The following is a 144,179-nucleotide window of genomic DNA, read 5'->3' as shown; positions in this document are numbered from 1 at the left end:
GCAGCAGTTAGGCAAACACTATGGCTTGCTGCCCTGGTGCCATCTCTCACTGAGCTCACCAGGTGAGTCAAAGGCAAGCCTGCCTTCCCAGTGTGGGGAACTGGATTAGGGTCTGCTCAGAGGCACGATGTTGGGCAGCTCTTAGGAGCTTCTGAGTCTCCCAGGAAACTAGAGATCCTTCTGTCTTTTAAACTTTGAACTCAACGCACACCAGAGAGAGATTTGCTTCCATCATAAAGATATGTGTATTCTCATTAGGAGAAACAATGAAAAACACCTTTCCATAATGCCTGCCTTAGCCCTAAGTCTCAGCCAGCCCCTGCTACTGAGTCTCGACTTTTAAAAAGCCTTTGAAGTCCCACCACGTGCCATATACTCTGGGCAGTATTTGTCATTCACCCCTCAGGACAGCTCTGTGACATAGGTATCGTGAGTCCCACATCACAGATGCCCAAGCTCAAGCTGACAGAGCCTAGGTCAGCTCTCCAGTAAGTGGCAGGATGGGATGAGGTTCTATCCCTCGCCCTCCATAGAGGACACAGAGCGGCCTCCCTTTTAGACAATGGGCTTCCAGGGCTGGAAAAATGGTCAGTCACACTCCCTGCTATTGTGGCCCCGCGGGTATTCACTCACCAGCCCCTCAGAGTGAGGAAGATTACAGAGGAGATGAAATTCTGCCCCTTATTCCAAGAGACCTGGGTGTCTGGGCCACATCCATTGGCTGATTCCTGAAGTGGGGAGTAGGGCTCAGACAGAGGCTCAGGTGTTGCCCTTGAGACAGGTGATCTGGAGGGAAGGAAAGTGATATGTAAGGAAGTGCTTTAAGAAATTGTGCTTTATATTTTGTCTTCTTTAATCCTAACAGCTATTCAAGTTACCCATCATTTTGGCCAACATCATACAAGGGTACTGACTTTAGGGGAGTTTATGTAAATCAGGAAGACACCTTTGTTTTCTCCAGGTCAACAGCCAACTGTGGAAATACTTTAAAGTTTTTTTGCATTTTCTCTTGATGCCTCCAGGACTCTGAATGCTCTAACCTGCCTGGAGGCTGGCGGTACATGCTCCTCACATTTTCTTTCCTTTTTTAATAATACTTGCATTGTTTTTAAGTCTAATTATTGAAATTGAAAACTTTCTAAATTAAAAAAAAGAGTTATGTTAAAAGAGGGGAGAAAACATTTGTAAACTACGCCTCATAGTGGGTTAATATCCATGATTTGTGAAGCACACTCATTAACAAATGATTGGCAACTAATTTCAACAAAGAACTCAAATAAATATATATATATGAATAGTAAACATGTTAAAATATGCCTAAACCACTAGTGTGTTATTCAGGGTTCTACAGAGAAATGGAAACAGCAGGATATGTATTTATATATAAAAGGAGATTCATCAAAAGGAATTGGCTTGTGCAGTTATGGAGGCTGAGAGGTCCCACAGTCTGTCCTTTGCAAGCTGGAGACCCAGGAAAGCTGGTGGCGTAGTTCAGTCTGAGTCCAAAGGCCTGAGAACCCCGGAAGCTGATGGCTTAAATCCCAGAGTGAGGGCCAGAGAAGGTGAGATGAGATGTCAGGCAGTGCAGCAGGAAGCAGAAGTGGGGGAGTTCCTCCTCCCTCTGCCTTTTGTTCAATTCAGGCTTTGAACAGATTGGATGAGTCCCACCCACAGCGGGGAGGACAGTCTACTGAGTCCACCAGTTCAAATACTAATCTCATTCAGAAACACCCTCAAACACAACCAGAATCATGTTTAATCTGGGCATCCCATAGCCAGCTGAGTTAACACATAAAATTAACCATCACAACTACAATTAATGAGATGAAAATATAAATCCTAAGAAGAATATTAAGTGGAAAAGACAAGATGCAAAAGATGAATAATGTGATTCCTCTTTAGGAAGAGACACCTGTGTGTGTGCAGTTGTCTATGATCATGTACCCTCACCTACAGGGACACGTCTGGAGGGGAGGCACTGTTCTATGACAACAGATCCTTTTGGGTCAAGGGGCGGGAGTCAGGCCTGTAAGAGAGGTGAGAAAATGTACTTTCATGTATTGTTTGGAATGTATTCAGGAAAAAAGCATTTTCATAAAAAATTGAAAACAAAGTACTGTGAACAGACTGACAAAGGTAATGTGAACATGTATTTATTACTTTGGAAAAGCATTCATTGTATTCAGTTTCCTGGGGAAATGAAGTAGATTTTAAAATGGAATTGACTGTGTGTGTGTGTGTTTCTAGGTCTCCTCTAGCTCTATCACCCCAAACACATGCTTACAAGTGCAGCTTTCTCTTTAGTTCGGGGCAGGGCTGGACACCCTATCTCAGGTTTAGAGATCTCAGAAAATGATGGACACAGAGGGATTGCTCACAGTAAGCGCAAGTTTCCAGAAAATACTGGCTGCAATCACTAAGACAAGATCACAACCTCTATCCCTTCGTTCCTTTTGCTGACCAGTCCCCTGGTCTGATACTCTCAGAGATTGCAATCCTGGGTCTGGCCACCAGATGGCATCTATCCCCTCCCCCTTTTTTTTCTGTTTTAAGGGAAAGAAGTACCTTTTCCAAAAGTAACAAACGATATATGATTTGTTTACTATGATACCAATTCTTTTTGGAAAATTCATATCTATATTAAAACAGTTCCACCTGCTTTTGACCACAAATCTACATCGCGTTCATTGATGTATCTCTTCCGTCAGTGTAGGCTGAAGTGTATAGGCTGCAGAAGGTCCCTCCCAGAGAACACGGCATTTCACTCTCCATTACCCCACCCCTGTACAGGCTTCCCAGACCTTCCCCCACCCCCTATCGGGCATCTCTTGTCCATGACCCTGGACACAGCTACCCAGACATCGCTCCTATGCCCCATCCTCTCTCAGTCACCTCTGCCTGCGGTGCCTTCCACGCGCCTGCCGCCCACTGCCAAGGAGCTATTGCCACCTGGTGTTTCATCGTGTGCAGTCCCTGGAATATACATCTTTACAGTCTTCTTTTACGATGAGTTTTTTTTCAGACAATATTAGAATTATTCAGTGCATAGGTTCAAAGGCTGGCGTTTAAGGGAGAGTACTGTATTCTTTTGCTCCTTGAATAAATGTCTTTGTAGAGAAGTTTGACGGTAGCGGTACGTTGGTGCCATCTCGTGACACAAACCTGAACTGCAGCTTGAGCTTTCCGGAACTGGAAGGTGGGAGGGAAGGGTGGCCAAAACTCACCGGACAAATTTCTGAAAGTCTGGGGGGAAAGGGAGGCATTGCTAGTGTACAAGGATACTGACAGGCACCAGACAGAAAATTCAGCCTCTTACCATGCTGAAGAGAAAGCTCTATGTGAGAACAAAAAGATTTTTATTTTTATCCTTTGAGACCTAAGGCCAAATAGCTAGAGACCTGTATATAAGCAACAAAGCATCCATGTCATTAATGATCTTTTTCTTTCAACATCTTTATTGGAGTATAATTGCTTTACAATGTTGTGTTAGTTTCTGCTGTATAACACAGTGAATCAGGTATACGTATACATATATCCCCATAGCCCCTCCCTCTTGCATCTCCCTCCCACACTCCCCCTATCCCACCCCTCTAGGTGGACATAAAGCACCGAGCTCATCTCCCTGTGTTATGTGGCTGCTTCCCACTAGCTATCTATTTTACATTTGATAGTGTATATATCTCCATATCACTCTCGCAATTCATCCCAGCTTACCCTTCCCCCTCCCCGTGTCCTCAAGTCCATTCTCTACGTCTGCATCTTTATTCCATTTTTATTTTCACGTTCCATATATATGTGTTACCATACGGCATTTGTTGTTCTCTTTCTGACTTACTAGAGTCAGAGTAAGACAGACTCTAGGTCCATCCAACTCACAACAAATAATTCAATTTCGTTTCTTTTTATGGCTGAGTAATATTCCATTGTATACATGTGCCACATCTTCTTTATCCATTCATCTGTCGATGGAAACTTAAGTTGCTTCCATGTCCTGGCTATAGTAAATAGAGCTGTAGTGAACATTGTGGGACATGACTATTTTTGAATTATGGTTTTCTCTGGGTATATGCCCAGTAGTGTGATTGCTGGGTCATATGGTAATTCTATTTTTAGTTCTTTAAGGAAACTCCATACTGTTCTCCATAGTGGCTGTATCAATTTACATTCCCACCAACAGTGCAAGGGGGGGGTCCCTTTTCTCGACACTCTCTCCGGCATTGGTTGTTTGTAGATTTTATGATGATGCCCATTCTAACTGGTGTGAGGTGATACCTCATTGTAGTTTTGATTTGCATTTCTCTAATGATTAGTGATGTTGAGCAGCTTTTCATGTGCTTCTTGGTCATCTGTATGTCTTCTATGGAGAAATGTCTATTTAGGTCTTCTGCCCATTTTTGGATTGGGTTGTTTGTCTTTTAAATATTGAGCTGCATGAGCTGTTTATATATTTTGGAGATTAATCCTTTGTCTGATGATTCATTTGCAAATATTTTCTCCCATTCTGAGAGTTGTCTTTTCATCGTGTTTATGGTTTCCTTTGCTGTGCAAAAGCTTTTAAGTTTCATTAGGTCCCATTTGTTTATTTTTGTTTTTATTCCCATTTCTCTAGGAGGTGGGTCAAAAAGGATCTTGCCGTGATTTATGTCATACAGTGTTCTGCCTATGTTTTCCTCAAAGAGTTTAATGGTGTCTGGCCTTACATTTAGGTCTTTAATCCATTTTGAGTTTATTTTTGTGTATGGTGTTAGGGAGCATTCTAATTTCATTCTTTGACATGTAGCTATCCAGTTTTCCCAGCACCACTTATTGAAGAGGCTGTCTTTTCTCCACTGTATATTCTGGACACCTTTATCAAAGATAAGGTGACCATATGTGCGTGGGTTTATCTCTGGGCTTTCTATCCTGTTCCTTTGATCTATATTTCTGTTTTTGTGCCAGTACCATACTGTCTTGATTACTGTAGCTTTGTAATATAGTCTGCACTCAGGGAGCCTGATTCCTCCAGCTCCATTTTTCTGTCTCAAGATTGCTTTGGCTATTTGGGGTCTTTTGGGTTTCCATACAAATTGTGAAATTTTTTGTTCTAGTTCTGTGAAAAATGCCAGTGGTACTTTGATAGGGATTGCATTGAATCTGTCGATTGCTTTAGGTAGTAGCCTCATTTTCACAATGTTGATTCTTCCAATCCAAGAACATGGTATATGTCTCCATCTATTTGTATCATCTTTAATTTCTTTCATCAGTGTGTTATAATTTTCTGCATACAGGTCTTTTCTCTCCTTAGGTAGGTTTATTCCTAGATATTTTATTCTTTTTGTTGCAATGGTAACTGGGAGTGTTTTCTTAATTTCATTTTCAGATTTTTCATCATTAGTGTATAGGAATGCAAGAGATTTCTGTGCATTAATTTTCTATCCTAGTATGTTACCAAATTCATTGATTAGCTCTAATCGTTTTCTGGTAGCATCTTTAGGATTCTCTATGTATAGTATCATGTCATATGCAAACAGTGATAGCTTTACTTCTTCTTTTCCAACTTGGATTCCTTTTATTTCTTTTTCTTCTCTGATTGCTGTGGCTAAAACTTCCAAAGCTATGTTGAGTAATAGCTGTGAGAGTGGGCAACCTTGTCTTATTCCTGATCTTAGTGGAAATGGTTTCAGTTTTTCACCATTGAGGACGATGTTGACTGTGTGTTTGTCATATATGGCCTTTATTATGTTGAGGAAAGTTTCCTCTCTTCCTACTTTCTGTAGGGTATTTATCATAAATGTGTGCTGAATTTTCTCAAAAGCTTTCTCAGCATCTCTTGAGATGATCATATGGTTTTCCTCCTTCAATTTGTTAATACGGTGTATCATGTTGATTGATTTGCATATATTGAAGAATCCTTGCATTCCTGGGTTGAACCAGGAACTTGATCATAGTGTATGATCCTTTTAATGTGCTGTTGAATTCTGTTTGCTAGTATTTTTTGAAGATTTTTGCATCTATGTTCATCAGTGATATTGGCCTGTTGTTTTCTTTCCTGTGACATCTTTGTCTGGTTTTGGTATCAGAGTGATGGTGGCCTCGTAGAATGAGTTTGGAAGTGTTCCTCCCTATGCTGTATTTTGGAAGAGTTTGAGAAGGATAAGTGTTAGCTCTTCTCTAAATGACAGAATTTGCCTGTGAAGCCATCTGTTCCTGGGCTTTTGTTTGTTGGAAGATATTTAATCACAGTTTCATTTTCAGTGCTTGTGATTGGTCTGTTCATATTTTCTATTTCTTCCTGGTTCAGACTCAGAAGGCTGTGCATTTCTAAGAATTTTTCCATTTCTCCCAGGTTGTCCATTTTATTGGCATATAGTTGCTTGTAGTAATCTCTCATGATCCTTTGTATTTCTGCAATGTCAGTTGTTACTTCTCCTTTTTCATTTCTACTTCTATTGATTTGAGTCTTCTCTCTTTTTTTCTTGATAAGTCTGGCTAATGGTTTATCAATTTTCTTTTCTTATCAAAGAACCGGCTTTTAGTTTTATTGATCTTTGCTAGCATTTCTTTCATTTCTTTTTCATTTATTTCTGAACTAACCTTATGATTTCTTTCCTTCTGCTAACTTTGGGCTTTTTATGTTCTTCTTTCTCTAATTGCTTTATGTGTAAGGTTAGGGTGTTTATTTGAGATGGTTCTTGTTTCTTAAGGTAGGCTTGTATAGCTATAAACTACCCTCTTAGAAGTGCTTTTGCTGCATCCCATAGGTTTTGGGTCGTTGTGTTTTTATTGTCATTTGTTTCTAGGTATTTTTTGATTTCCTCTTTGATTTCTTCAGTGATCTCTTGGTTATTAAGTAGTGTGTTGTTTAGCCTCCATGTGTTTGTATTTCTTACAGATTTTTTCGTGTAATTGATATCTAGTCTCATAGCATTCTGGTCGGAAAAGATACTTGATATGATTTCAATTTTCTTAAATTTACCAAGGCTTGATTTGTGATCCAGGATATGATCTATCCTGAAGAATGTTCCATGAGCACTTGACAAGAATGTGTATTCTGTTGTTTTTGGATGGCATGTCCTATAAATATCAATTAAGTCCATCTTGTTTAATATATCATTTAAAGCTTGTGTTTCATTATTTATTTTCATTTAGGATGATCTGTCCATTGTTGAAAGTAGGGTGTTAAAGTCCCCTACTATGATTGTGTTACTGTTAATTTCCCCTTTTATGGCTGTTAGTATTTGCCTTATGTATTGAGGTGCTCCTATATTGGATGCATAAATATTTACAATTGTTATATCTTCTTCTGGGATTGATCCCTTGATCATTATGTACTGTCCTTCTTTGTCTCTTGTAATTGTCTTTGTTTTATAGTCTATTTTTTTCTGATATGAGAATTGCTACTCCAGCTTTCTTTTGATTTCCATTTGCATGGAATATCTTTTTCCATCCCCTCACTTTCAGTCTGTATGTGTCCCTAGGTCTGAAGTGGGTCTCTTGTAGACAGCATATATACGGGTCTTGTTTTTGTATCCATTCAGCCAGTCTATGTCTTTTAGTTGGAGCATTTAATCTATTTACATTTAAGGTAATTATCGATATGTATGTTCCTATTACCATTTTCTTAATTGTTTTGGGTTTATTATTGTAGGTCGTTTCCTTCTCTTGTGTTTCCTGCCTAGAGAAGTTCCTTTAGCATTTGTGGTTTGGTGGTGCTGAATTCTCGTAGCATTTGCTTCTCTGTAAAGCTTTTAATTTCTCCGTCAAATCTGAATGAGATCCTTGCTGGGTAGAGTAATCTTGTTTGTAGGTTTTTCTCTTTCATCACTTTAAATATGTCCTGCCACCCGCTTCTGGCTTGCAGAGTTTCTGCTGAAAGATCAGCTGTTAACCTTATGGGGATTCCCTTATATGTTACTTGTTTTTTCCCTTGCTGCTTTTAATTTTTGTTCTTTGTGTTTAATTTATGACAGTTTGATTAAGATGTGTCTTGGTGTGTTTCTCCTTGGATTTATACTGTATGGGACTCTCTGTGCTCCTGGACTTGATTAACTATTTCCTTTCCCATATTAGGGAAGTTTTCAACTATAATCTCTTCAAATATTTTCTCAGTCCCTTTCTTCTTCTCTTCTTCTTCTGGGACTCCTATAATTCGAATGTTGGTGGGTTTAATGTTGTCCCAGAGGTCTCTGAGACTGTCCTCAGTTCTTTTCATTCTTTATCCTTTATTGTGCTCTGCAGTAGTTATTTCCACTATTTTATCCTCCAGGTCACTTATCTGTTCTTCTGCCTCAGTTTTTCTGGTATTGGTCCCTTCTAGAAATTTTAAAATTTCATTTATTGTATTGTTCATCTCTGTTTCTTTGCTCTTTAGTTCTTTAGGTCCTTGTTCAACATTTCTTGTATTTTCTTCATTCTATTTCCAGGATTTTAGATCTTCTTTACTATCATTATTCTGAGTGCCTTTTCAGGTAGACTGCCTATTTCCTCTTTATTTTTCAGGTCTGGTGGGTTTTTGCCTTGCTCCTTCATCTGCTGTGTGTTTCTCTGTTCTTTCATTGTGCTTAACTTACTGTGTTTGGGGTCTCCTTTTTACAGGCTCCAGGTTCATAGTTTGCATTGTTCTTGGTGTCTGCCCCCAGTGACTTATGTTGGTTCAGTGGGTTGTGTAGGCTTCCTGGTGGAGGGGACTAGTGCCAGTGTTCTGGTGGATGAGTCTGGATCTTGCCTTTCTGGTGGGTGGGCCCACGCCCGGTGGTGTGTTTTGGGGTGTCTGTGACCTTATTATGATTTTAGGCAGCCTCTCTGCTAATGGATGTGGTTGTGTTCCTGTCTTACTATTTGTTTGGCATAGCATGTCCAGCACTGTAGCTTGCTGGTCATTGAGTGGAGCTGGGTCTTAGTGTTGAGATGGAGATCTCTGGGAGACCTTTTGCCGTTTGATATTATGTGAAGCTGGGAGGTCTCTGGTGGACCAGTGTCCTGAACTAGGCTCTCCCACCTCAGAGGCATAGGCCTGACACCCAGCCAGGGCACCAAGACCCTGTTAGCCACACACCATGTGTTCTTTTAAGAGCACTCTTAAATAACATCCTGATATTATGCGGTACAACTTTACTTTCGAACTGATAGTTGCGGTGGATGGGATTTTTGCCTTCCCCAGATGGTTGAAGTTTACGATTCCATTAATGATCTTTGTGAGCCATGTTTGCACTTATTATGACCATCTTTCCATGCAAATATTTTTATATCATAATATTTTAAGTTATTTTACAACATAATTTCAGGTTTTTTTTACATTGACCAGGCATTTCATCATATGGATGCTCCAAAATTTATTTCATCTGTATCCTAGTGATGAAAGTTTATTTCCCTTAGCATATTTTCTATTCTGACAATAGTATACTTTACACTCTTGCTCATACATATGCAGATATATTTGTACGCATTTCTTTGTAAGTTCCTGAAGTTTTTCTTCCAAAACTATACAATTTGAAAACTTTTATATTAACACATTACAGGGGGGCATTGGTGGGATGAATTGGGAGATTGGGATTGACATATATACACTAATATGTATAAAATAGATAACTAATAAAAAATGAAAAAAACACGTTACATTCAAAATTCTATTACTAATTTATATCCTTTACAATTAGGTATTACAGTGCTTATTTTTCGCATGTTGGTGATACTTTGAATCATTGCTAATCTAATAGACAGTTAATCATCTCTCATCATTTGTTTCCATTATAACTCACTTTTAATCCTTACCTTGATGTGGCATAATCAATTCTCACAACTTCATGTTATTTGGAATTCAGAATGTTTCTGATATTACCTGTTATCAGCTTTATGTGGATGGCATGTTTTCACTGTCTGTACACTGGTAAAGGCTAAAATTCAAGCCACTTTCAGGTAACTATTTGCACTGGAGGGCTGAACTTGTCCTCTTTAACCTCAGCAAACTATCTTGGGCAAATTCTAGCATTGTTATAAGAGAGCCTGATGAGTATGTGAGTGTGAGTGTGTGTGTGTGTGTGTGCGTGTGCGTGTGCGTGTGTGTGTGTGTCTATGAGAGTGTGCTGACAACTACATTTCCCTCTGCTCCCTCTGCCCCTTCATGGCTTTGCTTCCCATTTGATCATTTCTGCAGAATTAAGCTCTGACCAACCACCTCCCTAAACAGAGCTGCATTTGTTGACAAAACATCCCTCCCTTATGCTTGGGCAACTGTGCTGTTGTAGACACATGGGCTTGACACATTTAAATGTACATTTTACTGCTCTCCACACTACCTGATTTATTTAACTGTGTTCAGTAGAATCTCTACACAGGATTTCCCCTGGGATGTGATGGACTGTTTCTGGATTTCAATTATGTTATCTGCACATGTTCCCTCATAGATAGTTAGCTCTATCACTTTGGATTATTTTTGCAGAGCTTCAGTGGCTTATCAGGTGGGCCCATAATGCCCCTTTCTTTTGCCTCTTAATTAATCTCATTGCCAACTTACTGAAGGTAGGGATTAGTGAAAATGCAGGGGATGAGTCCTGGGCTTCCCTGAGTCCTTTGACCTTGGAACAGAAGCATTTTAATGCGTAGGGAGTGGATCTGACAAAATGTAACTGGAGGTGTTAGCACAGTTTGGAACATTTGGAAAGCTTGTGTTATAATAGAGATTTTTAAAGGGAAAACTAGAGTATTGAGGCCAAAGTACCTGAGTGTCCAAGGGGATTGTTAAGGGTTGAATTGTGTACCCCAAAATGATATGTTGAAACCCTAATGACAACATACCTCAGAATGTGAACTTGTTTGGAAATAGGGTCATTGCAGATGTAATTAGTTAAATCAAGATGGAGCCATGCTGGAGTATGGTAGGCCCTAAGGTAAGGAAGCAATGTTAAGAAACTCTCCACCAGGTTGCACCTACAACAAATGCCTTTTTTTAAATCATGTTTGGGACGTTCACCTCTATTCCTAGTTTTCTGAGAATTTTTTTTACCATGTAAGGTTGTTGGTTGTTGTCAAATGCTTTTTCTGCATCTGTTGAGATGATCATGTGTTTCTTCTTTTATTGTATTAATAAAATGTATTATATCAATTAATTTTTAGATGTTAAGCAAATCTTGCCTTCCTGGGATATGTTGCTGGATTCAATTTGCTAATATTTTATTAAGAAATTTAATGTCTTTGTTCATGTGGGATATTAGTTTGTAGATTAATTTTCTTTCCCCACCTTGGTTCAGCTTTTATATCAAGATAATACTGCTATCATTTTCCAAAACAGTTTGTTAAGGATTTTTTTTTCTTTAAATATTGGTGGAGTTCTCTGGTGAAGCCATCTAAGCCTGGACTTTCTTTTGTTGGAGTATTTGTAATTACTAATTAATTTTCACTACCTGTTGTTGGCCTATACAGATCTATTTCTTTTTTTTTTTTTTTTTTTTTTTTTTTTTTGCGTTACGCAGGCCTCTCACTGTTGTGGCCTCTCCCATTGCGGAGCACAGGCTCCGGACGCGCAGGCTCAGCGGCCATGGCTCACAGGCCCAGCCGCTCCGCAGCATGTGGGATCTTCCCGGACTGGGGCATGAACCCGTGTCCCCTGCATCAGCAGGCGGACTCTCAACCACTGCGCCACCAGGGAAGCCCAGATCTATTTCTTATTGAGCTAGTTTTAATAATTTATGTCTTTTCTAGGAATTTGTCCATTTCACCTAGGTTATCAAATTTGTTGGCATAAAGTTGTTCATAGTATTCCTTTAAAATCGTTTTACTTTCTGTGGAGTTGGTAGTGATGTGCCCCTTTCATTACTTACTTTTGCCATTTTTTCCATGGTCAGTCTAGCTAATAGTTTGGCACTTTGGCATACATTTTCAAAATACCAACTTTTGATTTTATTGATTTTTTTCTATTCTTTTTCTAATGTCCATTTCATTGATTTCTGCTCTATTCTTTTTTGTGCTGCATTGGGCTTAGTTTGCTCTTCTTGTATATAGTTTTTTAAGATGGAAGTTTAGGTTATTGGTTTGAGACTCTTCTTTTCTGATATAGGTGTTTGAAGGTATAAATTTATCTCGGAGCATTGGCTTAGTTGTATTCCAAAACTTTGATATGCTATGATTGAGCATTCATTTCAAAATATTTTCTAACTTCCTTTTTTGCTTTCACCCATGTGTTACTAAGAAGTGTGTTAATTTCTGAATGTTTTGGGATTTCAAAAATTTGTTTCTCTCTTGATACTTAAATTAATTCTCTTGTGGTTAGAGAAAATATATGGCATGATTTTCATCATTTTAAAGTTATTGAGACTTGTCTTACTGCTTAGTGTATTGTCGACCTTAGAGAATGTTCCATCTCCATTTGAAAAGATTGTGTATTCTGCCTATGTGGAGTGAAGCATTTTATATATACAGGCACATGCACACCTGTAATACTTGTTGATAATTCTGTTCAAGTCTTCTATATCCTTGTTAATTTTCTATCTAGTTGCTCTACCAATTACGATAGAGTTTTGAAGTTTCCAACTATTCCTTCTTTCAATTGTCAGTTTTTGTTTCACGTATTTTGGGGCTCAGCTTTTAGTACACATACATTTATAATTGTTTTATGTTCCTGAGATATCGGCCCTTTTATCATTATGAAATATTTCCTAATATCCTAATGATATTTCTTATTTTAAAGTCTATTTTTTCTAATATTAATGAATTCATTCCAATACTCTTGTAGTCACTGTTTGCAAGACATATCTTTTAAGAATCTTTTACTTTCAAACCATTTGTGTCTTTGAATCTAAGGTGTGTCTCTTTAAGACAGCATATAGTTGAGTCTTGCTTTGTTATTGAGTTTGTCATTTGTTTCCTTTTGATTAATGTAATTATTGATGTGCTTAGATTTTCATTTCTCATTTTTGTATTTGTTTTCTATATGTCTCTTACCATTTCTGTTCATCTATTCTTACTGGATTCCTTTCTTTAGGTTAAAATTATTTTTGGTATCCATTTAAATTCTTTTGTTGGTTTTATGTTTTTACAATAGTTTTTGAGATTTTTTTTTTGTTAGAGGTTGCTCTAGGGATTACAACATGCATCTTAATTTATCATAATCTATTGCAGAGTAATACTAATTCAATTCCAAACTAATAAAAATAATTTGCTCAAATGAAAGTGCATTCCATCCCTCCCTCCTCTGTGCTATTGTTACCAAGTCCAAGTTCATACTACTTACTGCACAACAGGCCAAAAATTGTGAGACAAGGTGTTGAGACAAGGAATCTTGACTTTATTTGGAAAGCCAGCAGACCAAGAAGGTGGCGGACTAATGGCCTAAAGAACCATATTAATTTGGGGTATAATTCATGCTTCTTTTATGCTAGTGAAGGGAGAAGCAGGAGGAGGTAAGGTCAGGTGGTGAGGAATAGCCTCAAGCAGCTGGGCACTGGTGGTGGTCTGAGGGAGGTTACGAAACTTCTTTTTTCTTGGTCAGTTGACTCTGATTGACATTAACCTGGTCTGATGTTCCTGCAGAGCTAGATAGACAAATGTTAGTTTTTCTTGCTCATGTTTCCTTATCACCACGCGGGAGGTAGAGTTTCTTTGAAATGAGGCTATCATGTACACCCGAAGCTTTGGGCAAAATTCCTTTAGTGACTAATATGTCTATGTGCAGGGCTAAGCAGAGGATTATGACTCAGAGGTTAAAGCAGCAGAAGAGATAGATACATTATGGTGTCAGAGTCTTTCCCTGTTATACTATTATTGTCATATATGTTACATCTATATATGTTATAAATTCAACAATACAGAGTTATAATTATTGCTTTGTAGCATCTTATGCCTTTTAAAGAATTTAAGAGAATAAATGAGACAATACATTGATAAGTTCTCTTAAATTAGCCCATATAGTTACCATTTCTGTTGCTATTCATTTCTTCCTGAGGATTCAAGCTACAGTCTTGTGTCATTTCCTTTCAGCCTATAGGACTTCCTGTAACATTTCTTGTAATATAGGTATGCACAGCAAATTCTCTCATCTTTTTCTGAAAATGTCTTTATTTAACCTTAGCTTTTAAAGGATAATTTTGCTGGTTATAGAAATCTTGGTTGACAGGATTTTTTTCTACCACCATTGCCTCTGACCACATTACTTCCAATAAGAAGTTGAGTACTAATCATATTGTTGATCCTCTGTATGTGCTGAGTTATTTTTCTTTTGCTGTTTTCAAAGTTTTCTCTGTCATTGGTTTTCAATAGTTTAACTATGATGTGTCTCATTGTAGATCTTTTAGTAATTATTCTACTTGGGGTTGGTTGAGCCTCTTGTTACTGTAATGTTTGTCATCAAAATTTGGGAAGTTTTCAGGCATTATTACTTCAAATATATTTCTCCCCCCCGCTCTCCCCTATTGCAACTCCTATTGCTTGTTAAACTTCATGATGTTCTTCAGTTCTCTGAAACTATTAATTTTTTATCATTCTTTTTCTCTCTGTTCTTTGGAGTGGATAATTTCTCATGATGTCACCCCTTTTTGGTGTTATGATTATTGTTTTTTCCATTTCAAATATGCTATTGAGCTTCTAGTGAAATTTCATTTCATTTATTATACTTTACAACTTCAAAGAACCAAATGGAAATTTGGTTATTTTATTTCTTTCTCTTTATTGGGGATCTCTATTTGTTGATTGATTGTTGCCACACTTTTGTATAATTATTTTTAAGTGCTTTCTTTAGCTCTTTGAACATATTTTTAATCACTGCTTTGAAGTGTTTATCTGCTAAATCCAATATCTGGGGACCCTCAAAGACAGTTTCTTTTGGCTTTTTTTTCCATGAAAATGTGTCACAAATTCTTGTTTCTTTGCATGTCTTGTAATATTTTGTTGAAAACTGGAAATTTTCGATAATATATTTTCAACTCTAGTAGTTGTTATTTTCATTGTTTAGTAACAAGCCCAGGCTGAAACTGTCTCAGCTGTGATATTTGGCAACTGATGTCTTTGTTCAATTGTGTATTTGTACGTGTATGTGTTTGTGTGTGTGTATACACACATTTGTTTCTATTTATAAGGTGAGCTATGTAGGAGTAGCCCCTGGTCTCTGTAGCTTAATGGTCAAACAAGATTGGATACAGTTTGTGCTCAAATATCTCAAGCCAGTAAGGTTTCTGACCCCCGTCATTGTATCTATGTGTGAGTAGAGGAACACATTCAAAGTTCTGGCCATTTTCAAGTCTATATTTTCCGGCTTTACTTTTTCTTTAAAGAATGTCTACAGAGTATTATTCATTATACACCAGGGTAAAAACTCCCAAATGCCTCCCATATACCTCCTTCCTATACAAGGAAGGCCAGAAGTACAGTGGGCTTCTGGGTTGGTTGAGTCATTAGGTCAGTGATATAATCAAAGGCCCAGATTTTGTCCACTTCTTTGATCTGCTGTCTTAAGTGTTGACTCCACCTGCAGTCTGGAAACAAGAAAGAGGAGAAGTTCCAGCATCACCTCCAGACACCTGGGGGTGGCAGGTGAGAGGCGGCTGGGAATGTTGTTTCTTTAAGTGGATGCTGGTTACACAGTGTGTTCATTTTATGAAAATTATTTAAGCTGCACACTTAAGATGTATGTACCTTTCTGTGTATATAATATACTCAGGAAAAAGTTCTATAAAGTGAAGCAATTTATGGAAAATATTAGCAAAGCAATACAACTGATGGTGTATGATTATGTGGTACTGGTGTATGATTATGTGAAGGTGCTCAAGAATAACTGATACCTGGGAATCTGCCTTATACCATCAATAGTGTCATGCCTGTTTTTGATGGATGGAATTAAATAAGCAGTAAATACCCATTGTTGATAATTCAGACTAAGAGAAGAGGCTTAGGAGAACAGACCCTTCATAAAGAGTACTATTTGCTTAGCTAATATTTCATTTAGCCTCAGATGGAAATAAATCTATTTGCACTTGTTGGGGTGGCCACTTGACTTCCCCTCTCTTTGGAATAAGACTTGGGAAAGACAGACCCAGTCTCAGCAAATATTAGGAATATGCACTATTCTCTCATCTTCTATACCCAAGGCAGGCATTGCTAATTGATCCCAGCACTGTTGCCCATCGTTTCCAGATAAAATCTTGAATTATTTGAAATACAGTGTCAAAGGCAGTTGCTGCCAACAATTGAAGCTGGCACTTGAATGACATTTACTTGACATTTTAGACCTAAACCTCCATCCTTGTCTTAATCTGGAAGGTGCCAAGATATGGATCCCACCTTTGCCAGGGGCACACCCAGAAGACTTGCTATGCCCAGAAGAGAGCACAGAAGAGAAGAGGGTGACAGCTTCTGTCCCAAACTAGAGCTCAACACTCCATGTCTTCTAGACACCATGTCTGTGATCTCAATCCCACCTGCCCTGATTACAGCTGGCTTCTCTGAACCCCAACTGTTCCTCTCCTCAGCAATATCAAAGTCTCAGGAGCATGGCCTTTACTTCTAGATGGAAGGGGCTTGCCAGGATCCACCTGCATAGCCCAAGCATAACAGCACATAAAAGCAGATTCCACAAAAGCACCTTCTAATTTTTATGGCCCAAAGTACAGTTGACTCTTGAACAACACAGGCCCACCTATATGCAGTTGTTTTTCAATAAATACATTGGAAAATATTTAGGAGATTTGTGACAATTTGAAAGCACTAGAAGATGAATTGTGTATCCTAGAAATATCAATAAATAAATTAAGAAAAAGTTTGGTATGTCATGAATGCATAAAATATATGTAGATACTATTTTATATTAACTACCATACATATACAAATATCTATTATAAAAAGTTAAAATTATTAGAGAAATGTAAATCAAAACTACAATGAGATATCACCTCACATCAGTCAGAATGGCCATAATTAAAAACTCTGGAGAGTTTTTAAATTAATTAAAAAATGCTGGAGAAGGTGTGGAGAAAAGGGAACCCTCCTACACTGTTGGTGGGAATGTAAATTGGTGCAGCCACTATGGAAAACAGTATGGATGTTCCTTAAAAAACTAAAAATAGAGCTGCCATATGATCCAGCAATCCCACTCCTGGGCATATATTCAGAGAAAACTCGAATTTGAAAAGATACATGTACCCCAATGTTCATAGCAGCACTGTTTACAATAGCCAAGACAAGGAATGTCCATCGACAGAGGAATAGATAAAGAAGATGTGGTATGCATATATATATATATATATATATATATATATATATATATATATATATATACAATGGAATATTACTCAGTCACACAAGGAATGAAATTCTGCCACTTGCAACAACATAGATGTACCTTGAAGGTATTATGCTTAGTGAAATAAGTCAGACAGAGAAAGACAGATACTCTGCTGTCATTTACATATGGAATCTAAAAAACAAAACCAATGAGTGAATATAACACAACAGTAACAGACTCACAGATACTGAGAACAAACTAGTGGTTACCAGTGGGGAGAAGAGTGAGGGAAGTGGAAAGATAAGTGAAGGGAATTAAGAGGTAAAAACTACTAGGTATATAATAAATAAGATACAAGTTTGTAACGTACAGTACAGGGAATATAGACAATATTTTATAATAGCGTTAAATGGAGTATAATCTATAAAAATATGGAATCACTATGTTTTACACCTGAAACTAATATAATATTGTAAATCAACTGTATTTCAATAAAATTTTTAAATAAAATGTCTATGCAGCTTATAAGTAGACAAAAAATTACTAGAGTAAATTGCTTAAAAACACATGAGTTAAGAATAAGCATTCTGGCTTTACTTTTTGATGGGCCTTTTCACACCTCCTCTGTCCCTTCACACAATCTCAGTATCGGACAGGAGTGTGTGACTAGCTTGGCCCTTCCTATTTTCTGCTTTGAATTCACATATATACAAACATGATAGCAATGTTGGTAGGATTCAGGTAGATTTTGTTTTCCTTTCCTGTATTTCATAGTTTTCCTACAAAATAATTCACATCATTCGTGCAGTTAGAAATAATGATAACTTGATGGAAATAAAAATACCCATTCACTGTGATAGAAAAGTAACTCAATCCATAAAGAAGAAGACCTCTAAGTCCACAGACAAATTGAGGAACAGTATATTGACAGAGAAGTGCTGGTTTACTCATCTCATTGACTTCTACCAACAAAATGTCCCAAGTGTGCAAATTAAAATATCATACAAACTTCTGCCTCTGGAGAGATGGAGTACAAGTACTGTTCTTTATTCCTCTCCCTAAATTCAACTAAAAATTAAGGACATTATATACAATACAAACTTAAGAAGAGTCTGAAAGGTGGAAAGGAGAAGAGAGACTGACTAAGACCTCAGGACCCAAGGAATGACATCATGGTGAGTTCCTTGGGTTCTCTTTTTATCTCATGAAGGAAATATAAAAATAAGACAAGTAATTATTTAAGTTGAAAACAAAAACAATAGAGAAAATCAAACAAATAGCTGGTTCTTTGAAAAGTTTGATAATATTGACAAACCTCTAGCAAGAATGACAAAACAAAAAGAAGACATTTATCAAGAGTGAAACAGGAGACAGAGTTTCAAAACCTGCAGACATCAAAATAATAAGAGAAATATTGAAACTGTACACACAGAAATTTTACTACTTAGATGAAAGTGACAAATTCCTCCAAAAGCACCAACTACCACAAGTCACCCAATATGAAATAAATAATTTGAACAGCCATATAACTGCTAAGAAAATGGAATTTTTAATTTAACAACTCTCCAAAAACAAAATCTGCAGGCAAAGATGATTTCTCTGGAAGATTCTCACAAATATTTAAAGAATAATTAACACCAATTCTACACAATCTCTTCCAGAAAGAAAAGGGTGGAAGACTTTCAATTCACTTTATGAAGCTAGAATTACTCTGATGCCAAAACCAGGCAAAGAGCACACACACAAAAAAAGAAAATACAGAGTGATAGGAAGTCCAGAGATAAACCCACACACCTATGGCCACCTAATCTATGACAAAGGAGGCAAGAATATACAATGGAGAAAAGACAGTCTATTCAATAAGTGGTGCTGGGAAAACTGGACAACTACATGTAAAAGAATTAAATCAGAACACTCCCTAACACCATACACAAAAATAAACTCAAAGTGGATTAAAGACCTAAATGTAAGGCTGGATATTATAAACCTCTTAGAGGAAAATATAGGCAGAACACTCTTTGGCATAAATCACAGCAAGATCTTTTCTAATCCACTGCCTAGAGTAATGAAAATAAAACCAAAAATAAACAAATGGGACCTAATTAAACGTAAATGCTTCTGCACAGCAAAGGATAACATAAACAAAATGAAAAGACAACCCTCAGAATGGGAGAAAATATTTGCAAATGTAGCAACTGACAAGGGATTAATCTCCAAAATATACAAACAGCTCATGAAGCTCAATATCAAAAAAACAAACAACCCAATCAAAAAATAGGTGGAAGACCTAAGTAAACATTTCTCCAAAGAAGGCATACAGATGGCCAACAAGCACATGAAAAGATGCTCAACATCACTAATTATTAGAGAAATGTAAATCAAAACTACAATGAGATATCCCCTCACACCAGTCAGAATGGCCATCATCAAAAATTCTACAAACAATAAATGCCGGAGAGGGTGTGGAGAAAAGGGAATCCTTGTACACTGTTAGTGGGAATATAAATTGGTACAGCCGCTATGGAGAACAGTATGGAGGTTCCTTACAAAACTTAAAATGGAGCTACCTTACGACCCGGCAATCCCACTCCTAGGCATATATCTGGAGAAAACCATAATTCAAAAGGATGCATGCACCCCGATGTTCACTGCAGCACTATTTACAATAGACAGGACATGGAAGCAACCTAAATGTCCATCAACAGAGGAATGAATAAAGAATATATGGTACATATACATACAATGGAATATTAGCCATAAAAAGGAATGAAATAGTAAATACCATTTGCAGAGATGTGGATGGACCTAGAGACTGTCATACAGAGTGAAGTAAATCAGAAAGAGGAAAACAAATATCATATATTAACACATATATGTGGAATCTAGAAAAGTAGTACAGATGAACTTATTTTCAAAGCAGAAATAGAGACACAGATGTAGAGAACAAACTTATGGATACCAAGGGGAGAAGCGGGGATGGGACAGATGGGGAGATTGGGATTGACATATATATATATATATATATATATATACTACTATGTATAAAATAGATAACTAATGAGAACCTACTGTATAGCACAGGGAACTCTACTCAATGCTCTATGGTGACCTAAATGGGAAGGAAATCAAAAACAGAGTGGATATATGTATACATATGACTGATTCACTTTGCTGTACAGCAAGAAAATAACACAACATTGTAAAGCAACTATACTCAAATAAAAATTAATTTAAAAACAGAAAAAATATATAGAGCAATACCTCTCATGAATATAGATTCAGAAATGCTTAACAAAATATTAGAAAATGGAATTCAGCAATATATAAAATGAATTATACATCATGACAAAGTGGAGTTTATTCCAAGGATGCAAGACTAATACAACATTTGAAAATCAATCATTAGTAGTCTACAGAAGAAAAATAATGTGATCAATCAGTGTAGAAATAGTATTTCATAAAGTTCAACACCCACTCATGACAAAAGCTCTCAGAAAACTAGGAATAGATGGAACTTCCTCAACTTGGCAAAAGGCATCTACAGATAACATTATGCTTAATGCAAAACAGAATGCCTTTCTCCTAAGATCAGGAATAAGACAAGGATGTCTGCTTTTGTCTTATTCAATGTACATTCTTATTCAATGTACTATTGAAATTGCCCCTAATTGCACAAGACATAGTTTTTACATAGAAAATCCCAAGGAATATAAAATTTTAAATGTTTAGAACTAACAGGGGAAGTACACAAAAATGTATTCACATTCACATATTCTTTTTCTATATTGCAATCTCATCCAGGATTTTTATTCTCAGGATTTTAATTTGCATTTCATTAACTAATGTGTTTCGGAATACCTTCAGATATTTATTGGGCATGAATATTGATTATTCTTTAAATGGATATCCTGTTCTTATCATCTGCCGATCTCTTCCTGTTTAATAGTAAGCATGCTTTATAAACTATTGATATAAACCCTACATTGTTTGCAGACGTTTTCTCTTGGATTTTCAGTCAACTGTTACTTATTTTTCCAAACATAAAATGTTCAAAAATTTTCATTAATTTGTTGATTTTAAAGCAATACAGATCATTGTAATAGAAACTGAGCAATACCCTAGCCATCATCGATTACCCACATTAGAGCATTCAAAGCTCTGGAGCCTTCAGAACACAACAGAAAAGCGTTAGAGTAATTCCAGTTTTAACTACTGCACAAGCATTTACAAGGCTGTTTCCCTGATTTATTTAACCATCTCCTAACTGCTATAATCTGATCTGAAAAACGGGAATAATCACTGGCAGTGTGAATAGCTGCTAAGATTAAGGCAGATAAAATGTAAAATATATCTTGCTTAAAGAAGTACTGTGACTTTTTTTTTTTTTTTTTTTTTTTGCGGTACACGGGCCTCTCACTGTTGTGGCCTCTCCTGTTGCGGAGCACAGGCTCCGGACGCGCAGGCTCAGCAGCCATGGCTCACGGGCCTAGCTGCTCCGCAGCATGTGGGATCTTCCTGGACCGGGGCACGAACCTGTGTCCCCTGCATCGGCAGGCGGACTCTCAACCACTGCACCACCAGGGAAGCCCTATCGTTTTTTAATAGCTGCATAGTGTGTGTACTATAGTTTATTCAACTAATATCCTTTATTTGGGCATTTAGATTGTATTCTGGTGTTTTGTAACTGTAAATAATGCTACAATGAATAACCTTTTGTATATGTGTTTTCATATTGCTAAAATTTTATCTTTAGGGTAAAAATCCAATAAATGGAATTGCTGGGTCTAAGGGTAAATGCAAGGAATGAACTACTGATACATGTAACAACTATGATGGTTTTCCAGGGAATTATCCTGAGTGAAAAAAGCTGATCTCAAAACTTTCCACACTGTATGATTCCATTTATGTAACATTCTTGAAATGACAAAACTTTAGAAATGGAGACAATTTAGTGGTAGCCAGAGGTGAACGAAGTGGGAATAGGAGTACAAGGTTAAGAAGTTGTAGCCAAAAACAAAAAACACCCTAAACAACAAAAAAAGCAACAAGTAAGATCCTTGTGTAGTGGAATTGTTCAGTATCTTGGCTATATCTGTTTCCTGTTTGTAAGAGGTTACCATTGGGGGAAACTTGGTAAGTGGTACATGGATTTCTTTGTATTATTTCGTACAACTGCTTGTGAATTTGTAATCATCTCAAAAGAAAGTTTAATTTTAAAAGTTTAATCTTTAAAAAAAGGATTTTGCAGGTGCCTGGGAGAAGGAAAAGTATGTGACTCAAATAGGTCTTTTATTCTATAGGCAAATAAGTACTTTCCTGCTTCCTGGATGTTTGAAGAGTATCATGAGAGGTGTTTAATAATGAGTCTCCAAACAGATGCAAATTGATGCCCTTGAAAGGAAATCACACTTATATCTAATGATCCATTTTGTTATTCAAGCTGTCATTGTATTAGTTAAGGCTGCCAAAACAAAATACCACGGACTAGGTGGCTTAAACAATACGAATTTGTTTCCCACAGTTTTGGAGGCTGAGAAGTCCAAGATCAAGATGCCAGTGATTCAGTTTCCCAGTGAGCTCTCACTTCTTTTTCAGATGTCATCTTATTGCTGTGTCCTCACATGGTGGAGAGAGAGAGAGAGAGAGAGAGAGAGAGAGAGAGAGAGAGAGAAAGCAAATTCTCTGGTATCTCTTCTTAAAAGGGCACTAATCCCATTATACAGATCCCACTCTTATGACTTCATCTCAACTGCACAAAGGCCCCGTTTCCAAATACCATCATATTGAAAGTTAGGGCTTCAACATATGAATTGGGGGTGGGGGAGCAGGGACACAATTCAGCTCACAGCAGTCATCATTGCAGTTTCAGAACAAACAAAAGAATTCAGGTAATTGTTTGTACAAAGGACAACTCACTGCCCTCTCTCAGTCTCTCCTACCTCAAGATGGTTGAGCTCAGGTCCCAGGTGCACAAGTGTTACATAGTAACAATGTGAATAAAAGATATTTTTTTTAAACCCTGATGCAAAACAACATGGATGACTCTCACAAGAATAATGTTGGTCAAAAGAAGCAAGGCACAAAAGATGCATACATTATAAGATGCCAATTATATAAAGTTCAAATTCAGGCAAAACTAATGTATGGTGTTAGATGGCATGACAGTGGTTACCTGCTTAGGATGGGCCAGTAGTGATGGGGGAGGGAGAGCTCATAAGTGGCTTCTGGATTTGAATATAGTGTTCTGTTTTGTGATCTGGTTGCTGATTACACAGGTGTGTTCACTTTATGAAAATTCATTGAACTGTACTCCTATGATTTGTGTACTTTTCTATATGCATGTGACATATCAATAAAAATTTATAAAAGAAGGTCTGAATGAATGGAAATCTATACCACATTTGGGATACATTGTTGAGGCATCATTTTACACTGGAAAACTTCAGAAACTTGAGCTCAAATAGCTAAAATATTGAGTAAAATTCTTAATTTAGTTTCCTAATACTTAATATAAGTTCCTGTGATACTCACAGCATATGAGCTAAGAGAATGGATGTTTGTGAATTTTAGAAATATCTAAGAAGGAAAACCATATGTAGAAGTACATTCTTGTGAGGTATTGTTTACTTCCTTTCCTTTTGTTTTTCTCATTTCCTACCCCTTTTTCAGTAGGAAGCTTCAGCGTGGCATTGTGGCAGGGATGGAAGCAGAAGTGCTTACAGTCAGTGAGTCATCCTATTATCTGTAACTCATTGAATACATTTTGTGTCCCTCGATTGCAAGGGAGAACCTTGGAGGATACTCTTCCATCTCAAGACCAGTGGTGGCTCTAGGTGTGTCTAGGGAGACTGGGCAGCCAGTCTTGCCAATGATTCACCAACCTGGAGTGTGGAACTGAAAGAATAAGGTCACATGACCCAAACACATGCCAGCCAAGTTAAGGTTTATCTCTAAACTATTTGGCAAGAGAGTTGATAACAGCAGGGAAAGGTACAGGATTCAGTGCTAGATAAACCCAACAGTATTGACTCAGATCAGATAGCCTATCAGCTTGGCAGGAATGAGTTTCAGATTATTTTCAGTTCATTTGAAAGCCTTCTCTGATCACTTTGACCCATACAATTTGGAATCAATTGTATTTCCCTTTGTTTTTCCACATGATTTCACTTGTTGCTACAGAGGATAGTGCATATTTCCTACTGTGTGGCTAAGGACCCATTCCCATGGCTTATGACTATGTATGTGCACCAGAGTGTGCTTGAGTCCAGTGTGTGTGTGTGTGTGTGTGTGTGTGCATGCGAGAGAGAGAGAGAGAGAGAGAGAGAGAGAGAGAGACCTGAATGAATAAATGTTTTAGACTATATCCTTTGAGGGTTTAAGTGGAAATATAAACCAAGACAATCAGGTTGAAAATATTTATACAGATAAGATTTTGGTAAATTTATATTAATAAACATTTATATTCTTATATATGAAAATTCTTATTTTATCAATACACTGATGGTAATACACATAAAATTTGTCATTCAGCTCTGTTTTATTCCTATAGAATGCAAGGTGTCAGAGAGGGATTTGGCACAACGTATTCTGATGATTGAGAGAAAGACATGATGTTTCCCTGTTTTATAGATGAGGACAGCAACAGGGGAGAGACTTACCCAAATTCCCAGAGCTAGTGATGAACAGGCACCAGCACCCAGATCTCTTGATTCCCTTTCAATGCTTTGACCAGAAGCTCAATTATTATGCTTAGATTCTTTTCACAGGAACTTCTTATCAAGGGTACATTTGTCTTCCAGGGGCTCAAAGTTATTTATAGATATGCAGTTCATAAACTTTCTGATAACCTAAAGCACGAAACGAATCAGACAAGAAAGCACAATGATTAAATGGCAGGATTATTAAGCAGAGTATCAGGAAAAATCACAAAAGTGTTTTCTGCTTTGGGTCCTGCCACTCTTTTGGCTAATAACTAATCTAGCCTCTCAGAGCTTCAGATTATCTTAAACTGAAGTTGGTGGATCAGATAACCTCTAAGACCATTACATTTCTTACAATCATAAGCAGATGAAAAACTTGGCTATTAAGAAGTTTTTGTCATCTATAAGATGAGCAAAAATTTCCTGGTGCTAACACAGATGGAACTTTCCTCACTACACGTTGGAGGAGGTTTGAGGCTGACCCTGTAAACTGTCACATATGGCTTCAGCATTAGCCACAGGCATTTAATCATCTAGATACTATAAACATAGTTGTGTACTAATCACCCATCTAGTCCTAGTGTTATGTCGATGAAAATTCAATTAACTATCAAGTTAAGAAGAAAAATAAGGGAATTTTATTTGAGCCAAACTGAAGATTATAACCCAGGAAGCATAATCTCAGAAAGCTCTGAGAACTGTTCCTCCCATTAGAAGTTGAAGGCACAGTCATATACGTTTTCAATACAAAGGATTGTACATCAAAATGACATACTGATATTTTATGTAAAGTTCACCAAGAATACACAGTCCAGGTAAGCATATACAAAGCAAGGAGCAAGTCACTATGACCCCCTACAGAGTTGGGAAAGAATGCTATTCTTTTAAGAAGCTACATTACTAGCGTCAGAAGAAAGAAAAACAAACAATCATGCAGAGAAAGTATTTTATGTTTATTTTTTCTTATCTTGCCTTAAAATATAAATTTTATTTCATCAATTAGAAGTAGAGTATGAAGTGAAGGGGAAAATGACAACAGTTGAATACAAATGCTATATTGGGCACCTTATATTGATTGTTTCTTTAGCTACTCACAATAATTCACTTATATAAGAATCATTGCTCACATTTTACAAATAAGTAAATAGGTACAGAGAGGTTAAGGGCATTTTTACAGTAACAGTATTAAAGTGCAAAAGCACTTTGTATATACTTACCTCATCACGCAGAATATTAAACATACATATGCTCAATGGTTCAGCTCTGATAAAATTAATTTTAACTGCTTCATGTAGGATATTCTTCAGTGAAGTATTTTTGTTTTCTTTTTCTTCCTTTTACTATGAATATGTGCAGTTGAAGAATTAATGAATGCTAATACAGTGTGATGACACAGCTTTGATTCTTGCTCAGGTGTCTTTTCCACTGTTTGGATATTTGCATTGATGATGCAAAAGAACGGTTGGTAAAACTGGAAATCAGGTTGCCAATAAATTTGGCAGTTTATATAAAATGGGAAAAATTCCTTGAAAAACAAAACTATCTACATGGATCCAAGAGGAAACAGAAAATCTGAATAGTCTCATACGTATTAAAGAAATTGAATCTTTAAATAAGAACCTATCCAAAAAGAAATCTCCAGGACCATATAGCTTCACTGGTGAATTCTTCCAAACATTTCAAAAACAAATGATACAGACGAGGGGAAGATGGCGGAAGAGTAAGACGCGGAGATCACCTTCCCCCCCACAGATACACCAGAAATACATGTACATGTGGAACAACACCTACAGAAAACCTACTGAATGCTGGCAGAAGACCTCAGACCTCCCAAAAGGCAAGAAATTCCCCACGTACCTGGGTAGGGCAAAAGAAAAAACAGAGACAAAAGAATAGGGACGGGACCTGCACCAGTGAGAGGGAGCTGTGACGGAGGAAAGGTTTCCACACACTAGGAAGCCCCTTCCCGGGCGGAGACTGCGGGTGGCGGAGGGGGGAAACTTCGGAGCCGCAGAGGAGAGCACGGCAACAGGGGTGGGGAGGGCAAAGTGGAGAGATTCCCACACAGACGATTGGTGCCGGCACTCACCAGCCCGAGAGGCTTGTTTGCTCACCCGCCGGGGTGGGTGGGGCTGGGAGCTGAGGCTCGGGATTCTGTCGGGAGCGCAGGGAGAGGTCTGGCGGCGTGAAAACAGCCTGTAGGGGGTTAGTGCACCACGGCTAGCCTGGAGGGAGTCCAGGGAAAAGTCTGAACCTGCCAAAGAGGCAAGAGACATTTTCTTCCCTCTTTGTTTCCTGGTGCACGAGGAGAGGGGATTAAGAGCGCTGCATAAAGGAGCTCCAGAGACGAGCATGAGCCGCGGCTAACAGCGCAGATCCCAGAGACGGGCATGAGACACTAAGGCTGCTGCTGCCGCCGCCAAGAAGCCTGTGTGCAAGCACAGATCACTATCCACACCCCCCTTCCGGGGAGCCTGTGCAGCTCGCCACTGCCAGAGTCCCGGAATCCAGGGACAACTTCCCCAAGAGAACACATGGCGCGCCTCAGGCTGCTGCAATGTCACGTCGGCCTCTGCTGCCACAGGCTCACCCTGCACTCCGTACCTCTCCCTCGCCCCGGCCTGAGTGAGCCAGAGTCCCCAAAGCAGCTGCTCCTTTGACTCAGTCCTGTCTGAGCGAAGAACAGACGCTGTCCTGCGACCTACATGCAGAGGCGGAGCCAAATCCAAAGCTGAGCCCCCGGGAGCTGTGAGAACAAAGAAGAGAAAGGGAAATCTCTCCCAGCAGCCTCAGAAGCAGCAGATTAAAGCTCCACAATCAACTTGATGTACCCTGCATCTGTGGAATACATGAATAGACAACGAATCATCCCAAATTGAGGAGGTGGACTTTGAGAGCAAGATTTATGATTTTTTCCCCTTTTCCGCTTTTTGTGAGTGTGTGTGTGTGTATGCTTATGTGGGAGATTTGTCTGTATAGCTTTGCTTTCACCATTTGTCCTAAGGTTCTATCTATCCGGGTTTTTTTTATTGTTTTTGTTTTTGGGTTTTTTTTTTGTTTTGTTTGTTTTTTGTTTTAAAAATATATATTTTTTCTGAATAATTATTTATTTGAATAACTTTATTTTATTTTATCTTCTTCTTTCTTTCTTTCCTTTTTTCCCTCCTTCCTTCCTTCCTTCCTCCCTCACTCCTTTCCTTATTTCTTTCTTTCTTCCTTCCTTTCTTTCTTTCTTTCTTTCTTTCTTTCTTTCTTTCTTTCTTTCTTTCTTTCTTTCTTTCTTTCTTTCTTTCTTTCTTTCTTTCGTTCTACATTTTCTCCCTTTTATTCTGAGCCATGTGGATGAAAGGCACTTGGTGCTGCAGCCAGGAGTCAGTCCTGTGCCTCTGAGGTAGGAGAGTCAACTTCAGGACACTGGTCCAAAAGAGACCTCCCAGCTCCACATAATATCAAATGGCAAAAATCTCCCAGATATCTCCATCTCAACACCAGCACCAAGCTTCACTCAATGACCAGCAAGCTACAGTGCTGGACACCCTATGCCAAACAACTAGCAAAACAGGAACACAACCACACCCATTAACAGCAAGGCTGCCTAAAGTCATAATAAGTCCACAGAAACCCCAAAACACACCACCAGATGTGGACCTGCCCAACAGAAATACAAGACCCAGCCTCATCCACCAGAACACAGGCACTAGTCCCCTCCACCAGGAAGCCTACACAACCCACTGAACTATCCTTAGCCACTGGGGGCAGACACCAAAAACAACGGGAGATACAAACCTGCAGACTGCACAAAGGAGACCCCAAACACAGTAAGATAAGCAAAATGAGAAGACAGAAAAACACACAGCAGATGAAGGAGCAAGATAAAAACCCACCAGACCTAACAAATGAAGCAGAAATACGCAGTCTACCTGAAAAAGAATTCAGAATAATGATAGTAAAATGATCCAAAATCTTGGAAATAGAATAGACAAAATGCAATAAACATTTAACAAGGACCTAGAAGAACTAAAGATGAAACAAGCATGATGAACAACAAAATAAATGAAATTAAAAATACTCTAGATGGGATCAATAGCAGAATAACTGAGGCAGAAGAATGGATAAGTGACCTGGAAGATAAAATATTGGAAATAACTACTGCAGAGCAGAATAAAGAGTTTCTGCTGAAAGATCAGCTGTTAACCTTATGGGGATTTCCTTGTATGTTATTTGTTGTTTTTTCCCTTGCTGCTTTTAATATTTTTCCTTTGTATTTAATTTTTGATAGTTTGATTAATATGTGTCTTGGTGTGTTTCTCCTTGGATTTATCCTGTATGGGACTCTCTGTGCTTCCTGGACTTGATTAACTCTTTCTTTTCCCTTATTAGGGAAGTTTTCAACTATAACCTCTTGATACATCTTCTCAGTCCCTTTCTTTTTCTCTTCTTCTTCTGGAAACCCTATAATTCGAATGTTGGTGTGTTTAATATTGTCCCAGAGGTCTCTGAGACTGTCCTCAGTTCTTTTCATTCTTTTTTCTTTATTCTGCTCTGCAGTAGTTATTTCCACTATTTTATCTTCCAGGTCACTTATCCGTTATTATGCCTCAGTTATTCTGCTATTAATCCCATCTAGAGTATTTTTCATTTCATTTATTGTGTTGCTCATCGTTGTTTGTTTCATGTTTAGTTCTTCTAGGTCCTTGTTAAATGTTACTTGCATTTTGTCTATTCTATTTCCAAGATTTTGGATCACCTTTACTATCATTATTCTGAATTGTTTTTCAGGTAGACTGCCTATTTCCTCTTCATTTGTTAGGTCTGGTGGGTTTTAATCTTGCTCCTTCATCTGCTGTATGTTTTTCTATCTTCTCATTTTGCTTATCTTACTGTGTTTGGGGTCTCCTTTTTGCAGGCTGCAGGTTCGTATTTCCCGTTGATTTTGATGTCTGTCCCCAGTGGCTAAGGTTGCTTCAGTGGGTTGTGTAGGCTTCCTGGTGGAGGAAACTAGTGCCTGTGTTCTGGTGGATAAGGCTGGATCTTGTCTTTCTGGTGGGCATGTCCACATCTGGTGGTGTGTTTTGGGGTGTCTGTGGACTTATTATGATTTTAGGGAGCCTCTCTGCTAATGGGTGGGTTTGTGTTCCTGTCTTGCTTTTTGTTTGGCATAGGGTGTCCAGCACTGTAGCTTGCTGGTCATTGAGTGAAGCTGGGTGCTGGTGTTGAGATGGAGATCTCTGGGAGATTTTTGCCATTTGATATTATGTGGAGCTGGGAGGTCTCTTTTGGACCAGTGTCCTGAAGTTGACTCTCCTACCTCAGAGGCACAGGACTGACTCCTGCCTGCAGCACCAAGATCCTTTCATCCACACCACTCAGAATAAAAGGGAGAAAAATTAGAAAGAAAGAAAGAAAGAAAGAAAGAAAGAAAGAAAGAAAGAAAGAAAGAAAGAAAGAAAGAAAGAAAGAAAGGAAGGAAGGAAGGAAGGAAGAAAGAAGGGAGGGAGGGAGGGAAGGAGGGAGGGAGGAAGGAAAGAAGGAGGGAAGGAAGGAAAAAAGAAAGAAAGAAGATAAGTAAAATATAATAAAGTAAGATAAAGTATAATAAAGTTATTAAAATATAATAATTATTAAGAGAAAAAGAAAACGGATGGATAGAACTCTAGGACAAATGTTGGAAGCAAAGCTCTACAGACAAAATCTCACACAGAAGCATACACATACACACTCACAAAAAGAGGAAAAGGGGAAAACATCATAAGTCTTGCTCTCAAAGTCCACCTCCTCAATTTGGGATGATTCGTTGTCTAAAGGAGGGAAGGAAGGAAAGAAAGAATGAAGATAAAGTACAATAAAATTAAGTCATTAAAATAAAAAGTAATTATTAAGAAAAAAATTAAAAAACAAAACAGATGGAGAGAACCCTCGGACAAATGGTGGAAGCAAATCTATACAGACAAAATCTCACACAGAAACATACACATACACACTCACAAAAAGAGGAAAAGGGGAAGAAATCTTAAATCTTGCTTTCAAAGTCCACCTCCTTAATTTGGGATGATTTGTTGTCTATTCATGTATTCCACAGATGCTGGGTACATCACATTGATTGTGGAGCTTTAATTCGCTGCTTCTGAGGCTTCTGGGAGAGATTTCCTTTTGTCTTCTTTGTTCTCACAGCTCCCAGGGGCTCAGCTTTGGATTTGGCCCCACCTCTGCATGTAGGTCGCTGGAGGGCGTATGTTCTTCGCTCAGACAGGACGGGGTTAAAGGAGCCACTGATTCCGGGGCTCTGCCTCACTCAGGCCGGGCAGAGGCAGGGGCATGGAGTGCGGGGTGAGCCTGCAGTGGCAGAGGCCGGTGTGATGTTGCACCAGCCTGAGGCACGCCGTGCGTTCTCCCGGGGGAGTTGTCCCTGGATCCCGGGACCGTGGCAGTGGCAGGCTGCACAGGCTCCCTGCAAGGGGTGTGTGGATAGTGACCTGTGCTCGCACAGAGGCTTCTTGGTGGTGGCAGCAGCAGCCTTAGCATCTCATGCCTGTCTCTGGGATCTGCGCTTTTCGCCGTGCCTCGCGCCCATCTCTGGAGCTTCTTTAAGCAGCGTTCTTAATCCCCTCTCCTCGCGCACCAGGAAACAAAGAGGGAAGAAAAAGTCTCTTGTCTCTTCAGCAGGTCCAGACTTTCCCCCGGACTCCCTCCCCACCAGCCGTGGCGCTCTAGTCCCCTGCAGGCTGTGTTCACACTGCCAACCCCAGTTCTCTCCCTGTGCTCTGACCGAAGCCCAAGCCTCAGCTACCAGCCCTGCCTGCCCCAGATGGGGAGCAGACAAGACTCTCGGTCTGGTGAGTGCCGGTCAGCACTGATCCTCTGTGCGGGAATCTCTCCGCTTTGCCCCCCACACTGCTGTTGCTGTGCTCTCCTCCCCGGCTCCGAAGCTTTCCCTCACCACCACCCACAGTCTCTGCCCGCGAAGGGGCTCCTACTGTGTGGAAACCTTTCCTCCTTCACAGCTCCGTCCCACTGGTGCAGGTCCCGTCCCTATCCTTTTGTCTCTGTTTATTCTTTTCTCTTTTGCCCTACCCAGGTACGTGGAGGGTTTCTTGCCTTTTGGGAGGTCTGAGGTCTTCTGCCAGCATTCAGTAGGTGTTCTGTAGGAGTTGTTCCACGTGTAGATGTATTTCTGGTGCATTTGTGGGGAGGAAGGTGATCGCATCTTACTCTTCTGCCATCTTCCCCTGGGCTACTGTCCTCAATTCTTTTCATTCTTTTTTCTTTATTCTGCTCTGCAGTAGTTTTTTCCACTATTTTATCTTCCAGGTCACTTATCCGTTCTTTTGCCTCAGTTATTCTGCTATTGTTCCCTTCCAGAGAATTTTTAATTTCATTTATTGTGTTGTTCATGATTGTTTGTTTGCTCTTTAGTTCTTCTAGGTCCTTGTTAAATGTTTCTTGTATTTTCTCCATTCTATTTCCACGATTTTGGATCTTCTTTACTATCATTATTCTGAATTCTCTTTCAGGTAGACTGCCTGTTTCCTCTTCATTTGTTAGTTCTGGTGGGTTTTTACCTTGCTCCTTTATCTGCTGTGTGTTTCTTTGTCTTGTCATTTTGCTTAACTTACTGTATTTGGGGTCTGCTTTCACAGGCTGCAGGTTCGTAGTTCCCATTGTTTTTGGTGTCTGCCCCCAGTGGCTAAGGTTGGTTCAGTGGGTTGTGTAGGTTTCCTGGTGGAGGGGACTAGTGCCAGTGTTCTGATGGATGAATATGGATCTTTTCTTTCTGGTCGGCAGGTCCCTGTCTGGCGGTGTGTTTTGGGGTGTCTGTGACCTTATTATTTTAGGCCACCTCTCTAGTAATGGGGGGGATTGCATTCCTGTACTCCCTTTCCTTTTTTGAAGTATATAATATAGTATTATTACCTATAGGTACTTTGATAAGATCAGAGGCAGTGACTGGTCAGCAAGGTCCCTGGTTTTCTAGAACCACTATGTTTCCCCAAGTCAGAGAGTTCATTTTTAAGCCAAGGTGGCCCCATACTGAGACAACAGTGGGATTCTGGATCAGAGGACAAGTGTCCCAAATGTAGCCAGTGTCAATCCTCTGGCATTATGAGTTATAGAGGTCATACTTTTTCAAGGGCTGAAGCTGACATCTCTATAGTGTTGGTGCTATAGGGGCATCATTTCAAAGTTCTTTTGGTGGAGTCCACAGGAATCTCCTAGGCTTCTTGCCTTTTAATTGGCTCACCACAATTAGGGGGACTATCTTGTCACATCTAACATGGTGTGGTTTATTGATGGGCTTTCCTGCATAGCATTTTATCCAATTGAATTATTATGTTCACCCAAGACCTCATTTGAATGTGGGGCCTATATATGAGACCCATCCTATCACTAAGAGTCATTCTCTTTTTTCCAAGGCACTGGAAAGATATTACCAACATGCCTGAGCTTTCTACTAACTTTTCTGTTTAGCAATAAATGTTCCAAGAAAGCTACCTCTAAAACCCAGTAAAAGAGAAAAAAGTGAATGAGATGCTGAGTTACTCCACCTATGTCTACAAGATTCCAAAGCATGTTTGCTTTGACATTGGCATTTCATCAAAGGCCATGAACATCATGAATTCTTTCCTTTACTACATACTCAAGTGCGTCTCAGACAAGGCCTCCTACCTTGCCTGTAGCACAAGTTGCACAAATGTCAACTCCAGGGAGATATAAACAGCCTTGTGCCTGCTACCCATAAAGGTGGTTGATTACACTGGGTCTGAAGATACCAAGGCCATCACCAAGTACATCAGCCACAGACTTACTGCCCTCAGGAGGATTTGAGTAACAAACACCAAAGGCTTTTTTCAGCTCCACATATTTTTTTAAAAAATAATAATAACTATAGCCCAGTAAATTTGGATCTATTTTAATTTTTGGTCTTGTGGCATTATGCTGATTTTAAGATGTCATTCTTATAATGAGCTAAATATTATCTGATCTCAAGTTTAATGTATCTGTAGTGAAATTTGTTCAGAAGAAAATAGTGGATTGTGTCCAATAATATTCCATTTTACTGCTTTACTAAAAGGGCAGTTCTGGCAGTTATTTTTCTAGGTAAGCCTTTAAGGGGTTCTGTAAGGTCAAAACTATTTTTCATAATGATGTTATTGTTTTTCCACACCCATCCTTCCATGGGTATACAGTGGAATTTCCAGAAGTGTATTATGTGTGTGATGTCAAATAAGTCAAAATCAAACAGAAAAACAGACATCTCAAGTTAATGATTTTACTGCTTTTCTATGTATGGGAAGATGCAAGAATCTGGGCCCATTGAAATTATTCCTTAGATATGCATCTTAACTATCTAGGGCCAGTATCCAGAGCACAGAATGTTTCATTTTCTCCATCCTGAATTCCCCTCCGGGCACACCTGTAGGGGGCGGTTGCAAGTGGCTGATGGCTTGATGGCTGATAACTTTTGTTGTTTACTGGAATGGTAGGCAGCAATTTTTGTCCACACATTTTTTATATGAACTTGCATTTTAGGTTATCATGTAATTAGTTTGCCAGACTTAGCAAATAAAAATACAGAATGCCCAGTGAAATTTGAACTTCAGATAAACGATGAATAATTTTTTAGCATTAGTACGTTGCATGCAATATTTGGGCTAAATATTGTTACTGAACAAAATTGGGTCTGCTCACCCACGGGCAATAAAGCCAATCTGCTGACACTGGGTTGTGGTGAAACAAAGTGCAGCATTTATTGCAAGGCAGGAGTCCAGGGCAGCTAATGTTCAAAAAAACCTGAACTCCTTGATGGGTTTCAGGGAAGCATTTTTAAAGGCCAGGTGAGGGAGGGGAGTTGCAAGGTATGTGATCAGCTCATGCACAATGATCTGATTTGTTGATGGTGAGGTAAAAGGAAGGTGTCACATTATCAATCCTCAGGCTCCAGTAGGTCTGGGGGCAATGTGCTCACAATCATCAAGTAGTTAATGTCTTCCATTTGGTGGGGTTTTAGCATCTGTAAAACAACTCGGGAAATGTGCAGCAGATACTGTTATCTAGGAGCTAAAGATTCTGTGACTGCCATATGACTGATTTACTGTTAAAATTCCTACCAGTCCTCCTGGACCAACTGCTACTTTTGTTTTTATATGGTCACATCCTTTCAGTCATTCATTCTTGAGCCAGGTTTTTGTTACTCAGGGTAAGTGTGGGAGACTACAGCTTTTCTACAAACAAGAGAAAAGTAGAGGATATTGAAGGCGGGGTCTGTCTTGCGAAGGCCCCATAGGGTCACACTTGGTTACATTTTCAGTTGATCCACTTGCACTGCAACTAAGTAAATAGCTGGAATTTTTTTTTTTTTGTCCTTCAGCGGTCAAACCTTTTTAAACTTCACTTTCCTAATGTTTTGTATACTCTCAAATAGTAATGCTAGTGTAAAATTTTCTTGTCACATTGACTCTAAGAGTGATGACATTAGCATTACTTCAGCAAACATGATATTGGGCTTTTTTGAGGTCTAACAGTTCAAAATAACATTTTTATATTTCTAAGCATCTTAGGTACTATAAAAAAACATCAAACCTTAACACATGCCCTTTTAGTAATGTTTAAGATGAAATTTTTTTATCTTTTACTTTATTCAAATAAATTACACTTATGGTATTCCAATATAAAATCATCCTAGCATTCTTGGAATGAAATCCCTTATTAGGAGGCACTTGAAGAAATGGAGGTATATTGTGATTTGCATGCTAAATGGATGACGTCATTTAAGCCTGCCATACAATCAGAGGTGTCTTGGAAGTTGCAAGTTTGTCTGACATCTGCCATTGCTTTTTTTTTTCTAATTTAAAAAATTTTTTAAATGTCTTTATTGGAGTATAACTGCTCTACAATGGTGTGTTAGTTTCTGCTTTATAACAAAGTGAATCACCCATACATGAGGATACATATATCCCCATATCTCCTCCCTCTTGCATCTCCCTCCCACCCACCCTATCCTATCCCTCTAGGTGGTTACAAAGCACCCAGCTGATTTCTCTGTGCTATGCCGCTGCTTCCCACTAGCTATCCATTTTATATTTGGTAGTGTATATATGTCCCTGCCACTTTCTCACTTCGTCCCAGCTTACCCTTCCCCCTCCCCGTGTTCTCAAGTTCATTCCCTACGTCTGCGTCTGTATTCCTGTCCTGCCCCTAGGTTCTTCAGAACCATATATATATTTTTAGATTCCATATATATGTGTTAGCATACGGTATTTCTTTTTCTCTATCTGAATTACTTCACTCTGTATGACAGACTCTAGGTCCATCCGCCTCACTACAAATAACTCAGTTTCGCTTCTTTTCATGGCTGAGTAACATTCCATTGTATATATGTGCCACATCTTCTTTATCCATTCTTCTGTCGATGGACACTTAGGTTGCTTCCATGTCCTGGCCATGTAAATAGTGCTGCAATGAACATTGCAGTACATGACTCTTTTTGAATTATGGTTTTCTCAGGGTATATGCCCTGTAGTGAGATTGCTGGGCTGTATGCTAGTTCTATATTTAGTGTTTTTAAGAAACCTCCATACTGTTCTCCATAGTGGCTGTATCAATTTACTTTCCCACCAAAAGTGCAAAAGGGTTCCCTTTTCCCGACACCCTTTCCAGCATTTATTGTTTCTCGATTTTTGAGGATGGCCATTTTGACTGGTGTGAGGTGATGCCTCATGGCAGTTTTGATTTGCAATTTTCTAATGATTAGTGCTATTGAGCCTCCTTTCATGTGTTTGTTGGCAATCTGTATATCTTCTTTGGAGAAATGTCTATTTAGGTGTTCTGCCCATTTTTGGATTGGGTTGTTTGTTTTTTTGATATTAAGCTGCATGAGCTGCTTGTAAATTTTGGAGATTAATCCTTTGTCAGTTGCTTCATTTGCAAATATATTCTCCCATTCTATGGGCTGTATTTTCGTCTTGTTTATCATTTCCTTTTCTGTGCAAAAGCTTTTAAGTTTCATTAGGTCCCATTTGTTTATTTTTGTTTTTATTTCCATTTCTGTAGGAGGTCAGTCAAAAAGGATCTTGCTGAGATTTATGTCACAGAGCATTCTTCCTATGTTTTCCTCTAAGAGTTTTATAGTGTCTGGCCTTATATTTAGGTCTTTAATCCATTTTGAGTTTATTTTTGTGTATGGTGTTAGAGAGTGTTCTAATTTCATTCTTTTACATGTAGCTGTTCAGTTTTCCCAGCACCACTTGTCGAAGGGACTGTCTTTTTCTCCGTTGTATATCCTTACCTCCTTTGTCATAGATTAGTTAACCATAGGGGCATGGGTTTATCTCTGGGCTTTCTATCCTGTTCCATTAATCTATATTTCTGTTTTTGTGCCAGTACCATACTGTCTTGATTACTGTAGTACTGTAGCTTTGTAGTATAGTCTGAAGTCTGGGAGCCTGATTCCTCCAGCTCCGTTTTTCTTTCTCAGGATTGCTTCGGCTATTCAGGGTCTTTTGTGTTTCCATACAAACTGAGATTTTTTGTTCTAGTTCTGTGAAAAATGCAAGTGGTAGTTTCATAGGGATTGCATTGAATCTGTAGATTGTTTTGTGTACTATACTCATTTTCACAATGTTGATTCTTCCAATCCAAGGACATGGTATATCTCTCCATCTCTTTGTATCATCTTTAATTTCATTCATCAGTGTCTTATAGTTTTCTGCGTACAGGTCTTTTGTCTCCTTAGGTACATTTATTCCTAGGTATTTTATTCTTTTATGTTGCAATGGTAAATGGGAGTGTTTCCTTAATTTCACTTTCAGATTTTTCATCATTAGTGTATAAGAATGCAAGAGATTTCTGTGCATTAATTTTCTATCCTGTTACTCTACCAAATTCATTGATTAGCTCTAGTAGTTTTCTGGTAGCATCTTTAGGATTCTCTATGTATAGTATCATGTCATCTGCAAACAGTGACAGCTTTACTTCTTCTTTCCAACTTGGATTCCTTTTATTTCTTTTTCTTCTCTGATTACCGTGGCTAAAACTTCCAAAACTATGTTGAATAATAGTGGTGAGAGTGGGCAACCTTGTCTTGTTCCTGATCTTAGAGGAAATGTTTCAATTTTTCACCATTGACAATGAGGTTGGCTGTGGTTTTGTCATATATGGCCTTTATTATATTGAGGTAAGTTCCCTCTATGCCTAATTTCTGGAGGGTTTTTATCATAAATGGGTGTTGAATTTTTTCGAAAGCTTCTCCTGCATCTATTGAGATGATCATATGGTTTTCCTCCTTCAATTTATTAATATGGTGTATCATATTGATTGACTTGCGTATATTGAAGAATCCTTGCATTCCTGGGATAAACCCCACTTGATAATGGTGTATGATCCTTTTAATGTACGGTTGGATTCTGTTTGCTAGTATTTTGTTGAGGAATTTTGCATCTATGTTCATCAGTGATATTGGCCTGTAGCCTTCTTTCTTTGTGACATCTTTATCTGGTTTTGGTATCAGGGTGATGGTGGCCTTGTAGAATGAGGTTTGGGAGTGTTCCTCCCTCTGCTATATTTTGGAAGAGTTTGAGAAGGACAGGTGTTAGCTCTTCTCTAAATGTTTGATAGAATTCGCCTGTGAAGCCATCTGGTCCTGGGCTTCTGTTTGTTGCAAAATTTTTAATCACAGTCTCAATTTCTGTGCTTGTGACTGGTCTGTTTATGTTTTCTATTTCTTTCTGGTTCAGTCTCAGAAGGTTGTGCTTTTCTAAGAATTTGCCCATTTCTTCCAGGTTGTCCATTTTATTGGCATATAGTTGCTTGTAGTAATCTCTCATGATCCTTTGTATTTCTGCAGTGTCAGTTGTTACTTGTCCTTTTTCATTTCTAATTCTATTGATTTGAGTCTTCTCCCTTTTTTTTTTTTTTGATGAGTCTGGCTAATGGTTTATCAATTTTGTTTATCTTCTTAAGAACCAGCTTTTAGTTTTATTGATCTTTGCTGTTGTTTCCTTCATTTCTTTTTCATTAATTTCTGATCTGAAATTTATGATTTCTTTCCTTCTGCTAACTGGGGCTTTCTTGTTCTTCTTTCTCTAATTGCTTTAGTTGTAAGTTTAGGTTTTTTTATTTAAGACGTTTCTTGTTTCTTGCAAAATCTCACTCAGATTTGATGGAGAAATTAAAACCTTTACAGACAAGCAGAAGCTAAGAGAATTCAGCACCACAAAACCAGCTTTACAACAAATGCTAAAGGATATTCTTTAGGCAGGAAACACAATAGAAGGAAAAGACCTACAATAACAAACCCAAAACAATTAAGAAATTAGTAATAGGAACATACATATCGATAACTGCCTTAAATGCAAATGGAATATATGCTCCGACCAAAAGACATAGACTGGCTTAATGGATACAAAAACAAGACCCATAAATATGCTGTCTATAAGAAATCCACTTCAGACCTAGGGACACATACAGGCTGAAAGTGAGGGGATAGAAAAATATATTCCATGCACATGGAAACCAAAAGAAAGCTGGGGTAGCAATTCTCATATTAGACAAAATAGACTTTAAAACAAAGAATATTACAAGAGACATAGAAGGACACTACATAATGATCAAGGTATCAATCCAAGAAGAAGATATAACAATTATAAATATTTATGCACACAAGATAGGAGCACCTCAAAGCATAAGGGAAATGCTAACAGCCATAAAAGGGGAAATTGACAGTAACACAATCATAGTAGGGTACTTTAACACCCCACTTTCTCCAATGGACAGATCATCCAAAATGCAAATAAATAAGGAAACACAAGCTTTAAATGATACATTAAACAAGATGGACTTAATTGATATTTATAGGAAATTCCACCCCAAAACAAGAGAATACACATTTTTCTCAAGTGTTCATGGAACATTCTCCAGGATAGATCATATCTTGGGTCACAAATCAAGCCTTGGTAAATTTAAGAAAATTGAAATTGTATCAAGTATCTTTTCCTACCACAACGCTATGAGACTAGATATCAATTACAGGAAAAGACCTGTAAAAAATACAAACACATGGAGGCTAAACAATACACTACTAAATAACCAAGAGATCACTGAGGAAATCAAAGAGGAAATCAAAAAATACCTAGAGACAAGTGACAATGAAAACACCATGACCCAGGCTTCCCTGGTGGTGCAGTGGTTGATAGTCCACCTGCTGATGCAGGGGACACGGGTTTGTGCCCCAGTCCGGGAAGATCCCACATGCTGCGGAGTGGCTGGGCCCGTGAGCCATGGCCGCTGAGCCTGCACGTCCGGAGCCTGTACTCTGCAACGGGAGAGGCCACAACATTGAGAGGCTCGCATAGAGCAAAAAAAGAACCAAAAAATCACCACGACCCAAAACCTATGGGATGCAGCACAACATTTCTAACAGGGAGGTTTCTAGCAATACAATCCAACCTCAAAAAGCAAGAAACATTTTAAATAAACAACCTAACCTGCCATTGCTTTTAAGGCAGTCAGTGTTCACATCTATTTCTGAGGCTCATTTGAATACAATCTGTATATAATCATCCTCCCTCGTTCTCCAACTCACACCTCTTTTTCAAAATGAGTTTGTCATAATGTCTTGAGATATGATTTTGCTTCTCCCAAGAAGGGCCTAAAATGCCTTACCAAGACAAAGTATGTCAATGTGTTGCTTGGGGCCGGCTAGGACAGTTGTTCTACCTACCTGTAGAAGGATCCTCTGCCTTCTCCATTCTGCTCTTGAGCCCATTCACTGAGATTTTTTGCTTTGCTGACATGTTACTAAGAAGATTCAGCTCAGTAACAGCCTCCTCTCTGAAACTATGACCATCATGTGTACCACTGTCAGTGACATTCTCCACTATTAGGGAGAACCCAGTCAATAGATCCAAAGATTTTTTTGAGTCCTATGAGTTTATGAAATAATGGTTGTGATAAATTGAAGTGCCTGTTTTTACTGGCACTCTACAAATGTTAAATCGCAGAGTGAGCCCACATGGTTCTCTCTCTTTCTTTTTCCATTTTGTTACACACATGCTCTAAAATTATTTTTTTGCCCAAATATTACCTGATAAGATTTGTATTTATTCAAATTAGACTCAACATGATTTCAAAAGGTTGCTTGTCTTTAGATATTTTCTCACTTTATTTTCCATTTTCATCATATACTACATATACCTTACTTTATAATTTATTTACCAAATCTGTTAGTTCATTTCTTTTTTATACATTTTCAGAATTTTTCTGCTTCCCTTTGATAGTGTTCCAAGTAAGTTTCAGATTGTTTTCTGTTTTTTTCAAATTAGAAAAGAAATACCAGTCTAGAAATTTTCTAATAGGAAAATCTTTGGGGGATTGCTTTGATTTTACAGATTTATTTAGGGGCAAATTCACATTTGAGTGTTCCTACCCAAGAAGGCTTGTTGCTGACTCTATTCATACTTCCATTTGAAACTCCAAACAGATTTATATTTTTCTTCATTATAGTTCATACACATTTTTCACTGAGCTCATCTCTAGTGTTTATTAAAGGATAAATAAAGGATAATTTTCAAAAAAAGTAAAATCGTGATTCTCATAGAATTATAAAATGAACGCATCTTAATGACTTTATTGTACTCATAATGAGGAAGTTGGGTAGGTGTTATAACTTGTTTAAAAGAGAATCCAAAACACAGACATATTTATAAATCAAGAATATTGAAATAAACCTTTAGATGAAAACAAAACCAGCTTTTTCCACTGGAAAGGAGGATTATTCTCTCCAGGATAAAACTCACTTTCATATCTATAAACAAAACTTATTTTTTATTACTGTATGTTTTCAGGTTGTAAAATAACTCCCGTAGAAGCAGAATGAGACAATGTAGAAATTGTACTATAGACAATGCATAGTTTTCCTTTGAAGCATAATTTTTTCTGTATAGTCTCCTCTTGCTGATAAAATTAATCTCAAAGAAAGATTATTCTTGATCACAGAATAAGGCTGGTCTCATTAGACTTGGTCTGATTATTTTTTATAGGTGCAGGAAGAAATTTAATTTACCAGACAGGCCTCCTTTAGTTTGCTTTGCCAAAATTTTCATAAGGATTGTCAAAATGCACTTTTAAAAGCCTTTTATTTTGAGGAAAGTTCCCTCTATGCCTACTTTCTGCAGGGTTTTTATCATAAATGGGTGTTGAATTTTGTCAAAAGCTTTCTCTGCATCTATTGAGATGATCATATGGTTTTTCTCCTTCAATTTGTTAATATGGTTTATCACATTGATAGATTTGCGTATATTGAAGAATCCTTGCATTCCTGGAATAAACCCCACTTGATCATGGTGTATGATCCTTTTAATGTGCTGTTGGATTCTGTTTGGTAGTATTTTGTTGAGGATTTTTGCATCTATGTTCATCAGTGATATTGGCCTGTAGTTTTCTTTCTTTGTGACATCCTTGTCTGGTTTTGGTATCAAGGTGATGGTGGCCTCGTAGAAGGAGTTTGACACTCTTGCACTGCTGGTGGGAATGTGAATTGGTTCAGCCACTATGGAGAACAGTATGGAGGTTCCTTAAAAAACTACAAATAGAACTACCATATGACCCAGCAATCCCACTACTGGGCATATACCCTGAGAAAACCAAAATTCAAAAAGAGTCATGTACCAAAATGTTCATTGCAGCTCTATTTACAATAGCCCGGAGATGGAAACAACCTAAGTGCCCGTCATCGGATGAATGGATAAAGAAGATGTGGCACATATATACAATGGAATATTACTCAGCCATAAAAAGAAACGAAATTGAGCTATTTGTAATGAGGTGGATAGACCTAGAGTCTGTCATACAGAGTGAAGTAAGTCAGAAAGAAAAAGACAAATACCGTATGCTAACACATATATATGGAATTTAAGAAAAAAAATGTCATGAAGAACCTAGGGGTAAAGCAGGAATAAAGACGCAGACCTCCTAGAGAACGGACTTGAGGTTATGGGGAGGGGGAAGGGTGAGCTGTGACAGGGCGAGAGAGAGTCATGGGCATATACACACTAACAAACGTAGTAAGGTAGATAGCTAGTGGGAAGCAGCCGCATGGCACAGGGATATTGGCTCGGTGCTTTGTGACAGCCTGGAGGGGTGGGATAGGGAGGGTGGGAGGGAGGTAGATGCAACAGGGAAGACATATGGGAACATATGTTTATGTATGACTGATTCACTTTGTTATAAAGCAGAAACTAACACACCATTGTAAAGCAATTATACCCCAATAAAGATGTTAAAAATAAATAAATAAATAAAAGCCTTTTATTATTTCCTTATCCTGAGGCTAGGAATCATATCCAAGAACATCTCCTTACCAGATTTTATCTGCAGTACGTTTAAATTGGATGATTTCTTCTTTTCTTGAGTACACCAAAATATACCAAGGCAAGGCCTTGGTTGCGTAAACAATTATTCCAATTATGTCCCAATAAAAGGAGAAAGCCTTTCAATGAGCCATGGCTATGTCCTCATTTTAACTTGATTACCTCTATAAAGTCCTTATCTCCAAATAAGGTCACATTCTAAGGTACTGGGGGTTATGACTCCAGCATATTTTGGTGGGGGACAAAATCAATGCTTAACAAGGAATGAGTATCAGATCCTAGATCATAAAATGCTGAATGGGTAAAAACAACCTGATGACACAGGCCATCTCCCTAATCTTTACATATGAGGAAAACCAAGCTCATTAGTGGGAGGAAAGGAACATAGACCCAGGTCTCTAGAACTTAAAATGAGTATTCTGGTGATACCATGCCATAGAACAATAGGAGAACATCTCCCTTTCCTAGACCTGTAATGGACAGCTAAGGGACTAAGGGGTGGAGACCGGGACAGGTGTTTAGGATGAGAGCCTTTGTACCAATCTCAGGTTTCCCACTGAAGGATCTTAGAAAAGCCTGTAGGATCTTAGAAAAGAGCTTTATAGCTTTGACTCTTACAGAATGGAGATGCTATTTCCATATCCCAGAAGACTGTGGTGAAGTATCTGTAGAAACCTACATCAGGCACACACTTAGAATTCCCAGGTTCCTGACAAAGCAGATACCTGATAAACAGCCCCTGTTTTGGAGGCTTGTATCAATGGACTTTTATAAAAATAGCTATGATAATAACATTGACTATAATGTTTAGGTCAAGTTTAAGTTAATTTTTAATTGATCAAAACATTTAAACAATACTATCAGTATCAATTCATAGTCATTCTTTTCAGTTTGCCAAATCCAAAATTATAATTTACCCCTACAGTTTTTTTCTAATAGTTTTATAATTTTAGCTCTTATATTTAGGTTGTTGATCCATTTTGAGTTAATTTTTATATATGGTACAAGGTAAGGGTCCAACTTCATTATTTCACATGTGGATATCCAGTCGTTCCAGTGCCATTTGTTAAAGAGAATGCTCTTTCCTCATTGAATGAACTTGCACCCTTATCAAAAATCAATTGGACATAGATGTATAGATTTATTTCTGAAATCTCAATTGTATTCCATTGGTCTATATGTCTCTCATGCCAATACCACACTGCTTTGATTACAGTAGCTGTGTAGTTAAGTTTTGAAATTGGGAAGTATGCATCCTCCAACTTTATACTTTTTCAAGACTGTCTTCACTGTTTGGGGCTCCTTGCAATATCATATGAATTTGAGGATTGGCTCTTCCATTTCTGAAAAAACAATTGTTGGAATTTGATAAAGATTTCATTGAATCTGTAGATTGCTTTGGTAGTGTTTCCACCATAGCAGTATTAAGTTTCTAATCCACGAACATGGAATGTCTTTCCATTTATTTCGGTCTTCTTTAATTTCATTCACAAATGTTTTATAGTTTTCAGTGTACAAGTCTTTCACCTCCTTGGTTAAATTTATTCCTATGTTTTATTCTTTTGGATGCTATTATAAATGAAACTTTTCTTAATTTCCTTTTTGGATTGTTCATTTCTGGTGTATAGAAACACAGTGGATTGTTGAGTGTTGATCTTGTACCTTGCAAATTTGCTGAATTTATTAGCTCTAGTAGACTTTTGTGGATGCTTTGCAATTTTCTACATATAGGTTCATGTCATCTGTGAGTATAGGTAATTTTACTTTTCTTCTTCCCAATTTGGACCACTTTTATTTATTTTTCTTGCTTAATTGCTCTGGCTAGAACTTCTACTACAATATCCAATAGCAGTCGAAAAAGTGGGTGTATTTATCTTGTCCTGATCTTAGGGGGAAAGCTTTCAGTCTTTCACCATTTATTATGATGTTAGTTGTATTGAACTGTATTTAAATGTTAGGAATGATGTAGGGGAAGTATAGTCTTTCCCATGCTGTTAGTGGGAATTTAAATAGATATAAATATTTTAATGTTATTTATTGGCAAAAATCTTGGAATGTAAATAAATGCATATACTTTGCCTGCAAAATTCAACTTTTATTAATTTATCTTCAGGAAAAGCTGGAAATAAACACAAAGAATGTATTCATGTTTATGTCCATAGTGCCATGATTTTCTTTTATTTATTTATATTTTCAGGGGTTAGTGTGGTGGAATTATGAGCCTCTTCCATTTTTACTACTATAATAATGTTTTTTAAATGCTCTAAGAGATGATGCTTTCAATACTGAAAGGAAAACAATACATAATAATAGTTCCCGCTTCCACAGTACCTAGCTTTCATTTCAAAGGCCCAGGGAATACAGAATTCAGGCTTCTCAAGGCATGACACTGATAGTGGAGATTTTGGCTATAGAGACACCATCCAGGCAGACAGGTACTCTGTCTAGGACTCACATTTTTCCTGAAAGGAAGAATCAATAACTCTTGGTTGCCTCAAGTTCTTCCTAATGCATCATTTAAATTAAGCAGTGGGTGTGGTGGCTTGTCCCTGGTTAAGGAATCAAGTGATGGGTTCAAGTCTTTCTTAGGTCCCTGATTTGCTATGTAATACTTGCATCACTTTTCTCATCTGTGAAAAGCGTAGGTCTAAAATGGCTTTGGAATGGGTATAGAAAAGTATTGATGGCAACAGGAACTTTCATGCATAGCTGGTGGCAATACAAAATGGAACAGCTATTTTGCAAGACAGTTTGGCAGTTTCTTACAAAACTAAACATACTCTTACCATATAATCCAGCAATCACACTCCTTGATGTTTACCCAAAGGAGTTGAAAACTTTTGTCTACCATAAAAACCCAAAAAAGCAAACAAAAAAACCAACCTGCACAAGGATTTTTATAGCAGCTTTATTCATAATTGCCAAAACTTGGAAGCAAACAAGATGTCCTTCAGTAGGTTAATAAATAAACTGTGGTACATCCAGACGATGGAATATTGTTCAGTGCTAACTAGAAATGAGCTATCAAGCCATGAAAAGCTACGGAGAAACCTTAAATGCATATTACTAAGTGAAAGAAGCCCATCTGAAAGACTATATACTGTATGATTCCAACTATATGACATTATGAAAAAGGCAAAACTATGGAGATTTGCCACAAAGATCAGTGGCTTCCAGGGGTATGTGTCAGGGGAAGTGATGAAAAGCCAGAGCACAGGATTTTTAGGGCAGTGAAAATACTCCATATGATATTATAATGATGGATACATGTCACTATACTTTTGTCCAAAGCCATAGAATGTACAACACCAAGAGTGAACCCTAAGGTAAACCATGGACTTTGGGTGATTATAATTTGTCAATGTAGATGCAGCCTTTTAAAAAACAAAATTAGCGAGTGATGTTAATAATGAGGGACACTATGCATATGTGGGGGCAGGGGTATACTTCCCTCTCAATTTTGTTGTAAGCTTAAAACTGCTCTGAAAAAAAAGCTTTTTTTTAAAAAAAACTACAAACGTGAGCTGCAGGCACGCCTAAGAACCATTCTGTTCTGTTGACTTAAATCAGAAGACCCTCTGTCCTTGGTCTCTGTGAGGCATACTTGGGAAGCACTTATACTCATGATGAAAGCCTGTCTACTGCATTGTTCCTAACAGAATCTGCATGTCAGAATTGAAGGGGCTCTCAACCCTGTAGAGCCCATTAAAATCATATTCCTGGGCCCCATCACAGACCCGTTCAGATTATCTGAAGATTCTGCTAAGGATCCCAGATGATTCTGATGTGGCAAGACTTTCAGTATTTGAGAACCATTCATCTAAGCCATGGTCTTCATATGCTAGGGCTTTTGGAGACTTCAGTGGAGCCAAAGAAGGGGCTGGACAGAGTACATGTTCATGAAAGACAAGTTATTATTGAAGAATAATATTTCATTGTATGGACATAGCAGTTTGTTTATCCATTCATCAGTTGATGGACATTTGGATTGTTTCCAAATTTGGAAAATTATAAATAAAGCCATTATAAACTTTTGTGTATAAAATTTTATGTATTTACCTTGTATCTCCCTAACCAGAGAAGAGACACCAAAACCACTGCTAAATTTAAGAGATGCATTGGGAAGAACTTGCTGAAAGAGACAACCCAAGAGGGCTATTGATTCTTCCTCCCAGGCAAAGTTTAACTCTAGGTTTAGTATTTAGTGGAACTGCCAAAATATTTTCCAAAGTGGCTATCATTTTACATTCCCACTAGCAATATGTAAGGGTTTCATTTCCTCTACATCCTCACCTATACAAAGAATAGTCTAACTTTTTTATTACAGCCATTCTAGTGGGTGTAAAGTGGTATCTCATTGTGGTTTTGATTTGCACTTCTCTGATGACTAAAGATGTTGAGCATCTTTTCATGTGTTCACTGGCCATTTGTATTTATTTGGAGTGATGTCTCTTCAAACCCTTTGCCCATTTGTAAATGGGTTATTTTTTTTTTTACTGTTGAGGTATAAGAGGTTTTTATACATTGTGGTTTTATATATTGTGGTTTTTGTACATTGTGATTGCTTGTTCCTTATCAGATATATGATTTCCAAAATTTGCTCTTAATCTGTGTGTTGTCTTTTCATTTACCTGTGGTGTCCTATGCAACACAAAATATTTTGATTTTGATGTCCAATTTAACTATTTCTTTTTGGTTTTTTGCTTAGTGTCATGACTAAGATACCTTTCTAAGAGTTTTATAGTTGTTGATCTTAAATTTAGGTTGATGGGTTTATAAACTATTTTGAGTTCATTTTTGTATATGATATGAGGTAGGTTCCAACTTAATTCTTTAACACGAGGATATTCAGTTATTGCAATATTGTTATCGAGTCCAAGCTTGTTCTGCTCGCTGCACGACAGGCCAATAAATCGGAGACACGGTGTTGAGGCAGGGAATACGACTTTATTCGGAAAGCTAGCAGACTGAGAAGATGGCAAACTAATGTCTCAAAATAACCATCTTATCGGGGTTTGGATGCCAGTTTCTTTTATAGCATAGAGAGGGTGAGGAGATGAGGAAGTAAAGTAAAAAGGCCATAAGTTTTGCAAATATCCCCTGGAATGGCCAGCCTACAAGAGGGGATGTGTTAATTTCTTCTTTCTTGCAGCCATCCACAGGTGGACAGGGTCCAGATGTTTCCCTGAACAAAGGCACTTTGGTTTAACATTCAGGCAGAAGGGCAGGGTTCCCTGGGTTAGGCCATTATGTATAGACATAGACAGTATCCTTTTAATGAACAAAAGCCATGGGAAGCAAAGTTTAAAGTAAAAGAAACAGATCCAACATGTAGTCAGATTTGGCTCTTCCCTGTTACAATATCATTTGTTGAAAAGACTATTCTTTCCCATTTAATAGTCTTGACAGCCTTGTTGGAAAATCAATTGATCATAAATGTAAGGATTTATTTCTGGACTCTTAATCTATTCCATTGATCTGTATGTCTGTATTTATGCCAATACCACAAAATCTTTATTAATGTAGCTTTGTAGTAAGTTTTGAAATATAGGAAATGTGAACTCTCCATCTTTGTTCTTTTTCAATATTGTTTTGGTTATTCTGGGTCCCCTGTATTTGCATGTGAATTTTAAGGTTACCTTGTCAATTTCTACATAAACATCCGTTGGGATCTTGGTAGGGATCGTGATGAATCTATAGATTGCTTTGGGTAATAGTGCCATCTTAACAATATTAAGCCTTTCAATCCATGAACATGGTTTTTTTTTCAATTTTTATTGAAAGAGAAAGCAAATTCTTTTTCTCAGCCACCTGTCTGGTGGGAAATTGTAAGATAATAACTTACTATGTACTATAGTAAGTACCATAGTAAGTAAATACTTACTATGTACCAAAGATTATTCTAAGAAATTTATATGTATTAATCAAATGTGTCCTCGTGAACTCCTATGAAGTAGAATTATTATTATCCCTATTTTGCAGATGAAGAATCTGTGGCAAAGGAAATCAAGCAATTTGCCTGAAGTCACACAGCCAAAACATGGTAGAGCCAGGGTTTTTTTTTTTTTTTGCGGTATGCAGGCCTCTCACTGTTGCGGTCTCTCCTGTTGCGGAGCGCAGGCTCCGGAAGCGCAGGCTCCGCGGCCATGGCTCACGGGCTCAGCTGCTCCGCGGCATGTGAGACCTTCCCAGACCAGGGTACGAACCCGTGTTGTTTGCATCAGCAGGCAGACTCTCAACCACTGCACCACCAGGGAAGCCCGAGAGCCAGGGCTTGAATCCAAGCATTTTGACTCTAGAGTACATGCTCTTAAACTACTACACACTACTGCCTATTACCAAGCGTCAGGAGCTTTTCATGGTAGGCATGTTTCTTTAGAGATAAAAAAGTGAGACCAACCCACAATGGTGGCAGGTGTAAGAGACAAATAAAGTGAAACCTGACTGTACCTCTTTCTAAGAGCTAGCAGGATCTTTGCCCTTCCAAAGTATTATCTCAAGTGTCTGGTTAAGAAACAAATCACTCAAAGGTATTTTAGGTAGAGAGGGATTTAATGCAGAGAACTGTTTGCAGAGATGTTACAAAGGGCTATTGTAGCAAAAAGGAGAAAGGGGTGTTACCCAGAGATAAGGAAGCTGTTACCACTCTTGTTGAGCTCTGGATGTGTCCTACCACTGCTGCCAAGCAGGAGCTTCCTCTACCAAGTACCCCATGACCTCATCCCATGACCTTATTTTTCTGTTGTTTCATCACAACATGTTTCACTATTTCACATTTTATAATTTCTTTATACTTATTAGCTTATTTCTGTTATCTATTATTCACTTATCTCTTTTATCTATAAAAATTACCAAATTATTAGTTTAATTTTCTGTTGTCTATTCTTTACCTCCATCTACAGTAACATGGATTCCATGAAGACAATGACTTTATCTGTTTTATTCACTGCTATATCCCTATGTCTAGAGGAGTCCCTGACACAAAGCAAGCTGTTATAATTTTGTATAAGAGAATGATAGATTTAATAAAATTTATATCTGTATTTTACAGCAAGTATGTTAACACAAATCTTGCTTGTAACAATTAATAAGTGATGTATACTCTTTATCTTGAATGAAGCCACTGAACAAATGAATCTTCCTTGGTATCCCTATCAAGGTCTAACAAATTAGCTAGTTTGATGTGTTAATTAAGAGAGTTGGTTTCAGGAGATGGAAACCAACTTGAGCTGGGTGTAGTCAGGATATATTCTCTCCATTGACCCAGTTTGAGGGGCTCAGCTCTCTGTAATCCAACATCCAAGGTTCAGAGCTCAGTCTTACTACTTCGCCAGGTGTCTAAATATCCCCTTTGATCTGAGACTTGTCCTGAAGACCTTGAGAAAACCCCTTTTTGTGAAAACCAGATGGACATAGGCAAAGGCATTGGCTGGACAGGGTACTGGATGCATATATGGTACATTCCTGTGAAGACAGGCAGGACCTATGTTACAGACCACATGAGGTCTCCAGTCATGTGAAAACTAGAAAGTAGGTGGCAGGGATTCTGATCCATCTGACACTGTTGCTGGTACTTAAGCTTATTGCATGAATTTGATTCAGTAGGGAGCAAACAGAAAGCAACTTTATTCTTTCTCTCATTGAACCTTTAAATCTGCTTAAGGGAATTATTTCCTCCTCTTTAAGAAATCTTGGAGAAATCTCACAGCTTTGGGTGCTCCTTTCACATGTAACAACAGTTTGATTTCTGTCACAAAAATTTACATCAAGTGTAATATTAAAACTCAAACTTTTACTTTGAAACTACACTCTCTTAGCTCTGGCCTGCTTCAGGCTGAGAAACCCATGACTGATGCGAGAAGTAACATTGGCCTCTTTACTCTTTCCTTTCTCCACTTTCTGCCCTACTCACTAAGTACTCCTTTGAGCACCTACAGTAATGGAGAGGAAAGAGGAAGGAGAATTAAAAGCAGAACAGGGCTTGCTGGCTGGTATGGTTGCCATCTGACATCAGGACCTTCAACATAGTGGATAAAAAGTTGGTGACCCTTCTCACAGGATGTTTTGACAGGTTCTTTGGTGATCCCTCACTGGAAACATCTGACTATGGGCCATGCCCCTTCAGCTGTTATTTCTGAGTCCTCCCTCAGACACTGAGCTTCTGATGGTCTTCTTTGCTGACGGAATCTTGGTGCTTTCTGGATAGTCTTCTTGGATGGGGTCCATTGTAAGATGACCACAGAAGAGTCCCCTTCTGTTGGAATCAGACTGTGTCCTGCTTTCATGGAAAGTGCAGTTTGTTCCCAACATAGCCATAGTATCATTTTGGCACCAGGCTGAGGCCACTTTAGTCACAGCTTCTTCCCTTCCATCTTCCACAGGCAGGACTCAAGTACTGATCTCTTTTAGCCCTCAAACTCCAGAGATATGGGTTAAGATTTTCAGGTGTTTTTTATGAAATCTGCCCTGTGGTGAGGCATGGATGTCCAGAACACTGAAAACTCTCCCTACCAGCGCACATTGCAAGCCTTTTTATCTCCATTTTCTCACATCCTTGAGGTGCATGATTAGCTAAAAATGCTGGGGAATCAATATTATCATCTGCACATCCTGTACTAGTGTCTAGAATCTCCTAGAGGGAGTGGTCATACTTGGTAACCATAGTATTATTCTCAGCCCAGGTAGGTATGCTCAGCTGAAATGTAACATCCATGCTCCTTCTCATCTTATCTGGCATCTCCTAAGCACTGCCCAAGCTTTGCTGGCCCAGGTACCCCTACCTTAAGCTGCTCCATCTTCTTCCCTTTTTCTCATTTTCTCTGATTTCCATTACCCAGACACACAAAAGAAAGATCCTGGATGCTTTAACACTACAAATCATTAATAACCACATCTCCCTCTTTTTTGAGGGAAAGAAGGTTCCTCTACTGATACTTGATTGCCCAGCTTAGGTCGGGTCAAGTCAGCCCTGACTAGGTAGGCAGAGCTATTTAGTGTGCATAGCACTTCTCAGGGGCCCATTACACTGAGAGGTGAGGGTCAGATATCAGATAAAGGGAAGGGTCATAGATTGGACACTATAGTGGGCCATAGATAATAACCAAAGGGGAACTTCTAATTTCCATAGCTACCTCCTTATTTCAAATTGCTTGTCCCTCCTTCACAAGGAAGCAATTTATATCATATTTAGTCTTTCACTCCTTCACTCCTGCTCTCAGCCTATCTTTTTCGATATAATAAAATCACAAAGCAAGGAGTCCTGGGGAAGATGGTAGAATCCCAGATGTGGAAGGAATCTTAGACTGCATCTAAAGCCGAGTTTCCTGACCTAAAGTATATTATGACTAAGTTATCTCAGTACTCTGACTTGTACTCTAGGAAAACATAAGACTAAGGTGGAGACAAGAATGTTTGAGCTTCAAACTGCAGAGAATAAGCAAAGAATTAGGGGAGAGGGTAAATCTATGTTACTGTACACCCTTCATGAATCCCAGGCATACTTGGAGATACTGCAGGTTCTGTTCCAGACCACTACAATAAAATGAATATCACAATAAAGCAAGTCACAGGAAGTTTTTGGTTTCTCAGTGCATATTAAAGTTATACTTACACTATACTGTAGTGTAGTGGCTGATGGCTTGATGGCAGGCAACATTAGTTGCTTACAGAAATGGAAGGCAACATTTTTTGTCTGCATATCTCTTCATTTTGGACCTCAGTTCTCATTCATAAAAGGAGAAAGTTGAACTAACTTATTATTGGTTCCTTCAGACAATGACAATCTATTATGTCATCAGTTGCCTTTCTTATTCTTATGATTTATCCCACCCTGATAATGCCATTAGAATGCAAACCTTGGAGATTGGTTCAAGATGGTGGAATAGAAGGACATGCTCTCACTCCCTCTTTCAAGAACAACGGAATCACAACTAACTGCTGAACAATCATCGACAGGAAGACACTGGAACTCACCAAAAAAGATACCTCCACATGCAAAGACAAAGGAGAAGCCAAAATGAGACAATAGGAGGGGGTGCTATCACAATAAAATCAAATCCCATAACTGCTGGGTGGGTGACTCAAAAACTGGAGAACACTTATTCCACAGAAGTCCACCCACTGGAGTGAAGGTTCTGAGCCACACGTCAGGCTTCCCAACCTGGGGGCCTGGCAACAGGAGGAGGAATTCCTAGAGAATCAGACTTTGAAGACTAGCAGGATTTGATTGTAGGATTTCAACAGGACTGGGGGAAACAGAGACTCCACACTTGGAGGGCACACACAAATTAGTGTACACATCGGGACCCAGGGGAAGGAGCAGTGACAACACAGGAGACTGAACCAGACCTACCTGCTAGTGTTGGAGGTTCTCCTGCAGAGGTGGGGGGCAGCTGTGGCTCACCAAGGGACAAGGACACTGGCAGCAGAAGTTCTGGGAAGTGCTCCTTGGGGTGAGCCCTCCCAGAGTCCACCATTAGCCCCAACAAAGAGCCCCAGGAGGCTTCAGTGTTGGGTCGTCTCAGGCCAAACTACCAACAGGGAGGGATCCCAGCCCGACCCATCAGCAGACAGGCACATTAAAGTTATACTGAGCTCTGCCCACCACAGAAACAACCAGCTCTACCATCCACCAGTCCCTCCTATCAGGAAACTTCCACAAGCCTCTTAGATAGCCTCATCCACCAGAGGGCAGAGAGCAGAAGCAAGAAGAACTACAATCCTGCAGCCTGTGGAACAAAAACCACATTCACAGAAAGATAGACAAGATGAAAAGGCAGAAGGCTATGTACCAGATGAAGGAAAAATATAAAACCCCAGAAAAACAATTAAATGAAATTGAGATAGGCAATCATCCAGAAAAATAATTCAGATTAATGATAGGGAAGATGATTCAGGACCTCAGGAAAAAAATGGAGGCAAAGATCAAGAAGATGCCAGAAATGTTTAACAAAGATCTAGAAAAAATTAAAGAAAAAACAAACAGAGATGGACAATACAATAACTGAAATGAAAACAACACTACAAGGAATCAATAGCAGAATAACTGAGGCAGAAGAATGGATAAGTGACCTGGAAGACAGAATGGTGGAATTCACTGCTGCAGAACAGAATAAAGAAAAAAAGAATGAAGAAAAATGAAGAGAGCCTAAGAGACCTCTGGGACAACCTTAAATGCAACAACATTCACATTATAGGGGTCCCAGAAGGAGAAGAGAGAGAGAAAGGGCTCGAGAAAATAGTTGAAGAGATTATAGTCGAAAACTTCCCTAACATGGGAAAGGAAATAGCCACCCAAGTCCAGGAAGCACAGAGAGTCCCATACAGGGTAAACCCCAGGAGAAACATGCTGAGACACATAGTAATCAAATTGACAAAATTTACAGACAAAGTAAAATTATTGAAAGTAGCAAGGGAAAAATGACAAATAACATACAAGGGAACTCCCATAAGGTTAACAGCTGATTTCTCAGCAGAAACTCTACAAGCCAGAAGGGAGTGGCATGATATACTTAAAATGATGAAAGGGAAGAACCTACAACCAAGATTACTCTACCCAGCAAGGATCTCATTCAGATTTGAAGGAGAAATCAAAATCTTTAGAGACAAACAAAAGCAAAGAGAACTCAGCACCACCAAACCAGCTCTACAACAAATATTAAAGGAACTTCTCTAAGTGGGAAACACAAGAGAAGAAAAGAACCTACAAAAACAAACCCCCCAAAAATTAAGAAAATAGTAATACTAACATACATATCGATAATTACCTTAAATGTGAATGGATTAAAAGCTCCAACCAAAAGACACAGGCTTGCTGAATGGACACAAAAACAAAACCCATATATATGCTGTCTACAAGAGACCCACTTCAGACCTAGGGACACATACAGACTGAAAGTGAGGGGATGGAAAAAGGTATTCCATGCAAATGGAAATCAAAAGAAAGCTGGAGTAGCTATACTCATATCAGATAAAATAGACTTTAAAATAACGAATGTTACAAGAGACAAAGAAGGACACTATGTAATGATCAAGGGATCAATCCAAGAAGAAGATATAACAATTATAAATATATATGCACCCAACATAGGTGCACCACAATACATAAGGCAACTGCTAACAGCTATAAAAGAGGAAATCGACAGTAACACAATAATAGTGGGGGACCTTAACACCTCACTTACACCAATGGACAGATCATCCAAACAGAAAATTAATAAGGAAACACAAGCTTTAAATTACACAATAGACCAGTTAGATTTAATTGATATTTATAGGACATTCCATCATAAAACAGCAGATTACACTTTCTTCTTAAGTGTGCATGGAACATTCTCCAGGATAAATCACATCTTGGGTCACAAATCAAGCCTCAGTAAATTTAAGAAAATTGAAATCATACCAAGCATCTTTCCTGGCCACAACGCTATGAGATTAGAAATGAATTACAGGGGAAAAATGTACAAAACACAAACACATGGAGGCTAAACAATATGTTACTAAATAACCAAAAGATCACTAAAGACATCAAAGAGGAAATCAAAAAATACCTAGAGACAAATGACAATGAAAACACGATGATCCAAAATCTATGGGATGCAATAAAAGCAGTTCTAAGCAGGAAGTTTATAGTGATACAAGCCTACCTCAAGAAACAAGAAAAATTTCAAATAAACAATCTAATGTTACAGCTAAAGCAACTAGAGAAAGAAGAAAAAACAAAACCCAAAGTTAACAGAAGGAAAGAAATCATAAAGATCACAGCAGAAATAACTGAAAGAGAAACAAAGAAAACAATAGCAAAGATCAATAAAACTAAAAGCTCGTTCTTTGAGAAGATAAACAAAATTGATAAACCATTAGCCAGACTCATCAAGAAGAAGAGGGAGAGGACTCAAATCAATAAAATTAGAAATGAAAAAGGAGAAGGTACAACAGACACCGCAGAAATACAAAGCATCCTAAGAGACTACTACAAGCAACTTTATGCCAATAAAATGGACAACCTGGAAGAAATGGATAAATTCTTAGAAAGGTATAACCTTCCAAGACTGAACCAGGAAGAAACAGAAAATATGAACAGACCAATCACAAGCACTGAAATTGAGTCTGTGATTAAAAATTTTCAAACAAACAAAAGCCCAGGACCAGATGGCTTCACAAGTGAATTCCATCAAACATTTAGAGCAGAGCTAACACCCATCCTTCTCAAACTCTTCTAAAAAATGGCAGAGGAAGGAACACTCCCAAACTCATTTTATGAGGCCACCATCACTCTGATACCAAAACCAGACAAAGATACAACAACAAAAAAAGAAAATTACAGATCAATATCACTGATGAATATAGATGCAAAAAATCCTCAAGAAAATACTAGCAAACGGATTCCAACAACACATTAAAAGGATCATACAGCATGATCAAGTGGGATTTATCTCAGAGGTGCAAGGGCTCTTCAATATATGCAAATCAATCAATGTGATACACCATATAAACAAATTGAAGAATAAAAACCATATGATCATGTCAATAGATGCAGAAAAAGCTTTTAACAAAATTCAACACCCATTTATGATAAAACCTCTCCAGAAAGTGGGCATATAGGGAACCTACTTCAACATAATAAAGGCCATATATGACACACCCACAGCAAACATCATTCTCAATGGTGAAACACTGAAAGCATTTGCTCTAACATCAAGAACAAGACAAGGATGTCCACTCTCACCACTCTTATTCAACATAGTTTGGGAAGTCCTAGCCATGGCAATCAGAGAAGAAAAAGAAATAAAAGGAATACAAATTAGAAAAGAAGATATAAAACTCTCAGTGTTTGCAGATGCCATGATACTATACATAGAGAATCCTAAAGATGCCACCAGAAAACTACTAGAGCTAATCAATGAATTTGGTAAAGTTGCAGGATACAAAATTAATGCACAGAAATCTCTTGCATTCCTATACACAAATGATGAAAAATCTGAAAGTGAAATTAAGGAAACACTCCCATTTACCATTGCAAGAAAAAGAATAAAATACCTAGGGATAAACCTAGGGAGACAAAAGTCCTGTATGCAGAAAACTATAAGACACTTATGAAAGAAATTAAAGATGATACCAACAGATGGAGAGATATACCATGTTCTTGGATTGGAAGAATCAACATTGTGAAAATGACTGTACTACCCAAAGCAATCTACAGATTCAATGCGATCCCTATCAATTTACCAATGGCATTTTTCACAGAACTAGAATTAAAATTCTTAAAATTTGTATGGAGACACAAAAGACTCCGAATAGCCAAAGCAGTCTTGAGGGAAAAAAACAGAGCTGGAGGAATCAGGCTCATGGACTTCAGACTATACTACAAAGCTACAGTCATCAAGACAGTATGGTACTGGTACAAAAACAGAAATATAGATCAATGGAACAGGAGAGAAAGCCCAGAGATAAAACCACACACCTATGGTCAACTAATCTATGGCAAATGAGGCAAGGATATACAATGGAGAAAAGACAGTCTCTTCAATAAGTGGTGCTGAGAAAACTGGACAGCTACATGTAAAAGAATGAAATTAGAACACTCCCTAACACCATACACAAAAATAAACTCAAAATGGATTAGAGACCTAAATATAAGACTGGACACCATAAAACTCTTAGAGGAAAACATAGGTAGAACACTCTTTGACATAAATCATCACAAGATTTTTTTGATCCACCTCCTAGAGTAATGGAAATAAAAACAAAAATAAACAAATTGGACCTAATGAAACTTAAAAGCTTTTTCACAGCAAAGGAAACCATAAACAAGATGAAAAGACAACCCTCAGAATGGGAGAAAATACTTGCAAATGAAGCAACTGACAAAGGATTGATCTCCAAAATTTATAAGCAGCTCATGCAGCTTAATAACAAAAAACCAAACAACCCAATCCAAAAATGGGCAGAAGACCTAAATAGACATTTCTCCAAAGAAGATATACAGAATGCCAACAAACACATGAAAGAATGCTCAACATCACTAATCATGAGAGAAATGCAAATCAAAACTACAATGAGATATCATCTCACACCAGTCAGAATGGCCATCATCAAAAAATCTAGAAACAATAAATGCTGGAGAAGATGTGGAGAAAAGGGAACCCTCTTACACTGTTGGTGGGAATGTAAATTGATACAGCCACTGTGGAGAACAGTATGGAGGTTCCTTAAAAAGCTACAAATAGAACTACCATATGACCCAGCAATCCCACTACTGGGCATATACCCTGAGAAAACCATAATTCAAAAAGAGTCATGTACCAAAATGTTCATTGCAGCTCTATTTACAATAGCCCAGAGATGGAAACAACCTAAGTGTCCATCATCGGATGAATGGATAAAGAAGATGTGGCACATATATACAATGGAATATTACTCAGCCATAAAAAGAGACGAAATTGAGCTATTTGTAATGAGGTGGATAGACCTAGAGTCTGTCATACAGAGTGAAGTAAGTCAGAAAGAGAGAGACAAATACCGTATGCTAACACATATATATGGAATTTAAAAAAAAATGTCATGAAAAACCTAGGGGTGAAACAGGAATAAAGACACAGACTTACTAGAGAATGGACTTGAGGCTATGGGGAGGGGGAAGGGTAAACGGTGACAAAGCGATAAAGAGGCATGGACATATATACACTACCAAACGTAAGGTAGATAGCTAGTGGGAAGCAGCCGCATAGCACAGGGAGATCAGCTCGGTGCTTTGTGACCGCCTGGAGGGGTGGGATAGGGAGGGTGGGAGGGAGGGAGACGCAAGCGGGAAGAGATATGGGAATATATGTATATATATAACTGATTCATTTTGTTGTGAAGCTGAAACTAACATACCATTGTAAAGCAATTATACTCCAATAAAGATGTAAAAAAAAATAATAATTTCTGAAATATATAAACAGCTCATGCAGCTCAATATTTAAAAGACAAAAACCCAATCCAAAAATGGGCAGAAGACCTAAATAGACATTTCTCCTTAAAGACATACAGATGAATAAGAAGCACATGAAAAGCTGCTCAACATCACTAATTATTAGAGAAATGTAAATCAAAACTACAATGAGGTATCACCTCACATCAATTAGAATGGGCATCATCATAAAATCTGGAAACAACAAATGCCGGAGAGGGTGTGGAGAAATGGGAACCCTCTTGCACTGTTGGTGGGAATGTAACTTAATACAGCCACTATGTAGAACAGTATAGAGGTTCCTTAAAGAACTAAAAATAGAATTACCATATGACCCAGCAATCCCACTACTGGGCATATACCCAGAGAAAACCATAATTGAAAAAGACACATGCACCCCAGTGTTCATTGCAGCACTATTTACAATAGCTAGGTCATGGAAGCAGCCTAAATGCCCATCAATAGACGGATGGATAAATATGTGGCACATATATACTATGGAATATTACTCAGCCATAAAACGGAACAAAACTGGGTCATTTGTTGAGACGTGGATGGATCTAGAGACTGTCATACAGAGTGAAGTAAGTCAGAAAGAGAAAAACAAATATCGTATATTAACACATATATGTGGAACCTAGAAAATGGTACAGATGAACCCGTTTGCAGAGCAGAAATTGAGACACAGAAGTAGAGAACAAACATTTGGACACCAAGCAGGTAAAGCGCCGGGGGGTGGGGTTTATGGTGTGATGAATTGGGAGATTGGGATTGACATGTATACACTCATGTGTATAAGATGGATGACTAATAAGTAAATAAAAAAATAAATAAAAAGAAAAAAAGAATGCAAACCTCTCTGACTCATTCGAAATTTTAAATTGGCATCAATTTTTCCCTGAACTCCTTTATATATGTACATGTAAATACAGATATGGTAAATAATTTTAGTTTGTCCTCTGTGTGTTAAGGGCATTTATGGGTTTTTTTCTATTTGTTTCTAGCTTCCACCCATGCATTCCACATTGGAGATATTTGCCAACTCCTCAAATTTGAGAAAACAACCTTCTTCCTCCTTCTTTGGCTCCTCCCCCTCTCCCCCTTGATCCCAGTTCCCATCTCCCTGTTTTCCTTCTATTAGTTTTGAGGCATCTGATCAGAGTCCAGTTATCACTGCCTGAGCCCTTTAAATCATGTCCGTGCATCAGAAGAAATGTAAGCCTTCACTCTTGTTCAAACCTGGAGCAAACTATAGGAACCCTCTCTTCTCAGAGGAGGAGCCTGTTTTGTATAATCTATGTAAAGTATGCTTATTAATCTGTTAATTGCAACCACTCAGTTAGGTTGTTTGAAAATGTTGACCATTGACTTAAAACTGTGATTCACTTCCAGAGCTCGAAGTGATATGTTCTCTTGCAACAAATTTGAGCAAGATCTGTATTAATGACCTGAGTGCATGGCCAAGAGGTTCATTAAGAATTTTGAGATCTGAAGATGATGAGACTAGCAACCAGTAATCATAAATAAGAGTGATTTCTGAGATCTAGTACTTGGGTTACAAGGAGATGTTGTATTAAAGTAAACATGCAGACTGTCAGATGTGAAGAGCATGTCTGGAATACCAACCATAACACTCTGCATGACCTCTTCTGACAAATAGCCTTGGTACAAATGAACTTAAGAAAGCAAAAACACTCATTGAAAAGACTTGTCTGAAACAAAGAAATGATCCAAGTTAACAGAAGGCTAAATCATTACTCTATTGAGTGAATTTAGTTTTTCTCTGTAGACATTAGCCAGTTTCTAGTAGTTGGTTGTCTTAGGAGCATGAATTAATTCTCTAATACTGGTAGAAAGTAGGCAGCTCCTAGACTTGTGTGCTCCGGGATGCTGTTGGAGAATTTAGGAGCAATCTTAGTTTACTAGTGCTCAGTGAGTTAATATGAGATCTGGAAGATAAGGTTTCCTGAGTCTTTTCAGCTCTATACTGCCTTTTAGGAAGCTCCCATAACTGCTCTTTGGGTCTGAATTCCCAGTGTTGTCAAAGACAGAGCTAACTGTACGAGTAAATAAAAATAATTGTTTCTGTTTTTAATGGGCAAATAGATCATTTGCCCTCTCCTTCTAAGACTCTTTGGGAAACCCAATTCAACCAGAGTCTGTAATCTAACCTTTTGGAATGTAAATAACTCTCTTCAAGGGTCTGGATTTCATCCCCTTTGAAATGTAAACACCTAGCAAAGTCTTCCTGGCACTTGATAGCTTAACCAGCTTTGTCTTAGGCTGTAACCATTTGCTTATAGAGGAGGTAAGAGAGGATTTTCTATTCCTATGGGAAGGTAATTAACTAGAACAAATACCTATCTCAATTCTCAACTGAACTTAGGATGAACTATATGAAAATATATATATATATACAAATTGTCCTGTTAAGTCCTCTTATAGGAGACACAAGGATACCATAAAACCTGAAGAGTATGTGTTATGTATGGCTGCAATCTATCTATATAAATGTATGTGAAAATGCCCTGACTTTATAGTTTTATATTACAAACTGCCTATGCACACATAACTTGGATGCTTATTAAAAATGAAACATCAATCTTTCCTTTCTACACTTTGTGGTGAATACTCTGCATTGTTAGCAGGATTTTTATTTACACAATACTACAGACATCCACAGGTTTGAGACATGGTAAAGAATGGGCTAGAAATCAAGGGTACAGGCAATGGTGATCCAGGCAGGGAAATAGCTGGAAACCTGAAATCAAACCCAAACCAAAGGTCAAGGCAAAGATCAAATCAGAAACCAAGCCTGCAAGCAAAAGACATGGGATTGATAGACGCATGTGATGGGGAAATCCTGAGGTCAGGCACAGGTAGGCATGCTGAAGAAATTCAAGGAGGACCAAAATACAGAAAGACAAGGTAAAGAGGGTAGTCAAAAGTTCAAGCACAGTCAGGAACTTTATAGAAGCCAAAATGGGTGGCATGAGCTGAAAAGCAAATATATTGTCCCCTACATTCAGAGACCTGGCCCCAAAGCAAGCTGTCCTGACCAGAGGATTCATATATTTTCTGCAAGATGAATGCCAATTGTAGGGCTGGCCTACAGCAGCTAGCAAAAATGTGAGGGAAGATTTTGATTTCCTCTACAAAGTAAGATTGTTTCTATTCTATTGGAACTAATGCCTGCTCTTTTGTTACTTTTTGGTAGTCTGGGGAGACTGAATTTATAAAACAATGTGTGCAGCAAATCTAAAGAGCTGTTGAGTCCAATTCTAATAAGAAAAAAAAAAGAACATAGGGAACTGGTTAAATAAAGTATGCCAACTCCATAAGTGAGAAATGATATAGCTATTAAAAAGTATAATGTAGATCTCTTTTATTGACATGGAAAATATCTACAATATGTATTAATGTGTGTATATATATAATTTTAAAAATTCAACCAGTATACACTGGTAAGGCAACAAAATAGTTATTGTTTATGACCAGTGTCTGTTCTGTTTGGTAACTGCCCTATACTGTTTGTTTCATATTTTAAGTATCGTTTTTCTGTATATGCATAGAATGTTCACCAAAAGTCTAACTGTGGTCATCTCTGGGCAGGGGCAGGTTTGAGAGATTCTACTTTATTCTCCTTTAGACAAAGAAACATGCTAATTCATTTTGCCCACTTGCAGCAGAGTGTAGTAAAGTTAATCTCAAACCTCACAGTGTATCAGAACCACTAGACACTTTTAAAACCTACAAATGCTACAGTCCCATTCCCAGAGATTTGTTTTACTTGGTCTTGGGTAGGGATATGAATATATTTTAATGGCTCTCTGGGTGAGTTTAATTTGTACTCAGGATTGGGAATCAGTCAAGGTTAGGAACACAGGCTGGGGAGCTGGACTGCCTGGGTTTAAATCCTGGCTGTGTCACTTATTCTTCCTGTGATAGTGAGCAAAATAATTAATTTCTTTGTGCTTTAGTTTTCGCACCTGTAAAAAAAATGAGAATTTTAGTAACATCTAATTCTTAGGGTTGTTGTGGGATTACCACACACACACAACACTTTTATAAAGTAGTACAAGTATGCTTAATAGAGTTTGTTATTATTATAATGCCAATTTATTTTTTAAAACATTGCATTTATCATATCTCTCAGAAGTCATTCCATATTTCCCTACTGCATACTGGACTACATGAAAACTCCTCACCCTGGTATGTCAGCTTTATCTCTCCTTTTACTTCACCTACACTATATCTTAGTCAAATATGAGTAGGGATTTCCAAACCCTTTCAGAACATTCCCACATGTAAAACAAAATGAGTGCTCCATGTCATCATGATGCTCAAATATGCTCAAATAATCATCTGCCCTCAAGCAATAGGAGACAAGACTGATGACTCATCTGGGTTGTGAAATTATGTTAGAAGTGCCTGTAGACAGAGGAGCCAGCATTTTCCCACACAAACATCTACATGCTACCTATTCTGAGCATTGTTCCTGAGGTCTTTTCCTACCTCCAGGCATTGAGAAGGTCTCAGTCTATGACAAGAGGATGATGGATGTGTTTGTGAAAATAATCAATAAACAATCAATAATAAGAATAGAAAAGAGTTTTATTTGAGCCAAACTGAGAGCTAACCTGGAATCCTGCTTCTTAGATTACTCTGAGAAACTGATCCAGAGAAGCAGGGTTTTTAGCACAGTTTTATATCTTGTCAGAACAAAGAACATTAAACAAGTCAGAGATACATTTCTTCAATGTTTAAAAAAAACAGACCAGCACATACACATACAGCACAGCACGTACAGTATGGCCTTGGCAGCTAGGAAGGAAGTCTTATCATCAAAGCAGTACCAGAATTAGCATCCCAGAAAGAAGGGCATTTAATCTTTATTTTTAACGTGGACATTCTTTACTTCTTGTCAGTGTGCCCTTTTCTTTAATAATTAAAGCAGATGTACAGCGTATGTTTGATAGGCCACAAACAGACATAAAATTCAAGTTAAATCATGCATAAGCCAGAAAGACTTCACTATATCTCAGTATGTAAAAATTTCTTTTATCAGATGGTTACATATACGTTATGATCATAGGTCCTGGACAGTCACTTATAAGTGTGTCTATCCCAGATACAGCAACTATATGGCATCCGTATAACCACTTCTTCCTACACCCATAGTAGCATCAATAATTGAACGTGGTTTTCTTTACCACTGAGTCTTTTTACCACAGTGCTCTGAACAGCTAGACCAAGCGAATCAGATATGGTGCCAGAAATTATGGCAAACCATCCTTTGACTTTTCAAAATCTGAAGCTCATCTATCATTTTGGTAGCATCTTCTGCTTTGATTACTTTAAAGTGAGATCCAGCTTAATTTTAAGGGGTTGGAAAAGTTTCTTCTCCCCTTAACAATCACATATAAAGCCCTTTCATTTTCTAGAGACAACATAAAGCAATAGTACTTGCTTTTGGTTAAAAAATATGAGCTGTCAGCCAGCAACAGTTATACATTGTAAAATGCAGCACTCATGTCTTCTCTCTTCCATTTTCCTCTGTTGCATTATGTATTCACATTGGCATGTGAGCTTGCATTCTGGCCAAAGGTGTTAGTTAATATGAGAAGGTTCATTTCTTTGAGAGTTTATTAGATAAAGAGCTAAAAGAAAGCACTACCAAGATAGCACTGAGAAGGTAAAAACACAAATCTGGCGCCTCTTTTCCATAAAGATTTCATCTGAATTTGGAAACAGTATGTTGGGAGCTCTCAGAAGCATCTTAGCCCTCTCCCTAGAATATTTTCAGGAAAAACAATTGAAATTCAGGGGAAAAATAACCTGAATATCTTTCTCAGGATGGAATTGTGTTTTCACCTGCTTAGCACCAACTAAGAGATTGAAACAGGATTCAAGTCCTGTCTGGAGGCTCTGACGTCCATTCTCTTTCCAGTGTAAGACACAGCCTGCTGTTAGACACAACACTGCCTGCCCTGATATATCTCAAAATATTTTCAAGAATGTAAATACAGGAGGAAAATAAAAATAAAGCTAACAGGGCTTCCCTGGTGGCGCAGTGGTTGAGAGTCCGCTTGCCGATGAAGGGGACACGGGTTCATGCCCCGGTCTGGGAAGATCCCACATGCCGCAGAGTGGCTGGGCCCGTGAGCCATGGCTGCTGAGCCTGCGCGTCCGGAGCCTGTGCTCCGCAACGGGAGAGGCCACAACAGTGAGAGGCCCGCGTACCGCAAAATAAATAAATAAATAAAGCTAACATTTATTAAATGCCTACTAGGCAGGCTCTGTAGGAACTACTTTACATAAAGCACTTTGTAAATAGCAAAGCATTTTTGAAATTTTATTCATTATAGTAAAGGGTAAGTGAGATTTGTTTCTACCACCTGCGAGTACTTTCCTTTATCAGCACCCCAGTACTCCCTTTAGTACTTCTTTAGATTTCATTTCTCCAGTTATTCAGTGTCCTTCTTCTGTTCCCTTACTTCTGAGGCAGAAACTCTTGTGTCTGCACTGGCCTGCCTTTCTCTAGTTGTAGATCTTTCCTTTCTTCCTCCTCCTCATTAAAAATGACTTTCCTATGTCTCATCAACTAATTGCTTAGCTAATACATTTTATAGCAGGATTTCTCTTGGTGCAAATGAGTGATGGAGACAGATGGTTTAAATACCTGAAACTAACACAACATTGTAAATCAACTATACTTCAATAAAAGAAAAAAAGACGGCTTAACACAAAACCTATAGCAAAGGAATTTACTATTGATGGACTTGCACTCACTGCAGTAGGCCACTGGAGGAAACACCTTGTGGATGGTAGTGAGATTTTGCAGTAAGAAAGACATGGGTTAGATTCTCAGTTCTGTCACTAATGAGCTCTATGTTATTGGGCTAGTCACTTTTCCTCTGGCAATCTCATTTTCTCTGTCTGTAAAAGGAGTGACAAAAAAGGATTGTTACCATCTATTTTAGCACTAAAATTGTGTGATTTTATTAGTAATGCATCTTCTTAACAAAAAGTTATAAGGAGAAAGAGCATTATAAACAGTATATTATGCTGTCTTTTTGCAATTCCCATTAAAAGCAGGTTTAAAAGTCACAGTTGTACAGTGATTTAGGAGCTACAACCTGGATATCTGCATGATAATCTTGGCTCCATCACTTAATAGTGCCACTTAGCTGTGTGGCTTTGGGAAAATTGATCTCTCAGCTTCCACATCTGAAAAAATGGGGATAACATTAGTATTTTTGAATTAAATTGTTGTGTGATATAATTAATGTATGGGAAGCCCCTAACAAACACTAGCTATTACTGTTATAAAGCTCTGTATAAGTCCCAGTATCTTAATCTGTTACAAGAATTCTTGAGAAAAGTAGAAACAACCATCAGAGAGAGGTAGTGTGGAAAAGAAGGTGTATTAATGTTTGTGTTGGGTGGAGGGGCAGATATTAAGTAGTAGTAATCCATAAGCTGAAAGTGACAGGGTAACGATAAGTCCAGATTGATTCTCATCCATATCTTGTGTGTATTTAATGGACTGCTGGTCTTTCCTGTCTTTTACTCGTTTTCCTTTGCCAGTCTCTGTTTTGATTTGCAAGTCACAGAGCCTTGCCCAACAGGATGGATGATGTCTAATTTCCTTAGATTAACATGGAGTTATGATGAGGGGGTTGTTTTGTGCCATTTAGGTTTTGCTAAGAGTACTGAAACCTTTTCTAAGTGAGGCTTTGGCAGAAGTGAGTGGGTGCTCATCCTAATCTTCCAGAAGATTCATTTTAAAGTCTAGATCTCAAAAATAATTCCAGAAATATCACTTGAAGCAAGATATTGTCCCCCCACACCCACCTTTTCCACCAAACTTTGTGGGTTTTTAAAAATTATATGAGAGCTATTTGGACACTTTTCATATCTAAGACTCTTCTGCAGACTGCCTTGGATGATTATGGGTCTGATCAGAGGTGAAGCTGAAGGAAAACCTTAGAAGTACACATGTATGATGATTAAGGGTACCAGTTGAGGCAGCAGAGTTGACTTTCCGGGGTTTTATAAGATTATATATCCCAAGGTGGGCTTTATCATTTTAGCCCATATCATAGGTCGCCAACAAAGTTCAGTGTTTCCATTGAACAAATATTACTTCTAGGGGGAAGCTTTGGAGCCACACAGGAGAGCGCAGCAACAGGGGTGCAGTGGGCAAAGTGGAGAGATTCCCCCGCACAGAGGATCAGTGCCGACCAGCACGCGCAAGCCCGAGAGGCTTGTCAGCTCATCCGCCCGGGTGGGTGGGGGCTGGGAGCTGAGGCTTGGGCTTCGGTCGGATCCCAGGGAGAAGACTGGGGTTGGCTGCGTGAACACAGCCTGAAGGGGACTAGTGCGCCACAGCTAGCCAGGAGGGAGTCCGAGAAAAAGTCTGTACCTGCCGAAGAGGCAAGAGGCTTTTTCTTGCCTCTTTGTTTCGGGATGCGTGAGGAGAGGGGATTAAGAGCTCCAGAGACCGGCCGGAGCCGCGGCTATTAGCAGGGACCCCAGAGACGGGGGCATGAAATGATGAGGCTGCTGCTGCCGCCACCAAGAAACCTGTGTGCAAGCACAGGTCACTCTCCACACCTCACCTCCCGGGAGCCTGTGCAGCCCGCCACTGCCAGGCTCCCCTGATCCAGGGACAATTTCCCCAGGCGAACACACGGCACGCCTCAGGCTGTTGCAGTGTCACACCGGCCCCTGTCACAGGCTTGCCCCGCATTCTATACCCCTCCCTCCCCCCAGCCTGAGTGAGCCAGAGCCCCGGAATCAGCTGCTACTTTAACCTCGTGCTGTCTGAGCGAAGAACAGACGCCCTCAGGCGACCTACATGCAGAGGCGGGTCCAAATCCAAAGCTGAACCCCAGGAGCTGTACAAACAAAGAAGAGAAAGGGAAATCTCTCCAGCAGCCTCAGGGGCAGCGGACTAAATCTCCACAATCAACCTGATGTACCCTGTATCTGTGGAATACCTGAATAGGCAACAAATCACCCCAATTTGAGGTGGTGGATTTGGGAGCAACGATATATATATTGTTTTCTTTTTCTTTTTTTGTGAGTGTGTATGTGTATGCTTCTGCGGGAAATTATGTCTCTATAGCTTTGCTTTTACAATTTGTCCTAGCGTTCTGTCTGCCCGGTTTTTTTTGTTCTCTTTTGTTTTTAGTATAGTTTTTAGCACTTCATATCATTGGTGGATTAGTTTTTTGGTTTAGTTGCTCTCTTCTTTCTTTCTTGTTTTTTATTACTTTTTAATTTTTTTATTTTTAATAATTATTTTTTATTTTAATAACTTTTAATTTAATTTTATTTATTTTTCTTTCTTTCTATCTTTTTTCTCCCTTTTATTCTGAGCCATGTGGATGACAGGATCTTGATGCTTTGGCCGGATGTCAGGCCTGTGCCTCTGAGGTGGGAGAGCCGAATTCAGGATATTAGTCCACCAGAGATCTCCCAGCTCCACATAATATCAAACGGCAAAAATCTCCCAGAGATCTCCATCTCAACACCAAGACCCAACTCCACTCAACGACCAGCAATTTACAGTGCTGGACACGCTATGCTAAACAACTGGCAAGACAGGAACACAACCCCACCCATTAGCAGAGAGGCTGCCTAAAATCATACTAAGGTGACACACACCCCAAAACACACCACCGAATTTAGACCTGCCCACCAGAAAGATGAGATCCAGCCCCATGTACCAGGACACAGGCACTAGTCCCCTCCACCAGGAAGCCTACACAACCCACTGAACCAACATAAGCCACTGGGGGAAGACACCAAAAACAAGGGGAATTATGAACCTGCAGCCTGCAAAAAGAAGACCCCAAACAGAGTAAGTTAAGCAACATGAAAAGACAGAGAAACACAGAGCAGATGAAAGAGCAAGTTAAAAGCCCACCAGACCAAACAAATGAAGAGGAAATAGGCAGTCTACCTGAAAAAGTATTCAGAGTAATGATAGTAAAGATGATCCAAAATCTTGGAAATAGAATGGAGAAAATACAAGAAATGTTTAACAAGGACCTAGAAGGACTAAAGAGTAAACAAACAATGATGAACAACAAAATAAATGACATTAAAAATTCTCCAGAAAGAATCAATAGCAGAATAACTGAGGCAGAAGAATGGATAAGTGACCTGGAAGATAAAACAGTGGCAATAACTACTTCAGAGAAGAATAAAGAAAAAAGAGTGAAAAGAATTAAGGACAGTCTCAGAGACCTGTGGGACAATATTAAATGCACCAACATTCGAATTATAGGGGTCCCAGAAGAAGAAGAGAAAAAGAAAGGGAATGAGAAAAAATTTGAAGAGATTATAGTTGAAAACTTCCCTAATATGGGAGAGAAAATAGCGAATCAATCCAGGAAGTGCAGAGAGTCCCATACATGATACATCCAAGGAGAAACGTGACAAGACACATATTATTCAAACTATCAAAAATTAAATACAAATATAAAAAACAGCAAGGGAAAAACAACAAATAACATACAAGGGAATCCCCATAAGGTTAACAGCTGATCTTTCAGCAGAAACTCTGCAAGCCAGAAGGGAGTGGCAGGACATATTTAAAGTGAAGAAAAGGAAGAAACTACAACCAAGATTACTCTACCCAGCAAGGATCTCATTCAGATTCGAAGGAGAAATTAAAAGCTTTAGAGACAAGCAAAAGCTAAGTGAACTCAGCACCACCAAACCAGCTTTACAACAAACGGTAAAGGAACTTCGCTAGGCAGGAAACACAAAAGAAGGAAAAGACCTACAATAACAAACCCAAAATAATTAAGAAAATGGTAATAGGAACATACATATTGATAACTACCTTAAATACAAATGGATTAAATGCTCCAACCAAAAGATATAGACTAGCTGAATGGATAAAAAAAACAATACCTGTATATATACTGTCTACAAGAAACCCACTTCAGACCTAGGGACACATACAGACTGAAAGTGAGGGGATGGAAAAGACATTCCATGCAAATGGAAATCAACAGAAAGTGGGAGTAGCAATTCTTATATCAGAAAAAGTAGACTTTAAAATTAACACTATTACAAGGACAAAGAAGGACACTACATAATGATCAAGGGAACAATCCAAGAAGAAGATATAACAATTGTAAATATTTATGCACCCAACATAGGAACACCTCAATACTTAAGGTAAATCCTAACAGCCATAAAAGGGGAAATCGACGGTAACACATTCATAGTAGGGGACTTTAACACCACATTTTCACCAAAGTACAGATCATTCAAAATGAAAATATATAAGGAAACACAAGGTTTAAATGATACATTAAGCAAGATGGACTTAACTGATATTTATAGGACATTCTATCCAAAACAACAGAGTATACTTTCTTCTCAAGTGCTCATGGAACATTCTCCAGGATAGATCATATCTTGGGTCACAAATCAAGCCTTGGTTAATTTAAGAAAATTGAAATCGTATCAGGCATCTTTTCTGACCACAATGCTATGAGACTAGATATCAATTACATGAAAAAAATCTGTAAAAACTACAAACACGTGGAGGCTAAACAATACACTACTTAATAACCAAGAGACCACTAAAGAAATCAAAGAGGAAGTCAAAAAATACCTAGAAACAAATGACAATGAAAACACAATGACCAAAACCTATGGGATGCAGCAAAACAGTTCTAAGAGGGAAGTTTATAGCAATACAATCATACCTTAAGAAACAAGAAACATCTAAAATAAACAACCTAACCTTACACCTAAAGCAATTACAGAAAGAAGAACAAAAAACCTCCAAAGTTAGCAAAAGGAAAGAAATCATAAAGATCAGATCAGAAATAAATGAAAAAGAAATGAAGGAAATGATAGCAAAGATCAATAAAACTAAAAGCTAGCTCTTTGAGAAGATAAACAAAATTGATAAACCATTAGCCAATTCATCAAGGAAAAAAGGGAGAAGACTCAAATCAGTAGGATTAGAAATGAAAAGGAGAAATAACAACTGACACGGCAGAAATACAAAGGATCATGAGAGATACTACAAGCAGCTCTATGCCAATTAAATGGACAACCTTGAAGAGATGGACAAATTCTTAGAAAAGCACAACCTTCCAAGAGAGAACCAGGAAGAAATATAAAATATAAACAGTCCAATCACAAGCACTGAAATTGAGACTGTGATTTAAAATCTTCCAACAAACAAAAATGCAGGGCCAGATGGCTTCACAGGTGAATTCTATCAAACATTTAGAAAAGAGCTAACACCTATTCTTCTCAAACTCCTCCAAAATATAGCAGAAGGAGGAACACTCCCAAACTCATTCTACAAGGCCACCATCACCCTGATACCAAAACCAGACAGAGATTTCACAACGAAAGAAAACTACAGGCCAATAGCACTGATGAAAATAGATGCAAAAATCCTTAACAAAATACTAGCAAACAGAATCCAACAGCACATTAAAAGGATCATACAGCATGATCAAGTTGGGTTTATTCCAGAAATGCAAGGATTCTTCAATACACATAAGTCAATCAATGTGATACACCATATTAACAAACTGAAGAATAAAAAACATATGATCATCTCAATAGATGCAGGAAAAGCTTTTGACAAAATTCAACACCCATTTATGATAAAAACTCTCCAGAAAGTCAGCATAGAGGGAACCTATTTCAACATAATAAAGGCCATATATGACAAAAACACAGCAAACATCATTCTCAATGGTGAAACACTGAAAGCATTTCCCCTAAGATCAGGAACAAGACAAGATGTCCACTCTCACCACTGTTACTCAACATAGTTTTGGAAGTCCTAGCCACAGCAATCAGAGAAGAAAATAAATGAAAGGAATACAAATAGGAAAAGAAGTAAAACTGTCACTGTTTGCAGATGACATGATACTATACATAGAGAATCTTAAAGTTGCTACCAGAAAACTACTAGAGCTAATCAATGAATTTGGTAAAGTAGCAGGATACAAAATTAATGAACAGAAATCTCTTGCATTCACTTACACTAATCATGAAAAATCTGAAAGAGTAATTAAGAAAACATTCCCATTTACCATTGCAACAAAAAGAATAAAATACCTAGGAATACATGTTCCTAAGGAGACAAAAGACATGTAGCAGAAAACTATAAGACACTGATGAAAGCAATTAAAGATGGTACAAACAGATGGAGAGATATACCACGTTCTTGGATTGGAAGAACCAACACTGTGAAAATGACTATACTACCTAAAGCAATCTACAGATTCAATGCAATCCCTATCAAACTACCACTGGCATTTTTCACAGAAGTAGAAGAAAAAATTTCACAATTTGTATGGAAACACAAAAGACCCCGAATAGCCAAAGCAATCTTGAGAAAGAAAAATGGAGCTGGAGGAATCAGGCTCCCTGAGTGCAGACTATACTACAAAGCTACCAGACAGTATGGTATTGGCACAAAAACAGAAATGCAGATCAGCGGAACAGGAGAGAAAGCCCAGAGATAAATCCATGCACATATGGTCACTTTAATTTGATAAAGGAGGCAAGAATATACAATGGAGAAAACAGCCTCTTCAATAAGTGGTGCTGGGAAAACTGGACAGCTACATGTAAAAGAATGAAATTAGAACACTCGCCAACACCATACACAGAAATAAACTCAAAATGGATTAAAGACCTAAATATAAGGCTAGACACTATCAGACTCTTAAAGGAAAACATAGGCAGAACACTCTATTTTATAAATCACAGCAAGATCCTTTTTCACCTACCTCCTACAGAAATGGAATTAAAAACAAAAATAAACAAATGGGACCTAACGAAACTTAAAAGCTTTTGCACAGCAAAGGAAAACACAAACAAAACGAAAAGACAACCCTCAGAATGGGAGAAAATATTTGCAAATGAAGCAAACTGACAAAGGATTAATCTCCAAAATTTACAAGCTGCTCATGCAGCTCAATATCAAAAAACCCGAAGAACCCAATCCAAAAATGAACAGAAGACCTAAACAGACATTTCTCCAAAGAAGCTACACATATTGCAAACAAACACATGAAAGGATGTTCAACATCACTAATCATTTGAGAAATGCAAATAAAAACTACAATGAGGTATCACCTCACACCAGTCAGAATGGCCATCATGAAAAAATCTGCAAACAATAAATGCTGGAGGGGCTGTGGAGAAAAGTGAACCTTCTTGCACTGTTGGTTGGAAAGTAAATTGATACAGCCACTATGGAGAACAGTATTGAGGTTCCTTAAAAAACTAAAAATAGAACTACCATACGACCCAGCAATCCCACTACTGGGCATATACCCTGAGCAAACCACAATTCAAAAAGTGTTATGTACCAAAATGTTCATTGCAGCTCTATTTACAATACCCAGGACATGGAAGCAACCTAAGTGTCCATCGACAGATGAATGGATAAAGAAGATGAGGCACATATATACAGTGGAATATTACTCAGCCATAAAAGGAATGAAACTGAGTTATTTGTAGTGAGGTGGATGGACCTACAGTCTGTCATACGAGTGAATTAATTTAGAAAGAGAAAAACAAATTTCGTAACACATATATATGGGATCTAAAAAAAAATGGTTATGAAGAACCTAGGGGCAGGACGGGAATAAAGACCCAGACCTACTAGGGAATGAACTTGAGGAAACGGGGAGGGAGAAAGGTAAGCTGGGACAAAGTGAGAGAGTGGCGTGGACATATATACACTACCAAATGTGAAATCGATAGCTAGTGGGAAGCAGCCGCATAGCACAGGGAGATCAGCTCGGTGCTTTGTGACCACCTAGAGGCGTGGGATAGGGAGGGTGGGAGGGAGGGATATGCAAGAGGGAAGAGATATGGGGATATATGTGTATGTATAGCTGATTCACTTTGTTATACTGCAGAGACTAACACACCATTGTAAAGCAATTATACTCCAATAAAAATGTTTAAAAAATATATTACTTCTACATAATTTCTTCCACTGCACCCCTCCCCAATTCTTTTCACTCCTTAAGGAGCTGCTGGTCTTTTTTCCAGAAGGAATCATCTACTCAGGTCCACTGTACAACTGAGTAAGTATATTTTTAAAATTGTAGACAACATCTCCCCATTTTCTGGCAGACTGCTTTTGTGTCTCTGCTAGTAGCGAGGGTCTTGGGATCAGTTGACTCAGTTAGTATGATACTCTAAACTAGAAATTCTTCTGAGATCTCCAAAAATTTCAGCAAAGCCCTCTTCTATCTGCTTTTTTATTCTACACCCCTGAGACCACACTTGTTCCTGATTTTGAAGTCAGGTGGTCCCAGCATACCCCATATCTGTTACCTCTGCCTGTAATGTTAGCTTTTCCAGTTTCTCATACTTTTATATCCAGAATACTTCCCGTCCTCTGAACCCTGTCTATTGCATGTAATCTCCATCTCTTGGAAGAATTCTTGCAATTGAAACTCGGCTCTCATTTGAGGACATTTCCTTTTTTTGCAGCTTCTATGGGAAAGTTGATAGTTCTTTCAAGCCCCGATACTACATTCCTAGAGATGTCTCTGAAACCCAGTTGCCACTTCGAACGCATTATTTTTATACCCGCATATAAAAACTTCCACTCATGCCATCTGATTTTATATAATCAGCTACCCTTCTTGATCATTACTGTCTGCTAGCCCTTGGTCATTTTCCTTATGTTCATGTCCTTACTATCTATCCTATCCATCTCATCTTCACTGCCTTCAATATCTGCTTATACAAGTCAACTAACTCCCTAACTTCACGGATTCTTGGTTTACTCAATTCCAGTTGTCTTCCCCTTTCTTCCATACCAGGCATACCCTCTCATGGCCACATCCTGGACACAGTCATAATTCATAACTTCTATACTTCTGACATTTTAAACTCTAGTGCTACTTTCTGATTACCACTTCCTACCTTTTCACCTATCTTTCCTTTCTTTCCACTAAAGTTAGTGTATGATCTCATAGAGACCTCAAGTATTTGACATTCTATTTTCTCTATCAGCAATCTCCTGTCTGCATATCTTTCCTTATCTTGCCAGTTCATAACTTTAACCACTTTCTTGTCAATGCACTAAACCCTCTATCATTCTTGACCATTCTACCCGCTTGTTTGGCAGCATTTGAACCAATTTTATTTAACTGTCCATTTTTCCCTACTTCACTTGAGGGTGGTAATCATAGCTTTCCTTAGTTATTTTCCTTAATAGCACATCTCCAAGCACATGTGCCTCTACAAGCTCCAGTTCTACAGTCTCAACTTGGCCTTCAGTGCTAACCAGAAATGCTTCAATGGATTGATTTTAAAAAAAGAAAAGAAATGCTTCTGTGTGTCCCTCATTGGCTCTCTCTCCCCTTTAACTCAGTAGTTATTTCAGACATTCACTACTGTCCTTGAGTCCTCTGTTTTCATCAAATGACATCATCTACTTGTCAGAGAAAACAGAGTCCAGAACATGTGATTCCCTACAGTTCATCCTCCTACCCTCATGACAATATCTATATCTCCACTCATCCTTACAATCTTCCCTAGAAGTTTAGTGGAATGAGAGACCTCCTTTTTCAAAACTAAATCATACATCTGTGTTCTGAAACTCCCCTGCCCTCCTGTGACATTAGGACCTTCCTCCTTAAATTGTCCTTTCTCCTTCCCTTGACATTTCACTATCCACTGGCTTTTTCATTGCAGTCAATAAAGAAGATGGAGATTCTTTGGTCATTGTTTTCACAATCAAGTATTTTTTTAAAGAAGAATTGTCTCTTATAGTTATCTCCACGTTTTTACTTCCCATTCCTTCTTGAACCTACTGTGGACTGCAGGCCTCCCATCCCTCCAGTAAAATGGCTTTACCAAGGCTAATTCCAGCAGATACTTTTCAGTCTTTACCTTATTTGAACTCTTCATCAATTGATACTTCCTACCCTTGATTCTGTGACACCACTTTCTTGTGATTCTCATGAAATGTGCCTAGTGCGTCTCAATTGCCCTTGTTGGCTTTATTTCTCTAACTGCCCCTGATATATTAGCCTTTCCTGTGGTGGGCTTTATTGTTAGCTCATTCTCATTTCACTTTATGCAAGCTTGTTACATGAGCCCAGTCGGGCCCTTAGCCTTAATGGCCACCTATAGGTTGATGATTCACAAATCTCAGCCTCCTGATCTTGTTCCTAAATTGTAGACCCACACACTCAGTTGCTTCTAAGACATTCTTCAGAGCTCATCAAACTGGACATACAAAAGTAAAGTCTTCCCCTTTTTTTCTTTCCTCTTCTTCCACCAAAACTGTTTCTTTCTCTTTCTCTCTCTTTCTTTCCCTCTGGTATTTTCTACCTTAACAAACAGCCACGTGGTCCAAGTCAGAAAGTTGGAAGTCATTTTTGATCACTTCTTATCATTCTCCTTCATCCACTTGGCTGCCAATTCCTACCTCCTAATTATCACTTGGATTTGTTCACTCTTCCTTATTCCTATTGTCAGTGCCTTAATTTTAGCTATTTTTGCATCAATAAAACTCTATCACTGGATACAGATCACTGGTAAATTCTTTTAACCAGCCTTTCCCGTCTCCTAATTAAATTGTCCTCCACAGTGCTATCAAAATGCTATATCTCAAAAACAAACCTGATTCTATCACTTCCCTGCTTTAAACTCTTCAGTAACTCACACCAACCAAAGAATAAAATCCAGACCCCTTGGCATACCACCCAAGACTCTTAATGATTTGTCTCCTGACATTTCCTTCTTTAGCTTCTTCTCTATGTACACCCTATACTTCAGCTGAATCCAATCACCCACTGACCTTTGAGTGGACTATAATTTCCCATGTCTCCCTGACATCATGCATGCTCATCTGTTTTGAATTCTGAAATATTATGTCTAAAATACCCTCAAACTGTTCCACTCTTTTTCATCCTTAAACCCCAGTTTAGAAGTCACTTCTCTGTGAAGCCTCACTGAATCCCCTATATTCAGTTAATTACCCAACAGGGATCTCTCTCCTTTCATCCTGGAATATCCTCGTAGCACTCTTTACATGTATCTTAAGCCTGATTACTTGTCTGCCTACTCCATCAGACTATAAACTCCCTAAGGTCAAGGAGTATGCTCTCTTATTCACCTTTCTTTCTCAAACATCTAGTACAATTCCTGGAACATAGAGGATATTTAGTAAGTGTGTGTTGAATTAAATGGATGAATTTGCTTATATCACAGCAAAAGTCTTTCCCCTGTTTTTGTCTTTTCTCTCCAAAAGGACAGAATTCCCCCCCAATTTGGTTTTCCTCTCCAAGAAAGACAGATTTTTCAGATTATAATGTATTCATTGTTTCTCAGAGTTCCCATCTCCATTTCTTCATCCTCTGCCCTATTGCTTAAATAGATGTGCATGTGAAATGGTGGTGGTCTCCCTTTTCAGATATGTTGCATTGAATGATATAGAATGAAGCCTGGGGACAGTGGGTGGGAGCAGAGGCCTCGTGTAGGATTCAGCTGGGCATGTGTACCTGCTTGCCTAGGCAGACTCAAACAAGTTGGAGGAAGAACAGCCTATCCTGATTGTTTTGGCTGTTGTGGAGGGTAAATAAACCATCTTGTTATACCATCTCGACTGTGACATCTGTAAAAAACAAACAAAAAAAATAAATGAACAAACCCCCCAAAAAAAAACATAGATACAGAGAACAGAGTAGTGGTTACCAGAGGGGAAGGGGTGGGGAGGGCAAAATGAGTATAGGGGATCAACTATATGCTGATGGATGGAAACTAAATTTTTGGTGGTGAGCACACTGTAGTGTATACAGAGGTAGAAATATAATGTTGTACACATGAAACTATGTAATGTTATAAACCAATGTTACCTCAGTAAATAAATAGATAAATATTTAAAAAATAAAACCTCCTTGCCTGCAAATATTAGGTTCAGATACTGAAAATCAAGACAGTAATTCTTTGGTACTATCAAAGAAAGATGTGTTACTCACACAAGTGGGGAAATTCTGAGGCAAGATGCTAGGAAGATGGTTGTTTTGGGAAAAAGTCTGGGGGGAGAGAGGGAGAAAGAGATAGAGAGAGAGGCAAGTGCATGGGCATTTTATAACTAGTCATTACCAGAGGGGAGAAGGATGGAGGGAAGGGCAAGATAGGGGAAGGAGATTAAGAAGTACAAACTACTAGGTATAAAATAAATAAGATACAGGGATATAATGTACAGCACAGGGAATATAGCAATATTTCATAATAACTTTAAATGGTGTATAATCTGTAAAAATACCAAATCACTCACTATGTTGTACAGCTAAAAACTAATATAATATTGTAAATCAACTATACTTCAATTAAAAAATATGGAATCCCAACTGGCATGAAATTTAAGAGACAGCTATTAGCATAAAGTTTAAAAGAGGCATCAAGAGGGTGCAAGAGCTTGTGGAGTATGTGTGTGGGCAGGGTGAGCCTTATTAGGATGCTGAAGGAGGCAACAGACACAAATAGGAAATGTGGCCTAGAGGTCGCTGGTACTAAATCAAACATCAGTTAGGATACAAATTTTTTCCTGAGGTCTGAGTTAGCACAGCAACCTACTACATTTCCTGTAGATAAACGTATGCTTGAGAGAGATCAAATTTGCAAAACCAACTCAAAATAATCAGATCAGCAATTATTATAACTCCCTGAAAGATAGTACAGCCAGCACCTTCACTGCAGGCAGAAGGAGAAATTCAGGAGAAGAAATCAACCAGGGCCCAGGGAATCTCTTAGAGTACTTTTGTAATATTTATTACTTGGTTTTCTCTATCTGTTGGAATATTCCAAAGATCTTTCCTGTACTGTTGGCCCATATTTAAGGCACAAACTTCACCTTGATATGGCAGTAAGTAGTCCAATGCTAACTTTTAATCAGTTACCATAGGAGCTAGAGAGATTTATGCCACATTAAGGGCTTCTAAGGCTTGAGCTGCTTGATATACATGGTCTTCTAGGAGTGATGCCATTGTCTGGGTGGCCTATATGGATTGAGTTTGTGTTAATAAATTGAAAATACCTAAATTTGTGCCTGTTATACCAAAGGTTTTGAAGAGGCCCAATATAATAGGTAAAAAGATAATTTGCTGCTACTTTTTGTGGGAAGGCTAGATAAGAGAAGTTGATTTTCTAATTAGATATAATGAGACCAGAGACTAAATATGCATAAAACAAAGGTCAAGGTGCATAAGGCAGAAGGGGGAGGAATGGAGGAGCTACCCTACTGAACAGGAGTGGTACCACAGGAGAACCAGTAGCCCAAGGGGGCTTGGAGAGTGGGATTTCTGATGGGAAAATTTAGATCAGTGCAGACATGTGAGGATCAAATAGTCTTAATGGAGGGACATGGCTGTGTATTATATTGATTGATGATGGGAGACAGGAAGGATATACGGTCCATGAAGGAATTTTTTTTTTTTTTGGTATGCAGGCCTCTCACTGTTGTGGCCCCTCGCGCTGCAGAGCACAGGCTCCGGACGCACAGGCTAGGCCGCCATGGCTCACGGGCCCAGCCACTCCACGGCATGCGGGATCCTCCCGGACCGGGGCACGAACCTGCATCCCATGCACCAACAGGCGGACCCCCAACCACTGAGCCACCAGGGAAGCCCAATGAAGGGAAATTTAATGAGGGCAAGGGAATGCTGGGAAGAAATGCAGGGGTGCCAGATGAGGAGAAAATGATGAGTAGTCAATATGGACATCAAACACCTCCAAGGGGACAGGGGTTAGTTGTATAAGTGGTTGTCCAGGCTGGAGCACCAGGTAGCAGGTCCAGCATTATTAGAGGTTTAGCTCTTAGGTAACATGTTGCATAAATATTTTCCAGCAAGTCAAAGAAAGGAGGAAGTGGGAATGATGACTGCGAGATAGTGGAGAGTGAAGTGTGGGTTGTTGCACAAGGGAAAATCATAGCTACTGCAGTTGTGGGGGTCACAATGGAAAATGATGTGGGAACAATTATAGGTACAGTAATCACGGCCAGGTCCCAACTGCTATGCATAGTAGTAGGTAGAGTTTTAGGCCTTTGTGAAGAGATAGTGGAGGTGAGGATCCCAATTCAGGTTTTAGGTACCCAAGAGGAGAATGGTGTGGCACCAGTAGGAATAAATCAGCTAACTTAGAGGGTACTAGTTTACACCAAGAAGGCAGTGCATGGAGATGGAAAAGAGTGGGCCAAGAACAAATCTAAATAATCTGCAAGGAGTTCTTTGATGCAGCAGGATAGATAATGGGGCCTGCCAATAGGCTTTAGTTCCTTGCAAGGTATTCTTACATGTTATAAGAGAGGATATGAAATCATAGAGATGTAGGTAAGCAGGATGGGTAGGATCTTCATTTAAGCATTTGACAATAACCATGGTGGCACTGGCATCATCTAGGTAGGGAACAGAGGCCTGCATAGATTGAAATTGAGGGATAAGGTAGGAGGAGAGAGAAGAGAGGGCAGTTAGGGAAATTATAGGGGATCCAGGTGGGTATATAGGTGGGGTGGAAGAGCCAAGGGTTGAGTCTGGAGACAGAGAAGGTGAGCCTGGTCAGAAACTTTATTTGGTGGGTTTTGGCATTGGACTGTGTTGGCAGGACATCTTGCAGTGTCAGTGTCAAGGCTAGGACTGCCAAGTTGTGCTGAGATCATCATTTGAGATGTGTTCATCTACTGGGCAGAGGTCATCATCTTGAAAGTGCTGGGCTGCTGGGCTGAGGGCATCATTTCTGAGGTGATGGTTTGTTGTCTGTGTCCTTGTCCATTACTGGCTTGTGGGTGATACCTGTAAGGAGCCTAGTGGGGCAGGGGGACCAGGAGCTCCTGACATGAATCCTGAGCTACCTTTAAGACTTTAAAGCAAAGTTTTACATTTGGAAAAATATTACAAAAGTGGCTGAATAGTTGCCTTTTGCCCTCCAGGTGTTACGGAGTAACTTCTTATGGGGAAACGGTGAACTGACTGAACACTTCAAACAAGTAGGAGAAAAAGGAGCCCAAGCAGTTTGGCATTGAGCTGAAGTGGTGGAATCCCACATCCAAACCATGAGCCAAATAAGGCACAGCAAGAACAAGCAGAACTAGAATGTTCCACAACTTTGGGCCTTTGGCATATAGTCCCTGGTGTGCTGGGGCTGCCTGTTTATTATGTTGAGAGTCATAGGCATTGTCATCCCAGATCCTGTAGTGGCTCCTCATTTGGTATCACTGTAATGAGGTGGATCCACAGCTGGTATGCTATGTAGCAATACTGGCCCAGAGAACTAAGTTAAGATCTTTCTTCACTGGAAGAGCCACACAGTTGTAAGTAGTATCAGGTGTGGAGACTTCTATTCCTTGGAAAGAGGAACTTCTAGTTGACCAAACTTTAAAACCATCATATTGGGATAGGACAGCAGACTTTTGTGGAACGCTTCCTTGTGGCATACAGAATAACCTTTTGGGGTGGAGGCAGACTAAATTTTTGGTGAGTCTCATTCTATTATTTGCCCTTCATCCAGGCACCAATTCAGCATGATTTGTGCCAGGATAGAAATGGGGTAATAGAATGGGGATATGTCATTAATTTGAAGGTGCTGTTACATTTGGATATTGTATACCTAGACCTATAAGTGAGAAGTGCCCATTTATGGCTAGAAGGGGGATGACAAATTGTTCAGGAATAAAATGGCCTGTTCAAAAAGAGATCCAATATACAGACATATTTCATAAAAACCTGACTTCAAACTTCTTGCTGGTTGCATGATAATTGACCAGAGTTATGTATTTTCCCTAAACATTTATTTCCCCATCTGTGAACTAGAAGTGGAAGTACATACCATATAAAAGTGTAGTGAAGAGTAAAAGAGAGAATGCACATAACTTAAGCAGTATTGATCCTGGCATTTAACATATTCTCAATATATGTTTGCTGAATATATCATTACTTGTATTCCTCCCAGCCAACCAGAAAAAGAATAAAGGTTAGTGGTTGGAGACTGGGGAAGTTTATTGCATTTTGTCCAATCCAGTACCCTCCTTCTGGCACTGTTATATGAACAGACCCACATAGACCCTCTGCTGGGAAATGGATGGTCTGAGAAGTTTCTCAGTGGCTAAAGTGAAACTGGTTAGCTCTGGTTATGGGTAGTTGACATCCTGGCATCTGCTGCTTCAGTCTGTATCCAGGCCACTTTGCTAAGGTCCCTAAGTCCCTGCACACTGGGGACTCTGTCTGAAGGCCTTTTACATCCACCGACCCTAAAAGCACCATGTGATAATGTAAATGCAAAACTGTATTATTTGCATTCATAATAATAATTTAAGAGTGAAGAAAAAGGTTAACACTGAATATGGCTATTAGGGTTTTTTCTATACTTTTTCACAATCTATATTTAAAATAGATTGCTATATATATTGTTTTTAGTCACAGGTCAGTGCCATCTGGTGAAGACGCCCAATATTATAGCTTGGACATCATGTAACAGGTAACAAGGAGTTGAAGGGGCATGAAGGGGTTATATGTGGTACAGGAAATCAGGCAGAGCACTCAAACACTAAATCACATGACAAAAAGTATTCTTTAGATCTTTTCTCAGCTAACAAGAAAGGTGTGTGTGTTTGTGTATGTGTGTGTTTGTGTGAGACCCTGGGGAAAGAGAGAGAGACAGAGAGAGAGAGGGAGAGGAAGAGAAAGGTGTAAGGAGTGTTCAGAAGCTAATGACATACTAAGAGAATATATAGTATTATATATTATATTATTGAAAAAAATATATACTATATATTAACACTATAAATATACTGTGATATATGACTGAACAAAAGATGCAGGTAAAAGGTGTTTATAACCTCATTTTTTTCTGTCAATGATACATATTTAACACCTTTGAATGTAAGAGAAATACATTTACACAAAATAATTTTTTGATTCAATTTAAAACTCCATTTCTTACATTTTAAAAATGTATATCAAGTTCTTTTCCTGATGACCAAATTAATATATTTGAGGCAAGCATTGGAAAATATATCAATATAAGAGGAAATTTTTATGTTGTTGCCTCTCATCTTGCCACATCACAAAATAAACCAATAGCAATATTTGGATGTATAGTCTCCAGATGTGTGTGTGTGTGTGTGTGTGTGTGTGTGTGTGCGCGCGCGCACCTATCCCAGAAAATGTAATTTACCTCCTGTAACTCAGGCATTGCCCATCTTCAAAATGGGAGCAATGGAACCTTCCTTGCATGATCACTGGGAGGAGAAAATGAGAAAACCTAAGAAGGTTTGTCACATTGGGCACACTCAGAAACTGGCCTCACTCTGCTTTCTCCCTCACATAAAGAAGTCACTTTAATACCTACTGTTCCAGTTATCTATTGCTGTGTAACAAACTGTCATAGAATTTAGTGGTATTAAATATTTATTTGGAGTCAGACAGTTATGCATTCGAGTCCCAGTTCACATTGTTTTCAACATTCAGTGGTTATAGGATAAATTACCTAATGGAGTTGGTAAAGAAAAGAATATTTTTTATCATTTTCTTTTCTTTCATGTGTTTTCCTAACTCCTGAAATTATTGTATAGTATGATATAGGAGAAAATTTTCCACTGATCTCCAAAAGGAAAAGATGGACAGAGTGACAGAGCATAATAGTGGGACTGCTAAACAGAGAAATGGATTCAGGAGATACATACTGTTGGGCCCATACATAACCTACATCATTTTCATTAATGAACATTAATTATGTTAATTGATTAATATAATTCATTAATTATATTAATACTCCCTTCAAGTAATCATTTTGCTAGCACTATAGTAGGCTTCTAACAGGAACTGTCTAAGGTCAACTGGCTAGCTTATTCTGTCTGCTTGATTGTTTAGTACCTCTTCTGTGGTAGGTGCTCTTTAGTGGGTATTAATATGCAATACAAAGATGTTCACTTTTTGCCTACTCCCATTAGTCCATCCACATAACTCCTCTCCAGATTTTCTTGTACTGGATATTCTATCTTTCTCCTTCCAGGACCCTGACCAACTTGACAAGTCATTCTCCACTGCCTGTGAATTCATATATATTCTTACCTTGGGCCAGTTCTCTTTGAACCAAGGTGAATGACCAGATGCTCTCACTATAGCGCTGCACATTGGGAAACTTTACCCTTAAAAGGTATGTCTTTCAAGGCTACCTCTGAGCGAAGCTTAGTGCAGCAGCATTCCATGTTCAGCTTGTACCTGCATACTGGGCCAACCCATACATGAATGTTTCTTTCTCCAAGCGAGTCATAAGGAATCTCTCGTGGCCACAAGTGTGACTTGAGACTTGAGTCTCTGATGCAACAGTTTTGCTAACTTGGGAGGCTGGGCCACCCACATCAGTAGTTTAATTGTGCTTTGGGGACCTGCCCATGCCCAATCCCAGCCATATCACTTCCAATTTACGATGAATCATTGCTGGACCCACTCAAGTTTATGATTTTGTGGGTCTGACAGTATTCAGTTCATGATGGGAAATTCTAGCTGTATATTCACTTAGTGTCAAAGGATCAGGTGCTTTGTCTCTACCAAGGCCGAATAATGTGCTGGGGGGTCTTTTTTGAATGGTATCTAATTCTTCATTGCACATGGCATGCCCTTTCTCCAGGACATCAGAGATTATGTTGTAAATATCCTGCTGAGGCTTTCCATAAAGTACACATCATCTATTCCCTCTACATGTACCTACCTTTAATATCATAGGATCTGTTGGGTCATATGGCCCAAGCAGCAAGGCTGCATACACCCCAACTTGGACCTACTACAGAGCCTTTTCTCAATTAAGCCCAACTCAAAGTTGGTATTCTTGCATACCACTAAGTAAATGTGTCAGAACAGTACTTCCAAGTTGGAATATGCTGCCTCCAAAATCTGAAGAGGTCTATCAGGTGTCTTATCTATCCTACTTGATGGTGGATGGCTAAAAATGCTATAATACATCCTGTACGTTCATAAGATTGTCCCTGTGTGCCCAACACCACTAGACCCCTAAAAACTTCACTGATGTGAATCTGTGATGGTTTTATCTCCCACCCTCTGGAACATTATCTGTTTTACTAAGGACTCAAATGTACCTACCAGTTCTTTCTTATCTGATCCAATTAACATGATATCATCTATATAGTGGACCAAAGCAATATTCTGCAGAATATCTACATGTTCCATATCTCTTCAAACTATGTTATAATAGAATTGGAATGTTAACATATCTCGGGGACAAAGGCTTACATTAATTAGGTTGTCCAAATCATGTGAATGTGAACTGTGCCTGGACGTTCTTCATGGTAAAGATGGGAAAGAACTCATTTGTTAGATTAGTGGCCATGTCCTGTGTACTTAAAGCCATGTTAATCTGCTCTAGCAAAGATACCACAACCAATATGGCAGCTGCAATTGAGGCTAATACTTGTTTCAGTTTGTGGTGGCTTACTCTCCTCCTCCATGGTCCCTCTGGACTTTTTATGGTCCAGACTGATAAATTAAGTGGGAAAATGATGGGCATTATTACCACTGCATCCTCTAAGTCTTTAAGAGTGGGACAAATTTCTGCCACTCCCCACAAGATTTTTTAAAAATTTACTGTCTTGGCCAGAGTAGTAGCAATTTCAGAGGCTTCCACTTGGATTTCCCCAGAATAATAGCTTTTTCCTCACAGGCTAAGGAAACGATGTGGAGGTTCTGCCACCTGCCATGTACATTTACTCTAATTATATATTTGTGGATCAGGGAGATGCCAAGCAGATTGTTTCATAGACTTATTAGAACCACAGTGAGTCAGACATGGGATAATTCATATGCTCCCTCTCAAACAGAGAGCCATGAATATGCTTTAGGTCTTCAGGCATCAATGTCAACTAGAACTCCATGTCCAAGAGCCTAAATATGCCTGGGTAATTGTTCCCCAATGTACAATTAGTTAAGTAAAAGGCTATAGGTGTCTTTGGGGAAGGACTCTGTGAACTATCACCATATAAACTTGCTATAGAGTTGCAAGATCCTTACTTCCGCGGACCTCACATCTATGCTGTCCCTGGAGGCTGATAAGACAAAATACTGAAGGGAGTAGGTCTGTTAGATTGAGTGCTAAAGTGAGAGTCAGCCGGTGTGTATCCCATAGTCAGACCCATCAGTCTTTGTAGGACCTGAAGTAGGTCACATTCTCTGTCATCATGTTCAGCACCCAATAAATGCCAACTCATTATTATAGTGAAGTAAATGTCCTGTGGTGCTTTTGAGTAGTTTTAAAAGACCCTGTAAAAATATTCAGACCCTCACCCAAACACTTCTAGAATGGAGCTATTTTAAAAGAAAATCTTTCTTGAAGAAAAGACTTGTGAGTGGCTCTGTTGAAGAGAATTTCAAAGACGTGGATCTGGTCTGTTCAGTACACACACACACACACACACACACACACACACGCACGCACACCAGATATCAGCAAACTAAATTCTCAGACACTTCCTGTATCATAAAATCTCTCTATAATAGAGCTAAATATTTTTTAAATGCTCACGTGAAATACAACCTTTTGCAACAACAAAAAATGGCTACAGTGACATTTATTCTGACATTATTTACATACAGAAAATAATTATTGGCTGGGTAGTAAGATTAGTTCTAAATTTAAAAAAATTTCTAGCTCATACTATTACTTAGGCAATTACTTTTATTTAACTTCATTGTCACTTTAATGCTGAGTAGTCTCTAGCTGAAAGAACAACTCTAAATAGGACCTAAGAGGGCAGTTGATGTCTCTTAAAGCAAGAGCTGCATGGCGATGTAAAGAGGATGGATAACATAAAATGTAAAAGTCAGAAGTCAGGAAAGCACATGAAACAAGTGAAGGTGTGGTGCTGAAATTTGTCCCTGACTCCAAACTCCATTGGGTGATAAAGTGAACAATACCTAAACTGTTCTTCCCTTAACCCATCATAGACGATAAACTTAGGTTTAGGAAAACACTTCCCTATAGTTCCCAACCAGTGAGAATTTTCTGTATGTTTATGGAGCATATGGAGCATTAAGAGTGATTCTGGTAGAGATCTGGATGCTAAATCACATGGTAGGATATTCCCCTCAGACCCTCTCTAGACTGACAAGAGAGTTCTGTGTGTGTCTGTGTGTCTGTGTGATGGGGGTGGGGAGCAGAGAACAAGAATGAGAATATATTTAAGTGTATACCATGAGGCCAAGACATTAGGCATACACAGATATATTTTCTGTGAAGTCTCTGTATAACTTCCTTTTCATTTAACTGTAGAGATATTTGACAACTTTCATATTAATAAAAATATACTTCTATAACATCAATTCCTAATGAGATACATCTTATGCGGTCATAATTTTATCTATATAACTATTACTGCTTCAACAATGGAGAAATATGAAATACTCTTAGTATTCTGCAGATACATTTTATGTGTTTGTACACAATTCAGTTGTTATATCTGTATGTTCATATGTATATATTTTTTGTTTAAAACTTTGTCACATTATACATGCTATTTTATGTCTTTCTTATTTGTACATATCAATGTGTCTATTTGCTTTTCTTTAATTTTACTGTTGTTGAACAACCGGATATTTGATTGCCATTGTTTTTCAGCTTTATTTGTTGATAAAATTTGAACATCACTGTTCTACTTAGATTCTTTTTTTTAACATCTTTATTGGAGTATAATTGCTTTACAATGGTGTGTTAGTTTCTGCTTTTTAACAAAGTGAATCAGCTATACATATACATATATCCCCATATCTCTTCCCTCTTGCGTCTCCCTCCCTCCCACCCTCCCTATTATGTCAATCACACGAGCTATATGCCACTACATTATGTTCTAATTATTTTTTCCATTTTCTTATATCTTTAAGTGTATCGTATTTGGTAATAATGAATTTTTAATTTCCCCACATTATTCCAAACAATGCATATTATGTTTCACTGTAGAAATAGCAAAATAGCAATTGGTATGCTTTTTCTTATTGATTTCTCAAATATTCAAAGATATACTCCTTTATTTATTTTTGACCTCCACCTTAGACCCACTTCCACAACCCCCCACCCCTGTCTTCTCTCTATGATTTGGGGAGTTGGTAGTTAAAACTCATTTCAACCAATACTGTCCTCCTCCCTCTGGTCCAGTGATATAAACAAACCATTTCAATCACTAAATTGAAAATCATGGAAAAGTTAGTTACATCCATGAGGCTGAGTGCATTCTTTAAACGGGGTTAATGAGCCCAGTGTAATATCACTGTTGTGAGATGACTGGGAAATTATGGGAAAAGACTAGCCCATAGCAGGCTTTCATCAATTGTTACTCTCTGCCCCATTCCACCTCCTCTCTCTTGTGAAAGAAATTACTTTGGCATTCACTTAATAGCATTACTGTCATAGAGAGCAATGAGAAGTATAAAAGGAAGACAGGAAAGTAGGTGCATATTGTCACAGTGTATAACTCAGATTTGGTGGCATTTTTGTTTTATGGCATGTCACCAAATGGAGTTGGGGAATGTGCAGAAAATTAACTACTTTCTTTTACTTCATGCATTATCCTCTCCCCTCTTTTTACTGTTTGATTGAACAGCAGACACAGAATTTTCCATAATGCCTAAGAAGGAAGAAGTAACTCTATAATTTAATAAATATTTGTTGACTGCTATAGTCCAAAGACAGGAAATTGTAACTGTCACACAGAGGTCAGCGGGCTCCAGAAAACCATTGCTAATCTTACAGGTCCTCCAAAGCCTTTGGGTGCAAACCTTGCAGAAGAATGTTAAGGCCACCACAAAAACTCATGTTTTGTATCTGTTGGAGTGCATTTAAAGAATGGCTTTTATCTCCATTCTATTCTAAAATGTTTACCATTGGTGAGACATAAACCATATTCAGAATCCTGCTGGCCAAAAAGTCTGGGAAATGTAATTCATAGGCTTCCAGCTTCTGCAACACAGAGGAGAGCATAGAAGGGGATGGAAAGGCTATCCAATACTAGCTGACAGTATTCGAAAAAGTCCTCTGAGTTTTAGTCCTCTAACCTTTCTAATTTTAAAAAAATACCTGATTCCCTATATTAAATCATTTCTGTTCGAAATACCTAGTGTAGTTTTTCTTTTGCTGACTGAATCCTGAGTGATGCACACTCCCAGGAGATTCTGACTGAATAGTTCTTATACAGCAGACTGTGATTCATATTTTCAGAAACAATGGTTTTGAGGGATTCCCCCTCGCATATTGGAAGGAATAAAGTAACACTCCTTTTTATGCTTACCTTGTCCTACTGGCTATTTCAGTGGAATATTTCTTGTGCATGATCTTTCCAGTAGTTTCTTTGATGAGTGAATGCTGCACTAACTTAGAGAAGGACAGGAAAGAACATTAGAGAAACCACCTAATGACTCAGGTAATCTTGGGTAAATTACTGAACCACAAAAACAACATAGAAAATGTCCTTAAGAGCCTAGCACTCCAAGTCTCTGAATTTGTTATTCAGCTCCAGCCAGTTGTTGCCAGTCAGGAATACACAACCAATACTGCCAAATCTTCAAATGCTTTTAAGAGACTTTTTTCTTTTGTATGAAATGCCCCTTTCAAATGTTGACAGGCAAGTAAATAAATAATTGTGCAGTTAAAACATATCTGTGGGCCAGACCTAAGGACTTAGGGACCTAGGCTTGGGGACCACTGGTTTTTGACCTTTGCCCTAGGACTTTACTGTGCTGGACCATGAGAAGTCAGAAATAAAACAAACTGTCTTTTGTCTCAAAATGGTCCCAGGCTATGGACAAGAGAGGCACACAATAAAAATGTGCACAAGATATAGGTGTAGCACAGAGGAGGGTGGAATTAAGTCTAAGCAGGGACAGGACATGTTACCTGGAAGAAGTGATGTATTATTTGTGTTTCCAGGGGTGTATAAGGATTCAGTAGGAAGGTGCCTAATGTGGGGAAAGGGGCATTTCAGGAAGAAGGAGCAATATATACAATAGCATTACATCATGAAATAACAGTTTTTATAGGAATCTGTAAGAAGATTTAATACAGCTAAATAATAAAGTAAAAGAAGTGTGGGGAGGTGGAGGCAGTGGAAGGGGATGAGATAAGGAAGTAAGAGGGGAGACTAATAGTGCAAAGGTGTGTCCTTTGACTGTCTAACAAGCAAAGGTGAGCTATTGATAAATGGCAGCAAACTGGAAATAGATTGGAGGGTTTGAGATCAGAGAAAAGGAGACCAGTGGGACAGATGTCATAGTTCTGGCAAGAGATGATGAGTACTTGAAATAGGGCAATGGAAGTGAGACTGGAAAGGAGAGCATACCCAAGAGAAACTTTTGCACAGATGCACCATGACACACACCCATCAACAGAGAAATGGTTGGATATTGTACAGCATTGACAGTGAGTGAACTACAGCTATATGGATGAATCTCAGAAACAAAATTTTAGTGAAAGAAACAAGCCCCAAAATGCTACCTAGAAAAATATATAAATTTTTGTTAAATTTGAAAACAAGACAACATGGTTTAGGCACACATCTATGGCTAGAATGTATGTAAAAGGGGTATGGAAATAATAACATAAATCAAGATATTGGTTTCTTTGGAAGTTGAGGAAAAAGATGGTGAGGAGATTCAAATTATAAGTAATATTCTAGTTTTTTGGTTGGGTACTGGATTCCCAGGTTTTTATTGTAATTTAGATGGGTAGATCCATAGTTAAGCAGGACCTTAGGGCCCATGATGAAATGCTTCATGACCAAGGCTTCTGCTTATTTCTGTTCACTGAGGGCTGTAAGAAAGGCAGGAGAACATATATTTTAGAGATATTTTGGGGGTGAAATAAATTGGTTTCCAGACATTTTTTTACCTTAAATTGGATTTAGATTAGCTCCTCCAACAGAAGAAGCTTCATTGTGTGAGGCCCACGTGCTTTTACATCCCGCGCTTTTTGCCCTTTGCCCTTGGTCACCGTTGCTTCCCCTCCAAAGGGAGGCGGGTGACGCCGAGCCGTGGGGGGAGGGGAGGGGTGGCCCGCGGATCTGAAGCGTTCCTATTGGTGGAGAGAAGGAGTGAGAATGAGGCTTGAGCCAGAGAGAGAAGAGGGGCAAGGGGCGGGGCTAAGAAGGAGGCGGAGACAAAGGAACTTAACTGGAAAGAGACGAAGTGCAATTGTCCGCGCCTCGCTGCGATGGCGGCGGCGCGAAGCACAGCCACACCGCTGGCGGCGGAGTCTTCCCCTCAGGAAGCTACCGTCTCTGCCGCCTCCTCCTCCTCCTACACCGCCTGCGCGGCGGCGGCGGCGGCGGCGGCGGCGGCAGCAGTTGTGACTGTCTCCTCCGCCACCTCCACCCCTGCCTGCTCGCCTGCCGGTGGCTGCGGCGACGGCGGCGGCGGCTTTGGCGGCTCCACTATGGCGGCGGCGGGGAGGGGGGACAGTAGTTTTAAAGTAGACACCCGCCCTTGCCTCAGAGAAGGTGAGTTCCCGTCCCGGGGTGTGGGGGCGGCCCCGTCTCCTTCGCTGCCTCAGTTCAGTCAGTCCGAGATCGGACTGGGCGCGGTTCGTTAGCGCCCCACCCCCCACCTGCTGTGGCGCAGTAAAGGCCAACCTCACCCCGTCCCGCCCCGCCCCGCCCCGCCGTTGTAGCCCCGAATGTGCCAGACGGACGTAGCAGAGAAGGGCTTCCCTACCTCCCCCTGCCCCGAGAGGGATGGCCCCCAGGAAAAGGAACTGCAGGTTTTCACAAGGCAGGAGTTCGAAGGGAAAAAAATACCACATAATTTCTCTCCCAGTCAGGGCGCTTTAGTATTCTCTGTAGGAAGCTGAGGTGTGATTTGGTGAAAGCAGAGGAGGCAAGGTAGAAAAGTGCAGTGGAACTAGAAGGTCAGGGTAAGGGAAGGGGGACTGACGGAGAGAAGGGGCAGAGATGAGGGAGCAAAGGCCAAAGAAACGAGAGGGAGGAAATCTCCCTTTAGGGAAATTCAGCATCTCGCAGTGTAGAAACTTGCAGTAGTATACGTGAGGAGAGACAACATTAGACATTTGGGGAGGTTAGAGTGTATATTGAGCTTTAAGGTAGGATCGGTTGGATTTTAGGATCGTAGGGTCTGGTGGAGGGGGTTGTACTGAGGAAAGAAGAGAGGGAGAAGCACAGATTTCAGAATTTTCTTTGGCTATTTGAGGGTGTGACCTTATAAAGCAAGGTTTTCATGCCCATCTTTTAGGTGGTTTTGGTTTTAATAAGTGCTTTTGTACCTACCAACAGGTATTACTCCTAACATAAAAAGATATTTCTTGACTATTTCAGTAGAAGTGGTATTTAGTTCACACAAAGTATATTATATACTTGTAAACAGCCTACTAACAGCAAACTGTAAAATTTGCCATTGAAATGTGTTTTAAAGCAGTATTGGAAATGCTTCTTAGGTGGTTGAGACCAAGTCCACCACAGAAGATCTCAGTAAAGCATTTTGCCATAGTAAAGTTCATAATTAATTTCCAGTATATTCTGTGTCACTGTATGCTGCTAATTTGCCTCCAAAGTGAAAGACCGTGGACGCCAAAATAGAGTAAAATAATGTAAGTTACTTTTTCTTAGGAGGACACTGCATTAAAATTATCCCATAAAAATAATTTTCTCTTTACATTCTTAAATTATATATCCCATAACCTTTGACTCCTTTCACTTTGGAGGAATGGCAAAGCAGTAAAAAAAAATCCCTTACAATATTTGTCATATGCACATTACATAAATGGCACTTACTAAATATGGAAGTTAGAAATACACTGTAACATGATGTTTTTTTAATTTATTAACTCTCTTACTGAAAGCAACTTTTGAAAGACTATTTAGTGCATTCAGTCAGGCTGCATTTGTACAGTTGTTCTGGGATGAAAGTATGAAATCTCCTGGATTTTTTGTTTTTATACCAAAGTTTCTGTCTGTAACCAGCAGGAAGGAGAGAACAGTTTTTCAGGGGTGAAGATCACAATTCAGTTTGGCTCTCATGGCCTTTTCACAGTAAGGTTTAGGACCAGCATCTTATGGAAAAAATGCCTTTTTGCCTGGCTCTGTGACTGGCTTGGTTGCATTATCTTTGATATGCAAGTATTAATGGCTTTAAGAGATATAAATTCAGAAAGTAGCAGCAATACCCTGTCTGTACTACTGCTAGCTGGTAAAAATGAGGAGAGCCCTTGAATAGGGGTCTGGTGTAGTGAATCTAGCTTCTGTTGTTAGTTTATACGCTAGATTTTTCTGACCCTGAACAGATTCCAAGCTTCCTGGATTTGGGTCTTGACATTTTTGAAATAGAGGTAATGGAGTAGCCAAACTCGAGGTTGATTTCAGATCTAAAAGCATGAACCATGATTTTGCAGTGCTGCATTGATAATCTTTCGATGGCATTTCCATGGCTGTGCACTGGAACAGTGATTCATAAGCCATAGAAACCTTCATCGAGAGTTATGACCTGACATTCAGTGAGTAATGAAATCTGTGTTGTAAGTGTTGAGACAATTTACTAGGATATGAGAAACCAAATATAATTGCTACCTAAAAATTATCTCTTACCATTTCATTTTGGGTAAATATCCTTCATTAACTGTTCAGTCCAAACCAAAACTCTTAAATTTTCATCTAACAAATTATGCATATTTGATATAGTACACTGTCCAAAACACTATTAGGTCTCAAAATATTTTTGTTTAGATATTTATAAATGCCATAAATGGTTACCAATTATGATAGTGGCTAAAAGAGAAGAGGGAAAAATGTTTCTTGGTGGTGTGCCAATGTCTTTTGCTTGTTTATTTTTTTAAGTCCTAGTTAGGAGATGGCTCTAACAGGTGGCAAAGAATTGTCAAGATTCAGATTATTACAAATCCACTCCAGATAGGACCATTAAAAGTTGTTTGATAAAGCATTTGCTGATCCATTTTCAACTGTAGTCAGCATTCTGGAGGATTTCATCTGTCTTGGGGTTGGTAATGAGCAAATATCAGTGGAGATTAGAGATTGCCAAGCAGGGAAGATTAGAAACTCTGAAAGGTTACAAGTGGGAAATTGGGCAATCAACATAAAAACAATCAACAAATAAAAGAAATGCCAAGTGAACACACATGAAAAAAGCACATACCTACCCCAAATTCATGGCAAGGGGAGTCATGAGAGTTTGAGGGACCCTTCATATTTCATTCAGTGAAGTTTTTCAAAAATGTTTAATGGCTCAAAACTGAATTTTCATCCAGTATTGATGTTGCCATGTGATCATAGTAAAAATCAAAACAAAAATAAACAAAAACCCTCTTGTTTATTTTCCTCTTCCTTTTAAGAAAAAGAAATTATTAAATGGATTCTCTTTTAGATTGGAGGACATGCTGGCATTTAATTTAGTTAATGATCTGTTTGCACAGCCATTACCTAACAAGACTTTCCTTTGTCTTGATGTTATTCAGTAAGTTCAAGTGCAGCATAAGAAAACCTAGTTAATAGCCTTTCCTTCATTTGTTCAGGAATCATTTATTGAACACCTGTGTGTGTGCGTGCGTGCACAGGCTCACATGCACCTGTGCCAGGCACTTGGTTCAGTGCCCAGAATATACAGGCGCACTAGACACAGCTATATTATAGAGCCCAATAGTAGTGCTTGATAGTAAAATTATAAAATAAAAAAATAATTGGGGAAAAAGCAGTTTTAAGGGTAACTAGCCAGACTCCTAAACTATCAAGGCTCCACCATCGTTTATTGTAAATCTGTACTTTGCCCATGGTGTTTCAAATACTATAGGCACACTAAAACACATTATATTATATATCTAATGTTAGTACTAAGGAAGAATAATTAACCAACTGTTAGAATTAATTTTTTTTCCAGACTGAAGCAATTTATTTAACACTTGAAGTTGTTGGCATATTTAACAATCATCAGATAGAGTGTAATACTGATAAAGCATTATATGGGTTAATTTATAAAATATATTCTTAGCAGTTATCTAATAAACAACGTTTGTCATTGATTGAGTACCTACTGGCATAATTGCTTTGCTTTCCAAATTGAGACAATCTTCCAGTGTCACATAAAGTATTTTAAACTACTATGAAACATACATTCATTCGCTCATAAACTGAAGATTTTATAACAAGGGCAAAATAATTAAAATTTTAAAATCAAAATCATAGGTTTTATTTTTCACTGTATTTTATTTTTACAAGAGATAAATAAACTGACACCAAGCATTGTAAATGGATGACCACAACAAAAGCAACAATGATTGCAATTACCAAACACGAAACATACTCATACTATTTCATAATATTGCCATTCAGTCCAGTAATCCTCCACTGTAACAGCTCCTTACTTTGCAGTGAAAATTGATTTCTATATTTTTTGCCTCTGAGTCCCTGTGGGATTTTTCTTTTATTCAAACAAAAGGTCACAAAAATTATAATCATCCTCATCAGTTCACTGAGTCCCATGTAATTAATTTTTTTTATTTTGATCTTTTGTTAGCACTTTTATGAATTCACCAGTTTTCCATTAGAGTTTTGAAAATGCTTATTCATTCAGTTCAGCAGTATACTCAGTTACCAGAAACCTGTACTTGTCAGAGTCTTTTCCATGAACACCTTGAAGATGAAACCCTTTTATAGGAACATTTTTGTGAAAGCATCAGAGTACACCCAGAACTGTCTGTAAATGACAAAAGACGTAAAAATGACCACGGTTAAAGATTTGATGAAAGTTCATATTAATGCAATTGATAAGGATATTTAGTTATTTCTGAAATATACATTTTAAAGTAATAACTAGATTATGACATATAACATTATACCAGAACATATAAGATTTTTAGAAATTTCATGTAATGTCTGAAACATTTATATTAATGTATTTCCATACAAATAACCCAAAGGAAGTTTAGTATTAGTTGTTTTTCTTTGTTTTTTTTTATACTGCAGGTTCTTATTAGTCATCAATTTTATACACATCAGTGTATACATGTCAATCACAATCACCCAATTCACACAACCATCCCCACCCCACCATGGTTTTCCCCCCTTGGTGTCCACACGTCTGTTCTCTACATCTGTGTCTGAACTTCTGCCCTGCAAACTGGTTCATCTGTACCATTTTCACATACATGCGTTAATATACAATATTTGTTTTTCTGACTTACTTCACTCTGTATGACAGTCGCTAGGTCCATCCACATCTCAACAAATGACTCAGTTTCGTTCTTTTTTATGGCTGAGAAATATTCCATTGTATATATGTACCACAACTTCTTTATCTGTTCGTCTGTCGATGGGCATTTAGGTTGCTTCCATGACCTGGCTATTGTAAATAGTGCTGCAGTGAACATTTTGGTACATGACTCTTTTTGAATTATGGTTTTCTCAGGGTATATGCTCAGTAGTAGGATTCCTGGGTCGTATGGTAGTTATATTTTTAGTTTTTTAAGGAACCTCCATACTGTTCTCCTTAGTGGCTGTATGAATTTACACTCCCACCAAAGTGCAAGAGGGTTCCCTTTTCTCCACACCCTCTCCAGCATTTATTGTTTGTACATTTTTTAATGATGGACATTCTGACCAGTCTGAGATGATATCTCATTGTAGTTTTGACTTGCATTTCTCTAATGATTAATGATGATGAGCATTCTTTCATGTGTTTGTTGGCAATCTGTATATCTTCTTTGAAGAAATGTCTATTTAGGTCTTCTGCCCATTTTTGGACTGGGTTGTTTGATTTTTTGATATTGAGCTGCATGAGCTGCTTGTAAATTTTGGAGATTAATCCTTTGTCAGTTGCTTCATTTGCAAATATTTTCTCATTCTGACGGTTGTCTTTTCATCTTCTTAATGGTTTCCTTTGCTGTGCAAAAGCTTTTAAGTTTCATTAGCTCCAATTTGTTTATTTTTGTTTTTATTTTCATTTCTCTAGGACGTGGGTCAAAAAGGATCTTGCTGTGATTTATATCATAGAGTGTTCTGCCTATGTTTTCCTCTAAGAGTTTGATAGTCTCTGGCCTTACATTTAGATCTTTAATCCATTTTGAGTTTATTTTTGTGTATGGTGTTAGGGAGTGTTCTAATTTCATTCTTTTACATGTAGCTGCCCAGTTTTCCCAGCCCCACTTGTAGAAGAGGCTGTCTTTTCTCCACTGTATATTCTTGCCTCCTTTATCAAAGATAAGGTGACCATATGTGCGTGGGTTTACCTATGGGCTTTCTATCCTGTTCCATTGATCTATATTTATGTTTCTGTGCCAGTACCATACTGTCTTGATTACTGTAGCTTTGTAGAATAGTCTGAAGTCAGGGAGCCTGATTCCTCCAGCCTGGTTTTTCTTTCTCAAGATTGCTTTGGCTATTCGGGGTCTTTTATGTTTCCATACAAATTGTGAAATTTTTTGTTCTAGTTCTGTGAAAAATGCCAGTGATAGTTTGATAGGGATTGCATTGAATCTGTAGATTTCTTTGGGTAGTAGAGTCATTTTCATAATGTTGATTTTTCCAATCCAAGATCATGGTATATCTCTCCATCTATTTATATCAACTTTAATTTTTTTCATCAGTGTCTTATAATTTTCTGCATACAGGCCTTTTGTCTCCTTAGGTAGCTTTATTCCTAGATATTTTATTCTTTCTGTTGCAGTGGTAAATGGGAGTGTTTTCTTAATTTCTCTTTAAGATTTTTCATCATTAGTGTATAGGAATGCAGAGATTTCTGTGCATTAATTTTCTATCCTAGTACTTAACCAAATTAATTGATTAGCTCTCAGAGTTTTCTGGTAGCATCTTTAGGATTCTCTATTTATAGTATCATGTCATCTGCAAACAGTGACAGCTTTACTTCTTTTGCAATTTGGATTCCTTTTATTTCCTTTTCTTCTCTGATTGCTGTGGCTAAAACTTCCAAAACTATGTTGAGTAAGAGTGGTGAGAGTGGGCAACCTTGTCTTGTTCCTGATCTTAGTGGAAATGCTTTCAGTTTTTCAGCATTGAGGACCATGTTGGCTGTGGGTTTGTCATATATGGCCTTTATTATGTTGAGAAATGTTCCCACTATGCCAACTTTCTGGAGGGTTTTTATCATAAATGGGTGTTGAATTATGTCAAAAGTTTTCTCTGCATTGATTGAGAGGATCATATGGTTTTTCTCCTTCAATTTGTTAATATGGTGTATCACGTTGATTGATTTGCGTATATTGACGAATCCTTGCATTCTTGAGATAAACCCCAGTTGATCATGGTGTATGATCCTTTTAATGTGCTGTTGGATTCTGTTTGCTAGTATTCTGTTGAGGATTTTTGCATCTATGTTCATCAGTGATATTGGCCTATGGTTTTCTTTCTTTTTCACATCTTTGTCTGGTTTTGGTATCACAGTGATGGTGGCCTCATAGAATGAGTTTGGGAGTGTTCCTCCCTCTGCTATATTTTGGAAGAGTTTGAGAAGGATAGGTGTTAGCTCTTTTCTAAATGTTTGATAGAATTTGCCTGTGAAGCCATCTGGTCTTGGGCTTTTTTGTTGGAAGATTTTTTTTTTTTGCGGTATGTGGGCCTCTCACTCTTGTGGCCTCTCCCGTTGCGGAGCACAGGCTCCGGACGCGCAGGCTTAGTGGTCGCGGCTCATGGGCCTAGCCACTTCGCGGCATGTGGGATTTTCCTGGACTGGGGCACGAACCCATGTCCCCTGCATCGGCAGGCGGACTCTCAACCACTGCGCCACCAGGGAAGCCCCTGTTGGAAGATTTTTAATCACAGTTTCAATTTCAGTGCTTGTGATTGGTCTGATCATATTTTCTATTTCTTCCTCGTTCAGTCTCGGAAGGTTGTGCATTTCAAAGAATTTATCCATTTCTTCCAGGATGTCCATTTTATTGGCATATAGTTGCTTGTAGTAATCTCGCATGATCCTTTGTATTTCTGCAGTGTCAGTTGTTACTTCTCCTTTTTCATTTCTAATTCTATTGATTTGAGTCTTCTCCCTTTTTCTCTTGATAAGTGTGGCTAATGGTTTATCCACTTTTTTATCTCCTCAAAGAACTGGCTTTTAGTTTTATTGACCTTTGCTATCGTTTCCTTCATTTCTTTTTTAATTTATTTCTGATCTGATCTTTATGATTTCTTTCCTTCTGGTAACTTTGGGGTTTTTTTGTTCTACTTTCTCTAATTGCTTTAGGTGTAAGGTTAGGTTTTTTATTTGAGATGTTTCTTGTTTCTTAAGGTAGGATTGTATTGCTATAAACTTCCCTCTTAGAACTGCTTTTGCTGCATCCCATAGGTTTTGGGTCGTCGTGTTTTCATTGTCATTTGTTTCTAGGTATTATTTGATTTCCTCTTTGATATCTTCAGTGATCTCTTGTTTATTAAGTACTGTGTTGTTTAGCCTCCATGTGTTTGTTTTTCTTACAGATTTTTTCCTGAAATTGATATCTAGTCTCATACCGTTGTGGTTGGAAAAGGTACTTGATACAATTTCAATTTTCCTAAATTTATCAAGGCTTGCTTTGTGACCCAAGATATGATCTGTCCTGTAGAATGTTCCGTGAGCACTTGAGAAGAATGTGTATTCTGTTGTTTTGGGATGGAATGTCCTATAAATATCAATTAAGTCCATCTTGTTTAATGTATCATTTAAAGCTTGTGTTTCCTTATTTATTTTCATTTTGGATGATCTGTCCATTGGTGAAAGAGGGGCGTTAAAGTCCCCTATTATGATTGTGTTACTGTCGATTTCCCCTTTTACAGCTGTTAGTATTTGCCTTATGTATTGAGGTGCTCCTATGTTGGGTGCATAAATATTTACAATTGTTATATCTTCTTCTTAGATTGATCCCTTGATCATAATGTAGTGTACTTCTTTGTCTCTTGTAATAGTCTTTGTTTTAAAGTCTATTTTGTCTAATTTGAGAATTGCTACTCCAAATTTCTTTGATTTCCATTTGCATGGAATATCCTTTTCCATCCCCTCACTTTCAGTCTGTATGTGTCCCTAGGTCTGAAGTGGGTCACTTTTAGACAGCATATATATGGGTCTTGTTTTTGTATCCATTCAGCCAATCTATGTCTTTTGGTGGCAGCATTTAATCTATTTACATTTAAGGTAATTAGTGATATGTAAGTTCCTATTACCACTTTCTTAATTGTTTTGTGTTTATTATTGTAGGTCTTTTCCTTCTGTTTTGTTTCCTGCCTAGAGGAGTTCCTTTAGCATTTGTTGTAAAGCTGGTTTGGTGGTGCTGAATTCTGTTAGCTTTTGCTTGTCTGTAAAGGTTTTAATTTCTCAGTCATTCTGATGAGATCCTTGCTGGGTAGAGTAATCTTGGTTGTAGGTTTTTCTCCTTCATCACTTTGTATATGTCCTGACTCTCCCTTCTGGCTTGCAGAGTTTCTGCTGAAAGATCAGCTTTTAACCTTTTGGGGATTCCCTTATGTGTTATTTGTTGTTTTTCCCTTGCTGCTTTTTATATTTGTTCTTTGTATTCAATTTTTGATAGTTTGATTAATATGTGTCTTGGTGTGTTACTACTCCTTGGGTTTATCCTGTATGTGACTCTCTGCGCTTCCTGGACTTAATTATCTATTTCCTTTCCCATAATAGGGAAGTTTTCAACTATAATCTCTTCAAATATTTTCTCAGTACCTTTGTTTTCCTCTTCTTCTTCTGGGACCCATATAATTCAAATGTTGGTGCCCTTAATGTTGTCCCAGATATCTCTGAGACTGTCCTCAATTCTTTTCATTTTTTTTCTTTATTCTGCTCTGCAGTAGTTATTTCCACTATTTTATCTTCCAGGTCACTTATCCGTGCTTCTGCCTCAGTTATTCTGCTATTGATCCCTTCTAGAGAATTTTTAATTTCATTTATTTTGTTGTTCATCACTGTTTGTTTGCTCTTTAGTTCTTCTAGGTCCTTGTTAAATGTTTCTTGTATATTCTCCATTCTATTTCCGATATTTTGGATCAATTTTGCTATCATTTTTCTGAATTCCTTTTCAGGTAGACTGCCTATTTCCTCTTCATTTGTTAGGTCTGGTGGGTTTTTACCTTGCTCCTTCATCTGCTGTGTGTTTCTCTGTCTTTTCATTTTGCTTAACTTACTGTGTTTGGGGTGTCCTTTTCGTAGGCTGCAGGTCGTCGTTTCCATTGTTTTTGGTGTGTGTCCCCAGTGGCTAAGGTTGACTCAGTGGGTTGTGTAGGCTTCCTGGTGGAGGGGACTCGTGCCTGTGTTCTGGTGGATGAGGCTGGATCTTCTCTGTCTGGTGGGCAGTTCCACATCTGGTGGTGTGTTTTGGGGTGTCTGTGGCCTTATTATGATTTTAGGCAGCTTCTGTGCTAATGGATGGGGTTGTGTTCATGTCTTGCTAGTTGTTTGGCACAGGTTGTCCAGCACTGTAGCTTGCTAGTCATTGAATGGAGCTGGGTTTTTTCGTTGAGATGGAGATCTCTGGGAGATTTTTGCCATTTGATATTATGTGAAGCTGGGAGGTCTCTTTTGGACCAGTGTCTTGAACTTGGCTCTCCCACCTCAGTGGCCCAGCGCTGACACCTGGCTGGAGCACCAAGAGCCTGTCCTCCACGCAGCTCAGAATAAAAGGGAGAAAAGAAAGAGAGAAAGAAGAAGATAAAATAAAATAAAGTAAAATAAATAAAATATTAAAACCTGAAAAAAAATAAATTAAATAATTATTAAGAAAAAAAATTTTAAGTAATAAAAAAAAAAAGACGGACAGACAGAACCCTAGGGTAAATGGTAAAAGCAAAGCTGTACAGACAATAATCACACACAGAAGCATACACATAAACACTCACAAAAAGAGAAAAAGGGAGAAAAATATACATATCATTGCTCCCAAAGTCCACCTCCTCAATTTGGGATGATTCGTTGTCTACTCAGGTATTCCACAGATGCAGGGTACATCAAGTTGATTGTGGAGATTTAATGCGCTGCTCCTGAGGCTGCTGGGAGAGATTTCCCTTTCTCTTCTTTGTTCGCACAGCTCCCGGGGTTCAGGTTTGGATTTGGCCCTGCATCTGTGTGTAGGTCTCCTGAAGGCTTCTGTTCTTCACTCAGACAGGACAGGGTTAAAGGAGCAGCTGATTCGGGGGCTCTGGCTCACTCAGGCCGGGGGGAGGTAGGGGTACAGATGTGGGGTGAGCCTGCGGCGGCAGAGACCCCCGTGACCTTGCACTAGCCTGAGGCGCACCGTGCGTTCTCCTGGGGAAGTTGTCCCTGGATCACGGGACCCTGGCAATGGCGGGCTGCACAGGCTCCACGTAGGGGAGGTGATAGTGACCTGTGCTTTCATACAGGCTTCTTGGTTGCTGCAGTAGCAGCCTTAGCGTCTCATGCTCATCTCCGCACCCCCGTTGATGCACTCTCCTCCGTGGCTCCGAAGCTGCCCCCCTCCACCACCTGCAGTCTCTGTCCGGGAAGGACCTTCCTAGTGTTTGGAAAACTTTCCTCCTTCACAGCTCCCTCCCAGTGGTGCAGGTCCCGTGCCTATTCTTTTATCTCTGTTTTTTCTTTTTTCTCTTGCCCTACCCAGGTTACGTGGGCAGTTTCTTGCCTTTTGGGAGGTCTGAGGTGTTCTGCCAGCGTTCAGTAGGTGTTCTGTAGGAGTTGTTCCACATGTAGATGTATTTCTGATGTATTTGTGGGGAGGAAGGTGATCTCCGCATCTTACTCTTCCGTCATCTTGAAGCTCCTCTCATATCCCTTTTTAATCACTTCTTTTCCTTTGTTGAATGCAGAATTAAGTCCAAATGCCCTGATGAAGCCAATTATGATTTGGCCTCATTCCAAGCTTTCAATTATTGTCTTTCATATTCTTGTGTATCCCCAGGTACCTTTTTCCCACTCTTTTTAATCTGAATTTTATTCATCTTTTAAAGCTTAGTTCAATACCTGTTTACCTCTAGAAAGCTTTTCCCAAACTCCTCAGCAGGAACCCACTGTACCTTATGTCTTATATCACTTATGACATTTTGATCTTGTAATCATAGTTCTTTTTAAAAATAATTAATTAATTAATTTAACTGCACCGGGTCTTAGTTGCGGCACGGGGATCTTTAGTTGTGGCCTGCAGGATCTTCGTTGCTGCACGCAGAATCTTTAGTTGCGGCCTGCAGGATCTTCGTTGCGGCATGCAGGATTTTTCAGTTGTGGTATGCGAACTCTTAGTTGCGGAATGTGGGATCCAGTTCCCCCACCAGGGATTGAACCCAGGCCCCTGCATTGGGAGTGTAGAGTCCTCACCACTGGACCACCAGTGAAGTCCCCATGGTTCTTTCTATACACATATTCCTTACTAAATTATAAATTCCTTGAGATTAGGAGTTATTCACTTGCTGTGTCATTTCCAACATGTGGAACAGTCATGTATTTATAATGGAAAAAAGTCAAGGTAAAACAAAGTTCCGCTCCACCAAATAACACATGTGACAAGTTATTTTGATTTCAGTGAATCCTAATTTCCTAACCTTCAGAATGTGGCAAATATCACTTACCTTGCAGACTTATTTAAAGAACTAAAGGGGTAAGCTATTACCTTGTTTACACATAGAGGGCCTTCAATAAGTGCTCTTTATTTTTTCTTATCTCTTTCCAAAATGTGTACCATAGTACTTTGAAACTAACCTCAGTAAATACCAATAAAGCTAAATGATGTGCAAGACATTGAGGGCCTGAACTTGGGTAGTGTTATGGGGAATTAAAAGGAAGAGATGGATATCAGATAATGTTATAAACTAGAATTGACATGAAACAGTGATTTGCTGGGGAGCAGAATGGCTGAGATTTTGAGTCTGGAATATTATGCCATTTAATAAAGAAAAACAGACCAAGATCTTGTTTGAGAAAATGAGTCAAAGGCAATAAGTCTAGGCAATACCATTCTAAAGGAAAAGTTGTAGGGGTACCAGTAACTTCATGGACTTCATGGAAATTTATCTGGGTCACCAGTAATGAAAGGCTAGGTTAAAATATTTAGCCTTCATATTTCCCAACTTGAGTGTCAGTGTCAAACTTTGACTATTAGAAGTGGGGAAATCTGGAATTAAAGGTTCATCTAGGAAAGAAATGAGTGTTAAATTTTAGGAATTGTTGAACCTCTAAATTAGTAGTTTCCTTTTGTCTTCTTAATGGAAACTTTTCCTCTGTAACAAGTTATATTGCCACCAAATGATAATATTTACTTATTATTAAAGAATTCAATAGGAAGCTCAATATCTTATCACTATGCTCAGATTGCATATAGTAGTTAATTCTGAAACAAGGCAAGTCCTGAAATACATTTTAGTTAAACTCTCTACCTTGCTGACTTTAAGAGTCAAAGTTAGAGAAATCATATATTTTAAAACAACCTAAAAATAATTCAGAGAGGATACTATATATTATAGGGATAAATTTTTAAGTGTTCATCAACTTGTTTTTGACATGTTCCTGGTTACAGTTATTATTATCTTGAGCATGCAATTTAAGTAAGCATTTTAATCCATACAGTGGTACTGAAAACAAAGCTTAGTTGTAGATATCCAACATAACTTTTAAAATAAATACCTCTAAAGGTTAAAATAGAAAGTCCTACATAATAGAAAGTCCTACATAATTCTTGCAAAAATTGAAAGAAAACAGTTGTACAGAAAATAAAATGTTAAATTTTCTCCCTTTCTTCCTTTTCTAGCCCCGCTTCCCAAAGTTAATCACTTTTAAATTTAATTTATATCTTTCCATATTTTTTATATGTGATGTATATTTAATTTTTGTTAGTGTTGGAAATGGATGTATTGTATTTATTGTTCTACAACTTTTTATCCATTTAATATATCATTGGCCTTTCTCTGTGAAAGTATGTGTGGTATCAGCTTATTCATTTAAATAGCCAAATAGCAAACAAAATTTTGATGTTTTGTGATTTATACCTTATAGATGCACTAATAAATTTGGGGGGAATACATTGCAGCTGTTAAGAAGTTTAGATAGAAGTGTGGACCTCAAGTGTAAATTCAGAAAATTTTGGCATGTGTTATTTATTACAGTGAGAAACATTTAGAAATAACGTTATTATATGGACATTACTTTATATCTTTGGCGGCTTCTGTGAGACTTGTTTGGCCAGATGAATGTGCTAATGTTCGTACAACAATGGAAAATGTTTGCCTACTATGGGAAAAATTTTTTTGTGGTTCCGTGTGATTTTTAGATAACATTGGAACCATAGCTCCAGATAAGTGACAGTCTTATAACAATGCCTTTTTAAGGATTGTCTACTGTAAAACACAAATTCCAAGGCTTGGTTTTTTAATCCTGCTGCTCATTATTGGTGCCCCAAATCAGTCTACGAAGCTCATGAAGTTACTGGTACCCCCATAACTTTTCATTTGGAATGGTATTGCCTAGGCTTATCATGTTAAATAAATAACACTTGCTATATCCTACATTAGAGGCATATTTATTATGCTCATATTAAATTGCATACTCAATAAGCAAAAAGCTTTTACTGTAGCCTCACAAGCACTCAGGTTTGAGGTGGTATATGAAACAATATGTAGTTGAAGAATGAAAATGATACTTCTAAATATTCATTTATGTGATATATAGTCTCATTACCCTTTATTTTATTCATAGATATGACTTGGAAAGAACAGGAAAAGACTGAACTTTTTACAGATAATTTTTGTAATATATGTGGAGTGGTGCTGCAGTTTGAATCACAAAGGATTTCACATTATGAGGTAGGTTAAAAATACTGGGAATAGAATCTAAAATAGGTTTTTAAATATAACAGATAAACTTCATATATTATCTGTTTTTGATTCTTATGAGAATCCTGTGTATTATTTCCCTTTGATGGATGAGGAGCTTGGCTCAGAGAGGGACAGTAACTTACTAGCTTAAGTTTGGAGAATTTGGGTTTAAACTTAGCCTTTTTGACTCCAAAGCATGTTTTCTTTTCTTCACATCATTCTGCCTCCATTTGTATCTATCAAGCCACTATATCCTTCGTGTCCTTGTAGTAAATATAAGGGAAGTTTTATAAAGCTTGTGTAGGAAACAGTTAATGTGAATCAAGGGATATTATTGAACTCCAGAGTTTTCCTTTACAGTAAATGAAGGATAAAAACAAAATGAACTCGTCTTGCACTTAATTTAGCTACATGTTTTTAAGCACAGTACCATAGAATTCTAGAGTTAAAAGAGGAATGTATAATGTTCTTACTTCTTTAGTTTATTGATTAGAAAACTGAAACCCAGAGGGATAGTGATTCTGCATAGCTAATCTTGGCATGACTAAGCTTAAAAATGATTTCTTCTAATTTCATATCCAGTGTTCTTTCCTTTCTTTTAGTGTTGTCTCCCATTTCTACATCATATTATGAACTATTGGATTTATTTTCATATCTGGTATCCATGTTAACAAAAGTACTAGATACATTTACTTAAAAGAAATATAATGCCAGTTCTACTTTTTTAAACACCTCATCTTGTTTTGCCCATTGCTAATCTTATTGGCAACTATATTTCAGTCCTTATGTTGATTGGGATTCAATTACTGTAATTACAGATAGCGAAATTGTGTTGGCTGTGGATTGAGAGGACGTAGATTCAAGTCTTAACTCCACCATTGTTGTGAAACCCTGGGCAAATCACTTTACCTCTCTGAGCATGTTTCTTGAGCCTGCAAAATGGGGGCGTAAGATCTCTCTTACTATACTTGTGAGAATTAAGTGAAATCAGATATGTGATTGTGCCTAGCATATCCTGGGACCCCAAAGCTCAAAGATTTAGAGTTAATAAAGAGAGACATATAATAAAGGGGCTCTGTGATAACTGTGGTTGGAGCCATTTGAATTTAAATTTGAAAAATCACTTTTATGGGCTTATGAAGTACTATTCAGTGTAGAAAATATACAAAAATATAAGAAAATATGAATCAATCATAATTCTGTTGCTTGTAAGTAAGCATCATTTAATTAACTTCTGTTTAGTTTATATGATTCCAGTATGCTTTCTAAACACACAGACATATTTTTACAAAAGAGAATTGTATGTTGTTTTGCACTTGCTTTTTCATATAAGAACATATTCTGAACACTTTGTCTTATCATTACATCGTTTTACTTTTCTGTAATAGTTTAATGGCTATAAGGCATTATGTTATGTAATGTTGTAGCATATTTTTAAATTTAAATTCCAGTGCCATCTGTAAGTTTGGTACTTAAGCTTGTTAAATAATCAAATCAAAACTATACATGACTTTCCATATATTTGAAAGCACTTCTGTGCAAATATCCTACTTGAAAAGGTGATTTTTTTTCTCTTTAGTATACAGCTTGGTTAATAGCGTCAGACTATCTCAGCATAGTATTTATTGTTCATGTAAAATAGGACAGTACTGCAGAAGATTTGAATTTTAATGAGGTTGCACTTATTAATATTTCCTTTTGTATTTATACTTACATGTTTAAGAAACCATTCTTTGTTCTTTTGTCATATAGATATTTCTATTTTCTTCTAATACTTTTAAAAGCTTTATTTTTTAGGTTAAAGTGTTTGATCCATCTGGTATTGATTTTCACATATGGAGGGTGGTAACATTATTTTCCATACAGATAACCAGGTATCCCAGCAATATTTATTTAAACAGTCCATCCTTGCCTCACTGATTTGTAGTGGCATCTCTATCATAAGTTAATTTATATATATATTTATAATGTTATTACGTTCTATTGTATTGCTTTGTTTGCCTGTCTCTATAATAATTTCACCTTATTAGTATAGCTTTAAAATATGCCATGATACCTGGTAGGGAAAATTTATATGACAAAAAACTCATTATAAAGTTAAAAGACAAGCCACAGATTGAGTGCTATTTATAACCGATATAACTAACAAAGGATTAGTATCTAGAATATATAAAGAACTATATATCAATTAGAACAAGAAACAACCCAATAGAAAAATGGGAAAGTGTTATAAACAGGCTATAGAAGAGATACTTAACTTCAGAAGTGATCATATGGGAAATGCAAGTTAAAGTGATAATGAACTATCTTATCAAAACCATCATGTTCGCAAAAATTGAAATCTAATAGCACTTAACACTTCAGGAGAATATAGGAAGACAAATCACTCATATATGCTACATTTGGAGTTGTAAACTGCTTCAACATCTTTTTTTAAATTATTTTTTATTGGAATATAGTTGCTTGCTTCAACATCTTTGGAGAGAAATTTTATAATACCTATTAAAGCTGAAAACCCTCATACCTTATAAGCCAAATAGTCCATATCTAGGTGTCTACTTTAAAGAAACTCTTGGACATTATATTAGGAGATATATTTACATATGTTCAGTGCAGAAATGCTTGTGATAGCAAAATAAACAGAAACATAACTGCCTTCAGTAGGTAACTTGATGGGTAGCATATGGAGTGGAATATTATGCAGCATGTAATATGAATGAACTAGAGCTATATGTATCAATATGGGCAAATCTTACATAATATTGAGTTATAAAAAGTTGAAAAGGATATGAATAGACTGATTTCATTTTCATAAAATTAAAAAAATGACAGTAGTACATAATACTGTTTATGGGTACATGCATATCTAGTAAAAGAAGAGAGGCATAGAGGAAATGATATAGACCAACTTTAAGATAGTGGTTACCTATTGGGAGGAGGGGAGGGATTGTTGGCATGAGGAGATAGGACTGTATGTGTAAAATTTCACCTCTTTTGAAAAGGAGATCTGAAACAAATATAGAAAAATGTTAATAGTATCTGTTAAAACTGGGCAGTGGGTATGTACTTCAGCTATATTATTTCCTGTGCTTTTCTATATATATATATTTCACAATTTAAAATGCTGTAGAGAGAGGGTAAGTAGTTGCCTCACAGTATATGTTCAGGAATGTTAGTTTCCCTTCTATTTACACCAACATTTTTGTTATTATGTATTTTGTTCTACATTTGTTCAGAGATTTTTCTAATGTGCCTAACCTAGAAGAGTTAATTTCCTCACATAAAAGAATTTTAGAGGTAAGCAGTACAGGGCTGATGTGACAGCTCCATAACATTATCAGAGATCTAGGCATTTTCTCTCTTTCTACTCTGATGAACTAGCCTCTGTCCTCAAGATCCCCCATAGTCCCAGATGACCTTTAAATCTTAATTCCAGAAGCAGGAGGGAAGAAGGTTAGAAGAAGGGTTCATCCTCCATCCTTTTAGGAGGCTTCCCAGAAGTTCTACCCAGCATTTCAGATTACATCTTATTGGCCAGAATAGAGTCACAAGATTACGTCTTGCTGAAAGGGAGGCTGGAACATGCAGTCTTTTAGCTGGGTATATTGCCTAAGATGTGTAACTAAGGAAGAAGAATAAGTTTGATATTAGGCAAAAAAATCTAGGAGTCTCTGTCAAAAACAAAAACCTAGAAGTTATTGGACTCTAAATTACAGCATTATTTTCATTTTAATTGAGATTTAGAGATTTGAAAGCATGTGAAGCCTTTTCGTAAACTTGGTACACATTAAATATATTTCAATTCACGGGTACTGTCCTCAAATTTGAAGAGGTGTAAATTTGGGGTACCTCTTATTGAATAAACAAAGTCATATTATATATATATATTTTTAGAGTGAAAAACATGATCAAAATGTTAGGTTTTATTTTCAAATGCATGGGGAACAAAATGAAGTGCCTGGTAGGAAAATGAAGATGGATGTTAGGAATTTTCAGGTGAGTGTCCTTTGTTGATGTTGTAATTCGAAGGTTTGAGTTATTGAATCTTTCTAACAAGATTGTGCTTATTTCAGATGCATAGGAGTGAAGTAGTGGACAGAAACAAATTTTGTGATCTCTGCAACATGATTTTTAGCTCCCCAGTTGTTGCTCAGTCTCACTATGTGGGGAAATTCCATGCTAAAAAACTGAAGCAATTAATGGAGGAGCATGATCAGGTATCTCCATCAGGATTTCAGCCAGAGATGGGTAAGATGACATTCACTCTTTAACTTCAATACAGGGTCTCTCTATAATTTTTTCCCATCTCTGCCATCCATTTTTTATTGGAGAGACTTTTACTCTGCCACAGTAACTTGGTTCTTCTTCTGCCTGGTTAATCTCTTTCTGTATCCTTGTAATTTAATATAGAGATCATAATTGCTAGCTGAATTTTAAGAAATGTTGTGACCTCACCTTTTCAGTTTATTAAATCCAAATAAAAGCAAGTTATTTGCTATGTTGCTATACAGAAAGAACAATAAGCAACCTGAACTCTCCAGTTTCTAATCAAATTATAAAGTCTTAGCTCCTTCTTACTTCTTCCCCTTGGCATCTATCTCATTCTTCTTTTTTTGCTTTAGTACTTTCCAAAACATTACCTCATAGTGTGTGTTCAGACCAATGTCTTCACCATAATATAATTATGTTGCAGCATTTTCTGACTATAACTATAGCCAAAAAAAAAAAAGGGATGGAATCTTCTTCTACTGGATTGCTCATTTCTTTCTTCCTATGAATATAAAGAAAAGGTACTACTAGCATTATCAATCAGCAGTTATTGAGTACTTATTTTATGTTAGATGCCAAAGATACAGAGAACTGTAAAACATTGCTGTTTCCTCCTTCCAGTGATGTTGGGCCGCCAGTGCATGAGAGAACTGACCCACACATCTCACTTCTGGCCTGAAGTGGCAGAGTACACCCTGGAAAACCCAGCCTGTATTTTGAAAATGTGCCTGTATTTTGAAAATGTGTGCCAGAACAAAAAATAAGATGATCAATTCTCTGGAATAAATAATTTACCACATTCTCACTAGCTTCAACACTTTAGGAATAAAGCATGTCTAGCATGGAAATTTTACCAACATTAATTTCCAACTCATAATGTAGGCCTCATCAGCATTAAAACATATAGTTTTCTTAATAAATGAAACCAGAATTATTTTTAAATTTATTCTAGTCTCTCTAATTTTTGTATATTTGTTTTCCTGCCTGTCAGTCAAGAGGGACAGAATCAGTGTGCCCTACAAGAGAAAGCATCTTGTAAAGCCTTATCTTTAGTCCCCAAAATTCATAAATTTGGGCTCAGAGAGGAGACTAAATGAAAGAGATCTGAAATAACTGTAAATGTGGAAACATAATTTTATAGCCTTAAACAACTGCATAAATTTTATTTTGATACAGACACCACAAATCTGGACTGAATAGGTGATTTTTTTTAACATCTTTATTGGGGTATAATTGCTTTACAATGGTGTGTTAGTTTCTGCTTTATAACAAAGTGAATCAGTCATACATAAACATATGTTCCCATATGTCTTCCCTGTTGCGTCTCCCTCCCTCCCACCCTCCCTATCCCACCCCTCCAGGCTGTCACAAAGCACCGAGCCAATATCCCTGTGCCATGCGGCTGCTTCCCACTAGCTATCTACCTTACTACGTTTGTTAGTGTGTATATGTCCATGACTCTCTCTCGCCCTGTCACAGCTCACCCTTCCCCCTCCCCATAACCTCAAGTCCGTTCTCTAGGAGGTCTGCGTCTTTATTCCTGCTTTACCCCTAGGTTCTTCATGACATTTTTTTTCTTAAATTCCATATATATGTGTTAGCATACGGTATTTGTCTTTTTCTTTCTGACTTACTTCACTCTGAATGACAGACTCTAGGTCTATCCACCTCATTACAAATAGCTCAATTTCGTTTCTTTTTATGGCTGAGTAATATTCCATTGTATATATGTGCCACATCTTCTTTATCCATTCATCCGATGACGGGCACTTAGGTTGTTTCCATCTCCGGGCTATTGTAAATAGAGCTGCAATGAACATTTTGGTACATGACTCTTTTTGAATTTTGGTTTTCTCAGGGTATATGCCCAGTAGTGGGATTGCTGGCTCATATGGTAGTTCTATTTGTAGTTTTTTAAGGAACCTCCATAGTGGCTGAACCAATTCACATTCCCACCAGCAGTGCAAGAGTGTTCCCTTTTCTCCACACCCTCTCCAGCATTTATTGTTTCTAGATTTTTTGATGATGGCCATTCTGACTGGTGTGAGATGATATCTCATTGTAGTTTTGATTTGCATTTCTCTAATGATTAATGATGTTGAGCATTCTTTCATGTGTTTTTTGGCAGTCTGTATATCTTCTTTGGAGAAATGTCTATTTAGGTCTTCTGCCCATTTTTGGATTGGGTTGTTTGTTTTCTTGTTATTGAGCTGCATGAGCTGCTTGTAAATTTTGGAGATTAATCCTTTGTCGGTTGCTTCATTTGCAAATATTTTCTCCCATTCTGAGGGTTGTCTTTTGGTCCTGTTTATGGTTTCTTTCGCTGTGCAAAAGCCTTGAAGTTTCATTAGGTCCCATTTGTTTATTTTTGTTTTTATTTCCATTACTCTAGGAGGTGGGTCAGAAAGGATCTTGCTGTGATTTATGTCATAGAGTGTTCTGCCTATGTTTTCCTCTAAGAGTTTGATAGTTTCTGGCCTTACATTTAGGTCTTTAATCCATTTTGAGCTTATTTTTGTGTATGGTGTTAGGGAGTGATCTAATCTCATACTTTTACATGTACCTGTCCATTTTTCCCAGCACCACTTATTGAAGAGGCTGTCCTTTCTCCATTGTACATTACTGCCACCTTTATCAAAGATAAGGTGTCCATATGTGCATGGGTTTATCTCTGGGCTTTCTATCCTGTTCCATTGATCTATCTTTCTGTTTTTGTGCCAGTACCATACCGTCTTGATAACTGTAGCTTTGTAGTATAGTCTGAAGTCAGGGAGCCTGATTCCTCCAGTTCCTTCTTTCGTTCTCAAGATTGCTTTGGCTATTCGGGGTCTTTTGTGTTTCCATACAAATTGTGAAATTTTTTGTTCTAGTTCTGTGAAAAATGCCAGTGGTAGTTTGATAGGGATTGCATTGAATCTATAGATTGCTTTCGGTAGTAGAGTCATTTTCACAATGTTGATTCTTCCAATCCAAGAACATGGTATATCTCTCCATCTATTTGTATCATCTTTAATTTCTTTCATCAGTGTCTTATAATTTTCTGCATACAGGTCTTTTGTCTCCTTAGGTAGGTTTATTCCTAGATATTTTATTCTTTTTGTTGCAATGGTAAATGGGAGTGTTTTCTTGATTTCACTTTCAGATTTTTCATCATTAGTATATAGGAATGCCAGAGATTTCTGTGCATTAATTTTGTATCCTGCCACTTTACCAAATTCATTGATTAGCTCTAGTAGTTTTCTGGTAGCATCTTTAGGGTTCTCTATGTATAGGATCATGTCATCTGCAAACAGTGACAGCTTTACTTCTTCTTTTCCGATTTGGATTCCTTTTATTTCCTTTTCTTCTCTGATTGCTGTGGCTAAAACTTCCAAAACAATGTTGAATAATAGTGGTGAGAGTGGGCAACCTTGTCTTGTTCCTGATCTTAGTGGAAATGCTTTCAGTTTTTCACCATTGAGGATGATGTTTGCTGTGGGCTTGTCATATATGGCCTTTATTATGTTGAGGAAAGTTCCCTCTATGCCTACTTTCTGCAGGGTTTTTATCATAAATGGGTGTTGAATTTTGTCAAAAGCTTTCTCTGCATCTATTGAGATGATCATATGGTTTTTCTCCTTCAATTTGTTAATATGGTTTATCACATTGATAGATTTGCGTATATTGAAGAATCCTTGCATTCCTGGAATAAACCCCACTTGATCATGGTGTATGATCCTTTTAATGTGCTGTTGGATTCTGTTTGGTAGTATTTTGTTGAGGATTTTTGCATCTATGTTCATCAGTGATATTGGCCTGTAGTTTTCTTTCTTTGTGACATCCTTGTCTGGTTTTGGTATCAAGGTGATGGTGGCCTCGTAGAAGGAGTTTGGGAGTGGTCCTCCCTCTGCTATATTTTGGAAGAGTTTGAGAAGGATAGGTGTTAGCTCTTCTCTAAATGTTTGATAGAATTCGCCTGTAAAGCCATCTGGTCCTGGGCTTTTCTTTGTTGGAAGGTTTTTAATCACAGTTTCAATTTCAGTGCTTGTGATTGGTCTGTTCATATTTTCTATTTCTTCCTGATTCAGTCTTGGCAGGTTGTGCATTTCTAAGAATTTGTCCATTTCTTCCAGATTGTCCATTTTATTGGCATAGAGTTGCTTGTAGTAATCTCTCATGATCTCTTTTATCTCTGCAGTGTCAGTTGTTACCTCTCCTTTTTCATTTCTAATTCTATTGATTTGAGTCTTCTCCCTTTTTTTCTTGATGAGTCTGGCTAGTGGTTTATCTATTTTGTTTATCTTCTCAAAGAACCAGCTTTTAGTTTTATTGATCTTTGCTATTGTTTCCTTCATTTCTTTTTCATTTATTTCTGATCTGATTTTTATGATTTCTTTCCTTCTGCTAGCTTTGGGGTTTTTTTGTTCTTCTTTCTCTAATTGCTTGAGGTGCAAGGTTAGGTTGTTTATTCGAGATGTTTCCTGCTTCTTAAGGTGGGCTTGTATTGCTATAAACTTCCCCCTTAGAACTGCTTTTGCTGCATCCCACAGGTTTTGGGTCGTTGTGTCTCCATTGTCATTTGTTTCTAGGTATTTTTTGATTTCCTCTTTGATTTCTTCAGTGATATCTTCATTATTAAGTAGTGTATTGTTTAGCCTCCATGTGTTTGTATTTTTTACAGATCTTTTCCTGTAATTGATATCTAGTCTCATGGCGTTGTGGTCAGAAAAGATACTTGATACAATTTCAATTTTCTTAAATTTACCAAGGCTTGATTTGTGACCTAAGATATGATCTATCCTGGAGAATGTTCCATGAGCACTTGAGAAAAATGTGTATTCTGTTGTTTTTGGATGGAGTGTCCTATAAATATCAATTAAGTCCATCTTGTTTAATGTATCATTTAAAGCTTGTGTTTCCTTATTTTTTTTCATTTTGGATGATCTGTCCATGGGTGAAAGTGGGGTGTTTAAGTCCCCTACTATGAATGTGTTACTGTCGATTTCCCCTTTTATGGCTGTTAGTATTTGCCTTATGTATTGAGGTGCTCCTATGTTGGGTGCATAAATATTTACAATTGTTATATCTTCTTCTTGGATCGATCCCTTGATCATTATGTACTGTCCTTCTTTGTCTCTTTTAATAGTCCTTATTTTAAAGTCTATTTTGTCTGATATGAGAATTGCTACTCCAGCTTTCTTTTGGCTTCCATTTGCATGGAATATCTTTTTCCATCCCCTTACTTTCAGTCTGTATTGAATAGGTGATTTACTTTGCTACTCAAGAAAGACACCAACTTAGAAGTTGGTACCATCTCTTTTACCCTCACTAATTTCAAGAACCATCCTAAGACATCTCTTATGCCTTTATTGATTTTTCAGATGAATAAAATTCATTTGAAATACATGCCTAATGCTGAATATTCTTTCCTGTATCTTTGTTGGAGAAACTTGGTGACAGACCTGTATTCAAATTTCTATTCTCACAGAAGGAAATTCGTTTTAGCCTGAGTACCTTTATCCAACAGCCCTATATGGAAAAAGTCCAGAGATAGTAGGTTTTAAAAAAACTCTAACTTTCCCTAATACTTTATAATGAATGCAGCTCTAATAGCTGGACACATGTTGATCACTTTTCACTATGACTATTTCAGCAGGTGTGCCTATTACTACTTCTGCTGAGTCAACTTTTCTGAAGCCCCTTGTTGTCAAGCCTCCTCCAGGTGGGATTAAAGACAAGACTACGCCTTCCTCTTCCAGCAGTGCTTTGGATTTGAATAATCCAAACAAGTATTGTAAGCTCTGTCCTGCTTCCTTTAATGGTCCATTAATGGCCCAACAACATTATGTTGGGAAAAAACACAAAAGAAATGAAGCTAAGAAGAAGTTTGTAGACAAGATAAGAGAGAAACCTCTTCCAGCAAAATCAGATGCAAATGGTAAATAGTAAAATTATCCCAAGTCTCTTTCTTAGAAAGTTTATATTTTATTAAACATATCTGGCTTATGTATATACTATTTTGCTTTTACTGAATACAAGGTTTATAATACTCATGGGATCATAGAATTTTCGATAAGGACTTTTGAGTCCATATAGGTCTGTCTGTTGGTTTTCTAGAAAATGAGACCCAGAAAGGTTTAGATGACACTTACTAATAAAATATAGGTATTACCACGGTTTCATGTTATATCATAGGTACATAAGGAAGTATTTTAAATTAGTATCATGTAGTTATATCATTCGGTCACTAAGTATGACTTAAGTGTCTCTTAGTTGCTAGGCTAGTTATTCTTGGGAATACAAATGAAGATATACTATTTTCCCTGAAGGGGCAAGTGTATAACTAATTGGGTTAATAATACTTCATTGCAAGAGGCTGCAGACATGGATTTTTGTGTACATATTTTTGGTAACCAGAGAAGCCAAACATCATGGTTCAGAAAATCTTTATAGAGGAAGTATATGATTTAGATTGATAGCAGTGGGAAGGAGAGAGGATGAACAAAAGAGCTGAGAAAGAGTGGCAAGAATTCAGGTGCAATAAAGATTCTGATCCTGACTGGAGTGATCCACTTGCTCTTCTAACCATATGTTTTTTCATTTTTCCCCCACAGGCACCATCTCACTACTAGTATTTTTATTCCCTTTTCATATTCTCTTCTCCACCCACTTTTCCTCTACTCACCATTATTTTTCAATTCTTTCCTTACTAGACCTTTTTGCTTAATGTGAAAATGTTCATTACTCCCTCCTTGAAGCTCTATTCTTTGTCATTAGTAACTCCTTATGCTATTGTTCTTTTCCCGTGTTTCTATTTATTTTCTGTTTTCTTTGGGGGCTCTTTTTTAAATTCATTGTCTAAATGTAGACGTTCCCATGGTTCCATTCTTGACCTTAATCTATAACATGATCTAATCCGTTCCTCTGATTTCATCTGTCATCTGTATGCTTATGACCTTTCTGCAAAGCTTTAGATTCATATATTCAAAGAGCAGCTACCTCTTCACCTGTATACCTCATAGCCATTTCAAATCCACTCAGTCATTCAAAGTAGAAACCTGTAGTTAATTGTAAATCCCTCAGCACCATCTACTTCACTTCCTATATCTAATGAGGCACCAAGCCATGACTGTTTTACCTCCTGAATCTTACTGTTACCTTTTCTCCAGCCATGCTTTTCCCATACTAGTTCAGGCCCTCAACATCTTTTCTAGAGTTTTGCTACTCAAAGTGTGGTTTGTGGCCAGCATTATAAACATCACTTGGGAGCTTGTTAGAAAAAAGAATCTCAGGCCTCACTGCAGACCTACTGAATCAGAATCTGCATTTTAACAAGATGCTTAGGTGATTTGTACTCACAATAAATTTTAAGAAGCATTGTTCTAGAATATTGCCACAACCTCTAACTACTCTCCTTGCCATCAGTTTTGTCTCCCCAGATCTACCCTCAGTTTAACCACTAGAGTGTTTCATCTAAAGTGTACGTCTTTTCATGTCATTCCCCTGCTTAAAAGTCCTTATTTCTCTATTTTCTAAGGATAAAAATCTAAGCTTCATAGCTCTCTACCCTCTTGTCCCTATCTCCTTCTCCAGGCTTATTCCCTGCTACTTCCTGCTATGATTTATGTGGGTCAGAATCTACAAACTGCTTATGGTTTCCAGAAACCATTACCCCATTTCTTGTCTCTGTGCCCTTCATGCTGCCATTTTGCCTAGAACATCTTCATGTCCCTCTTCTCTTGACCAACTCCTACTCATTTCACTTCTTTCAAGCCTTTTCACTTCCTTCAAGGCTTATATTCTGTGCTTCCTTAACCTGAATATCTAATTATCTCTCCCTGTGTCTTTATCTCCCACTAGAATGTAAGGTCTTTGAGGGAAGGGACTTCATCTAACTCATCTGTATTTCCAGTACTAGAGAGAGAAACTGGCACAGAGTAGGCCTACCTCAATAGAGATTAGTTTAATATATGAATCAGTGAACTATTAACCTTTATTTATTGAGTGCTAACCCTGTGTTTGTACTATTAAGTTTTCTGCTTAATGTGATTCAACATGTCCCCAAAAGTTACATAGAGATCTGTATTTTTATCTAGGATTTTAAAGAACGTTGATTTAGGCAAGTGTAGAAATAGAAGTGGTAGGGCTTCTGAAAGTCGTAGATGTTTGGAGAAATGACAGACTTCCACTTGTTAGGGTATTTTTCCCATCGCTACGCTGAGGGTGATCTGAAATAAGTGGCTTCTAGTTTGTGGCATTAGGTAAATTGGAACTGAGAAGTGTGTCAGCCATGAGAAATGTGTGCACTTTGGTCACTTCTGAAAGGAGGGTCATTTTAGCACTCTGAAGTTTCAAGGTTATTAGATTGAGAGAAGGATTTTGGTGAAATTTTTATCTGGCTGGGGAGGCGAGTGCTGATCATCAGCATAATTTAATCCAGTCTTTGAAGTCATTTTATACTAGCCTCTGAAGATGAAGCTCAAAGAACAGATTTTCAACCCTGCCTTGACTATTTCATTTTGATAACAATAAACATTTGAGGATTAAAAAAATAGCTGGAGAATTTAAAGTAGCAAATGAGAATTGCAAAGAACAGCTACAGCAGAAGCCCATATTATAAGTGAGCAAGCGGTAAGACAAAAACAGCTTAACCTGTGCCACTTTAACTATATTCACTCTTCACCCATTTTCTCCCTTCTTTCTGTCTCTGCCTTCTTTTCTGTCTGCTATGGTTTATATATGTTTCTACTATATCTAATCTCTTTCCCTTTTTCTTCATCATTCTTACTGCTCTCTTCATGTCCCTCATTCAGTCCAGATCTTATTAGCACAGGAATGGCTACCATAACAATATGGAAATAAAATATGTATGTATTTTTAATTTACTGTATTTGTTTTGTTTATTTTACTAATTTCTAGCCCCATTATTGCACTTAGATGTCTCACCTTCACCTGTAACTCAGCATATCTAAAACTGAATTAATAATCTTCCCTAAAACCACCTTAAATTTACCGAGTTTTCTTTCTTTGCCAGTAGTACCACTATTTATTAGTCACCCACACTTGAATCTTTGAGGGCATCTTTGACTAAATTTCCCTATCTCCTATCCATCCACAGTCTTATCAGGTCTTTTTAGAACTGTTTCTTCTTCCTTTATCCTTCCATTGCATTTTCACTACCATCATCTCACAGTTTAATGCTGTAACCACCTTCTGGAAGGCTTTACTTATACCTCATTGTTATTCTCTCACTACCTAGTAGCAAGATTTCAACCCAGGATCAATTCCACAGTCCACTTGTTCTACTTTTACATTCAGAACACTGAGTGATGCTATGGAGAATTATATAAGGCTAGAGATTGGGTGCCTCTACAGAGTCTTAGTATCCAATCTCTGTGGCCTTTTAGTCCTACTTAATACTTTTCCTTTTCCTTCACTTTCCTTTCAGCAGTGATTTTTAAGCCTACACCACTCTCCAGGACTCTCTTCTACTGTTCAACAGTCCCCCTCCTCACAACATTCAGGCAAGCTTATTCCTTATTTCATCAAGAAAAATGTGGCCATCAAATGTGCATACCAAGTATCTTGCCTTAACCAAATAATCCCTTAACCTTGAGTTTCCCTTTAACTACTACACTTTCCCCTTCTCTTCTTTGCCAGGTTTTTTTTGGTTGTGTTGTTGTTTTTGTTTTTCAAATATACTCTTAACTGTCTTTACTGATATTCACTCCTCAACTCATTACCATTTGTTGACACACATTCCCCCAGCCCTCCACACCACCACTGTACCGTTCCAGGGAAACTGTCCCTCACGGGGTTATTGTGACTTCTAAATTTCTAAATCCAATGGCCATCTTTACTCCATTCACTAAACTTTCCTCCTTTGACATCAGTCTCTCCTGTTCATCCTTACAACTTTGTCCTTTACTTCTTGATTTTTCATGGTCCCCCTCCTCCTCTACCATCTAGTTTAAAGAGTGGTGCTCTCCAGGGTTTTTATCATTATGTTGGTGTTGCTATGCCCACCTATACATTATCCTCAGGACATCTCACCCACTCTGATTGTCTTAACTAACCCCCATCCCCTGACTTCTCCAAAATTAACCTATCTTCTGCCTTTCAAATTCCCATATCTAACTGCCTATTGGACACCTTTACATGAAAATCTCACAGATATATCAGACTCTGTGTGTACAAATTCAAACTCACCAATGCTTATTCTCCCACCTCCTAAAATAGTGCTTCCTTATGAAGTTCCAATTCCAGTTAGGATCACCACCCACTCAGTCACCAAACTATGCTGAGAGGTATTTTAGACTTCTCTAGATTCCTCCTTCTCCCTTATCTCCCACATTCACTCAGTCATTAAATTTTGTCTGTTTTAATGGTAAGTATTTCACCAATATCCCTGCTTCTCTCTAACCCTACTGTGACCTTTCTAGCCCATGCCCTCCTCATCTCTTGCCTTATGTAACTGTGGTCTCCTTACTTCCAGGCTTGCTCCTCTTAAAATTACCCTCCATATTGCAGTTAGAGGAGAGATTTCTCTAAAACACACAGCTGACCATGTTACTTACTACTTAAACCACTTCAAGGTTTCCCAGCCCACAGAATAAAAATCTAGGCTCCTTAGCATAATATAAAAGTCTCTTTGATGTGATATACTTTTGCCTCTCCCATCTCATCCCCTTATATTTTATTCTGCAACAATTCCAAATTTTAACTAGTTACTGTAAACACTTCTGTGTTCTTTTCATGCTATTTCCTCTGCCTACAGTACTCTTCTCAACTCTTTTAACCGTTAACTATTTTTCATTTTTCCAAGTTTAACTAAGGCATCATCTCTTCCAGTAGCCCTCTTCAGGCTCCCATATTGTACTAAGTGCCTCTGCTTCATTGAATTCCCATACCTCTTAAGCATACTTGTCTTACCTTTTACCAAATGAGATTGAAATCCTCTGTTCATGTGTCTGTTTCTCACTTGGATTTGTGAGCAACCTGCCCAATTTATTAATCTTGTACCTCTAGCATCTAGCATGATGCTTGGTGCCACAGAGGTGTTTAGTGTTGGTTAAACAGATTATTTGAATTCAGCACATCATGCTCATTTCTGTCTCTTCCATACCTGATATTGTTTTCATCCCCTGGAATTCCCTAACTGCTTTCCTTACAATTCAAATCCTTCTTTTCCTCCAAAGTCCATCACAACTTCCCTCGCTTCTCTAGCTCTTGATATTCTCCCCTTCCTCTGATTTTTCATAGGTATTACTGTTCATTGACAGTTGCATTAATTATAGTCCCTTAACTGAATTGGCCCCCTTGAGACAAGGGATTGTATTTTATTCTGCAATATCCTTCTCAGTGCTTTATATGGGAATGAGTATATGGTTTTTCTCAATATTTGATAATTGTTTATTGAAAGGCAGTGTTGTGTAGTGGGATAAACATAGATTTGGAGAAATGTTTGAAGTCAGTTGCCCAGTTGCACCTCAGATTCCTCAGGTATAAAATGAAAATAAGACTACTTCACAGGATTGAAAGAGGATGAAATGAAGCAGTATATACAGTACCCATCACAGAATAGGTCATCAACAAATGTTAGTTTTCTTGAAATATTTTGTTTTCCTGCCGTAATTTAAAAACATGTAAACTGGACATTTTCTGTTTTTCTTCATAAGCTAAATGCCACATTAAGTTGCATTTTTGCTTGCATGTAGCTCTCAGTTGATTTTCCCCATTTAAGATACTAGATCAATGGTTCTCATTCTTGACTACATACTAGAATCATGCAGGCAGCTTTTAGAAATCCCAATGCACAGGCCATCGCTAAAATCAATTAAATTAGAATCCCTGGGACCCACACATTAGTGCTTTGTTTTCTCCTTTTTAACTCCCCAAGAGGTTATGATATAGAGCCAAGATTGAGAACCAAAATGTTAGACTATAAAGATATGCAGTTCCTCAATCTATCCTTTGAAAACAAAGACCTTAGTCCAGGGAGTTATGAGATACGGCTGTGATTAGGAGAAAAGTGGGCTCCACAAGTGTTAGCTTATGGATGATTCTGAAAGTTACAGGTTGCAAAGAAGCTTGAGTTTCTGGGTGAAGTCAGAAACGGAATCCTAGCAGGGCTGAGGGGAGCAAAGTTTGACAGGCCCAAGGAGCAGACTCAGATAGGAGAATGGACAGTGTAAGGAGCATAGTAGAGGCAGGTTTCAGTAGGATCAGACCAGGAATTTTGATCTTGGGGCCAATAAATAGACTTCATGTCTTCACAGAAAGGGTTTACACCATTTTTATATATTATTTTCTGAGATGTCTATATCCTAGAAAAAGATAAAGAATATCAGTGTGTGAAAAAGACAAAGGCTAAGGTAATAGAAAGCAGACCATAGTTCCAGAACTGCCTCTGGATCTTTCATATGTGACCTGCAGCTGCTCTAAACTACTATATTGCCTATATTATAATATTCTGGTATAACTTGTGAAGAAACCAAGGAGGAACTGAGGAGAACATTATATACAATATACTCTATAAGCACTAAACAAATATGTAAAACCTCTGAAATATAATCTGAGTTTATAATCATACTGAAGATCATTGACTTGATAATCTAGGCAGTGGTGCTCAACAGTGTCTGCACAGAAAAATCATCTAGAGTGCTTTCAAAAAGTAAGAAAGCCTGGTTCTACCCCTAGAGATTCTGATTAAATTAGTCTTATGTGGAGCTGTAACATGAATATTTTTAGAGTTCTCCACAAGGTTCCAATGTGTAACTAACCTTAAGAACCACTAGTCTAGAGGAAACCAGGATTCCTGCTTATCTTGCATAACTTGGGTGCCCTCAAAATACATGGTACTGGCCAAGTGAATATGAGCCTTAATTTTCCCACCTGTGAAATAAGGTTAGTAATAATTTCCTGAAAAGGGTTGTTATGAGCATGCAGAGTCCTGGATTTAGTCCTCAGCTTTGCAGGAAGTCCAGAGTCTTCAGAGGTGATCAGCCTCAAATCAGGGACTCCGCAAACCAAAAACAAAATTGGAAGATGCAGAAAAATAACCAAGGAACTGGAAAGGTATTCCCTTAGTGGTTTTCTCCACACATCCTCTGACAATAACTAGCTGGGGTATTGTTAAAATACACAATCCCTGTCCCAGTGAATCATATTCTCCAGAGGAGGGGGTCTAGGGATCTGTATTTTAAACTCACACTCCAGGTGATTCTTTTTTTTTTAACATCTTTATTGGAGTGTAATTGCTTTGCAATGGTGTCTTAGTTTCTGCTTTATAACAAAGTGAATCAGTTATACATATACTTATGTTCCCATATCTCTTCCCTCTTGCGTCTCCCTCCCTCCCACCCTCCCTATCCCACCCCTCCAGGTGGTCACAAAGCACCAAGCTGATCTCCCTGTGCTACGCGACTGCTTCCCACTAGCTATCTACCTTACGTTTGGTAGTGTATATATGTCCATGCCTCTCTCTCGCTTTGTCACAGATCACCCTTCCACCTCCCCATATCCTCAAGTCCGTACTCTAGTAGGTCTGTGTCTTTATTCCTGTCTTACCCCTAGGTTCTTCATGACATTTTTTTCTTAAATTCCATATATATGTGTTAGCATATGGTATTTGTCTTTCTCTTTCTGACTTACTTCACTCTGTATGACAGACTCTAGGTCTATCCACCTCATTACAAATAGCTCAATTTCATTTCTTTTTATGGCTGAATAATATTCCATTGTATGTAAGTGCCACATCTTCTTTATCCATTCATCCGATGATGGGCACTTAGGTTGTTTCCATCTCCGGGCTATTGTAAATAGAGCTACAATGAACATTTTGGTACATGACTCTTTTTGAATTATGGTTTTCTCAGGGTATATGCCCAGTACTGGGATTGCTGGGTCATATGGTAGTTCTATTTGTAGTATTTTAAGGAACCTCCATACTGTTCTCAAATATAATACAGATATTATATATATTAATATATATTATTGTATCTGTCTTCTCATTTTGCTTATCTTACTGTGTTTGGGGTCTCCTTTTTGCAGGCTGCAGGTTCGTAATTACCATTGTTTTTGGTGTCTGTTCCCAGTGGCTAAGATTGGTTCAGTGGGTTGTGTTGGCTTCCTGGTGGAGGGGACTAGTGCCTGTGTTCTGGTGGATGAGGCTGGATCTTGTCTCTCTGGTGGGCAGGTCCACGTCTGGTGGTGTGTTTTGGGGTGTCTGTGGACTTATTATGATTTTAGGCAGCCTCTCTGCTAATGGGTGGGGTTGTGTTCCTGTTTTGCTAGTTGTTTGGCATAGGGTGTCCAGCACTGTAGCTTGCTGGTCGTTGAGTGAAGCTGGGTGCTGGCATTGAGATGGAGATCTCTGGGAGATTTTTGCCGTTTGATATTATATGGAGTTGGGAGGTTTCTTGTTGACCAGTTTCCTGAAGTTGGCTCTCCCGCCTCAGAGGCACAGCACTGACTCCTTGCTGCAGCACCAAGAGCCTTTCATCCACACGGTCACTGGCTCAGTCATTGTTTTTCAAAGAATGCTGCTACACCATGGTGGCTTGGTCCAGGAATCCTTCTAGCTGCAGCCATGACTGTGCTGGAATCAGCCTTCCTCAAGAACAGCCTCACGGCTGCTAGTGGGAGACCTTCCTCTCGAGACCTCCAGGTGATTCTTGCCAGAGAAGGCTGGGAAACATTGTAGTTTAATACACTGTCATTCTGGTATTGATTTATGGTAGGTGGAGAAATATATATTTCCAGTTCTGAGGTTTTTTAAAAAAATATCTATCATCTAGGGTATCCTCTTTTTTGTATCAGTAATATGGGAAACCAAATTATAATCAGAAGTGACTTGGCAAGCACAAAATCAGAGCACAGGAAGAGAGGATAGTTTTGAAGAATTATTTATTTAGACTTTGACATAACTGGCTGAGCTCTCCTGGGCCCACCACAGAGTATATGTCAATAGTGAACGTAGTCCTCATGTTCTTTAAAGTCAATTTCTTTCTTTCTACTTGACAATAATCTCCTGTTTCTGTGAATAATCTTTGCTTAGACAAGGCCAATACACTTAGTAATAATTAATTTAGTGGCCTTTAAATGATTAAGTTGCTGTTTGATTTAAAAGAAGATGGTCTTCCCTGACCCTAAAAATCTCTGCAGCCATCAGTTTATTGCCTCTTCCTTAGGGTGGGATTGTTTTTATATTTAGCTTATGAAATTTATTAATTTGCTTCTTCAGACCAAAGAGAAAGTGGAAGGTGATAAGATTAAGAAAATAAAACTTAATCTGTCACCTGCTTCCTGTTCTACCTATGAATCAGAATAGAGAGGTAGCTAGTATATCTATTCTATAGTTCTTGACTCTTATGAAGTGGTAACTAGCAGTTTTGTTTTAGAATTTTGCTTTCAGAATTTATCCTGCGAGTGGGGCTCACTGAACCTCTCTCATTTCTAAAATCTGTCTGTAGAAATAACTTTTGGTAAAGTAATGCACTACAGTGATTTCAGGTAAGAGAGTAAGAATTTTCTTTTATTTGTTTTTAATATTTTGGGATGTTTCAAGTTTTAGTTGGGTAGAAAGAGAATTAGGGGCAAACAAAAAAGAGGTTGGTTGAGGGATTAAGAGGCAAAGATTGATTGGGCATGCTAGATTTGAAGTGTCTGTTGTACTTTCATGTAGCAACAATAAACAGGCAGATAGCAGTTTCTTAGGAAAGAGGCCAAGGCTAGAGAGGCAGTGTGGTGTAGTGTGAAAAGTTTTGGACTTTAAATTAAGAGACATGGGCTCTGAGAGGCTATCTTTGTTACTAATGCTGTGTGACTTTGACCAAGTTATTTGACCTCTCTGGGCCTTAGCTTTAAATTGGGAAGGCTCAAGTAGATGATCTCTAGTAAATTCCTGTCCAGCTATGTGATTCGAAGTGTATTCCTATTGACCTTATTAACTTGAACTCTCTGTTTTTTCAGCATTTAGTATGAAAACCTATGTTTGTCATATTTGTAATATCACCTTTACATCTTTAGAAATGTTCCGGTCCCATATGCAAGGAAGTGAACATCAAATTAAGTAAGTATTTCTTGCCAAAATGCTCCTGTGATACCAAAGACCAGGGCTTCTGTCAAGTACCTTTGCATGTACTTTACAAACTTTCTAGGCATTTATTTCCCTAAGAGTTGATCCTGGGTATGGTTGGTGATATTTGTAACATATTGTATGTTAGTTCCATCTCCCAGGGAGTTCTCTAGCCATGATAGTAACTGACAGAGCTGGCTAACTGGCACTCCTCCTGACCAGACAGCATTGTCCTTCTTTGGAAAGATGCTAAAGGATCATTCTCAGGCTAACCATATAAATTCAAATAATCCCTGTAATCCCTGGAAGGTTGGCTAGTTCCAGAGATTCAGTGATCCAGTCATCATCCTTCCAATGAGGTATAGTGGTTAAGAAAGAAGGTCTTGTTGTTAGACAGAACTGAATTGGAATACCAGATCTATCTTTCTGCCACATATGTAACTTTGGACAGCTCTGACATAAAGTGGTTATAATGAAATATAAAAATATGTGCAAGGTGCCTGACTGGCACATAGTAGGAGCTCAATACACATTTATTCCAATCTGTTTTGTTATTTTAAGGAGGAGAGGATTGAGTGGACAATTGGGGATCGGATAAGTCAGGTAGTGGGACAGTGGGGCACTTAACTATTGTATATTTTTTGTTGTTGCTTTTAAAATCAAAGCATACTATTTCGGTTACATTATTTTAGTGGAAAATATTTATATTATTGAGTCTGAATACTAAGTAGCTAAGTTGTCTCACTGACCAAATTAACCTTCATTTAGACTCTTTTTTTTTAACATCTTTATTGGGGTATAATTGCTTTACAATGGTGTGTTAGTTTCTGCTTTATAACAAAGTGAATCAGTCATACATAAACATATGTTCCCATATGTCTTCCCTCTTGCGTCTCCCTCCCTCCCACCCTCCCTATCCCACCCCTCCAGGCTGTCACAAAGCACCAAGCCAATATCCCTGTGCCATGCGGCTGCTTCCCACTAGCTATCTACCTTACTACATTTGTTAGTGTGTATATGTCCATGACTCTCTCTCGCCCTGTCACAGCTCACCCTTCCCCCTCCCCATAACCTCAGGTCCGTTCTCAGGGTTCCAGAATAAATAACTGTCACATTTATAGATCTGTACAGGGAACTAATAATCAAAAATTTTTTAAAGCAATGTGACATTCAGATCAGACCATCTTTAGGGCATTAAATATTATTGGTCCTTTCCCACACATCCCAACATGCCTTATATTTTTAAGTACTATAGCAGTGTCAAATATGTCTGCTTCTTTGTACCCATATTTCCATTCATCCCAGGCCTGAAAATTTTTTTATGTGTAAAACATTGTGAGGTGCTCAGGAGATATCTGACTATCCCTGCTGCTTCTCTTTGACATACAAAAAGTCACAATTTTTAGCTTTTATATTGAGGTAGGTTTTAAAATTTTGTTTGGGCCTCTGTTGTATTTGTTTTTTCAAACTAATATTTTTGAAAGCAAAGCAAACATTCCAAATAAAATAATCTAGTAACAAGAACTTTCTACTGTCTTGTTTGCAGAGAATCCATTGTTACCAATCTAGTGAAGAATCCGAAGAAGCCACCAGACTCTTACCAAGATGAAAGTACAGATTACATCAAAGTACAGAAAACCAGAGGACCAGAACCAAAGACTTATTTCAGAAAGATGGAAGAGACTTCTTTGGAAGCCTGCAGGTACAGAGAAGCAGTTGATTCCAGATCCAGACATAGAATGTTTGAACAAATACTCCCATGTGAGACTTTCTGGACATACCCAGGACCATACAATATTTCACAAACAGTGGAAAACCAGTTACCTCATTGCTTACCAGCTCACTCAAAGAACACATATGACTCTTTCCAAGATGAACTGGAAGATTATATCAAAGTGCAGAAAGCCAGAGGACTAGATCCAAAGACTTGTTTCAGAAAGATAAGCAAGAGCTCTGTGGAAACCCATGGGTACAGAGAAGTTGATTCTGGACCCAGACCAAGAATGTGTGAGCAAAGATTTTCATTTGAGACTTCTCAGAACTCCCAGCGACCATACGGTACTTCACCAGTGGGAAGCCAATTACATCACTCGTTACCAGCTCATTCAAAGAGGTCATATGACTCTTTCCAAGATGAACTTGAGGATTATATCAAAGTGCAGAAAGCCAGAGGACTAGAGCCAAAGACTTGTTTCAGAAATATAAGCAAGAGCTCTGTGGAAACCCATAAATACAGAGAAATGGTTGATTCCAGACCCAGACATAGAATGTTTGAGCAGAGGCTCCCATTTGAGACTTTCCAGAATTACCCAGTATCATATAGTATTTCACAGGCAGCGGAAAAGCAGTTACCTCATTGCTTACCAACTCATGACAGCAAACAGAGATTAGACTCTATGACCTACTGTCAACCCACCAGAGACTATTTCCCAGAAAAACCAGTACCCCTGAGCCTTAGTCAACAGGAAAATAATTCTGGCCCATACAGTGTAGAATCTGAAGTTTACAAGCACCTCTCCTCAGAAAACAATACCAGTGACCATGAAGCAAGTCATACACGGAAACATCAGAAGAGAAGGCACCTGGAGGAAGGTGAAGAAAAGCCAGAGAAGGAGCAGTCGAAGCATAAAAGGAAAAAGAGTTATGGGGATACAGATCTAGACAAGGACAAGAGCATCCAGAAAAGGAAAAGAGAGGGAGATAAAGTCAGTTCAGGAAAGCTTAAGCATCGAAAAAAGAAAAAAAGACATGGTGTTCCCTCTGAGAAGGAAGAACATAAGCACAAGAAAGAGAAAAAGAAATCTGTTGAAGAAAAGACAGAAGAGGAAATGCTTTGGGATGAATCTATTCTTGGATTTTGAACTTTTAGCTTTGTTTACCCAATGAGAAATCGGTTAAGAATAGGGGAATTTAGACAAAGACAGGAACATCCAATGAAGAAAAGGAGAGGTGAATACAGTCAGTGTCAGTTCAGGAAAGCTTAGTTTTTTGTGTGTAAAAATTGAAATTGAATTGAAAGAAAAGACAAGCCTAAACCTAGTCTCTGAGAAAGAAGAACCTAAGAAGAACCTAAGAACATAAGAGAAAAGGAAGCCTGTTGAAGAAAAGACAAAGGTGTCAGTGCTTTAGGATGAGTCTTCTCTTGGATTTTGAACTTTTCAGTTTTGTTCACTTAGGTTGAATTGAAGAAATAAGTTGAAGAGTTTGGTTTTGTTAAATTCATGTTATTGAATTTTCCTAAGTGGACAGTTACTTTAACTGCTAACAAAAGCCAAGTGAAATAAGAGTATTCAATATGCCTTTTCCTCAAGTTATTTTTCCTCATTTATTAAATTGAAAGAAAAATTACATGTTTCCTATGTATAAAGTAATTTCCCTTAATGAGGCTGTCTCTGCTTCTACAAATTGCTGTGATAGTGAATTACTTACCTGTGGGAGATAATTTATTTTAAATGAATCACCAGGCATTACAGAATCCATCCCTTCTTTGGGTTTGTGTTAGTGTTGGTGGTATTTTATTGTTGTTATTGTGTGTTTGTTTATGTTTCTTGGTTTTCTCCAAGGAAAACATGTGAAGCGATTTAGACTGATTTTTTGTTTGTTTGTTAAATCTAATTTGCAGTGTATTTTTGTATTTTCTATTTCTGAAAGTGGAAAATGAAACAGTCTGTAGTAAACTAAGATGATATATGGTTTTAAAGAGCTCTAAAAAAGTACTGATAAAAATCAGTCTATATTCTGGAAATGTTTATATTATATTAAAGTGTTTTAATTTCTACGTATTGTTTTATGTAAATGATCATTTCCCAGCTGGATATTATCTTACTTTGGGAGTGAGAGGGGAAATAATTAAACAGTTTGCACCTCTGGGGAGATCACACTATAAAGTTTTAATAGTTTCATTTATCCTACATCTAGCTTAGGAAAAGCTGATATTCAGAGTTGAGCTCAGTTTTAAGTTAGAAAAATATGACCAGCTAAATACTTGAAACTGAAAAAGGAAGAATTTATAAGTGGGAGAGGACTGTGAGGAGGGGGCATTACCTTTATTTATTTATTTATTTAAAATTTATTTATTTATTATTTATTTTTGACTGCATTGGGTCTTCGTTGCTGCGTGCGGCTTTCTCTAGTTGTGGCGAGTGGGGGCTACTCTTTGTTGCAGTGTGCAGGCTTCTCCTTGCGGTGGCTTCTCTTGTTGCAGAGCACGGGCTCTAAGCCTGTGGGCTTCAGTAGTTGTGGCACGTGGGCTCAGTAGTTGTGGCTCATGGGCTCTAGAGTGCAGGCTCAGTAGTTGTGACGCATGGGCTTAGTTGCTCCACGGCATGTGGGATCTTCCTGGACCAGGGCTCGAACCCGTGTCCCCTGCATTGGCAGGCAGATTCTTAACCACTGTACTGCTAGGGAAGCCCAGGCATTACCTTTAACTTGTTTCATCTTGATTATGCTTTTTACTCTGGTGCTCCTTTTTTTTATGTTTTATGATAAACACCTCCTGTAAGCATTTGAGCATCATCATGGTATAGTATAAAGAGTCATAGCCTGGGAATCTAAATCCCAGGATTCTGGTCTCAGTTGTACCATCAAGTTGCTGTGTGACCTTGTAGAAATACCATCAAAATCCAAACATGGAGTCATTAGGAATAGGAAAAATAGGCTATAGTATTCCCTTGATGTGTTAATCCTATCAAAAAGCAAATAAATTTAGATGGTGATTTATCTGCACTTAGGCAAGGCATTTAATGGTTGTTTTTTATTGAGATTTGAATAAAATGGTAAATATTAACTGAAGCATGATATGATTGTTGGGCTCATACCTGGTTGAATGAATAGTCCAAAGGGGAGTTCGATGGTCCTCAAATTAGCTTTTCTTCCAGAATACTGTTGGTATAACATTATTGGTGTTACAATATCACTTCCCCTCTTTTTAAAAAGCCCATCTGGTGTACTGGTGAAAGGAGAGGGGAAAGAAGAACCAGAGTAGAGCAAATAGAGTGTTAATTGGCCACAAAAATGGCAAATTCTCTTTTCTGAACATGTAAAAAAAAAGTAGCATTTTTTTCCACAGGAAGTACAAGATGAGTTCAATTGAATTGTAAGCATTTTTAGAATTGGTAAATTCTTTTGCAGAAGTCCATTTTGCGTTTAAAGCTGGAGGGTAGGAATTCAAACTATATATCGTAAGAATATTCACTAAGATACCAAATTACGATGATCTTTCCAAAATAAATAGATGAATTATTTATTAAAATTAGCTGCACACATCAAAAATTAAAATTTTAGTCAATACTGGGTAAATCATTTAAATTGGTGGTGTGGCAAGTTGGGGGAGGGATAAGGGTGTGGTGTTGAACTGCTTTCTTGGAAAAGTTATCAGTGACCTCTAGTAAATGGTTTAAAAAATTTTTAGGACAAAACCCTTTTTTTTGCCAAAAATGGGCTTTATCTTAACCCCACCATAAAATAAATTTTCTGTTAACCAGAAAGTATTATTTTCTGCTTGAATCTGGGGACAAGGACTTGGATCCAACTTTAGCACATTTGCTTTGCTTCCAACTTCTGCCTCTGAGCACTTGAAGGTCAGAGTATGTCAAGATATTTAAATATATATGCAAGGGGCTTCCCTGGTGGCGCAGTGGTTGAGAGTCCGCCTGCCGATTCAGCAGACATGGGTTCGTGCCCCGGTCCGGGAAGATCCCACATGCCGCGGAGCGGCTGGGCCCGTGAGCCATGGCCGCTGAGCCTGCGCGTCTGGAGCCTGTGCTCCACAACGGGAGAGGCCACAACAGTGAGAGGCCCGCATACCGCAAAAAAAAAAAAAAAAAAAAAAAAAAAAAAATATATATATATATATATATATATATATATATATATATATATATATATATACAGGGATCCAAAATGATCTCCACTTCTGGAGTTGAGTACTGAATCTAGCAAGATGAATTTAAGAGCGTAAATATTAAATCCACATTTAGCTATGGAAGACAATACAAAAACATGTTTGAGGAGACATAGTTTTTAAGATATTACGTGGTAGTGGGGGCAAAAAAAGATACTACATGTGAAAACAATGTTGGGATTTTTATTACATGCTTGTTTTGAAAGACTAATAGGCATATATATATATATATATAATCACATAGATCTAAGGCAAGTTATCGAAGTCAGTATTCAGACAAGTAAATTAATAGCACTTAGCTTCATAGGTATATCCTCATTTGAATAGAAGGTAGAGGGAAGCAAATTTTGGCTGAATTTAGAAAATAATTTTCAATAATTGGAGCTATGGAGAAAAATGGAATTGGCTGCTTGGTTTATATGCATGCATTGAACAAATAATAAGAGGTGACTGTTAGCACTGAGCCCGGAAGGAATCTGAGAAAAAAATGAAGAACATAAGTTCTGTTCCACAAACAGCTCACATTCTAACAGAGAAAATGGACCAATAAATAGGAAACTGCAATATAAATTTGATAAAAGCTACAATAGGAGTGATGAAGGATGCTGTGGGTAGCAAGGGTAATAAGCTTAATGGGATGGTAAGTGGGTATTCAGGAAAGGCTTCCCAAAGGAAATGACATCTAAGCAGACCTTTTCCTCTCAAAGACTTACTTCTTTGATATACCCACTTAGCTATCTAACAGGTACTTCAAACTTAATTTATCCAAATAGAGTGCCTGCTTCTGCCATTACCAATCATTCATCTCCCAGTTTCCCCCATTTCTATAAAACCTTCATTCAGTTGCTCAAGCCAAAAACCATTTTTGAGCACCTCTTCACTCCTGCATTAGACCATAAGCAATTCCCCTTGATCATATCACCAAAATATCTCTTGTAATGTCCAATTCTCATCTTCACTGTTACCAGTCTCATCTGGGACATCATTATTTCTTGATCAAACTGAGAAAATAGGTTTGTGAGCAACTGAAACATTGAAAGAAGTCATTACAGGCTCTGAATTACAGGTGAGTGGAAAAAAATGCATAGAATCAGCAAGAGATCAAAAAGTGCTCAGGTGAACTAAGCCCTTGAGGACTTCAGAACTATCCAGCATATAGTTTACTCCAGAAGAACAAACCCACATATAAAATGAAAACCACTAGTGTCAGAAATCAAATTCAACAGGGCAGAAACATTGTGGGTAAGGGGAAGGAAAAGTTCAGATAGCAGTGGATGAAGGAAGAGTCTAGAGAAAGCAGATCCCAGGAAGTATTATGACAACAAAGTAAACTTAAATTGGAAGGAATACAAGAGAGAAGAGACTACAGTAAAGATAGTAAGGAAAATAATAGAAAAAATGAAGATAAATTTTTGAAAATTATACAGATTGATAGAATAGGTAATAGACAGCAATGGAGATACAAATAAATTTGTTGTAATGGGTGCTGTGTTGTGCTCCCCAGAACTGCCCTCTTACAGTATGGCCTTATCAGGACAGAGGCACTCATTTCCCCTTCTGGGGAATTGGCCTTGTCTGAAGGGAACTGACTCTCCTAAGGTAATGCCTTCTGGGGGCAGCCCACATTGATGGGATAATGTAGGTATACAAAAACCAGGCCACCTGTTTCAGTTTTGGGCAACTCTGAAAGACCATGGGATCAGCTGAGTCCTTTGTTGGAACTGTATCACAGTTCAGTTTCTCTACTAATCTCCTGCTTCCCTCACAAGTGTTGTTCTTTTGAACATACCCCTGTAAATTACCTACAAACAAATCTCCGTCTCATTGTCATTTTCCCCCAGAAACTTACCTGAGACAGGAGGTACTGGGAGTAGTCCTAGGGAATAGACTCCATTTTGGAACAGGCTATGAGATTCTGTTATTGGTAGTTGGCAAAATACTGGTAGTAAGTTGTTCCTGGCATGCTGTAGCAGTACAATTTTTAAAATTTTCACAGGTGGTAATAGAAAGGAATGCACGTGCAAGTGTAATATCTCAAGCAGTTAAGAGGATTCAGAGAAATAGCCATTATATTGAATTATATGGAATCTGCTGACTTGTTGAGTGACATTGATGCATTGCAGAAAGAAAACAAAAGACTGAGAGAATTAATTACCAAATTAAGGCAAAATGTGAAAGTCAGAAGGCATCCTGGGTAGCAGAGAAAGGGACTTCCATCTCTTCATCTTGAAATCCCACCTCCCCCTGAACCCTCTGAACTTGAAAAGGTAGACCAATTCTAGGATTGCCAGATAAAACAGAATGCTCAGTTAAATTTGAATTTCAAAAAAGCTAATTTTCAGTATAAATATGTCCAGTGAAATATTTGGAACACACACTAAAACAAAATGTCATTGTTTATCTGAAATTCAAATTTAACTGGATGTCCTTGTATTTATTTTTGGTTAAATCCAGCAACCCTATCCATTTCTCCCAATTAATAGCTAGCATTCCCACCTTGCTTCCAGATGATATTTAGCCCTCTGCCTTGCAAAACAACAAGCCCCCTACCCTAGTATCTATCCCCATCACTCCTGCTGGCTACCAGACTGATAACTATGATCAAATCACAACTTAACCTGGCCTAAAAAGTGTTGGTCTGATAAGGTAAAAAAGGGCCTAGGTACACTCTAAGGGAAGGAAAGAACTAGGAGAAGGCTTGGTGGGCTTGAGCTCAAAGGCCACATAATTTGTGGCCATACTGTAAGAGGGCTAGGGATTTCCAGGAAGAGCCCCATAGTGCAGGGGTGGTTACAGATAGAGAGTAAAGATAGAGGGAGCAACCCATCAGAGAATGTATAAGAGAATATGCACAGGAAGAGTAGGGTCAGACCTGGAAGACTTTGACAGAGAGGGTTTTATTCATTAACTGTTAGGTAAAAGGGGTCATTGAGGTTTCTAACCAGAAAAAGAAAATGAGAGGGACTTGGACTGGATGGTCTTAAATGAATCTAATGTGGTCATTAAAAAAGAGTGTTAATGTGAAGCTGGAAAGGTAAACAGGGGAGGAAACCAGATACAGGATCTGTGTGATATCAGGGGCAGGGTGGTATCAGAGAAAACTGGGAGTAAGAGACAGATGAAGAGAGACTGTGAAGTTCTCTTGACAAGACTCTGAAATGCCAGGGCTAGGTCATAGGTGTCTGAGAAATATACGAGTTCAGATGCAGGAAAGTGGGAAAGCAAAGCCCAGCTGCAGACAGGCTAATTTTACAGTGACTGATATCAAGAAAGTCAAATAAGCATCATGATGTCATTAAAGGAAAGAGGTAGCCTTCAGATTAAAAGAAGCTTAATTTAATTACAGACCCAAGTTTCTTGGGACCTTTTAATCAAGTCCAAAGAGAATTAAAAACTTTAAGTACATAACAATTGACCCATGAGACTTGGAGTCAGTAAAGTTTCACTCTGCACCTCAATTTAAGACAGGAACTTGGAAAACAGATGTTTGGGAGTAGCAATGACAAATCATACTCTGGAAAGATAGAAAAGGATTCCCCACAGATCTATAAACAAAATAAAATTATTAGCATAACCTCACTAGAGGTTTGCTCCATTTATGTTTTCTTCCATTTGTTTTTATATACTTTTTAGGTATATTGTGGCAAGACACAGGAGGGAGAATTCATAAAATCTTTAATTGTCTCGCTGAGGGTAGAACAATGTGTCAGGAAAATCTAACTGTGTTGTATTTCTTTTCAAAAGATGAGATGTATGGCAGTTTTACCTCACCTGATACGTATACAAGGAGGGAGATTTGTTAGAAAGAGGAAGTGTAGCTGGTACCCACCCCCCCCCCCAGCAAGAGGTGGACAAACAAGAAGTGTGTAGTACTCTTTTGCCTTCATTTAAGAAATAATCTAAGCAAGCAAGAGCTTTATTTGGTTCCTCAAATTTTCAGCCACCATAAAATGGATGAATCTATAAATACCAGGGCAGCTATGGGGAGAGCAAGAGAGAGAGTCATGGCGTATCGAGCTCTCATTTATCCTGAAATACGGCATAAAGTAACCAAGAAAGTAATCATTAATTTGGCTTGTATATACTCCACATCATGTTTTTCTTTTCCAAAGCTGACAGAGCCCTTAATAGGTTGGGTGGAGCAGGGCTCATTCCCATCCTAAAAAAGAAGAAAATCCTATCCTTACATATTTCTGTATCTTATATCTTATATCTGTATCTTATATCCTATATCCAGTGGAGTCAGGAGGTGATTCCTGAGGCTTTCCCTGAATTCACTTCAGTGTAATATTTGTTACTCAATAATTGGTAGCAACCTACCAAGTGCCCAGGTAGTCTATAGTGCAACAGGGGGATAAAAAAAACATATGCATTATGGGGAAATGACATGGAGTAGTGCAGGCATTGGATTCAGATTCAGAAGACCTATGTTTGGAAGACCATTCTAACACTCATTTGCTTTAAGGTAACTAGAAGCAGGTCATTCAACCTCTGAAACCTTACTTTTCCTCATCTGTAAAATGAAGATTTAAAAAACTCACCTCACAAGGTTATTTAAAGATTAAATGAGATAACGTATCAATACAATTTCTGATGCATATTGAACTTGCAGTAAATGTTAATTAAATTAGAATATCAAGTAGAGAGTATTAGGGAGACCATGACTAAGTGCTAAATTACATGGTGGTGATCCTAAGAAAAAGCCCTTTCTAGTGGTCATAGTTGTTCAAAAGTAAACTAGGTTATCTCAAGAAGTACTGAATACTGGCAGTGTTCAACGGTTGGATGATTATTAGGCTAGGTTTTACAGGGTGCTCTGAAGCATTGAATATGGGGTTCAATACCAACCTAACCCTCATTTTTCACTCATAACTTCACTCTTATGTTTTTCTACTTTTCTTTATCTACAATTTCATCACTTACATTTTTTTTTACCATCAAGCCTCTGTCTTTGTGAGCTGCCTTGACATTTTTTTGAAATGAAGCTGATATAAACAAACAAAAAATTTCACAAAAATTATATGTGGAATTAGACCTGGTAATGAAAAATTCTGTGGTTTCATTTTTTGTTCTAGGAGAGATTTGATCGGGAAAGTCTTCCTTCAAGAAAGCTGAAGGAATAAACGTGTCACTAACTCCTTGCATTGATACCGTTTTCAGGCTATTGCTTTGTGGGTAGGCATTTTTTTACTATCAGGTAAGATTTTATAACAGTGGATGTATAACTGAATAATTATACTGCCTTACATTGGTTAAGTTTGAGTTTGTAAAGTATTTTCACATGTCACCTTCATTATCCTCAGTTCACAGATGAGCAAAGTAAGGATTCACGTGATGTGCCCCAAATCGCACAACTCCCTACCTGCAGGTAGTTAATATCTGCATATCCATCATAGTGTGTCTAATTTATCAAGCATCATGTCCTCTGCAAGAGTGGAGTGTCATCATCTACCAAAGATCTTCCCTTATCAAAAACACATGCCAACGCCCAAAGTATGTGCCATGATAAGGGGACTCGTTCCTCTTCCTAAACTGTACTTCCCCCAAAAGAAATGAGACTTTTAATTCCATCAGAAAAGTTTAAATCCTATGGGCTGTGGGCTTCCCTGGTGGTGCAATCGTTGAGAATCCGCCTGCCGATGCAGGGGACGTGGGTTCGTGCCCCGGTCCGGGAAGATCCCACATGCCGCGGAGTGGCTGGGCCCGTGAGCCATGGCCGCTGAGCCTGTGCGTCCGGAGCCTGTGCTCCGCAACGGGAGAGGCCCGTGAAAAACAAAAAAGATCCTATGGGCTGAAGATTGTCCTTTATGAGAATGCAAACACTCTTCAAAATTTATTTAGCCATTCCCAGTCACTAATTTCACCTGTGGAAAAATGGCAAGAGAGAAAATAGATGGCTCATGGAAGATTTGAATGTGAGGAGAGGGAACTGGAACTAGATTTGAGTATCAGTATTGGGCTAGACAATTTCAGATTTGCTATCTCTTTGAGTTATTACTTTAATTCTGAGAACCAAATGGAAAAAAGAGGAAAAGTGAATCTCAGAGTAGTTAAGTCCATTACCCAAGATCATAGAATTAGTGGCAGGGCTGGGAACTGAATCCCCATTTTTCTGACCACTGAAGCTGACCTGAGCTAGGAAGGTCACTATCCCTGGGGAAGGGCTGTCTCAGAATGGCTTCTAGGTACCAAGATTCTGGGCAGGCCCAGGGCCATCTTATCAATTAAGCACAGTAGTCACAATGCCTAGGTCCCATGATACTTTCAGGGGTCCATGAAAGTGGTTTAATTTAGGGGAGTGATGTCACTCAAAATGGTACAGTAGCAAACTCCAGGGCCCTGTTCATCTACAAAAGCAACTAAGCTGGCAAAGACTGTCAGACTCAACTTTCACGGAACTCTAGAATCTAGTCAAAATCTTACAACCAGGAGAAAGTTTAATGAAGAAAGAAGCTGTGACATTTTAGTAAGAGAGAGCTATGGCATTTAAAATAATTCTCTTACCATCCCTATTCCCCAGATCAGCAGCAGCCATGAAGATTCCTGGTGTAGGTTGCTAAGTGCCAGAGAAAATAGTACAGACCTTATTCTCAAAGAATAGTGGTTGTATGCTTTGACTAGTATGGCAGCTCTGTGACAGACCACCTCAGGGGCTTCCCTTTGTTTTCTTGACTTGGAGAATTCCCAGGGCTGAAGTGACTTCCCAGGCAGCATTTGCTGACAGCATTCGTGACGGTTTATTTTATGGGTCAACTTGGCTGGGCCATGGTTCTAAGACATTTGGTCAAACATTACTCTGGATGTTTCTATGAAGGTGCTTTTTGTGTTGATGGAAATAATCTATAAACTAAACTATAATAATAGAGGGGAGTTTTATTGGAGCCAAACTGAGGACTATTGCCCAGGAGACAGCCTCTCAGATAGCTCTGAGGAACTGCTTCAGTGAAGCATGGTTTTCAGCACAGTTTTATGTCTTGTCAGAACAAAGAACATCAAACATGACAGAGGTACATTTCTTCAAGATTACAAAAAAGACAGATGAGCACATACACAGTAAGTCAGTATGGCATTGGTGTCTGGGAAAGGAGCCTTATCATTGAAGGAATACTAACATTGATGTCCCAGAAAAGGAAGCATTTATCTCTATCTTCCAAATGGGCATTCTTTACTTCTGGACAATACACCCTGTTCTTTAATGGTTAAAGCAGATGTACAATGTATTTTTTTAAAGATTTTTTGATGTGAACTTTTTTTTTTTTTTGGCTGCATTGGGTCTTTGTTGCTGCTCATGGGCTTTCTCTAGTTGTAGTGAGCAGGGTCTTTGTTGTGGTGCACGGGCTTCTCATTGCGGTGGCTTCTCTTGTTGCGGAGCACAGGCTCTAGGTGCATGGGCTTCAGTAGTTCAGGCACTCAGGCTCAGTAGTTGTGGCTCGCGGGCGCTAGAGCGCAGACTCAGTAGTTGTGGTGCATGGGCTTAGTTGCTCCGTGGCATGTGGGATCTTCCTGGACCAGGGATCGAACCCGTGTCCCCTGCATTGGCAGGAGGATTCTTAACCACTGCACCACCAGGGAAGTCCATGGACCATTTTATTTAAAAGACTATATTGAATTTGTTACAATATTGCTTCTGTTTTATGTTTTTGTTTTTTTGACCATGAGGCATGTGGGATCTTAGCTCCCTGACCAGAGATCGAAGCTGTACCCCCTGCATGGGAAGGTGAACTCTTAACCACTGGACCATCAGGGAAGTCCCTACAATGTATGTTTAATAGGCCACAAAACAGGCTGTTCTGGTTAGCATAAAGTTTAAGTTACACCATGTATAAGCTAGAATGACTTCCCCATACCTCAATATGTGAAAATTTCTTCCATCATTTGGATGAATTTGACATTGAAATCAGTGAACTTTGAGTAAGGCACATAACCCTCCATAATGTGGGTGGGCCTCATCCAATCAGTTGAAGAACTGACTGACCTCTTCCTTTGATTTTTTTTTTTTTTTGGCCGTGCTGCTTGGCTTGTGGGATCTTAGTTCCCTGACCAGGGATCAAACCCGTGGCCCCTGTAGTGGAAGCTCAGAGTCCTAACCATTGGACTGCCAGGGAATTCCTTCCATATTTTTACTTGCCAAACCTCCACAATTGTGTGACTCAGTTCCTTAAAATAAATAAACATCCTGTTGGTTCTGTTTCTCTGGAGAACACTAATATGGATTTTGGTACTGAGAAGAGAGGTACTGCTTTAACAAATGCCTGAAAATGTGGAAGTGGCTTTGTATCTGAGAATGGATAGAGGCTGGAAGAGTTTTGAAGTGTATGTCAGAAAAAGTCTAGTTTGCCATGAAGAGACTGTTGGTAGAAAAGTGGACATTAAAGGAGATTCTGATGAGAACTTAGAAAGAAAAAAGGAACATGTTATAGGAAACTGAAGGAAAGGTGATTCTTGTTACAAAGTGGCAAAGAACTTGGCCAAATTGTGTTCTAGTGTTTTGTGGAAAGTAGAAATTGTAAGTGACAAATTTAGATATTTAGCAGAGGAGATTTTAAGCAAAACGTTGATGGCATTGCCCAGTTTCTCTTTGCTGCTTATAGCAAAATGTGTGAGAGAGAGAAAAATTGAAGAAGAAATTAAGCAAAAAGGCATCAGAACTTAAATATTTGAGGAATTCTCAGTCTATCCATATTGCAAAAAATGAGAAAGCATGCTCTGGAGAGAACACCAAGTATGTGATTAGACAGTCACTCCATAAAGAGATTATGGGTATGACTCATGGTCTAATCAGCCATCTCAGCAGAAGCCTGGAACAGAGATGGGATTATACCAGCAGAAACACTGCCAGCTTCGACTGAAGAAGACAGAGATGGGACAAAGTGAAGGAAGACTGTTGGACCTCTGGGATTCTACAGGACAGGCCAACAGATACATTCAACTGTGAACATGTGTTATCCTTCAAGAAAAGGTAGAAATGACCCCAAAGATGGGGCTGTCTCCTTGGTTTCAGCAAGCCAGACCTGGAGCCTCAGGAGTGGCGCTGTTACCCCAGTGGGCCCAGAAAGTAGAGCTTCCATCCCTATGAGCCTGGAGGACAGAGCATTGAGCCAAAGAGGATTATTCTTGACCCTTAAAATCTAATGGAATTTTCTGCCTAGGTTTCAGACTCGCTTATGACCCATGACCCCTTTCCTCTTTCAAATTTCTTCTTTTTGGAATGGGACTGTCTATCCTATGCCTATCTCACTATTATATTTTGGAAGCAGATTACTTAATCTGGTTTCACAGTTTCACAGCTGGAAAGGAATTTTGCTTCAAGATCAATCATCTCTCGAGTCTCCCCTACACTTGATTTAGATGATATTTAGATGAAATGTGGGACTTAGAGTTGAAACTGAGATGGATTAAGACTTTTAGTCTGTTGAGATAGGGGTAAATGTAATTTGCATGTGAGAAGGACATGAAATTTGGGTATCTAGAGGGTGGAGTGCTATGAACTGAATTGTGTCACCTCAAAATTCATATGTTCAAAGTCCTAACAACCCCTACTTCGGAATGTGACTGTATTTGGAAATAGGGTCTTTAAAGAGGTGAGTAAGTTAAAATGTGGCATTTAGGATGGGCCCTAAACCAATCTGACTGGCGTCATTATGAGAAGACAAAATTTGGACACACAAAGAGACACCAAAGATATGTGCACACAGAGTAAAGATCATGTGAGGACAGAATGAGGAGACAGCCAAGAAGAGAGGCCTCAGGAGAAATCAAGCCTGCCAACACCTTGATCTTAGACCTCTAGCTTCCAGAACTGTGAAAAAAATAATTCCTGTTTTTTAAGCCACCCAGTCTGTGGTATTTTGTTATGAAAGTCCTAGCAAAATAATATAACATTCAAAGGTAAAAGTACTGACTGCAGCAGCCTGGAAAAAAGAACAACAGTCAGGACAAGGAATAGACAGACTGAAAAGCCCGGGAAGGATGAAGTTGGGACAAACAGATATGTGAGGAAATAAGAGCTTTTAAAAGCTCCTGTGTATATCAGGCAATCCAGATGTTCTCCTAATGCCACTGGCATCAGCTACTGTATTTTTAAAATTTCAGTTGAAAGAGAGCCAATTAATATAGTCTAAACACTACTTTGGGTTATAGCTTTCCACAACCTATTAAAAGTTTAAGAGATTTATTTAGTATCTATATTAAAGATTCAACTACAGACATTTTCACATTTCATGATTTATGCTTGTCTGTTATTTAAACTTTTACAGAATATACAGTGATACTTTCATAATTGCCTGATAAATGAATCAATTAAAGGAAAAAGTAGCCTAATCACCATTTCCTCAACCCTTCCATTAGCCCACTCCCACAAATATACTGCTCCTTGCTCATTTCTGAAGATCTATGGTGTGAGATGTTTTACATATGGACCTCCCTCCCTTCCTTTCCTTCCTTCCCTCCTTCCTTCCTTCCTTCCTTCCTTCCTTCCTTCCTTCCTTCCTTCCTTCCTTCCTTCCTTTCTCTCTTTCTCTCTTTCCTTTGTCTGGTTTTGGTATTAGGTTAATATTGTCACTTGCTTCACACAATGAATTGGGAAGTATTCCCTCCTCTTTTATTTTCTGGATAGAGATTTGTAGAATTGATGTTAATTTTTCTTTAAACATTGAATTTTTCAGTGGTATCATGTGGGCCTGGATCTTTTGGGAGAGTTGTTAAATTACAAGTTAAATTGCCTCAATAGTTAAATGGCTATTTAAATTATCTATTTCACATTGGTTGAGTTGTAGATTGTATTTCTCCAAAAATTGGTCAATGTTATCTAAGTAGTCAACTGATGTGTGTAGAGTTGCTTGTAGTTATTCTCTGATTATCTCTCTTTTTTTTTTTTTTAAGGCTGTACGGTCTATGGTAACATCTTCTTTTATCCATGATTCTGGTAACTTGTGTCTTTTCTTTTTTTTTCTTTAACAGTCTTGCTGGAGGTTTGTCAATTTCATCTTTTCAAAGAATCAGGTGTTTGTTTCATTCACTTTATTATTCTCACTTCAATTTCTTTAATTTCTGCTCTTTATTATTTTCTTCCTTATTCTGATTTTGGTTTATTTTGCTATTCTTTTTTCTAGATTCTTGAAGTAAGAGCTTGGACTATTAATTTGAGACATTTTTGTTTTTTCTAACTTATGCATTTAGTACTATAAATTCCTTCTTGGTGCTGCTTTAGCTGAGGCCCACAAATTTTGATATGTTGAGTTTTCATTTTCATTCAGCTAAAAATTTTAAAATTGCCCCTGAGACTTCAACTTTGACCCACTGGTTATTTAGAAGTGTGTTTTGTAGTTTTCAAGTGTTTGGAGACTATACTGTTATTTTTTTCTATCATTTATTTCTAGTTTGATTCCATTATGGCCAGCGAACACACTCTGTATAATTTGAATTTCTTGAAATTTGTTGAGGTTTGATTTATGATATATCTTGTTAAATATTCCATAGGCACCTGAAAAGAATGTGTATTCTGCTATTTTTAGGTGAAGTGTTCTATAAACTTCAATTAGACCCTGTTGGTTGTTAGTGTTGTTGAGTTCTTTTATATCCTCCCCAATTTTCTGTCTCATTATTCTATCAATTCTCAAGAGAGGGTTGTTGAGGTCTCCAACTTTAATTGTGGATTTGTCTATTTCTCCTTTTAGTTCTATCAGCTTTCACTTCAAATATTTTGTCTATCTGTTGTTTGGTGTGCACACATTTAGGATGGCTATGTCTTTTGGTAGATTTAGCCTCTTATAAAAATGCAATATCCCTTTATGTCTCAGAATTTTCTCCCCTCTGAAGTCAACTTTATCTGATGTTAATTTAGCCACTTCTGCTTTCCTTTGATTAGTGTTCATATGATGTATCTTTTTCCATCACTTACTTTCAACCTGCATTTGTTATTATATTTGAAGTTAACT

The 144,179-nt window shown here is 38.2% G+C and overlaps 1 protein-coding gene across 3 annotated transcripts; it reads left to right on the top strand.

The window, feature by feature from the left end:
- Nucleotides 1-91,446: 91,446 nt before the first annotated feature.
- ZMAT1 (zinc finger matrin-type 1) lies at nucleotides 91,447-129,202 on the top strand (the record flags this gene model as incomplete). 3 transcript variants are annotated; one of them, XM_082865014.1, is made up of 7 exons in its annotated part: nucleotides 91,447-91,732; nucleotides 105,897-106,003; nucleotides 109,910-110,011; nucleotides 110,089-110,263; nucleotides 115,917-115,985; nucleotides 126,236-126,335; nucleotides 127,888-129,202. In XM_082865014.1, the coding sequence occupies 7 exons, from the start codon at nucleotides 91,447-91,449 to the stop codon at nucleotides 129,200-129,202; spliced, it is 2,154 nt and encodes a 717-aa protein (XP_082721140.1). The 3 variants fall into 3 exon arrangements, with proteins under 3 accessions (XP_082721140.1, XP_082721139.1, XP_082721141.1); XM_082865013.1 differs by having other exon boundaries at nucleotides 91,447-91,750; nucleotides 105,870-106,003; XM_082865015.1 differs by lacking the exon at nucleotides 115,917-115,985.
- Between the last annotated feature and the right edge of the window lie 14,977 nt (nucleotides 129,203-144,179).

Source organism: Leucopleurus acutus, assembly GCF_964270905.1.
Source record: "Leucopleurus acutus genome assembly, chromosome: X".
In the NCBI taxonomy this organism is placed as follows: domain Eukaryota; kingdom Metazoa; phylum Chordata; class Mammalia; order Artiodactyla; family Delphinidae; genus Leucopleurus; species Leucopleurus acutus.
This window is presented reverse-complemented; position numbering and strand designations above follow the sequence as displayed.